The sequence below is a fragment of the Lonchura striata genome, chromosome 2, assembly GCF_050655825.1.
Source record: "Lonchura striata isolate lonStrDom1 chromosome 2, ASM5065582v1, whole genome shotgun sequence".
NCBI lineage: Eukaryota > Metazoa > Chordata > Aves > Passeriformes > Estrildidae > Lonchura > Lonchura striata.
Window position 1 is genome coordinate 73,697,626 of NC_140704.1, and position 127,549 is coordinate 73,825,174.

At 39.5% G+C, this 127,549-nt stretch overlaps 1 protein-coding gene across 1 annotated transcript; it reads right to left on the reverse strand.

The window, feature by feature from the left end:
• Positions 1-15,433: 15,433 nt before the first annotated feature.
• On the reverse strand, positions 15,434-109,039 carry NFX1 (nuclear transcription factor, X-box binding 1). Its single transcript, XM_021540509.3, has 24 exons — positions 108,971-109,039; positions 97,649-98,698; positions 93,596-93,757; positions 75,569-75,646; positions 73,226-73,331; positions 67,010-67,081; positions 65,142-65,281; positions 63,825-63,924; positions 63,467-63,684; positions 62,675-62,772; positions 61,339-61,369; positions 60,093-60,175; positions 59,479-59,587; positions 46,367-46,486; positions 45,632-45,711; positions 45,076-45,306; positions 44,721-44,794; positions 42,069-42,170; positions 35,543-35,584; positions 35,093-35,191; positions 31,136-31,202; positions 23,774-23,919; positions 18,517-18,618; positions 15,434-17,042 (listed from the first exon to the last, which is right to left on the reverse strand). Exons 1-24 carry the CDS (start codon positions 108,993-108,995, stop codon positions 16,967-16,969), a joined length of 3,411 nt encoding a protein of 1,136 aa, XP_021396184.2. The 5' UTR covers positions 108,996-109,039; the 3' UTR covers positions 15,434-16,966.
• Between the last annotated feature and the right edge of the window lie 18,510 nt (positions 109,040-127,549).

A 127,549-nucleotide genomic window follows, 5' to 3' on the forward strand; every position in this document is an offset into this window, starting at 1 on the left:
GACTAAAAAATACTGCAGTGCAGTCTCTACAGGCTGAAATTAAAAAAAAAAAAATTGCTTACATGAACATGAGTGTCACATATACCTGTTCCTCTTCATTGTTGCTGAACCACTACTCTGACAGAGAGAAAACTGAGGGAGGGAAAACATAATGGAAGTGTTTAAAACACTTGTATCTCTTTAAGTTGTTCTTTGACAAAACGAATGCCCTCTCCATCCTCCCAGTGGTATCTTCTAGCATACACAATTGAGCTGACTTGCAACATAAGCACTGCAGGTTAATCATTGCCAAGATTTAAATGAATTCTTAAACTAGTTTCATAATGCCAAATAAGTGAGGAGAACATAGAATCATAATAAAAAAATGTAAAGGGTTGCTTAAAGAACAATACTTTGCTATATGAGTGTCAGGTAAAAACACTAAGATGATACAATAGAAGTTAATATTATTTTTGCTTTAACTGTGTTTTATTATTCTGCCGACATAGAGTACTTAGCAGAAAAAAACCTGCATAATCCAATTACATTTATTTTCTTCTGAAGGGAAATTATGCTCAACTCAAAGCTCGAGTCCCTCTACCTGGTGAGAGTCCTCATCACTGAGCAGCAACACTGATATGCACTCCTTGGAAGAGTGAGTTCTCTGCTGGACAGTATTATGTTTTCAGTAGAAAGGGTGGGGGTAGTTTCTTGCATACTCATTAAGTATGTTATTCTGGGACATGGCAAATAGCATAGTTGAATCCCTTTAGGCAATAAATACTTAGAATCTTCCTGGAGTACTCAAAATAGCATGTTATTATGCTAAAACTAGGTGCTTCACCTTCTCTTTTTAATTAACTGAATGGTGACTGTTAAATTGCATATTCTTTAGTATGTCTGCTGAATGAGGACCCTTAGAGGACATGGGCAAAATTAGGACCTCCTTTGCTTTGTCTGAAGTGAAGTGAGTCTACAGAAAAAAGCTGATTCTGATCAATTATTTCTCAATAAAGAGAGCAAATATCTTTTATGTATCAGGAAAGCTAGCCAACATAATGATCTTGCAAATCTATTGAAAACTTAATCATTCTGTAAACTATAATAGCTACAGTTACAGCTTCAAATTTGAACATTGACTAAAATTATGTTACACCTTGTCATGCTGAAATACATAACTTTATTCTCTTTGTAGAATTTTGTTCAACTAAATAAGTGTAAAAAGTTATATTAGATTTACTGTTTATTAAAAATCACAATTTTCACAATATATGGGAAAACATAACCTCTGTGGATTTTTTTTTAATCATGCCTCAGTGTCTCCATACATGAATACTGTCACTCAGTGGAATATCATTGCACAGTACCTCTCAGAATAGCCTGAAGTAAAGCACACATAAAATAGCACCTTTCCAACTAAGAACCAAGGGAAACTTTTCACCCAGATTTGAAGCAGAGCAGCAACTGGTGGGGAAATGGCATCTTTTGGTGACCACAGAACATAGGAACAAGAGCCAGGCTTTAGAAATTTTTTTAATTATTAACTGTTGTTCAGTGACATATACTACTGTGGTGGATCCCAGGAAAACAGGTTAGTTTGTGCCTGCTGTATGGACTTTGATCACACTTATCTAGAGACTGTGTGCTGCAAGCTAACTAAGAAATGCTGATTGATTTTAGAAAAACTGTCTACATGTCTACAATAACCTGTTCTCTCAGCTTTTCTTTAGAGATAAGCTCTCAACATCAGCCAGTTTTGCCTTACAGGAATAAAGCTTATGCTGTAATGTAAAGGAAAGTCCTAATTTGAGTTGTAGCATCCTTTAAAGCATTGCACTTTGAGCTGTCTTCTAAATGGACATTTGGGAAACTGTATGAAAAGCCTGTGGGCTGAGAAAAGCCTTGTAACTCTTCATGAAATATGACCTGGTTTAGAGCCAAGAAAATGGCCCCAGTCAAGGAAATGATACATAATTTTGAACTAGGATGTGCTAACTTTCAGCTCATCACTCTGCTACATAGAAAACATATATCTGGAGAGAAAAAAATGTCCCACTCTAGACATTTTGTTGCCTGTAAAAATATTTTTTCCTTTAAATATTCCTTACGGAATATTTAATACGGTAGACTTCATCACCTGATGTATATGTATGTAATTTATAATGTATGAAGTGTGTAAAGTGTATATATACACAACCTGATACATTAATCTAGTTATAATTCCTGTAGGATTTGAATAAGGAGACTGAAATACCTCTTTAGTCAGAGTTGATTGTTCATCTTGTCAAACCCAGGGAAACAGGCAAGTCATACAAGACAAAGGAGTCAGAAATTGCACAATTAGTTTGGAAATCATTGCAAGATCCCCCCATTAAACACAAATGTTGTGAAGAAGACATAACCTCACAATGGGATAAAAGAACATAGATGAAATAAACTGTCCACAAGAAAGATTACATACATTTAGACTGAGAGGAACCAATTGTCATAATTATATAGCATGTATTTGGGCTTGATTGGACAGAAATGAGTGATTTTCTCTCTAGCTGAGGGAGTGGAAAACCTGGAAAAGCCAGGGAATGGATGCAGCAGTGCTCCAAGTGAGGGGAGGGAAGAAAGGGAGAAGGGTTGCCTTTCCTGTGGTATTCCTGAAATGTGTAAATTCCATCTCTCCCTCTCTCTTTTTTTTTTTTTTTTTTTTTTTTTTTTTTTTTTGTGACACTGCAACAGCATTTGAAAGACCACTGTCTACAGATTTGGCACTCTAAGTTAGTGCATTATTAGCAGTAATAACAGAAGTCTAGGAGGTAGTTCACCTAAGTGAAAACACAAGAGTACTATGCCTCAGTCTTAGAAGGCCACCAAGAAATCCCCAAGCTAGCTCTGCCCCTGCAAAGAGGCTAGTCCTGTGAGTCTGATTAAGAGACCCTGTGTATCCTGACCCAAGATGCCAGGATGATCATGGCAGTTCCTGGGGCAGCAAGATACAGGCCACATTGCACAGTAAAATGGAAAAACAGAAGAAAAATGCCTTCTTTGGGAGAATATTGGTGCTGGCTAAGTTTGCAAGTTTCTTAGCAGACTAGAAGCTGGGGTAGAGAGGGGCAGAGGCAGGGCAGAGCACATCCTGCTGTGGTCCTGTTGCTAACTCCATAGAAAGAGTATAATTTGGAACATATATCCCACTTCTCTGCATACACTTTATATCATTACAAACATTGCACTTTCCTGTCTCTAGTTTCTTTTAACATGAGTGCGAAAGCACATCTTTTGTGCTGCTTCGGCTGGGACAGACTTAACTTTTTTCACAGTGTCTGGTATTGGACTATGTTTTAGATTTATGCTGAATACAGTGATGATAATAGAGATATTTTCATTATTGCTTAGCAGTGCTTACAGAGCCAAGGCCTTTTCTGCTTTTCATACTGATATGCTGGCAAGAAGTTGGAAGGAAGTGCATGGGAAATTGGGAGAAGACATAGCCAGAACAGGTGACCCAAATTGACCAAAGGGATATTTCAGACTATATGACATAATGCTTATTATATAAAGTAGGGGAAGAAGGAGGAGACGGGATGTTTAGAGTGATGATGTTTGTATTCTCAAGTAACTGATATGCATGATGGGACCTTGCTCACCTGGAGATGGCTGAACACCTGCCTGCCCTTTGAAAGCAGTGAATTCATTACTTGTTTTGTTTCACTTGTGTACGTGGCTTTTGCTTTCGCTATTAAACTGTCTTTATGTCAACCCATGAGTTTTCTAGCTTTTACCTGTCCAGTTCTCTCCTTGATCCCACTGGTAGGGGAGTGAGCAAGCAGCTGCGTGAGGCTTGGCTGCTGGCTGGGGTTAAGCCATGATGGTCCTTTTTGGCACCCAATGTGAGGCACGATGCCTTTAAGATAAAGACAGATTTGATTGGGATGTGCTAAATTGAATTTATAGCTATTAGTGCTGTTTAGCTGGTAACCAGCAGGCTCCTGTGCTTGCCATAGTGCTCCCTTCCATGACTTTGTATTAGTCTAGTGTTCATTAGTGGTTGTTTTTTTCTTTTGCTGCTTGCTGTATTGCTGTACTGTTTATCATCTCCTTGTATTGTACCTGGGAATATTTTGGTAACAACCTTGGTGATATACCTGGGCTGGCAGATGGCCAGGGTGTTGCTGCTGTTTTTGTGTTGCTGCACTGGACAGGTGGAATTCTAGTGTGAACTTCAGCTGAATAGACTATGACATTAATCAGTCTAGATGGATCAGAGACCCACCTGCAGCCCATGGAGGACCCTATGCCTGAGTAGGTGAATGCCTGAAAAAGGCTGTACCCCATGAGATGCTGTGATTGGAGCAGGTTTGCTGACAAGGCCTTGTGACCTCATGGGGGGACCCTGCTGGGGCAGTTAAGGAAGAACTGGAAGCTGTGCAAAGGCCCCACACTGGAGAAGTTTGAGGACTGTCTGCCATGGGTGTGGCCCCAGACTGGAGCAGGGGCATCACAGCCCACAATGAAGACCATGGTGAAGCAGTTATTTCCTGCAGCCCATACAGGACTGTGAGGTGGGCTACACCAACAGCAGACTCTAGTGGGAATCCTTTGTTGTTGCCAGGCTGCGGACAAGGGGAGTAGTTCATTGCAATGTTAAAAACACCATAACCTGGCCCAAAAGGACTAGGAATGGAGATTGTAATGGATATACCTTTAAACTATTGTAAACTATGTTTTGAATTGTGTGGTACAGGAATTAGTACAGCAGAAACCACCTGAGGCAATGGAGGAGAAACCTTACGGGAAGCAGTGACTTGACCTGAGTTGGCTTTGGTGCCCAGTAACAAGAGCAAGAAATAGAGCCCAAAGTAATGGACTAAATGGATTCAACAGACATTTTTAACTTATTTTATAGACATTTTGCAGGAGTGGTCTCTAGACTAAGGGAACAATATCTCTGTATTATATCAAAGAATGGGAGGGCAAAAGTGGTTAATAAGGATGTATGGAATAGTGTGGGACTTGATTATGATGGTACTTAATAAGAGTTGGAAGTCCCACTTTTCTGCATACACTTCATGTCATCAAAAACATAGCACTTCTCTGCTTCTTGTTTCTTTTGACATGGGAATGAAGCACAGGTTTTGTTTAGGTTACAGATCTAGTCATAATATGTTTCACTTTTTTAGCATTTTTATCTTTGTTGTTTTCCATGCAAACTTTTTCTCATGAAAAAATCATAGCCAAATAAACAGTTTGTTTTTTAACAGCCAGTGCCTTGTGCTTCTGCAAACATTGCCAGACATCAGTTTGCAGTTTGGGCAAATTACTTTCACATTCACATTAGTTGCAGAGTCATGTGATAAGTACAACTAGTAATATGTCTTTATAGGCAGTTACTACCTGTAATACAAATATAGCAATTTTCCTGCCCAAAGTAACCTTCTGACATCCCTAACCCTATGATAATTTTGATCCTGTGAAAGGAGGAAGGAGGTCTTGGGAGATTCATGGTGACTGTTTGGCTTAAAAATGCCCCAACACTTCCCCCCCCCCTATTATATAATATGCAGTTGGTCTTCAGGTAAGGAGATATATGATCTTCCTATGCACAGACCACCCCAGTTTGTGAGGCAGTTAATTTGCACAAATTTGCATATGTACATCAGATCTGTCACTTCTCTAAGTCCTGTGAGACTCTTAGCAAAACAAAGGTTATTATTACCATTATTTAGCTCAATTAAAAAGTACCTCTTTGACTATGCTTAAAGTGCAGATGAACTACAGTCCTGCATCCTATACTTCCAACTTCTTTTATAGTAATGATAGCCAAAAGGAAAATCTGATCAAAACCACAACTCATTTATTCCGTAGGAGAGGTACTGATGCAGTCTAAAACCCTTCTGCTTTCATAGTGCTTAAATTAGTAGTGGAAGAATATGGAGGATGGTACATGTTGAAAGCTTCAAGATAAGCACTAGTTTTGAACAGTTTTGAACAGGCATGAGTGGTTAAAACATTTAATATAATTCCAATAATGATACCCACATCATAGCCTAAAGGTACAAATCTTTATTCTTCTACATATTGCCTGGCACTGAACACCTGGATGTGCTATTAACATTGCTGCATATCCTCCACAGATGCCTCCTGCTCTACCTCCTCTGCTACATATGGGTAGAAAAGTAACACTGAGCTTTTAAAAACCCCCTCAGAAATAGTGTATGCTGCCAGTGGCCTCTCCTGACAGACATATAGTCATTCTAAACTTGTTCACAATGGGTATATAAGTTGTTCTATAAGGTGAGCACAGTATCCACGTGTTCCTTCCAGGAACTCCTTTCCTAGAAGGACACACATCCACTGCCCAGCAGACTCAGAAAAGTAGTTTATACTTCTGGGACTTACAGTTGCCATAAACACTCTCTTTCAAGATGCAGATTTTTTAGCTTTAACTGAGGAGCAGTCTTTGTTGTAACAATGTTATATGTTTTGCAGGGTCAAGAGTATTTGCAACACCAGCATTTTTATGCCTTCTCTGCTGCCTGCTACTCTTCCATACCCAGTAACAGCCATGATCTTCAGCTCTGCAAAAACCCCACTATTTTTTTTGGCACCCTTGGGTTTTCAGCTGTAACTGTAGTCTCCAGACCATGTGTCTGTAGACTGCAGCCAGAGCCTTGATTTTGCTGCTTCCATAGTAATTATGCTGTGATAATTAGTAATTATGGTTTAAGAGTACAGTCTTTATTTCATTCTTAGTCTTCTTAGTCTTTTCATTTGATAAAAAGACTTAGTCTTTTCATTTGATGAACAAAATCACAAGCTTCCAGCACAACTATTACTAGTCCTACAAGCTGTCATCCTCCCCTCAGCTGTGTGTAAAGGATGCTTTCCCACAACCAACATTGTCAGAATGAAACTTGAAATTTAATTCATGGTCCTGGCTCATGTGGTGTTTTATGAGAAGCCCTTCAGGTCTCATAAGGATTTCTGTAAAACATACAGCTCTCCTTGTGTGACAATCTGGCTTTTCAGCCTCAAGATCACTGTTGTAGCATATACTACATGGTGATTAGGGTTGCTACCCATGGCAGCAAAACTAAAGAATTTCACAGCATTGCTAATTAAGTGCAAATGTCTGTCCTCTCATTCCAGTAATAAGAGTGTGGAATTTGTCCTGGGGTTTCCCTCCCTGTGTATTCAAACAATACTACTTGTCTTCTTTTCTGTTGCCCTGTAAATACCAGAAGTCCAACCACAATTCTACTGTGCTGCACAGCAAATAGAAAGACATTAGGACAATCCAAAACATGAGCAGTCTTTTGAATTTGTTAATTCTTGGATTGGACTTATCTACATTGAAAACTGCACAAGCTGTTGAGCAACCACTGTGCCTGGCCTTAGAACTTAAATTTCAATAGATTAAAATCAATACTAGTGAAAATATTAAGTTACAATCTTCTGTAAGTGATGTTCTATAACCACAGGAATGTATGTATAATGTTTAGTGAAAGGAACAGTATCTCACAGAGATAACAGAGGATCCATTCTGTCATCTCTGGCTGCTCTCCAATAGCATGGAATTTATGTATACAGTGAGAGGACAAGTAATAATCAACCAGAATTCACTGGTCCCCCTAATACTCATTGGTCTTATGGATAAACAAAATTTTCCCTCTAATTTTTTTTTTTCCTGTTTCTTGATAGGTTGTAGCTCCATGCTATTACCTGACACACTGTCCACCTTAAAACCAGGAAGTTTTCTGGTGCTTGACTCAATAAGCACTTTGTGCTTCTCCTGGGCTAATCTGTCAGAACTCAGAGCCCACTGTGAAATGAACTTCTAAAATCCCCTAGATTGTTAGTGTATCATATTCTGGTCCACTCCTTTGTGATTTAGTTTATACTTCAAAGCAGGCCAGACAGATTCTGGTTGAGTGTCCACCTCACATTTGGCAATGGTGCCCCATTGAAGTGTAACAAACATCATGTAAAGAGTCTAGAGAAATATATCATCCCAATCTCTCCTCTCTTCCTTGTCTATCATACAAAACCTCTTCACCTTTGGTGCAATCATGAACTTCATGCCAAACTCACCTCTATTTCCCCATTCATCAGTCTTCAGTCATTAGCTCATGCTTGCTCTCCCATTCTTATTTCAAGCTATTTTCTCCCTCAGTGTGCCACCAGAATGTCTGCCCACACTTCCCAAATGCCTGGGCCAGCTTAATTTGTTTTTGAAATATATTGTTGGTTGCTGTCCTGGCTGCAATATGCTCAGGAATATCATTGACTTTGCATCCCTTTCCTCACTTTGTCCTGCTCTTTTCTCATCACTGCAAGACAATCTCCTCACAGAAGGAGAGCAAAGCCTGATTTTCTGCCCTTTTAGCGGAAATGCCAGAGCAACATTTTCTGCATTCCATGACACTGCCTTCTCTGAATACCTCATGAACTTCTGGGCTGCTGGAATGACCATGCTTTTGTTCCTAAGAACATATGCTGTCCCACCTGCTTTCTTGCTCCCTTATCTCAGCCCAAACTGCTTTTTCCTGTCCTTCTTATAATTTAGACCTATTCTGGGGAAGCCAAGCTCAACAATACCATGCATATGACTCCAGACCAGTTTCATGTCATTCATCTACAGTGTTAGAGATGTATGCTGCCTTCCTTACTACCTTCTTATCTTAAAGCATCAAGAAATCAATCAACCCCATACTCTTCCAGTGTTCTCCATCTTTTTTTGGCAATCTGTTTAACAAAAAAGACTGCTAGGTACAATAAAATCTTCCAGGAACTCTGGAAATAAAACTACCAGTCATGTTCTGAGTCCATGTCTTTTTCTCTCTCTTGCCCAGTCTGTTTTCATAAAACTACTCCTGTCACAGATTCATACAGGCCCATACTCCCACTCTGAATCTGCAATGGCCAAACTCCCTACCTAGTAACAATCAGGGAGTCTAATACCTAGAGCCAGTAAAGAACATTTCTGACATTACTGGTGCACTGAATTTGAACTAAACATCCAAAGAGGAACCAGTAACTGATTAGAACCAGTGTGCTATGGAGTAATTCCAAAACTGCACTCTTCAGCTGTGACATTAGTAGAAAAAATGGGAAATCTTAGCTCTAAATGTCCATAGTTGTAAAGTAGTTTATATTGACAGTAATTTCTTTCACATAATTGTATTTTCAATTTATAGACCTGAATAATGTTTTGAAAATATTTTACAGGGTAGCCATTTTTAGTTTATATTCATGTGAAGAGGAAAACATCTATCACTACACCAACTGGAAATTATTTTGCTTCTGAAAACAAGCCCTTTTTCTAACTTCTTGATATAGATGTTAAGATGTCAATTCCACTGAACAAACTGACCTTGCTTCAGTTAGCTTTTGATGACAGAAACTGTTTGGCCTTATTAAAAGTATTAAAGTCCTTATTAAGAAATTAAATATCAGCAAACACTTAAAGAATACTTCATTAATCTCAGAATATGAAGAGCTCTCTCTTCAAGCCAAAGTGTTTCTAAATTATTTCAATTTTATACATTCTTTGATGCAACATAAATGTTATGAAGCACTAAAGTATTTTTTTCATTCACTTAGAATGAATAAATGTTAACATTTGCTGCTATTATTATTCCCAAATTAATATTTGAAGTTAACTATAACAGTCAGAATCTGAAAACACTGTAGCAACTTAAAAATTACAGCCTTATCATAAAAACATGAAAACTTTATTTCCCTTCATTCACTCCTTTCTGTTCTACGAGAAGATATTTTACCCATAAATGTGTAAAAAACACTGAATGGTAAATATTAGAAGAGTACAAAAGCTGTATCAGAATGAACAACTGCAAAAGATTAGGAGCTATCAAACTGGGCACAAAACAACTATCAAAGTGCTATCAGCATTGAACACTTCAATGTGACTGCACAATTACCTCTTCTTTCAATTAACCAATCATGATCATTTTAAAAAGACAAAATGTAGCACAGATATTAGCATTTTAATAGAATTGCTAATAATTTCTGCATACGATATGCTGCATTCAAAAAGATGAATAAAAATACTAAGATGATAAAGAAGATCAACAGCGTGTTCAAAAAGGAACTCAAGGAGATCAAGATAACGCAGCAAAGACATGGAGAGAACTTTATCAATGTGTCTCTACATGCACCTTTGACAGCTAACATTTTAAGTAGAAAAAGAACTGCTAAAGCTCAGGGTCAAAACTGAGTCAAAAGCATGGCTTCTTTAGGTTGGCCATGAATTGTAGGATCATACTGGTTGGAAGAGACTTCAAGGAGGTGATGTAGTCCAATTTCCTGCTCCAAGCATGTCCAGTTAAAGAAGGTTGTTCAGGATCTCACAATTCTGTAACATATCTGACAAAACTCATCCTGTATTTTATCACCTTCCTCATAAAAGTGTGTATCAAGTCATAATGTCTCATGTTTCAACTTCTACTTCCTGTCATCCTTTTACAGTACACTCAGGCTCTGTCTTCTCTATATGTCCTGTTAGGTATTTGTGGACAGAAGTAAAGATTTCAGTATTCTCCTTTCTGAGGCTGAGCAAAGCCAGTACCTTCAACCTCTCCATTATGTCACGCCTGCCTCCTGACCAACTCAGTGGTCTTCTGCTTGAGTTGTTTCAGTCAAGGTCTTATACTGTGGAGCCTGCAGCTGGACCCAGTATTACACAAGTAATCTCACAAGTACTGAACAGAGGAGAGTAATGGCTTCCTTCGACCTGCTGTTTGTGATGACAATCCAGGAGAGAGTGCATGGCTAGGTTTGCCACAGGGGTGCACTGCTAACTCACAGTTAACTCACTGTCCACCAGGATAGGATCCCCAGGCACCCAGTCCTTTTTACATAAAGTTGCTATCAAGACAATGAGCTCCAGCCTGTATAATTGCATTAGGTCATTCCATTCTAGGTCCATGGCTTTGTACATATTTAGGCTGAAGATTAATAATAATTTCTTATGGCCAGGACTGGAAGAAACAGGAAAAACATGGACTAGAAAATTAACTTCATATGGGGCTTTATCAGTTCTTAGTAAGTACATTACTCACTTAGTAAGCCAAGACATACACTCCTTAAATGCCTAATAATGTTATCAAAAATTCACCTTATGTAGAAATTAATGATTTGATATTTCAATCCAATATCTGTTTAATCATTGCCTACTTCAATATAATTAAAATTGCTGAGGACTTTAATTGAAGCTACTGAATGGTCCTTCCTAAGCAATCACGCTTAACTAGAAACTTTGGCACCTATTTATTTTATGCCAACATACTGAATTTAAACACCAATCTGAGTCAGTACTCACCATGACTCATTGAGGATTTTAATTTGTACTTCCTGAAACAGCATTTCTTTGTAAGAGGCATCTAACTTACTATGATAGCAGCAAATTCTGAAAATTCCTTGAATTGCTTGTTAAAAGAGAAGCTGTCTAGGTGCCTTGAATGGACAGAATGTACTTTCCTGACTGTACTATTTGATAGGCGACTATCCAACACAGTTTTCACCAGTTTTATTTCCGAGAACTTAGATTTTTAAGTAATGCTCCCTAGTAAAACATGCTATCTTACTCTACATACACATTTTGAAAGACAGCCTTCTGACTAGCATATAAAAATAGTTCTATTAAGATAGATTTTTCTTTATGCTGATGCTTTTAGTTTAATTTCTTACGTCTTCTTACAAGTCAAGCCTTCTAGTTCTTTGACTAGAATACATTTTCTACACTTTTAAATGTAAATGTGAATGTAGTAAGATGATTGGATGCTGGAGTAAGCACACATTAGATCCATCAGAAAACCAAACCATTTACTAGGGGGAGTTTCTGAACATTTCACAGAAAGTAATGTTGAGAAGGGCAAGCATAGCTGAGCTTGACACAATTGACGTAATTTGCTCCTATTCCTTTCACTGAAAAGAGCTCCAAAGAAGGCAGCAGTAGCTCATAATGGCACCTAAACTGGTAAAAGGGTTGTCTGAAATATCAGAAAGGTGATATGCCTTGATCTGTGCTTTTAAAAATATTATTTCTGTGATAAAAATAACTTTGTTTTGAAGAGACATGTATTTCCCATAGAAACTCTAAATTAGACACTTTGATTTAGAAACAAAAATACTGTGCTTGAAACAGCATTATTGTCAATGGATAATAACAAAAGATTCCTAGGATCCTTCTGGGACCTTGCTTCTCACAGGACAGTATCAACATGGTCTCTCCATCTGCTCAAGACGCTGCAGTACTTTCTTCAAAAATCTTGAGATGACAAACACTAAGAAACCTGGTCTAAAGCTCAGGAGCGTCCAAAATACAGCCTCTCTACATAAGCCCTTTCTAGTGGCTCTAATATTCTGGTTTGGCAGTAAGTACATAGACATAAAAATCTGCACATCAACCATCTTAATAATTCAACATTTTAGTAAAGGATGAGAGCAGCATTTGTTAAATATGAAGGCTCCTGCTGGGAATTCACTATCTACAAAGGCTAAAATACTTGAAACCCAATATTTGAACAATAGTATCTATCTAAACCTTTTCCAAACATGGAAAAATGAACAGAAAGCAAAACTGATTGTCTCTTCTACTGCAATTTGCACACACTGACAAGGAAGACTTATTTGGTCTCACTCTAGTCCATGACACACCAAACTGAAGTGCAGGTGTTTTTTTCAGGCAAAATTTCCAGTTAACATGTTTTCCAATGCTTGTACACCTGCAACATGCCATCCTCATCCTTCAAAATATCATGAAAGTTCAAACTTTAAGGTAGTTGGAGTAGCAAGCTAAAAGGTTTTAATCTGTCTTTCAAGACTCTTCAATCTCAGATCACTTCCTGAATTTCTGTGAGCCATCTCACACTTCAACTGAAATATCAAGTCAGGCTTTCGCTGAAAATGCATGACCTGGGTTAAAAGTATAGGGAGGAGCCAGTTCAAATAATTTACAACTTCTGATATTTCAGACTGCTTGCTTTTTGAGTCTTCCTGTCACTTACTGAACTGTGATGGCAGAGTTTTTACATCATCCCTCCACCCCACATATATAATCCTGAATTTGTTATATCTAATGCCCACGGAACTTTAATGTTACACTAGTCCTCATTTCCCCTCCTGCCACCTGCCTTACAATCAGCGTTACCACTTCATGGTGAACAAACAACAATGAAAGGACCATAATGTATTTTATTGCCAAGTAGCATTTAGGCTGACATAATAAAGGGTTTTTCATATAACCAAAATGCACATTTCTATCCAGAATCACCTCTCCTGTAGCTTTGAATTCCAAGAAGGCAGCACACTCTCCATTTTCTGGGGAGCCTTCTTTATTTGCTTCGTTCTTCACACAGCATTCATTTAAAAATTACTTCAATTCCAGGAAACCACATACTTCATTTAAAAATTTGAGGAAAAGGAACTTCCCAAATGTCCATTTAAATCTTTACACTTGTTTCTCTGTGATGTTTCAGTCTTCCAACTCTTGAATACCAAGATGAAGTTTGCAAACAATTTGAAAACACTGAACTTTAAATTTAGATTTATTTTTGGTTTGTAAAGAAAGTAATTTTACATCAGTAACTTGACAAAATCAAGTTAAATATAAATCTTTCAACAAATGACAGGTGTTGTAGAAAAACTTTACTTTGCTAATTTTGAGGCAGATACTGTAAAAACTGCCACAGAAACAAGTGATCTTGAAGTTTACTTATGTATCTTATACAATTTTATGTTAAACCCAAATACTGAATATTCAGAACACTTTAAATATGTTAAGCTATACAGACAGGCAAAAGCATAGCCCAAATGCCAAACTATCTGCCTATTTTAAACACAATTTTAAAAGCACTTCATGAAGTTGCATGAATTCCAACTGGTATCACATAACTTATTTCAAAAGATGCTTACTGAGAAGTACTTTATTCAAATATATTTACAGGAGACAATATTATTCTTAGGACTGTGGAAAATTGCTAGCATATTGAAGCTGAAGTAATAAGTTACAGTGATGTCACCATGATTTTTGCCACTGACGCAAAGATTTCCTTTATCTACTTATTTTTCTATTAGACAAAAGGTGTAAACACCTGAGCAGATTTAAAAAATAGCTATTTGAAAAGTATTTCCACAAGGCACACGTGCAATATGAAGCTAAGTTATCACACATATCAAAATTCCAGCCTTTATAACTATTCCATATTCCTTATGAAAGTCACTGATACATTGCAGCAAAAACAAAGCAAAACAGAGAGAACAGCACCACTGTTAGCCTTTGCTAATTCCTTCTTAAGGCTAATTCCTTCTTAAGGCTATGTAGCTGAGGGGGAAATCACTTTAACAGGTAAACATATGATATGATATTTTTAACCAAGTTACTAAAATGCAATTTTTAAAAAACAGATTTGGTACTTGTGAATTGCTTAATTACTACAGGTATGGATCCAATAGCCATGATTTAGAGATGTGGAACATACAGATCTGTAAAAATGTTTTAACATTCACAAAGTTAAGAGGCAAGTGATCAGAAGTATCACTTCTTAGTATGAACAGATTTGGTAATAATTATTAATCTTAGCTTGAGAAACTGAGATTACTTCAATTTTCTTATTACAAGCAGTGCAACTTGACTGCTAAAATGTGTCTCACCAAAGCTGCTGAGTTTTTATGTTAATGCCATAATCTGATAAAAATTCCATTATATAGAGCTGAAAATAATACTATGAAAACCTTTTAGGTTTAAATTTCAAATCAGAGGCATAAATGTGATGGATTTGCCTATATTCATGTGAAACTGTGATAACTGAATAGTTAATAGACTTCAGCTTTATTCTATTTATTATCAACTAAGCCACTTTGGTTTTCTGTAATGTTAGGTCTACCTATAGTAAACCAACTGTGTGTGCTCCAGTATACATGCATCTGACTCAGCTCACTGGACATGTGTGCCAGCTCCTGTCTAGAACTCACCTTTGCAGCATAACTATATACATTCTTCCTAGAGGTCTTACTAGCTTTAAGTCAGTGCTATCTTAACATAGCTCTGAATTTCAAAACCAGGAATAGCCTTTGTTTGGCCACATTGACTCAGGACTTGTCTGCAAGCACTGGTACACATACAATCCTCACATGGAAGGGACTGAAGAAACACATTCCTGGAAGTAACTTATTTCTTCAGCTAAAATTAGCAATACACCTTGTAGAATCAAACAATAATTTGCTTAAGAAATTAAGGGCAATGTAAGACATAGTGATTTAATTTTCATTTATGTTCACAAAGTATTAGACAAAAAAAGTAAAGCAAATTTAAATCACTACATACAAATTAGAAGCTTGAAAACTCTTGAAGGTGCTTGTTTCACCTGAAATACTTCAAATGTTTAGTAACATTTACGACTGCATTTTTAAAAATGTGAAATAATAAACTCCTACAAAAATATACAATAATAGCAAGCATTTTATTTTCAAATTTCATTTTATTTTATTTTTATTGGGGGGGGGCAGATATGGTTTGTGAGTTTTCTACTTCTTGTTCTTCCACATTTCTTGAGCTGTTCATTTAAAATGTAGCCATGGAATGCTTCATAGTTAAGGCTCAGGGTCATATGATAACTCTAAGTGAATCTAAGCATGAGTAAATGCCTTCCATTTTTTGGCAACAAATCTCACACTACAACGTAGTGAGCCCCTTTTTATCATCAGCTTCTGATGCTGTACAGGGGACTCACCTCTAACATTACACAGAGCAGCCACAAGGAACAAGAAACAGAGTGCATCAGTGTCAGTTCCTAAAGCTATTAATACAAAAAAACTTCTCCTCAGGAGAACAGATATGACTCAAATTCAGAGCTGTACCACCTCTTCTGATCAGACCTACAATCTCCTCTCCCAGAGAGCTACTCACCTATCTTAAATCAAGATCTGGAAACAATTCACCATCACGAGACCATTCAGGTGTCTTTCAGTGTTTAAACTGTCATCAAATTTTGTTAATGGCACTTCCCATAAAACAAAGCTCTTCCATTGCCAAATAGTTCAGGCAGATGGACTTAGAAATTTTACAAGTATTATTCCAAATTCATAACATACTTAAACCTAACTTCACATATTCGTCTTAAACTTGCACAGTACAGAAAAGAAATATAAACCACAATAAAACCATGCACAGAACACAAAAATAATATATGAAGTCTGATTTTGTTCAATGTCTTGAACAAAAAAGTAGTAGTAGTATTAGTAATCTCATGTTGTAGGGTTGGTTTTGTTGTTGTTTAGTTTGGGTTTTTTCCTTTGTTTTTGCTTGTTTTGCTTTTTAAACACATCAAATTTGAGTAAGTTTTAATTCCTCACCTTCCCCAAATACTGGTTTTTCAGATTCCAAAGCAAGTCTGTGTTCTTAATAGGCATTTATGTAGATATTTAAACTTAAATTTTGCATTTCTTTCCATGTAGAAGAGTAACTCAAATTCTCAAATTTATCACAATAACACAAAAGTGAATTAATAAAACATGAAAATACCTTAAGACTATCCCAACTAGTTTTTTATCACAGATTATTTCTAGTCCATTTTAAGTTGTGTGAGATACGTCAAAATAAATATTTGAGATTTATTGTTGTTCTTAATATTCCAAAAATATATTTGCTTACTACCAGTTCCCTTGCTTAAAAGTCATCAATGAAATCTACATTATTCTGACAGCACATTAGATACAAAACTGCACCAAACCCAGATTTAAAAACCCATACTACTATTAGGCATTATGCACTTACATAAACTGTTGAAATACTTAACTTTTTAAACTAGCATATCTATCTAACTTTAGATGTTAAATTATGAATATGTTGAACAACTGATCATTTGACAGATAATAAAAAAGCACCTCACACAATAACTTTGTATTTTCACTTCTAAGCTTCTGTATCATAATCTATGTGATTCTGATTCATCTGAATGATTCTACAACAATCACTTCAGTCCTGGACGTCAAAGTAGTCAATTACTGGCTCTTCCTTTAACGGTTTGGATAAACCACTGTTTCCACTACTCCTGAAATTACAAGAATATTAGGTATTACATGCATGAAAAGAAAAAGATACAAAGTAAACTGAATCATAAACTCCCGTAATGTCTCAGTGTGCACATACACACTGCATTGGTCAATAGCATGTACTTCTAAATTGAGTTTTATTTGAAGTACCTTAATGCTTCAGAAAGCTTTTGTTTACTGAATTTTGACAAAAACATATGACTGATTAAATTAATGTACATCAACATGTGTCTGAATGCATAATTGGGGTTTTACCAGAAAATCTAATTTACCAATAATATTTGTTACAAAAAATACTGTTACAAAAGATACTGTACTGAAGACTAAATGTTCAAAATGCCTTTTTAAAGGAAATAGCAAAATAAATGCTATTGAAGTGAGCTGATGATCAAACGCTCTTGCTTTCTAAAGCAAAAAATATACAGTCATAGCAAATCCAAACACTGTAAAGATTTTTTTCAGTAAGACAGCATGATATCTTCCAAAGTATTTTGTAGAATTAAGAATTTCTAAAAAACTTTACTTCTAGAAATGAAAAATAAATGGCTAAGACCCTTTATTTAATTTTGCTGCACAACTCCATAGCATTAATCAGGATCACTGAAGACAGCAATCCCACAGAAGTGGAAATGAACAGTAACAACCTATTAAAACTGACACTGAATTCCACCTTAAGCAATCCTCCTAGAAATGTTTTGCTCTAGATGCTAACTCTGAAATGATTTAAATTTTTTCAGAACAGTCTACTTTGTATTCCAGCAGCACCTATCAACAGCAGTTACTGCAACATTAAGCAGTCCCATTCTGCAAAAGGTACTTGAACATGATTTCAGATGCTCATCTGCAAAAAATGTGGGAGGAAAACACTTCTGAAAGGTAAACCCAAACAAATAATAAGCCACACATTAAAAAAAAGTCATAACTATGAGATAACTACAAGTATCTGAAGCTGCCAAGTCATACAACATAAAAACTGTCCTTTTAAGACTATTCACCAAGATGCCTTATATATCCCATCTTCAGTAATTCTCACTATCTGACAAAAATTGTAGTCCACCTTTAATCAACTGTGTAGTCATATAGACACAAGAAAAATATATTTAGTACTAGTCCAAATAAATCATTTTATGCCAGTAAGACATTACCCTTGGTTAAAGGTAAAAAAAAAAAAATCCCAAACCTCCAAAACAGCACTCTTCCCAACTATCTAATATTTATTAAAAAATAAATTTTAAATCTGAGAATATTGTTATACTACTACCCCTATACCATACAGCCAATCCTATGTTTTCTTATCACTTAATTGCAGGCTTATTTCTGTGGAAAGAACATCTTAGTGCATGCTGCAAGCTCCAAAGCAGAAAAAAGGGAAAAAAGCAGAAACAGGGCATCTGAGGTTGAAGATCCGGAATATGTTCATTGGGGAACTCAGCACAAAATTGAAGAATAAAGTTTTAAATCCAAATTCCTTACTTATCTGTTTGTTTGTAATGAAGAAGAGGAGGTGCAGGCCTGTTCTGCATTTCTTTATCTAGCACAGAAGTTAAGGTATTGCTTGGACAAGCAGATTTCCCTCTAAAGAAATAAAAGAAATATTATTTAGTTCAATAGGAAATCATACTCATTAAGAAGTTTGGAAAGAGTAGCATTTGTAAGTAGCAGTTTTGGTGTCAGAGTTCACACTTGTATTCTTAAATCATCATTTCAAATATTTAATTTTCCAGCCATGGAGACCAACAATGCAAAAAGTACATTTTCATTACCAAAAATCTATCCAGTATTCTACATGTCTCTTCACTGCTAGCTATAAAAGATGTAGAAACAGCTTACTGGATTTGAGCATTGGTACCCAGACTTCTTTTCTGCATGTGAGGTCCACAACTCCTTTCTAGTATGAAGTGCACTAAATGATCAGCTGTTAAAATAGCAAAACTGGGATAGTTATATATACTCTAGGGTAACATATCTGTTCTTTCAAATATATAAATCAGAAGGAACAACTTAATAGCTTAACTCAGCACCACAAGAACACAGTTCACTGAATCTTTACGACATATTATCTAAAATTTTGGAAGCACCTTCTCAAATGTTGTCAGTAAAACATGTTAAACTCATTGAACACAGCACTCTGCTAAGAGGCACTCCCTCAAACACTGCCTCTTCCTCGTAAGCAGTTGCAGGTGAATCAGATCAGAAGAAAAACACTATGCATTAGAGTGGGGAAATTAAAAAATCAGCTTCTTCTGTCCTCCATGCTATTTATAATCTATTATGTAATTGCCACCACACAATGAAGCATCACACTTGTGCCTGTCCTATCTGGCACCCCATGGCTATGGTTACAGGGCAGAATATTCTTCAGTATACAAGGACAATGTACTTTAGCATGTATACTTATATATTTTAGGCTGTGAATCACACTCAACTTCAGCTGGCACTCTCTGCCCAAAGGCTGCAATGGCTAGAGAAAGAGGAAGGATATATATATTAAAAAAACAAAACAAAACAAAAAAAATCTGGAAAGAAACAACCCCAAATACCAGGAAAAAAAAAAAAAAGTCCTAGAAAAATAATTCCAAAAGACATCTAACTAAAAAAAAATAAAAAAAAAATAAAAAAAATTAAAAAAAATCCAAATAATTACCAAACACACTGTATCTCTAATAGGTTTTGGAGATATCCAATTTCCTCTAAAATTTCCTCTAAATTCACGAGCCACTTTTCAAGAGTGAGTTTGTCTTATTTCACTTAATATTCTATAACTGCAAGACTGAAAAAGCTTCCACTGTTAGTATCTTTCCTATTCACAGTTTCTTCTTCATCTTATCTGGGGGCAGATAAGCTGAATAAATTAAAATTCTTAAACATCATCAAGGTCAATTTTTTACCCTTCCTGCACTTTCTTCTAAACCCATGCTACTGACATTTTCATACCAAACTACTTCTTGTACACTAAATTAAACTGCATTCCAGAAAGGTTTCTTTTGGGTATTAGAAAAACGTTCTTTACTCAGAGAGTTGCCAAGCATTGGAATAGGCTGCCCAGGGAAGTGGTTGAATCACCATCCCTGGAGGTATTTAAAAGATGTGTAGGTATGCTTAGGGACTTGATTTAATGGTAGGTAGACTTGATAGTACCACTGGACACAGTGATCTTAAGGGTCTTTTCCCAACCTACATAATTCTATGTCAAGCACTAATTAAGGATGTTTCCTCCTTATTCATGCATTTTTACATATACTCCTCCAAATAATGAGATTCTCTGTGTTTGGTAATTACATTAAATTCCTACTCGATGCATCTTACACTCCAGCAAAATTAACACCACTTTCTGTATACACTGGTGGCACATTGATTGGTTAAAGGAAAAAAAAAAAAAAAAAGAGATTAAACAGTCACTCACATTTAACGCATGTCAAAAAACCCTAAACAACTGAATTCAACTAAACAGATGTACAATGGGAAAAACCTCTTTGATTAATTAATTACAAGAAATAAGAAAGAAAGCAGATGCTATCTAACCCATGGTTATCTATCATCAGTTGTGAAAGAACTGTCAATATGAAAACAAAAGGCTCTGCAAGTATTTTTGATAGGAAAGTTGCCATTCTTCATTTCATTAACTTATTCTCAAAGTAAGGAAAAGCGAAGTGCCTGCCTCAAGCAACAAAGCTGAGATGACACATTTTTAATGGCAGTACAGGGAAAAGCATGTGCTGACAGGATGGCCTGTTGTATAAAACTGAAATATGGAAATCATGACTCAATTTGTCTTCTTCAAGACTTCATGCTCAATTTTTTGTAACTACAGGATGGATCAGCATTGAACTGTTTTGGTATGAACTACTACAAAATTCTCTGTCCACCCATCTGTCCAGACTTATTCCATGTAGTCTTGCAAAAATGCACTACCATCTTTCAGACAGAGCAGATTTTTGTGAAAAATGTGTCCAAAAATTGGTAAAAGTTGAGGTGGAATAATGAAGCAAATGGCTCTTTAACAACCTCCTGATTGTTTAAACTTCATATATTCTACGTCATAAGCTTTCCAGAAGCAACACATGCAATTCTCAGGGCAAACAATGTCAACATTTAAGGAAAGAAAACAGTAAGAAAAAGATGCAGCTTTCTTCTGAAGCAGGACTGGTGCTAAAACTACCTTGACTTGTGACCTTACAGCAGTATTTGTACTTAAATGTACTGGGATGTGCAGTGTTTTCTTTCTGTGATGTAACTGTCATGATCTAATAAGGATATTCCATGTGATATTACAGGTGGTTGCATTTCTTTAGGTCTTTGATCCTGCTAATTTTGTACAGCCTATGTCTAGGTAACCATTTCCAAACCATTTTCAGACTGATCTTACTGAAAGGAAATAAAATCCTGGGTGAAAAAAAAACCCCACAGGACATGTCAATCTAACTATGACAGTGCATGGCTTTCTCAGTGAGAACCACGTGGGACCTTGTCACCTTCTTGAAAAGTCCCCTTGCTCATGAGGAAAAACTGAGCATAATGTTCTTCCTGGAAGTAACAGGAAAAGGATGAGTCTTACAGGGATGACTGCCCTCAAAACCACTTCTAGGATGTCTCAAGTCCATACAAACTGCTTAAACACTGGCCATTACATAAAAACAAGCAGGCACCCCTTTAACAGGCTCTGGAATCCAGAATTATTTGGATAAAATTTTTACTCATCTGATTAAAAATTTTAAAAAACCACTGACAAGTACAGTGAAACACAAGTGTGTACTTCAAAAGGAAAGCTTTACCCATCTCATCACAACAGTCTGGATATGACCTCTGAACCTTGTTCAGAAAGGATCTGGTATTGCAACTGTTCAAAAGATGGTGACTGCAGAGATGACCAACCGGTAAGCAGAGAGAAAGACACTTGCAAGGATCCAGTACAGGTCTTACACCTAAATATAACTCCGAACTGTAATTCAGATTAAGCTTAACAGTCAATACTGGGAATGATCTCTGTGCTTATATGGGCAATGCTGTACATGAGTGATTCTAATGCAGCTAATATGACCAACTTTTACCGGTGGTGATGGAGGCAAAGGCTGAGGGCAAAGTTTGCCCCTAGATCTCCAAACAGGAAGAAGCCTGGTTGGAGGAAGCTTTCTTAGCACCAAGGAGACTTTCTCACCGTTCTAACAGACTTGTATAGGGATATTAATATTTGAATGACACAGTGGTGGAGTTGGAAGAAAAGGAATTGCCTTTTTGCCTGAATGATTTTCATTTAATTATATATTAAAGAGCCCATGACCGAAATACAAAGGCATTGCTGAGACAGAATGAAACAAAACAATTGTAACTTTCTGGTGATTACTAGCTCTGGGAGTTGAAGAAACCATTGTGAAATACTCAAAAAATATCATCCTCTAGAATATGAGCTATTACTCATGTGAGGCTACAATGTTCTTTATATCTTGAAGAAGTGGCAAATAAAATTAAAAGAAGCTTTAGAATAATCCATTGAATTAAGAATACTGCTATGCAGCTGAAGAATAGTCTCAGTAGACCACTCAAGTGTCTTTTAAGAGTGGCAGTAATGAAATAGAAACATTTGTATTCTGCACAGTATGCCACTCCCTGAGAAAGAGCAAGCTCCTTCTCCAAGAGAAGGAGCAAGCGTGCAATCTGTCCTAAAACCATATAGAGGAAGGCCTCCCATTCTCAAGTTGCAGAATATCCCTTTGCTTTTAAAGCATAATCATCTGCCCTGCTCCTTTTATCATCTTCACTAATTTCTCATCTGCCCCTCTATTTCTTTTTATTTTTTTAAATAAGCTTTTTCAAATATGAACTCTTTGCTCATCTTCCTTTACTTAAAACAAAAAGTACCTTACATTGTAAGATCAAAGTAATGTTCCATCTCTTGTGGAAGAAATCAAGATTGTAGCTAAGCTACCTACTGATGAACAAGTTCAGAAATACCTCATAGCACCCTAACAGCATGGAAGATGAGAAACTTCTTAAAAGTGCAGCCAATATTTACAGTTAAAAACAACTGGTTGTCAAATAATCACAATTTGACAGCACTAAACTTAATATGCAGCTGAGTAAGGAGAACTATCAGTGAAGCCCTGATAGGAGAAGCCTCCCCATAATATGTCTCTAGTGCAATCAGCTTGGTATTTTCCTAGCTATATTCCTTTCATTATCTTTTCTACTGTGAACTGCCTTCTGTGAGTGTGCTCTAAAACATTTCATTTTTGCCAAAAAATCTCTTCCATTTGCAGTAATTCCAGTTCCCTCTTTGTCCATTAAATAAAGAGGGAATATACTCTATGTTAGGTTCCTATAGATGGAGAAATATGTTACAATAACCAGATTTTTTCAAAGGTGGTGTAAATTTAAGTACGATTTCTCAACCCAGCAATTAATTTCCATAAAATTTTATTACATATATTATTTTTTATACCTCTATTAAATCTAGCTGATGACAAAAAGTTACTACTAAGATGAATGGAAAACAATCTTGCAAAATATTTTATTAGCTTTTTCATTGCTAATGGTATTTTCTTCTCTGAAGATTTTCTTGAGTAAATGAGCCCATGAAACTATCAATTCAAAAACTGCTTTAAAAATTATTCTACTGGAAATGACTGCATTTTGTAAATTGCACTGTAAATAAACTGCTCTGGTAAGTGATAAAAACCCATCCAATTATTTAAACTATTCTGTAAAGATTTGAAAGCAACAATTAATTACATACTTCACTGCAGTGATAACAACATTGCGCTTTGGTTCGTTGTCATAGCTCACACTTTCAATGCCATAAACCTGAGCTAATTCATGGATGATTCTGCGGTGATCTCTGTTCATTGGTGGGTAACAATGACTCTTCTTTGTATGCTTGCCCTGAATTCAACAGAAAAGTTTAAGAAAGAAGAAAAAAAAAAAGGTGAAGTTTTCCTTGAGGGGGAAGAAAACAATTTAAAAAAGCGTTTCTATCTTTAAAATTTTGCTGCTATGACAAAATCAATATCACAAATTGCTAAGACCTCTGTATTGACAGAAAGCTCATCTGAAATTATTAATTTAATTCCTGAAAATTAAATTGTACGTTCTCTGTTATTTCCATCACCTCCAAGTTTACACATGCCCACATAGGGTATCTTTTGAGTTTGAAATACAAATCCTGATTACAGTAATTCTACTTAGATTCCAAAAAACAACACAAAATTATTTTTATCAGAATCTGTATTTTTAAAATGATCTGCCAAGTTCACATCAGATCCAATTTTATTTTGCAGATTGGCTTCATAATACAAATATTACAGATAGCTACAAAGATGTCAAATATATCAATCACTTCCCTCTACCAAAGAAGCTATTTATCTGCAAGTTCCTCATGTAATATCATCAGTAGATTCTTTATTAAACAAAACCCCAAAGTTCTATTTTTTATCCGTTAACAAAGACTGATAATGCTTCATTCAGCACTGAGTATTATACCAACAAGTAAAAGAACAAACAAAAAAGCAAGGTCCTATGAGCCCATGTCCTTAATGGGTTGGATCAATTTGTATCAACAAATGCATATAAGGATGAGTCACTCAGTGCTTCAGTCTGCTTTCACAGATCCAGGACACTGCTCCAGCATTTGCCTACATGATCACCAATGAAGTCTTCTACGTCTCTGGGTAAAAAGAAAGGATTCAAGGGGAAAACAAACTACTAGAATAAGTTTGAGTCAGGGACTTCTAGAGAAATTCCAACCTCCCTAAGTTCCTAGGACTGCAGGCAGTGCATTTAAGGTCACTGAGAGACCAGGATGATATCCCACTTCCCCATCACCTCTGAAAGATTGTAAGAATGGGGTAGGAAACCAATGACTAGAGAAAGGTAATTGCTGCAACTATAGCTATATAACTATAACTATACAAACAAACAAACAGAAAGAACCCAAGAACTATTGGCTGATCAAATGAAATTGCTAAAATTCAAATAAAGTATCTAAATTCAAATCTGCTTTTAGCTAAATGGAGCAGAAAAATCCCAGGGAACAAACAGTGTGGATTTACAAATGGTCAGCCACCAAAAGTAGTGTAAGAAACACCATATATAATAGAACAAGTCACCAGGGGTACATTTCAGCTATCCTGAAAATAGAGGGTTAATATCTGTCTTGTAGATTATGAAATTGCTAAGTTACAAACATTATCTGGACCAGAAACTGTAGTCAACCATTTCTGTAAGTCTTCAGGGTAATCATATGCTGACAGAATATTATCTTTACTTTGCAATTAACCTCCCAGCTATTACAACACTTCCAGCATAGATACAATAATTTGAAGAATTCTATAGATTCTGAACCTATTTATGATGACTAGTATGCTTGTTTTAAAAAAGTGGTGATGGTTCCATGCTCTGAAAAACATCACAATTCTTGTCTCTATGAAGACACAGCTGGATATACATGCCCTCTGTCTTTTCTGCTTACATACATCAACCATGAAGACTCTGCTATGCTAGATAGAAAACATACTGGTGAGTATAGGGCAAGAGATATTTATGAGGCAAGCAAAGTCATATATGATAGACAGAGCTGAATCATATTAATGCTAAAATTTTTCAGTATCAAAATCCTTTTTATTACACATTTATCAGTTAAGCTGAAGTGGGCATCTCCAAAGGTAAAATAAAAAAAAATTAAAAATCAGAAGCAAAATGTGTAAGCCTAAGTAACAGTAATCAGTATGAAAGACATAGTACTGAATACAGGCAGAACTACATGAAATGCGTGATAGATTAGCATGCAAAATACTTTTAATACAAGTAAAGTTCTAGATTTAGAAACAAAGAAAACAAGCCACATATTTAGTCAGAGAAACTTAGGAATAATAATAAACAACGAACCAAACACAGACTCAAGCATAAAGAAGAGTTGAGAAGAGGATTTGAGATCATGGCAGAAGAAAAACTAAATCCAGCCTCCTTGCATAATGCCACATTACACATATTAATTCAGTCTTTAGCTACATAAACCTATGGGTTGCAAGATAAAACCTGATTCTCACAAGAAAGAAAATAAAGCCTCCAAGTCTTTCACAAAAATAAAAAGAAAAGTTATGCAAGAAGAACTTGAGTACAAGGTCAAGTTAACTTTACAGTGCATGGGAAATATTCCCTTTTACACCCTATATGCCACAATTTTGAAGGAAAAGAGAGTTAGAGCATGGCCTCCACACATGCTGTCACTTTAGCTTCATAACAGGCTAGGAGGACAGAGGGAGCTACAGGCTGGTCAGCCTCACCTCAATCCCTGGGAAATCTCCCTTTTGAAAGATAACTTGATTTCTGGGAGCTTTCTGGGAACTTCTCACACCTTTATGAAACAGCAATTCCCTACAGCCTGATGGGTAGAATGGTACAGAACTGATCCTTGAGATACTCACTTGTCATGTGGCCCTAAATGGTTCATCCTGATCATGAGAAAAGCTGGGTACACTGCTTCCCTTAGGCAGGCAGGGAAAAGACTGAGATGTGGTCTGTTTCTGTATTTTTCTTCTCTTCTGCAATGTAGATGCTACTTAACAGACATTTGTCTCCTTTGTAGGATTGTTATTTAACAAATAGCCAGTTTGCACTGAAAACTAAAGCACTGGAGATGCTCTTGAGTTCTCTGGTACTCTTGTTCTGGCATATTTGATGACACTAATTGCAAATTCAAGACTTCTGGTTGCCCCTTTTTAATATAATTACACATCTTGGTTTGGCATTAGTATAAGCATATATTTGGTGTATGCAATTATATCAAGAAAGATATACGTGTACACACTTGTGTACATATATGTATATGACAAAGGCAACGTATAAAGGAATATGAAATATAGGATAACCACAGGCAACACAACACTACATAAACTATTCTTTGGTAAAACAGTACAGGTAACAAAAAACTGTTCTATGCATCTACCTTCCAAGTGTCTGTGGTTGGAGGGACCCGAGTATAATTAGCATAACCTGTGCCCCAGTGAACAAGAAATTGAGCACAGAGGGCATGAGATGAATGAACTAGGAACTCCTGTTAATACTCCTGTTAATACACAGGAGACTCAAGCAGTGTCAGGCCACTTGGAATGAACGTAAGTTGTAAGAGTAAGCAGAAATGAGACAACAAAGGCCAAGGCCCATCTAGAATTACATCTGCCCAGTTATGACAAGGACAGAAAGAAGGGCTTCAAATACATAAACAATAACAAAAGGAAAACTAAGGATAATGTGCACCCATTACCAGAGAGGGAACCCTAGTAAGAGGACACAGAGAAGATGGAGTATGTGAATACCTTCTTTGCATCAGTCTTCACTGACAACTCCTGAACAACCTCTGACCCAGGAGACCAGAGTAAAGGAAGTGTTTCTGTTGGTCAAGGACTGGGGTTAGAGAACACCTAGGCAAATCTGATATCCACAAGTCCAAGCAGCCTAACAGAATGTATCCGTGACTGCTGGGAGACATCATAGTGGTGGACATCATAGTGAGGCTGCTTATGATCATCTTTGAAAGGTCAGGAGGGGTGCACAAAAACTGAAAGAAAGCAAACATCATCCCAGTCTTTCTCAAAGGGCAAGAAGAGGAACTACAGACCAGTCAGTCTGTCATGGCTTGACACTGGCCAAATGCCAGGCACCCATGAAAAGCCACTCACTTACCCTCCCCTGCTACAGCTGGATAAAAATTTAATGAAGGGTTCATGAGTTAAGGACAGGAAGAAAACACTCCAAGGGCAAAATAGGCTCAACTTAAGAGACAGAAAGTGAATTTATTACTAACCAAATCAGAGTAGGATAATGAGAAATAAAATAGGTGGTTTTAAGGGCTTTTCCCCCCAGCCACTCCCTCCTTCCCACCAAACAGCCCAGGAAGACAGGAGAGTGAGGGTTTTGGTCAATTTATCACCCAAGTTTTTCTTCCGCTTAGCTCAGGGAGAGAAGTCATTCCCCTGTGAGACCACTGAGTCCCTTTCCACAGGAGACAGTTCTCCATGAACTTCTCCAGCATAGTTCCAATCTCACAAGCAGCTGTTCTCACAGAACTGCTGCAATGTAAATTCCTCCCATGGGCAAACAGACCTTCCAAAACTGAGGTCACTCTTTCACAGGCAAACAGTACTCCAAGGACAGGATGCTCCAGCTGGGAAGCAGGGGACCCTTCTGTCCACCAGTTCTCCCACTGGATCATAGCCTCCTCCAGACATCTAGCTGCTCTGGTGTGGACACCTCCCACATGGGTTGCAGATGGATCTCTGCATCACCCATGGAACTCCAGAGGCTGCAAGGCTGCCTGCACCATCATGGTCATCACCATGACCTGTGGATGTGACAGCCTGGTCAGAGAGCAAGAAAACTAGGTAAGTTTTCTCACGGCAGACTTGTGAGACTTTTAGGGAGTTGTAGAGAAACTATGATAGCTTGTTATTGTAAACAACCTGCAGGTGGTGTTTTCCTACTCTTTGACTTTCTGTTCTTCTCAAGGATTGTTTGTGAGAAAAGTGTTTTTGTTAATTAGCCAATCAGGTAGAATGTGCCGAATCAGTCTATAAGGAGAAGAGTTTTTCACATTAAAGGTGTGGTTGTGCAAACCAGCCTTCTTGGAGTCTGTGCTGCTTTCTTACTCAATATTGACAACAGCCTGCAGAGGAATTGCAGCTTTGACACCTGGAGCACATCCTGTTTGTCATTCTCCACTGACCTTGGTGTCTCCATGTTGTTTCCCTCACAAGGTTTCACCTCCTCCTCTTCACTAGCTGGAATTAAAACTGTGCCACCAGCTTTATTTTGCTTTCTTCTTAAATATGAGGTAATTATAATCTTAAAAATGAGATGAACAGAGGTAATTAGAAATTACTATCCTTTCTAATTGGCCCAGCCTTGGCCAGTGGCATATCCATCTTCAGAGCCATTAGGGATTGGCTCTGCTGGACACAGTGGAAGTTTCTAGCAGCTTCTCACAGAACCCACTCTGTGACCTGCAGCCCACCACTACCAAAAACCAGGCCATGCAAAACCAACACACAGTCTCACATCAATCTCTGGAGAGGTGACGGGAATGGTTCATCCTCAAGGTCATTGTGGGATGACAAGAAGGTGATCAGGATTAGTCAGTATGGATTCAGCAAAGGAAAATCATGCTTAACCAATCTGACTGTACAATAAAACAACTATCCCCTGGATAGATAAGGTGTGAGCACTGAATATTGTCTACCTGGACTTCAGGAAGATTTTTGACACTGTGTCCTCTGATACCCTCATAAGTTAACTCACTAAATGCAACCTGGATGAGTGGACAGTGTGGTGTACCGAGAACTGGTTGAACAGCAAATCTCAGAGTATTGTGATCAGTGGCAGAAAGTCGAGCTGTAACTAGCAGTGCTCCCCAGTGGTCAGTACTGGCTCTAATATTGTTTTAACTTATTCATCAGTGACTTGGATGAAGGGGCAGATACCTCCTCAGCAAGTTCACTGATGACCCAAAGCTGAGAGGAGTGGCTGATACCCCAGAGCATTGTGCAGCTCTTCAAAACTATCTCAGCAGGCGGGAGAGATGAGCAGAGAGGAACCTTCTGATATTCTTTAAAGGCATGTACAGAGACCTGCACTTGGAGAACAAGAACCCCATGCACCAGTATAGGCTGACCTACTGGAAAGCAGATCTTCAGACAAGGATCTGGAGGTGCTGGTGGGCAACAAGCTCTCATGAGAGAGCATTGTGCCCTTGTGGCACAAGGCCAATGACACGGTACATAAGAAAGAGTGTGACCAGGAGGTCATGAGAGGTGATCCTGTTCCTCTGCTCAGCCCTTGTGGGACCTCACCTGGAATTCTGTGTCCAGTACTGGGTTCCTCAGCACAAGAGAGGAATAGAGCTCCTGGAGCAAGTCCAGCAGAGGGCTACAAAGATGACAGGGGACTGGACCATCTCACGAAGATAGGCTGAGACAGTTGGGTCTATTGTGCCTCAAGAAGAGACGACAAATAGAATTTAATTTATTATTATTTCTTTTGTCAATAAATATCTGAAGATACAGTATAAGGAGGATGGATCCAGGCAGCTTAATAGTTGGCCACTTAATAGTGCCAACCAACAGGAAAAGAGGCATTAGGGAGAAACTGATGCACAGGAAGTTCCACATTAACATAAGAAAGAACTTCTTTACTGTGCAGGTGACTGAGGACTGAAACAGATTGCCCAGAGAGATTGTGGAGTCTCTCTCACTGGAGATATTACAGAACTGTCTGAATGCAATCCCATGTAATGTGCTCTAGGATGACCCTGCTTGAGCTCAGAGCTTGGAGTGGATGACCCCACTGGGGCCCCTTTGATAACTAGACACAGACTGACTCACTTTACTCTTTCATTCTAATGACAAAAACAATGGGCAAGAACATTAGACAGATGGATGAGCACCAAGACTGTTTAAGAAACGTCATCCATAATTTTTTGAAGGAATAAAGTTAAGTAACTGTCCTTAGGGCCTAGGCAGTTCAAAATTATGCTTTTTACAGAAGATTAGCTCCTTCTTGAGCTAAGGGCAACTGGGGATAGTATAGTTTACAGGGTCCTTTGAACCACATATACTGGGTCTTTCATGGCAGATCAGAAGGTAGTATCACTGAAAAACATATGATTGTATCTGTGGTATCTACCTCTCTACATATGCTGGAGTCTCTCAAACACTGTGGCTGAATCCAGGTTTTCTTATAGAAGAAAGAGGACAACCTCATGCACTCGCAAATACAGGAAGGTATCAAAAACATCTGTGAGCAAGCTCCACTACAGGGATCAGAAGTACCTAGGCTGTCGTTCTCAAAGTCTGAATATTTAAACATTTTTGACAATATTTTATTAATGGAGATCCAAAAATTGATGATAATCTATTTATGCATTAATGCCTAGCACTGCTTGAATCCTTAAGCAAGGTTTGGCACCTGAATACTAGGTCTCCCAAAAATTTTGTTCTTTTTACAACAAACTGTGCACTATATTGGAGCCCAAAGAGATCTAGTGTCAACTTGTAACTATGAGTATTAATAATGTTTATTAATATCAAACTTGTATATGAATACTGACCTTATTCACAGCTTCCACAAGCATTCTCATTTCCTTCTCAATGTCACTGACAAATTTTATATCCTTCCTGTAAGAACATCATTCTAGGTTAACAAGGCAAGAGAGTATACAAAGATAAAATATCTTCATATTTTGTAATATTTTTCAACAAGAACAAAATAAAAAAACAAGAACACAGATTACTCAAGCAGAAGCTTCATTCACATTAAAAGACTATTAGTGTGTCATCACTATTACAAAAACAATTATTTCCTCTTCATCAACTAGAACCAAGAATAAAATTCTATTACATCATTCTACTGTCTGACAATACAATTCTACATTTTCAAATCAATAATGTAGATTTTGAAGTTGCCATTTTGGTGTTTTTAAATTACTTGTTATTAATTTATTTAATTACAATATATGATGAGACACAACAATGGGGATAGGGTAAATAAAGTGGAGTTCTTTTCCAAGACAGATTTCACCGATTTTGGTCTTCAGCTCCTCTAGTATAACAGATTATTAAGAATTCAAGAAAAGCTACTTGCAAGCAAATAAGACATTCTTGATGTGAGATACGAAGGATTTGTTTGAATTATTTTTTGTAACTACCTTCATCACAGTACTTCAAGTCTTTCACTTAAGGGTGAACTTCATGTTCTGTTCTTAAATAAGCAGGTAAACTAACTTCAAAAGTGTGGTTGCTATTTGTTAGGCCACCATTCCTGTGAGGAAAAAAGGCTACACGAAGATTTCCTATCTCAAAGCTGGTCAGTAGTAAATAATTCTTCAAAAACTAGACACTATTCCATACCAACACAGTGCTACTTTGTGAAAGATGTCAGACTTCAACCAGTCAACAAATGACTACCAAAGCAAGTACAACTATCTTTGGTAGATAACCTACCAAAGTTCTGGATGCTGAAGTCAATGTACCATCAAAAGACCATAAAAATGGTCTCAAACAAATGTGCAAAATGACAACACTGAATAGCTCAGCTACCAACCGCACTTGATCAGATACAATGGACTTAGCCCATCATAAGTAAACAAACCTTCAAGGTTTAGCAAGAATACACAGGTACTACATGTAGCTATGAGAATTCCTTGGTGTTCAGTAGACAGAAGTTTAACACTGGGAGAATTGGAAAAAGGACCTGAACTGGATAGAGCTAAAAATAAAGGGACCTCCAGACACCTATGCTGTGAAATACAAAGTCAGCTCATGTGGTATAAGGCTTTGGAAAAAATATTACAGCAATAATTTAAAGTTAAAAAAAAACCCAATCCTCCAAAAAAACCAAACAAACTCAACAACAAAAAACCCAGCCAAACCCACTAGGAATACCCAAATTTCAAGGTGAAGTGATCATGGCAGGTAAAACACATGTATCAACAATCCAGTGAGAGGGTCCAGAAGCATCTGATATATAATATTTAAAAGTGTACTAAAAAAACAGCTAACACACTAGAGGATACATTAAAAAAAAAAGCCTCTTAGGAGCCTATAAAACCAGAGATTTTCTTGGTCCATACCATGGGGTCTTGCACAGTGACAAAATAAGAAAATTCTGTTCTGTGTAGGTCCAGGTGGCTAGATACTCCAGATGATCTCTCTTTCTCCAGTAGTTTTAATTCATCATATAGCAGCCTCAACATCGTCAATGTCCAACTGGACATTGATACTTGTGCTGCTCTATCCTACAACTTCATGTCAACAGATGAACCTGAGCATTTGCTTACTCTCTGTGCGTATTTCTGGAGCTTCTTAGAAAGGTCAGAGCTGAGGTGTCGAGCCAGTGGATCTGTACCCCCTGATCTGTGTTTAATTGGTAGTCAACTCCATACTACAAGATGGATTCCCCTCGGCAGCAGAATATCTCCTCATGTAAAGCTATAAGGTGGAGAGACTTCGTTTGACTCCTTATCAGATCCTGACAAATACATCAGCAAGATTAGCATTACCATGCTATTCGTGGTGCCCCCTTCTCCTGTCATTGTCCTACAAAGGAGACATATTATCTTGGCATGCTTACACTCACTTTTCTTCCTGTTACCTGGAGTTGTACTGCTTCCTGGGAGCTTTACGATTCTGTAATTAAAGGTTACACCTCAAAATCAGGAGTTATTACAGCTTTCTCAAGTTTTCTTCATTTTTAGGTATACAGTTCTTTCAGCTCTTGACAATGTATCAGCTACACAGATCAATTAATTGTCTGAAGAAGATAATATGGCATTCTAGTAATGACTTTGGCAGCTGCTACCTTCTTGCGGCAGTGACTCTGCACAGGAAGGCAGCTGTCATGTCCACCTGAAAAATATACTATAACAGATACAATATCTGGATCTTGCCATCTTGATGGAAGCCAAATCTTTTGCTAGACTACTGAGACAAAAGATCATCAGGAGCAGTCAAGGAAGAAAATTCATAAAGCCACAGATTCACAAATTGCAGATTGCTGCTCTTGCAAAGAGAGCTATGTAACTGTAAGTAGAAACTAATTTATCTTTAAAACTAGATAAATTAAATCCAGTCATTCAATGTACAAAGTAATTGACTTGAAGATTAAAAAAAACTTTTGCTTTAGCTATGACTCAGTAAGAATAGACTTGGTGTATTAGTTTATTGTAAATTACCAGTGTAAAGAAGTTACAAAGGAACTGCAAGTAAAATCACAGAAAGAATGAGAACTGTGAAAGCATTAAGGCTACTTTCCAAGGTATCTGTTCGACCATCTGCAGTACAGTGCATGATCCTGGTCAGTTCTGTACATGAAACATGAATACTTGTACTATGGGTAGTGGCTGGCAGAAAGGTCACACAGAATTATACTCCATAAAACCACAGTAGACTACACACACAATGCAAAATCTTCACCTTCTTTTGTACTGAAAGTGCATGCTGTGTTTTCTAAAGAAGATGAAGCAAAATATATTCTACACATAACTACACAACTAAAAGAATAGTCCTTATAAAGTAGCACCTTTAAATGCAAATACAAATAAAACAGTAGCCCCACAATGAAAACATTCAGCTATTTTGCAGTAGGTTCATCGGTTGGAAGTAAAGAAGATGTATCTTACTTTTAAATTCTGAATGATTGCTTATGTAAAATTTTCACTTATTTCAAAATATCAGCAAATCAAATAAAGGATTTTCAAGTACCAAACATCCTTACAAAACAATGAAATTTATGCAGCATTAGAACACTGGAGGAAGAAGAAAACATACTAAGCTGTTGTACAAAACTTAGACCTGGTAAAAACTAATGTCATGCCGACCAAACACACACGAGTAAAAACTCAAGATGACACATCATCTCAACATCTTTTAAAAAATGTGACTGATCCCTTCTTGTCATTCCAGATTACAAAGTATTTATTGGTGTGATGTTTTTGATATTACCTTGATTTCACATTGCCTCATTTTAGGACGTTTCAGTCTAGCAACCCTCTATGCAGTCACATTGGCACAGGCTTCGCTCTGCATCTAACATTTTATTAATTCCATTTCTTTATTTTTAAAATAAAAGCAGTAAGGCAAAAAAAAAAAAAAAAAAAAAAGAGACCTGGTAGAAAGAACAGTAGGCTATGAGAGTGTATTTCATTATTTAGTCATCACTTTTGTCTTTGTTTTGAAATGTCTATAAGGAGCACTGAGGTAGAAGTTGGCTCTGAGTAAAAGCAGTAGAGATGTGAGAAGTACAGGTACTGATTCATAGTGAGAATGGTAAAATGATGTTGCCATTTTAAATCTGGTCCGATTAGAGAAAAAAGTAACCTGTCAGGCACTTTTTACTTTTCAGGTTCTCATTTGGGAGGTCTTAAGAAGTGCCTATCAACTGCTTTGCCTCAACTGCCATCTAATGCCAAGGCAGCTGTTTTTAGAAGAGTAAATAGAACTGTTCTACATTTCCCATCTTGCTCTCAACACTGTTGACTTATAACATCTGCCATCATTAAAACACATACCTTGCATCTTCTTTTAAAAGGTCACTGTACTTTGGTCCAGAAGAACGGATATTAAAAGGATCAGAATTATCATCTATTTCAAGAGCTTCAGCAAGGCGCCTAAATTTGAGGGTAGGAGGAAAAACCCCCAAATATAACAAAAACATAAGTAAACAAAATAAACCCCATATAAATCCCCCCAACCTTCCACACATGTCATTGAAGAATTAAGTTACAGGCTACTAATACAAATGAATAGATTGCAAAATATATGGTCTGGACATTTGAAACAACTCATTTAGAGCTAGAATATTCTCGCAAGATTTCTGATCATTCAATATAGATTTTTACAACAGGAACCATCTCCACATTTATCTGTCATGAAGAAAAAGATTTCTTCTCTACATAGATTAACTTTCAAAACCTAGACTACTTCTGTTAAAAAAAAAAGTAAGCAAGTTAATTTCCCACCTGTTCCTCTGAATAGCTAGGCATTCTTCATCACATTGCAACCTGAATTATGAAAGAAAACTGAAATTAGAATCACTGCTGCTACTCATACTTTTTAAGCTGCAGCTTGTTGGTATTGTATTATCACAGCCTAAATAAATAACAACAGTGTGTGAGAATATTTTATCATCTTAGAACAGACAGAGATAAAAATAAACAAAAAGCAATAATCAAAGATCTTTGAGCACCCAATCTCTTCTCTAGGTCTTGAACAGGAGCAGCAGTTACCAAGGTGGTATAGGAATTGAGGAAAAAAGCTTTTGAATTAGATGTTATATTGGTAAATTTTATCATTTGAGCAAAGAATGAAGTTGATAGGAGCATTGAGGGGATGCTCAGCAACAGAAGATGTCACTGCTATGAATCAGGAAAAATTCTCGGTCAGGAAAAAGAGAAAGTTAAGACATGTCTACGGAGGATTATGATGAACCATAAACATCAGTATTTCAACTGAACCCCTAATTTCTAGTCTCAGCAGAGTTATGAATTTCAGTTTTCTGTCTCATCTTTGAAAGGTATTACATAATTTTATTTTGAGGGATTAAAATGTTGGAGGAGAATCAGGAGTTCCCCAAAACTTCAGCAGTAGTTACAAACTTCTTCCCCCAGACTTCATAAGTTAATTAATTTTCTTGACAATAGTTCCTTACATAAAAAAAAACCCAAAACAAACAAAAAAAAAACAACAAAACAAAACAAAACAAAAACAAACAAAAAAAAAACCAAAAAACCCCCACCAAAACTACAGGGAAAACTGGTTCAAACTGGTTTATTCAGTGGCATGTATCATCTTTGGAGAGAAATAGTTCCAGGACCCGGAACTTCTGATGGCCTTCTTGAAGAAGACGGAAGAAAATTAACATACTTGCACTCTTAAGATTAACCAAGTACTTTAAAGTAATTTACATGAAGAATTATTTTCTCCTCCACTAAAAGAGGAAAGCAGCCAATTTAAGAAGCTATTCTAGGTCTGATCAAATTTGTCAAGAAAAAATCTCAAGCTTTAATAAGAAATACAAGATGAAGTATAAAATGTCTACAGACAGAACAGGAGAGAGAAACAAAGAAAGAAAATCCCTGCAGCTTGCAGAAAATACTCTGTTATTGTAAATGAATAAAGCAGATTTGTACATTACCTTGAAAATACTGGAGTTTGACAATAAATTAAAAATACCAGACTAAATATTTTATTTATCACCATCTCTTTTCCCCCTGTCCCAATATTTGGTAGACAAAAAGAGAGAAGGGAGAATACTTCCTCTGACAGCCCTTGAATTCTCCTTAGCCTTGCAGGGACAGGGCAGGGCTTTCCTCTGGAGAGCTCGGGGCTGATTAAAAGAGAGCTGTAAGGAATGCAGCAAACAGGACCCAGGACCTGGCAAACGGGGCTGGCAGCACAGCAGTTCACAAAGGCAGGGCAAGCAGGTAGAGTTGCAGGTTTCCTCCTGCTAGCAGAGTCTTTAGTATGTTGTTTGTTATGTTTCTGTTGGTTGGTTGGTTTTGGTTTTTTTTGTTAGTAATGCTTATTACACAATCAAAAACTGCAGTTCGTACAAGTGTATGTAACCAAACAGAACACACTAAAAAGGATGTGTCTGTCTAAACCCCTTCCTGTGTGGAGTGTTTGAGCTTATCAATTGTACTAGGGGGCACTGCAGAAGAAGCCTGCCTGTGGTGTGTACAGGTGAATGATCTCCTTTCTCTGGTGGCTGAGCTTAGGGAGGAAGTTAAGCCTATGGAGTATTAAAGAAAGTGAAAGGATGGTAGAGTTCTGCTGTTCCATCCTTGAGGGAGGCCCACCAGGAGTCAGAGGACTCCCATGACTCCCACTGTTACCTGGTGGATGAAGGGGAGTGGAAATGGGTCCCTACTCATGGAGGTAACAGAAATTCCTCTCAACCCTCATCATCTGCCCAGGTGCCACTTCAGAATAGGTATGAGGATCTAGAAGGTCAGCCAGATGATGCAGAAGAAAATTATCTGCCCAGCAGGCATCTCAATTACACTTCTTCTATGATCCATTCAGACAGATCATCACCTCTGACATTAAAAAAAATAAGGGTAGTTGTAGTGGGTGACTCCCTTCTGAGGGGAATAGAGAGTCCCGTATGTCAACCAGACCCATCCCACAGGGAAGTCTGTTGGCTCCCTGGAGCCAGGTACAGGATATTACTGAGAGACTCCCTGGGCTGATTCAGCTCTCTGATTATTACCCACTTCTGATACTCCAGGTTGGAAGTGATGAGATTGAAAAGAGGAGTGTCAGGGAAATTAAAAGGAACTTTAGGGCACTGTGTCAAGTGATTGATAGGGCAGGAGCACAGGTAGTGTTCTGCTCAGTCCCATTGTTGGCAGTGAAAAACAGCAAAAGGAAGAGGAGAGCCCACACTGCTAACAAGTGTCTCAAGGGTTGGTGTAATCAGCAGAATTTTGGGTTCATTGATTATGGGTGCAAACTTGTGGCATCAGGCTTACTGGAATTGGATGGACTCCATCTCTCTGTTAAGGGCAGAAGGATTTTAGCTCATGAACTGACAGACCTCACTGAGAGGGCTTTAAACTAGATTTGAAGGGGGAAGGGGATGTAGCTGGGCTCTCTGGAAGCAGGCCCAAGGCTGGTACGCCTCAGTTAGGGGTAAAATCAGTAGCCCAGCTACTGGGCTGTATGTGCACGTATACTATTGCATGCAGCACGGGTAACAAACAGGAAGAGCTGGAAGCCATGGTGCAGCAGCAAAGCTATGATGTAGTTGCCATCACAGAAACGTGGTGGGACAACTCACATAGCTGCAGTGCTGCACTGGATGGCTACAAGCTCTTCAGAAGAGACGGAAAGGGAGAAGAGGTGAAGGTGTGGCCCTTTATATTAGGGAGGCTTTTGATCCCATGGGTATTGAAACTAATGATAATGAAGTTGAATGCCTATAGGTAAGAATTAAAGGGAAGGCCAGCAAGGCTGACATCCTACTGGGAGTCTGTTATCGTCCACCCAACATGGAAGAAAAACTGAAGAATGTTTCAAGATTACCAGCCCTTGTCCTTGTAGGTGACTTCAACCTACCAGACATCTGCTGGGAACTTAATACAGCAGAAAAGAGCAGTCCAGGAAGTTTTTAGAGTGCATGGAGGACAACTTCTTGTTGCAGCTGGTGAGTAAGCCCACCAGCGGAGGTGGTTATGGTCTATCGTCTAACAGGTCTATGTTAGACCTGCTGTTAGCAAACAGAGATGGGCTGGTGGGAGATGTGGTGGTTGAAGGCCTCTTGGGGCACAGTGATCATGAAATTACAGAGTTCTTGATATTTGGTGAAATCAGGAGGATTTCAATAAGACTTTTACATTGGACTTCCAGAGCCTATTTAGGAGACTCGGAGAATACCTTGGGAAGCAACACTTAAAAACAAAGGAGTTCAGGAAAGGTGGGCGTGCATCAAAGCAGACCTTGAGGGCAGAAGAACAGACTGTTACTGGGTGCCAAAAGATGAGCAGATGAGGCTTGGATGGACGATGAGGTTTTGAAAGGACTTAGGAATAAAAAGAGGATGTATCATCTTTGGAATGAAGGTCAGATCTCTCAGGAAGGATTTAAGGGGGTTGCTAGGGCACGTAGGAAAAAAATTAGGGAGGCCAAAGCTCTGTTTGAACTTAATTTGCCAACTTTTTTAAAGGATAATAAAAAACGTTTCTACAAATATACTAATGGCAAAAGGAAGGGTAAGACCAAACTTTGTTTTCTATTGGATGAGGGAAAGAACTTAGTAACTGCAGATGAGAAGGTGGATGTACTTAACGCCTTCTTTACCTCAGTCTTTAGTGGGATAGTTTGTCCTCAGGACAACTGTCATTCTGGGTTGGTAGATGGTATTGGGGAGCAGAATAGGCCCCCCCTGTTATCCAGGAGAAGGCAGTCAGAGAAGTGCTGAAACACTTGGATGTTCATAAATCTATAGGACCAGAGGGGATCCATCCCAGGGTGATGAGGGAGCTGGCAGATTAGCTTGCAAAGCCATTCTCCATCATGTACCACCAGTCCTGGCTCACTGGTGAGGTTCCAGATGACTGGAAGTGGGCCAGTGTGATGCCCAATCATAAAAAGGGTGGGAAGGAGGATCCTGGTAATTGTAGGCCAGACAGTTCAGTTAGCCTGACTTCAGTACCTGGTAAGGTGATGGAGCAGTTTATATTGAGTGTCATCATACAGCACTTACAGGACAGCCAGGGTATCTATCAGACTTACCCAGCATGGGCTTAGGAGGGGTGGTTGTGCTTGACTAACCTGGTCTCTTTTTATGACTAGGTCATCTATCTGGTGGATGCAGGAAAGACTGTGCATGTTGGCTATTTGGACTTCAGCAAGGCCTTTGACACTGTCTCCCACAGCATACTCCTGGGAAAGCTGGCAGCCAACAGGCTTGGACAGGAGCACTGTTGCTGGGTTAAGAACTGAATGGATGGCCAGGCCCAGAGAGTGGTGGTAAATAGTACTGCATCCAGCTGGCAGCCAGTCACTAGTGGTGTCCCTCAGGGGTCTGTGCTGGGGCCAACTCTGTTCAATATTTTTACTGATGACATGGATGAAGGTATTGAGTCTTCCATTGGTAAATTTGTAGATGACACTAAGCTGGGAGTGTGTGTTGATCTGTTGAAAGGCAGGAAGGCTCTGCAGAGAGATTTCAAATGGTTGGATGGATGGACAGAGTCCAATAAGATGACCTTTAGTAAGTCCAGGTGTGGAGTCCTGCATTTTGGCCACAATAACCCCCTGCAACGTTGGGGTTGGGGATGGTGTGGCTGGACAGTGCCCAGGCAGAAAGGGACCTCGGGGTACTGGTCAACAGCCGGCTGAACATGAGCCAGCAGTGTGCCCTAGTGGCCAAGAAGGCCAATGGCATCCTAGCCTGTATCAGGAATAGTGTGGCCAGCAAGAGCAGGGAGGTCATTCTTCCCCTGTACTTGGCACCGGTAAGACCACACCTTGAGTGCTGTGTCCAGTTCTGGGCCCCTCAGTTTAGGAAGGATGTTGAGACGCTTGAGCACATCCAGGGGAGGGCAACAAGGTTGTTGAGGGGCTTGGAACACAAACCCTATGAGGAACAACAGAGGGAGCTGGGGTTGTTTAGCCTGGAGAAAATGACACTTGGAGGTGACCTGATCACTCTCTACAACCTCCTGAAAGGTGGTTGTAGTCGGGTGGGGGTTAGTCTCTTTCTCCAGGCAGCAACTGACAGAATGAGAGGACACAGTCTTAAGCTGCGCCAACAGAAATATAGGTTGGATATTAGGAAAAAGTTTCTTATGGAAAGAGTGATAAAGTACTAGAATGGTCTGCCCTGGGAGGTGGTGGAGTAACCATCCCTGGATGTGTTTAAAAAAGGACTGGATGTGGCACTCAGTGCCATGGTTTAGTTGAGGTGTTAGGGCATGGGTTGGACTTGATGATCTTGAAGGTCTCTTCCAACCTAGAGATTCTGTGATTCTGTGGAAAAAGGCTACCTATCACAGTTTAGGAATGATATTACGAAAGACTTGTACAAAGAAAAGCCATCTCTGGTAATTTCAACTGTTCAAGGAAAGGGCAGTGTGTGTCCACACCAAAAGAAATGTGTAACTGACTACAACACAATAACAAAAGTTCTTAAGTATGCTGGCGCTAGCTTTTGGTACAAGAAATCATGAAACAACTATATGGGAAATGTCATTATTTTGAACTTACACAATATAAAGGAACATTAGATTTTAACACACATAATAGACTGACTCTGAAATAAACAAATGCAATATAGAAAAAAAAAAAGACATGGTAATAAAAATAAACTAAAACCAGAGATTAGGGACTTCAAATGCGAAGACTTCAGTAGGTCAAGTTTTTGACAGAAGGATGCTGGAGAAAGTTGACAACTTTATAAAGAAATTATACTAGAAGTAAAGGGACAATCCTGAGGAACATCAGGAAAACTTATGTCACAAAATTAAAATCCGGTTTGTGGTGCCAGCCAGGATGACAACACCAAAACACCAATCAAACTGGAATACAAACATGAAAAATTCTAAATCACGTAATACAAAAATACTGTAAATAGTACAATGATGACTAGGAGAAAATATGGCCTATCAATAATCCAGAAAGGAACACTGGATTGCTGAAAAAGAAGATAAAGCCTATTGCTGTATCTAGAAATCTGAAAAAAATCCAGAGGAACTCCAATGAGTTGGCAGAGTAGAAAAAAAACTCTGAAACCACTGTTGTACTGTTCCACACTTAATTATAACAACCAACCATACAATGACAGAGAACTCATTCTACATGAAAGGAAAACCACGAAAAACCACAGAACTGCAAAACACTCTTTAAGCATATTGCTAAAGTAGAGTCAGGCTGATATTACAGCTGACATTTTTGTCACCATATTAATATATATATTGCATGTCACCTATGCTTCAGGTACACACAAAGGCTTCTAATATGTTACTACATGCATCTCCTTACCTGGCCTGCTTCATTTCTTTTTTTGTAATAAGCCTACTGATTTCCACTGAATCCCCAAGCTGTAGATCTGTTAGCTTAGTTGCTATAGATATAGCAGCTATTCTGAAAAAGAGAGTGGTAGATTTCATTTACGGCAACACATAAACTTCTGAAAAGGTATATAAGGGTGCAGATTTAACCTCTAGGTGGAAAAATAAGACAGACTGATTGTTTTCTCATTAGATTACAAAATGGAAATCTAGTTCTACATCACCAAGTTTTAGGAGTCTAATCTAGTTACATAAATCAAGATTCTACTCTCATCTCCCTCAACTAAGAGTAACACTAACAAATGGACATGCTTCTTATGCAAGTTGAATTATGCAAGGCAAATATTCTTTCTCCTCACTTGCTAGTTATACAAACTACAGCTGACCCTATAGCTTTAACTATCATTTTATCTGATTCTTCTTTAACTGTGTGCAACTAAAATCTGTCAAGTGAATTTATAAAGTACTTAGAAATTTGCTTGGGAAATATGGTTAACACAACCCACAAGGAAAGGACAAAATGCCTACCAAGATCATTACTATTTTCTTTATAAAGATTCTTCCTAATTCCTTTCAATAAAAAGTCTTCCAAAATTTGTATAACTGAAATATACAAGAATTTTTAATGGAAATATCCCACATAATTTTCAAACAAACTCCTAAAAATGAAATATTGTATCCTCTTGAACTAGCTTTTCTGTTACATGAAAATAAAAGGATATGTTTGTGTCTGTATGTTTCTTTTTATGTCTTTCATCACATTCAAAGAACCAACCACCTATCAGGAAAGACAATAATCATAGTACATAAAACAAAAAATCACTCAGAGGCACTTCATATTAATCAGCTGATGGCAAAGTATAGGTAATGGGACATTAGATGATATGGCATCATAATTTATGCCATATGTACAGTTATAGCAGCACAGGTATTTCCTGTTCCCTTGGACATTCTTTCACCAACATTCATGACAAAGCCCAAAGCTATTTCATCATTTCTCTAAAATTTTTGAGAAAACTTGGATACTCCCCTAATTTGCTGACCTTTACTTTGTTGTAGTTTTTTTTGTTTTGTTTTGTTTTGTTTTTTTTAATGTTTTTTGTTATCATTGTTTTGGTTTGGTGATAGGTAGGAAAAATGGCAAACTTATCTCAAAAAAATTAGAATAATCTTTCAGGAACCTGAACTGCTGGAGTTATCAAACTTGAATAGCACATTACTATCACAAATCAAGAGTAATTTGTAAGCACATATGAACATATTTTGACTGATACAAACATCTGGTTTAAACAGAAGAGTCTCCCTTCCTCTAGATTTGGGCTCTGATCAGAGAAATAAATATATATGTATTCACCGTACACATGCAAGAACTCTCACTGGCTTAAAAGAATAATTTTCCTTGCATTAATATTTAGGCAATGCCCGAGTTATAAAACAGCAGAGAAATAACAGCCTTCAAAAATCTGGACTTGTACATTATCTTCTGAACTTATCATTAATGACAAGCATTTGTCAATTTAAACTGGTATTTCAACATTGAGCCAGTCTTCTGATCTGTATTCATAGGAATGAAAATACCAGAAATACCAAACTTCTGTACATGTATCTTGCATTCAACTTAGTATTGACTACAACTGTTCTTGTTTCTAATTAGCACATTTTTCTCCTTGTTTTCATTAGGTAATATTAAGTACCTAAGCTGAACTATTTTCTGTCAGAACTTGAATATGGACAGTGTTCAGCAGAAACCAAGCAGCATACCCTATGCTGGGCTAGGATAAAAAAAAAGGCCCTTAAATACCAATTCCAAATAAAACCATCATTAAGAAACTTTCTTTGAAAGATAGGAAGAATCTCAGACTTTGATTGCCTAACAACTAGAATACAAGCAGAAATCTGATCACAAACCAACTCTTTAGACTAATTTTTTTATTCCCTTTCAATCACAGCCTCAGAGTAAGATTTTTAAAAGTTATTATTATTACTGTTTTGTTATATTCATTGCAACAGTTCCAAAGCCCCACTTTTCTTCTTTTCCTTGTCCATTCCTTGCTCTCTCTCCTATGAGAGAAAATTAAGTTTAGACATAGGATCTGGACGTTGTTATACAGTTGGTTAGGGCTCAGATTGCATATTAAAACCCAAGATTTAAATGTCAAAGCTCTCCTGCCTAAATTTTGCTATTCGAGAATTACTTTAAATCACTCTTCAGCATCCATCATCTCTACTGACTAGGTTCCATCATACATGATTGGAAACTTGGACAGCAAGTCACATATGGACTGCAATCACCTACATTCAGAAGCCTGAATCTGGACTTGACAAATTTGTCTGTACCTAATTGCTCTGTGTGGGTAGAATACAGTTCCATATATGGAAGAGTCAAGCTTTGACATACCAACATAGCTAGACTAACAACAGTAAAAAAAAGAAATTAGTTCTAATACAGCATAGCTGGTACAAAAGCGCAGGGAAATACCAAAACCCTCCACAAAACTACCACATGTCAAAGTACAAAAAAGTGAAAAAACTTGTCAACTAAACATATTTAGTCAAATCTGCAATTTAATCAAACTGCGAAGCAGTAGGTCCAGTAAGGAATTGAAAGAACTATCATACCTACCTTTGATATGTATTAGATGCTTCTGAGCATATCATACTCTCCTTTCTTCTTCCACATTCACACTGAAGATCAACCTGCCATATCACATAAGTGAGCAGATTTTTAAAGTTTTGTCTTTTTTATGGCCATGGAGGGGTGTGAAGGATATAAACTTATTCATTTTAGAAGGTCCATTTTAGTGGAATAATGGCTAATTAAAAGTGATGAATTGTTTTGTTTTAAAAAAATTAGTATTTTAAGTTTACAGAAAAAATGTTATGCTATCAATATACAAACGTCACAACTGTTACTGTCTGATAATTAAACCATATAATTCACCTGTGACTTTGCAGTGAATTTTCTTTAGGTATCTAACCTTTGCACTGCAGGATGTTGTCGGGCAGTGTGAAGAAGGATGACATGGAGCCATACATGGATGATTACAATACAGCCTTGGAATAATACATGGCTGTTTACACTCTTCATCTATAAGACATTCTCCTTTATGACAGATTCTTTTACATTTGTGCATTCCACATTTTAACATTTGATTGCAGCGAAGTCCACAGGAAATGTCAGTGAGATGACAAGGAATATTACTTCGCAGCTGAAAGAGGAAAGGAAGAAGACGACACTAACAGTAAAAATTATCAATGGAAATCTCAAAGTGCTTTTACTGTTCACACCTTCATTGGCACTGTCCACATAAGAGTCTTAATACTAAATGATCAAAGAATGAGTTTTGTTTTATACTATAGTCCAATACAGCAGTTGGTTTGCATGCATATGGAATAAAAGGTATATTTCTCCAATTTAATCACATTAAACTCCAACTCCAGTAACATATTCCATTTCAAAGATGACACAAAAATCTAAGCCTACAGTCCTAAAAAATTGTTTAGTATTCAAAAACATTAATTGTCCAGACTTACTTCATGCTTGCCCATACACCATTTCTGAGTGAGATAGGTACAGGGAGGACATTTCTCCTCACTATGACATGAATGGTACACTGCAGTCACAGAAATATAAAAGCCGAAACAGTTTTATTAGCATACTTCGGTTGAATACATTAACGGAGACAGTAAAGGCTATTAAGCACGAGAATGCAAAACTACACAATTTATGGGAAGGATTATGCATCATTAAAAAATAACGTATTCTTTAAAAATTATGATGCCAAGTGTTTATGTGACTATTCTCTATACACTCTAAATTAAATAGCAGGTCATTTTCTAACTTGTGAGTAGGGTTATACTCTCAGGCAAAATTTGTCAGAAACTGTTCGACCCATGCTATTTATTTTGTGATTGGCCAGTGAATTTCCAAGGAACATAGAAATTAACTGTTCCCTAGATTAGGTACAGTTTCAATAGAGCATTTGATCTTTGGAATACAGCATTTAATGTATTGTGATTAGTAAGAAAAAACGCCAGTGTTTTTACCAGTGAGAAGCACCATTAGTAGTATTTATTGCAAGTTTTTAGCTGGTAGGTTTGGATATATATTTTCAAATAGACCTATGTACACTTTTCTACTTTTCTTTTGATTAAAAGAAGCCCAAATTAAACAAACAAACAAAAAAGCCACCACACAACAAAACCAACCAAACAAAAACCAATAACCAACCCTAAAAAACCCAATCAAAACTGAATGGCTTGACTTACCTGGATGATCACAGTCATGTGGCCTGGTGCATGTTTTTTTACACTCTGGTGGCTGAGTGCCACAGGGAACAGGGGGGTAAATCACAGATTCACCACAATAACAAGTTAACTCATCAAAACCTGAAAAAAAGTCAAATATATCCTAATGACTACATCTATTTGCATGCTTCCTTTATGAGAAATTTTTACTTAACATGAAAATGTTTTATTCCAGCTTAGTTTTTTTACTATTAAGCACTAATATTTGAAATTAGTGAATTTATTAGCATTTGTGATTCCTACAAGAAAACTAGGCTATGATGACTTGGTTAGAAATTATACTTTGCTTTTAGAGCAGTTCTTTCACATCAGTATTTTGAACCAGAGCAAGCAAAAGGCTCATGTCAAGTTGAAAGCTTTGCTGCTCTACCTTTGATTTAAAAAGTGGAAGTATCTCTTGAATTCCTTTCCAGAAGGCCCATCATCAAAATTTTGTGTTCCAAACTTCCTGATATCACTTTGTCAGACCAATGTTTAGATTTTGTCATTTTGCCAAGCCCTGCATATAGTATTATAAAGATTCCAAAGAAAATTACCAAAGGACAACAGGTCTTCTTTTTGGTATTTATTATTACATGGATCCTCATAAGCATTTTATGAATGTGTCCAAATACTTCAAACCCAGTTTTGTATGTTTTGGAAGTTCTTTGTCTCAGGCAGTACCCATTTTATTTTGAGTGCATTTTTTTTATCTTCCATGCTCAGGAAACAAGTTTTAAAGTCCTATAAGATCCAAATCTCAGTAATATACAAAGTAATAGAAGTACTTACATACACCACCCTAATGAAAACACTGCACAAAAATTAATACAATTCCCTGCTTTTTTCAGACTATATAAAAACTGGCAAACTGACTGGAATGCACACTACAGTTCAAACAGATAAATGCTTAGAAAAACAACACTAAGAAAACATTTGACATCATACAGAAGGAGATAAGAAAACAGAAAGAGAATATGATTGGTCTATAAGCAAATAAAGAAGTAGTGGAAAACAACAGAAAATGGTGGGGGAGGTTAAGAGATTAAAGGGGTAACACAAATACAAACCAACAATTCTAACCTGACGAGAAGTGTATTAAGGGAGCTTTGGAACTCAGCAAGTTCTCTAACTCTAACTCTGGAAGCACATGATTCTTCCTTCCTAGTCTACCAAAGCAAAACCTGTTGAACTCTAAACACCCAAGTGTTCCTACTGTCCCACTTCCATAGATATTGATGGCTGCTAGATCAATAAGCAGGTCCAGCCTAGGGCAGGACTGAAAACACATTCCAGAGACATAAGACACACAATATATACATGGCAATAACATGACCAGATACACAGACTAACACAAAGCCAACCGAATAACAAGATTCAAGTAAATAGGAACACCAATAGCTAAGTCCTCTTCCTTCTCTTCAGCTCATCAGGACTGAAGCTTATTAGTGAAGACACACACATGCACACACACACACACAAAATTCACTCCAAATTCACATGCACACCACATTCATGAATCTGAAATACTAGTACAGGATGTCTAATATCCATGCCTGTGCTAGTATTTCTGTGCTATCCATGCCTGAAAGGACGGACTCTTTTCCTTTAGCACAGGCTGTGCTATCCATGCCTGAAAGGACAGACTCCTTTCCCAGGCACTGGCTGAAACCTTGGCTATTTCCAGAGGCAGATCTCCTACTAGCTATTCAATCCAGCTTTGAAGCAACATTATTAGAAAATTGCATGCAAACCTTCATCCTTCCATGTGCTGGCACCCAGATCCCATTCTGCAGCTGTTCACACACAGGATACATCAAATCTGGTCTCTCAGTTGCTAGCATAAAGACTATGTGCTCCCATGATGTGCAGCCAAGCCTCCAGCTGCTGGCACTCAAGAACTCTCACACACTGAACAGAGAATGAGATGACAGTGGACATGAGGTGCATAGATCTCTATCAGATAAGTAAGCTGACCAACAGTTTCATTTGTGCAAATGGTGTCTCTATTTCACATGTTCACTCCATTGTCCATGCATCCACCTTGATTCCTCCCAAATAGTCTAACAACATAATTTTTTCCCCGAAGTGACTTGAACCTGGCTGGATGCCCTGCACCCACCAAAGCTGCTCTATCACTCCCATCCACAGGCAGGGGAAACAAAGTATCATGACTTGAGATAAGGACCAGAAGTCACTCACCAAATACCATAATGGGCAAAACACACACATCACTTGAGCATACTGACTGAGTTTATTTCTAATAAAATCAGAGCAGGATATGAGAAATGAAATAAATCTTAAAAACAATTCCCCCCCATCCCTCCCTCTTTCCCAGGCTCCACCTCCTGTTCCCCAGTGGTGCAGGGGGCAGGGAATGGGGGCAGTTGATCACACATTTTTCCTGTTGTTCAGGGAGAAGAACCCTTCCCTGCTCCAGAGCTGGGTCCCTCCCATGGGAGTTCTCCATGAACTTCTCCAACAGGAGTCCGTCCTGCATGCAACAGTTCTTCACAAACTCCTGTAGTGTAGATCACTGCTCCAAAGGGTGCAGTCCTTCAGACAGAACCTGGTCCAATGTGGGATTCTCCCAGAGTCACAGGTGCTACCAGGAAACCTGCTCTAGTTTGAGCTCTGCTCTCCACAGGTCTGCAGGTCCTTGCCAGGAGCTTGTTCCATCACAGGACTCCCACCAGTTCACAGCCTCTTTCAGGCATCCACCTGCTCCAGTGTGGGGTTCCTCTGTGGACTGCCGGTGGATCTCTGTACCCCTGTTGACCTCCATGGGCTGCAGGGCCACAGCTACTTCACCATGGTCTTCCCCAACAGCTGCTCTGCTTTAGCACCTGAGCAGCTCCTCCCCCCCCTTCTTAACTGATCTTAAGTGTCTTCATAGTTGCCTTCTCTCCTCTCCTCTCTGCAATTACATCTGTTTAATAAATTTTTTTTTCCTTCTTATATACGTTATCACAGAGGTGTTACTGTCATTTCTCATTGGCTTGACTTTGGCCAGTGGTGGATCCATCTTAGAACCAGTTGGCATTGACTCTGTTGGACATAGGGTAGCTTCAAGCAGCTTCGCAGAGAAGGCCATTCTGTAGCTCCTTGCTTCCAAACCCTGGATGCAAACCCAGTACAGCCACTGGCCCCTCAGCTCCACCTGTACCCAAATCTGCTATTTATGCTATTATTATGTGGTTATACCAGCATCACAACTACCAGAGTGTTACATTGCGCTCAGGCCATGCTTTCCCCCATTCCCCGGGACTCCTGTGACTCAGATCAAGGTAAGCCCAGACCCCTTCTTCCCATCCCAAGGGGGTTGGCAGAGAGCCAAAAGAGTCCTCCATGTCCAGAGGCTATATAAGGCAATGCCCCTTCCTGTTCGCTCTCTTTCCCCTGCTCCTCCCCCCAGACCATGGAATAAAGAGCTGGCCAACTACATCGGGGTGAGAGCCTGTTTTGGAAATCTTTGCCCATCTCCTGATGTTCCTCCCCTCAAGGTCTCATATCTCTGGGCTAGCCTGATAATTTAGGGGCTGAGAGAGAGAAGAAACGTCAGTTGGCCCCCAATGCGGGTTGAAAAGCCCACGCAGTAGCTGGAGACCTTATTTTAAAGGATCTCAAAAGTTCTTTGGGACAGTCAACTGCCCTGTTACTCTAGCTGCCTTTAAAGGCTTTGAGTGACAGCACCCTCAGGCGATTTCACGCACGACCCCACGGTTAACAGGATTGGTAAGAGTCCCTCCGTTTCGCGTTCCCCCGGGTGCGCGTCTAGCTGGGAGGGGTTACCACAGTAACTGTGGGGAGCTGCCTGCGTGGGACTAAGCTAGAAACCTGCGCGCATAGCTTGGAATGGGCAGGCTGGTGCGGCAGAGCGGAGCCGCTCTGACCGAGACAAGCCGCGTTCCCGAGGTGGGTAAGTGACGGGAGGGGTTCTGGAGCTCTGGGACAGCGGCAGGGAACCCCCCTGCCCCAGGAAAGCCGAGAAAAAAGAGCAGGAGCCGCTCTGCCGGCGGGGCAGCGCGCACTCTCCCTCCCCCCCCCCCCCCCCCGCGCCGATTCCCTTGCTGACAGCGGGGAATTCGAAAAATCGTGCTGTTTTAAGAGTCTGGTGGAGGATAAAACATCCGTAAGATTAAAATAATGGGTTCAAAAGTATCGGTGAAACAAAAGAGCAAACTAAAACACCTTAACAATATTTTAAACAAGGTAACATTCCCAAATAAGCTTCTACTGCGTTTTGTATGCTGGCTAACAAAAGAAATACCAAATTTTACTGTGCAGGAAATGAATTCAATATAGTTTTGGGACAGATATTAACTTTAAAAGTCGAAAATGGTGAACATAAAGTTTTTCTATTTATTCCGATATTTTTACAAGCTCGAAAACAGATTTTAGAGGCAGAAAAAGGCATACAGACAGAGACTAACAGTCCGAGTAACTCCTTTTCCCGTCCTTATACAGCCCCTCAATATCCCAGCCCTGATATTGCTGTACCCACCCTGTACCCCGCTGTAACACCTTGTTCTTCTGAGAAATATAGGCCGGCAGTGTTTCTGACTCAAGCAAGGAACACGCGGCAGCATACTGGCAGCAGCCATGTGCTCTCCTCTCCTCACAATCCTCTCCTCCCTTCACCCACCCATCCCGCCCCCAACAGCTCCCCGCACCCCGCTTCTCAATGCCTGCCTCTGCGTTGCCACGGGAACAGGGGCGGGGCCAGTCCCGGCACGGCTCCCAGCCCGGAGGGAGCGGGGGCAGAACACAGCAGCCCAGCAGCCCACAGCACCGGCGGGGCTCGGGGTTGCCCCACAGCACCGGCAGCCTGGGAAAGGAGGGGTGACCTGCTTCTCACCAGGACCCAGGGGGTGGGGAGGGCAAACACCCCTGCCTCTATGGACATTGGAAATGAACGAATACCATCTGTAGCACCTGCTGTATACCTAGGTAGGAGAAACGGTAGCAGAGCTTATCAACCACTACTATATAGAGACAAAACAGAGATTTGTAAAGTAGAGAGAATTGGGAGATCCAGTGAGATTGTTAAAGGCATGATAAGGGCAACCTTTAATTCAAATGAGATGGTACCAAAAGATATCACTGATTTATTTAAATGTTTACTAACACCTGAATATGAGATAAGGGAAAATAAATGGAAGTTAGCTTTAACAGCAGTTTTACAGGAAATACAATGAACACCCAGTGAGGCCATGGACAATGATGGTAACCCTTTTACAATAGATCATCCATGCGGCACAGGGGATTGGCACTGACCAGAAAAACAAACTCGAGTGCTATCTAGGTCAGTTTTGGAAAAAATCTGTAACACTGCAGAAAAAACATTTTATCAATTACCAGTAACTGAGGCTAAGGGCAGCTATCTTAACATTAAACAGTTTCCTTCAGAGAGTTTTTTGCAGTTTGTGCATCACTTGAGAACCCAAGTCAAAAGACAAGTGCAGGACCCTACAGTACAGACAGAGCTGATTAAAGAAATGGCTCAGAGGAATGCAAATGAGACCTGTCATAGAATTAACCTCAGCCTTCCTCTAGACCCATCACCTAGTCTCACTCAGATGATTGATGCCTGTGCCAGAAGAGCAGAGCTGCTCGATACCCCTGACAGTCATACAAGAGCTGTACAACTACAGCCTCCTGCCATGGCCACACCAAGTCCAAGGAGGCAACCAATGTCATCAGACAAGCTGCAGCACATCATCTGCCTGCGTTGCAAGAAATCAGGACACTTTGCCAGAAACTGTCCTCACAACCAGAACCAGAGAAAGATCAACAAACAAAAAAACTGAGTGCACAGCGCATGCCCGCTGCTAATACAACTACGCACCAAGATATAAATATAGCAGGACCCACATGGGAAAATGCCTCTCTCTTAACAAATAAGGGGGAGGGTGGGACTCATGGTGGGGGGGACAGAAAAATAAAAATGTAAAATGTACAACTAACAAGGTTTGGCAGCTGCTAGGCAGACCTCGCCTACTGACTGCCAAAGGGTTTCACTTCAGATCCATTGATTGGGAAGTCACTATAGTGGACGTGTCAAACAGCTCACAGGACCTGCAGGCATACCAAAAGGAACCGGACAGTGAGTATTTTGTCATTGGAGATACAGCACACACACCTTCAGAGATTGAAGTAGCCCTTATGACTACTAAAGGAAAGACATTAAGCGTTACGCTGTTGGCATGCTGCTCACACCCTCCATTTTACCTAGAAAAGGGGCAAATTCTGGCACAAGCCATTCCCATCCCAGTAGAAGTAACAGTAGAAGGAAAATCACCAGAAGTCTACTGGGCAGAGGTGGTAGGAGAGGATAGACCCTCGATGGCATGCAACCTAGCCCATGGGTCAGAGCACCTTCAGGTGGAAGGGGTTCTGGACACAGGTGCAGACATCACAGTAATACCTAAAACCATGTGGGCACCCCACTGGGAACTGCAACCTGTGGCAGGCAAACTTCAGTGTATAGGAGGAACCACATTGGCAAAAATTTCAAGAAATGTTGTGCAAATTGAGAGACCTGATGGGAAATTGGCACGTGTTCACCCATTTGTGGCAGACTATAAAGCTCCACTGTGGGGGAGAGACACCATGTCCCAGTGGGGAGTCCAGTTAATCATTCCTAAGACTCCCCAGGATTTTTGGAAGTAGCTACCATGGCGCGCCCTACCCACAAGTTAAAGTGGTTGGATAACACCCCAAAGTGGGTAGCACAGTGGCCTTTGAGTAGTGAAAAACTCAAGGCGCTTGAGAAACTTGTGAAGGAGCAGTTAGCTCAAGGACACCTACAAGAGACAGACAGCCCTTGGAATTTCCCAGTCTTTGTAATAAAGAAGCCTGGGAAGAACAAGTGGAGATTGCTCCACAATCTCCAAGAAATAAACAAAATTGTAGAGGACATGGGTCCACTCCAGTCAGGGATGCCTAGTCCAGCAATGCTCCCTCAAGATTGGCAATTGGCTGTCCTAGACATCAAGGACTGTTTCTTCCAAATTCCATTGCACCCTGAAGATGCCCCAAGGTTTGCATTCTCGGTTCCTGCCATCAATTGAGAAGCCCCAATGAAGCGCTATCACTGGAAAGTTTTGTCCCAAGGTCTAAAATCCAGTCCTTTCATATGCCAACAGTATGTAGCAGCACTACTGTCTCCAGTACGTACAGAGAGAAAGGATGCCATCATCCTTCACTACATGGATGATGTGCTTGTGTGTGCCCCCAATGACTCTATACTCCAATACACACTTGTGGTTGAGATTTTAACCTCTGTTGGATTTCAATTGCAGACAAACAAAGTTCAAAGGATGCCACCTTGGAAATACTTGGGTCTGGAGATCTCTGCAAGGACTATCGTCCCTCAGAAATTGGAGATCAATTGCAACCCCAGAACACTAGCAGACCTCCACTCGCTGTGTGGGTCTTTGAATTGGGTAAGACCCTGGCTAGGCCTCACAACTGAGGATCTAGACCGTCTCTTCAATTTATTGAAGGGGGAGAGGCAGCTGGCCTCCCCCAGGGAACTGACCCCAGAGGCAAAGACAGCAATTGAAAAGGTACAGAAGGCCTTGTCAGAAAGGCAGGCACATCGGTGTGACCCAAACATGCCTTTCCAGTTCATTGTTCTAGGAAAACTGCCACACTTGCATGGGTTGATTTTCCAATGGATCAAGGGGCAGAAGGATCCACTCTTGATCATTGAGTGGGTTTTCCTCTCCCACCAAAGATCCAAGACCAGCACTAAGCCACAAGAGCTGATAGCAAAGCTGATTCGAAAGGCCAGGGTGAGGTTGTTCAAATTAGCAGGGTGTGACTTCGGATGTATTCACCTCCCAGTCAGGCTTTCTGAGGAGGGAAGGAACTCTCCTGAGAGACTGACCAAAGGGATGTTTGAGCATTTGCTCCAGAGCAGCGCCAGTCTCCAGTTATCTCTGGACAGCTACAGGGTACAAATATCAGTCCATGCCCTGTTTCACAAGTTGTTCAATGAGGAATTCCACCTTATTCCTCAAGAGAGAAGGAGTCGGAGACCACTCGAGGCTCTCACAGTGTTCACAGATGCATCTGGGACTTCCCAAAAGTCAGTGATGACGTGGAGAAAGCCACAGACTCAGCACTGGAAAGCTGATGTCGAACTTGTGGAGGGATCCCCCCAGGTGGCTGAACTGGCTGCAGTAGTGAGAGCTTTTGAGAAGTTTTCTGAGCCAATCAACTTGGTGACAGATTCTGCCTATGTGGCAGGAGTAGTGTCCAGGACGGAGCAGGCTGTGCTCAAAGAAATAGAGAATGAATATCTCTTCAGGTTGCTCTCAAGGCTGATTTATTTAATCTCTCACCGAGAGCATCCATTCTTTGTGATGCATATGAGGTCACACACTCATTTGCCAGGTGAGATTGCAGAGGGGAATCCAAAGCAGACTCCCTTGCTGCACCAGTCGAAAAAGCACGTCTCCCTGATGTTTTCCAACAGGCAAAGCTGAGTCACCAGCACTACCATCAGAATGTGCCAGGTCTGATTCAATAGTTCCAGATAACATGGAGTCAGGCTCAAGCCATTGTGACCAACTGTCCCAGTTGCCAGCTCCAGGCCGTGCCATTGTTGGGCATGGTGGTAAACCCCAGAGGCCTTGGCAGCTGTGAGGTGTGGCAGACAGACATCACATACATTCATAGTTTTGGTCACCTCGAATGTGTTCATGTAAGTGTTGATGCATTCTCAAGTGCAGTGTATGCCTCTGCTCATATAGGACAAAGGGCGGCATACGCCAAACACCTAGTGCAAGCATTTTCAGTATTGGGGGTTCCAAAAACGATTAAAACAGATAATGGCCCAGCGTATATATCCAGGGAGTTTCTGGAATTTCTCCAACAGTGGGGAGTAGAACATAAAACTGGCATCGCCCACTCCCCGACAGGTCAAGCTGTAGTCGAGCGTGCACACCAGACGCTCAAACAGGTACTGAAAGAACAAAACAGCTCAGCTCCGTGGATGTCTCCATGAGAGAAGCTCTGCATGTTTACCATCAATTTTCTGAACTGTTCATTTGAAAACATGAGTCCACCTGTTTTATGTCACTTTAACAGTGGCAATCAGTTCAAACTGTCTCAGCATCCACTGGTCTTGATTAGGGATCCAGAAACTTGGGAAACCAAGGGTCCCTATGAACTTGTGACCTGGGGTTGTGGCTATGTGTGTGTAGCTACTCCCTCAGGACCTCGGTGGATTCCCCAGAAGTGGGTGAAACCTTTTGTCCCCAAGAATCCAGGTCAGACAAAAGGGGACAGGAAGCAAGTAGCTGGTGATTCAAAGAGAAGACACCACCAGATGGAAGAAGAGGAATGTTCCTAAGCATGAATTCCTTCACGCAGAAACAGAAACTTTAATATGTTCTTAAAATGTTTGTTTTTCCCTTTTAGAGAAAACCTACCTCCCACTCAACCCTGTGATGAACCCCATCCAGCTGTCATCCTGCTAATGTGCTGAACAATCAGGCAGCTGTATGGACCGTCCCTCAGCCACATCAAAACGTCTGGGTGACCCTGGCACAGACACTTCAGCAAGAAAACATTTGCTTGTCCACTGCAGCAGCAAAGGACCCTATGTCCACCTGTCTGGTAGGAATTCCATGGCAGGCTGGAGAATTTCCAGCAGGCCTGAACAAACATAGGTCCAACGAAATCCCAGAATCACACACCCCCCGACCACACAAAGATCAGAGGCAAGTTGGGGTGATCCTGAAATCCTTAGAGGAGTTGTTGCGAGGTTTGCCCAGGATGCAAGGACAGGACGGCTCAGGAACTCCAGGAATTAGAGCTATTGGGTTCCTCTCCTGCAGCTTACTGCGTACATTTTTCTGTGCTCCCAAAACAAACCTTCCAACACTGATGAGTAACATGTTATAAAACAACACCGTGGGGAGTTCACTGCAAGGAGGTACTGTCAGAACACAAGCCACATTGGGGCAGACAACCCATCTCACTCAAGTCCCAAAGGTCCCCCTAAGGGATTGTTCTTGATTTGTGGGGATCAGGCATGGGCAGGAATTCCATCTCAGCTTTTAGGAGGACCATGTACAATAGGGAAGCTGTCCGTATTGACACCCAACCAAACTCTAATTGGCAAATGGACTCATAAAAACAAATCAGCAAACAAAATTCAAAAGAGGAGTGCAGACAATCTGGACCCAAATTGTAACTCAGAAATTTTTCATTGGGCCAAGCCAAAAAGAGTTGCTGTGTCCCTGTTCCTTCCATGGGTCGCAGCAGCCAAGGCTCTGGGCAAATTGGGTCACCTAGAGTGCTGGGTAGTTAAACAGGCAAACTTAACATCTGTTGCCACCAGCTCCCTCCTAGAAGATGAGGAAATTACCAGACAGGCCATGCTTCAAAATCGTGCTGCTATAGATTTCCTTTTGTTACTGGATGGACATGAATGCAAGGAATTTGAAGGACTTTGTTGCATGGACCTGACTGCAAAAGCTCCAAACATCCATGCTGCCCTTTGAAGCATGAACAGCCTGATCGGACAAGTGAAGCAAGAATCTGAGGATTGGTTCAAAGAACTGTTCAAAGGCTGGGGATTCACGGGGTGGTGGACATCTGTTGTTAGATCGATTTTGTTACTCCTCGTTATTCTGTTTCTTGTAACCTTGGCATTTGGGATCCTACGTCACTTGATTGTCAAAGCTATCAAGGGTCTCATACCTTCTACCTGAGAAGTCAACCACACAGAGTTGACAAACCTGAGGAGGCCTGACTACGCCACCAACTGTAGGTAGTGGGAAACCCATACTCAGGGTTAAATTGAGCCCAGTGAATTCCTGTAACCTTGTTAAACAAATAAGGGGAAGGTGTTACATTGCGTTCAGGCCATGTTTTCCCCCATTCCCTGGGACCCCTGTGACTTGGATAAAGATAAGCCTGGACCCTTCCTTCCCACCCCAACGGGGTTGGCAGAGAGCCAAAAAAGCCCTCCCTGTCCAGAGGCTATATAAAGCAATGCCCCTTCCTGTTCGTTCTCTTTCCCCCGGACCATAGAATAAAGAGCTGGACAACTACATCGGGGTGAGAGCCTCTTTTGGAAATCTTTGCCCATCTCCTGATGTTCCTCCCCTCAAGGCCTTGTCTCCCTGGGCTAGCCTCATAACTTAGAGGCTGAGAGAGAGAAGAAATGTCACCAGAGTTCTGCTGGCCTTGAGAAATTCTACTTCCAAAAAGGTTCACTATACCTCACTCATCCAATCACTTGTGAAGCTCAGACATCTCTCACCTTTTTGGTGAGGAACAGATGTGAAATTTCCTATCTGAAACTTCTTTCATCTTTTCAATGATTTTTGTTATGTTCAGAAATTTCTCAAGTCTGGTTATTTTTTATGATCTGTTCCATCAGTTGAATCTCAGGCTAGATGCTACTCTTTGCCCATGTATTCTGAAGTATGGCAGTTAGTAAAAAAAACCACAATTTTTATCTAAAGGAGACTAAATTACAGCAAATAAGAAGGCTAGGGAGAAGAAAATGTTATGGGTTAAAAAAAAGAAATAGAAAGCAAAAGTAGAAAATATTCAGAATGTCCATGGAAATGAATGTCCTGTGGAAAGGAAGCATGGGAAAGAGTAGTGTTTTGTCGTCCCTTACTACAGGTCTTGAAACAACCTCTAACACTATATGCTTCAAAGCTAAAATCTTCTTTAGTCCAGGAAGATGATAGACTAGACACCAAGGTCTTTGGAAGACCTGAATGTTAGACAGCTACACTAGTCACTTGCTATTGATGAGAAATGACATATGAAGAATCTTGTAATAAGAAGTTCCTTAGTTGCACTAATCAGGATAATGGGGACAGAGTGCAGAGAGGTCTGATCCAAAAGGCAGAAATACAGTATCTGAAAACATGTTGTTTTTTTTTTAAATGCACTGCCTCTAATGCTGACATTATTTACTTTCCCCAAGAGATGTATTCCTGTCTTGAAGTAGACTGTGTATGCATAAAGAGACCCTGACACAAAAAAGGGACCACACTTATCAGCACTGAGGAAATTACACTGGAAAAATAAAGTACCTGGGAAGCACACAGAGGTATTGCACCTTGATGTCAGCCCTCACTATTCCTAGCAAAAGCAGTAGTGGAGATGAAAGCAGGGGCAAGAAATCCAATCTAATGATTAGGCAAATGACTTACAGCTGACCATACCATGGCATTTGATACCATGGCTGATATAAACCACCTCCAGAGAAAGCAAGTAAGAAATTTTTAAAGATACTGCTTAGTTGATTTATCTCTGGACAGATTCAAAAGTAAAATTTCAGGGACACAGAGGTTTAAGCCAAATTACCATAATAACCTGGTTCCTGAAGTACACAACTGCTTTTCCTGCATTCAGGAAAACAATCAGCATGGAAGATGACCTCTAAATTTTATCACACTCAACAATGGAGCAATTTACAGTGGAGGCATCCCATTTAACAATGGAGGCAATCCTTAGGTCTCCTTTAATCTGACAGTGAAATACAATCCTCAAAAATATTGCAGCAATATGGATAAGTTTAATGACCTTAAATATTAAACCCACTGAATTCAGTGAAGAAAAACAACTGCTCAGAAAAATCCCTGCATTCTGACTCGACTAGACCAGAAGTTACTAACAGGACCTCTGAGACATTAAGATTACTATTTTGTTTTGTCAAGAGAAATGTTTGGACACAGAAATATTTATTTTTCTAATGAGAGATGCAGTCAACACACACATCATATTCATAGGCTATTAAGACACACTACAATGTTGTTTCAAGCACAGTGAGCTTCAGAGGCTCTAGCACCTTCTCTTTCCCAGGATGTTTCCATGAAAAGTTTGTCTCCATAAAATGGAGGTCTTTGACTATGTCCATGTGTATATAATATAGGAGAAACACATATACTACTGCAGCAAAGGCATTTCAAGCTGTAACCACTGTCCTTACAATCTACATCCCCTGTCTTCTCTTCACCGGTGTGAAATAGATCACATTAACTTCCCAGACTTAGACAGAGATATTAATGTATTCCTAGAATAGCAATTAAGTATTTTTGCACATAACTCACTTGTTTGCCAGCATGTTTGACAACTGCCGCGATGGCAGGGTTCTTCACATCTATGAAGCCCACAGTTGAGTTTACGACCACAAACCAAAGAGCACTTATGTTCTGTGTCCTAAGAGATGGCAAAAAAGAAAAAGCAGAATTGAACTATAAGCCCTATTGGCGATTTTTTTCTCTTTGAGGTTCAAATCTACTTCTAATAACAGACTGACAAAACTGTATAGTGCAAAAAATAGCTTAGGCCAAATCTATACAGTTTTTCTATCACTATATGGATACACAATTTTTAATGCAGATTCTGTTAAGACTTCTGTTACAGACACAGCTACAAGATTTATGCTGCTTCTATTAAATAATATGCTTTCCCTCTCCTTTCTGCCTGGAATCCCTGCATTGACAAAAAGCATTTTAGGCTGAACTGTGGCTTTACATTTATAGTGATACCTACAAAACAAAACTTGCAAAATAAATGCACACACACAAACTTTGTGAGCATAATCAACACACCAAATAGAAAATAAAGATGCACAAAAATGGAAAAATACAAAAGAAAAAAGAATGTTAAAATCACAACCAGTATTAAACACACAATTTTATAAAACCACAGGTACACTTACCACACAGCAAACTTCATTACACTTGTGTCGTCCACATGATCTCTTCTTGTTGCATCGCTTGTCACACATGAATGTAATAGCAGCTATTAAAAGAAAAAGCCCCCCAAATTTCTAACCTTTAGGTCTTTGCATATGCTGAGAATAAAACTCTGTAATCACAGTATTATGCTAATGCTGTTGCAGGGCATGGTCTAAGAGAGACTAACACAGGGTAAACCAGCAAGCAAATTTTTAAATTATTTGCTCTCCCTCACCATTATCCCCACGTGGGTACTTGCCTTTCTTTAGAGAAACCCTTATTCAAAAGGATTTTGGAAAGCAGAATACATGAAGCTAGTTAATTTTCCCTTAACATTCACACCATAAACTCCACACAACACTAAGAAAACAGGATATTCTGATACACTGAAGTTCCACGAATATCCAATTTAAGACTGCTTAAATTGGTAGGGCAGTTAAAAGTCAGCTAAAAACAACTACTGCTATATGCTCATGAAACTACTGCTAGCAAAGAATATCCTTATTACCATAAACAGCTAATAAAAGGGAATCACTGCTAGATTCCATAAGAGCAAAGTCTTCATAGACAAAAAGTCAAATTAGAAAATATGCATATTACTCCCTTATGTATCTTGTAAATAAATACCTCAGTAGACAGGGATCAATCAAATAAAGATTTCATTGAGGGGAATTTTGAGATGTTACATCCAGATTACCAAAAAGCATCAAATGGGAACTCTCTGCCATGGTTAGATGCAAAGACCAGCTGCAATTTCACCACCATACAACCTGAAGTAGAACCAAAGCTGTATTTCCCCGAAACATAGGCATCAGAGCAAAACTATTACACTGAATCTAAGCTGTGTAATTTGACCAAAAGTCATACAGGATGATGGGGGAGTAGGACGGGGATGGCAACCCATTGAATATGGTAGGTGGCGTAAGAAACTGTTAAAAATAAAACAGATGTTTTCTGAAATCTTTGAGATTGAATGTGAAGATGTCTCTCCTTATGTAAAAGATTAAAGAAAACTAAAGATGTTTGTATTTCAAACCTTTTCCCAAACATAGCAGCACAACCAGTACCAGATTAAGCAGCAGAAATCACCAACTTGGCACAGAAGCATAGATAAAAGATGCAGTACAGATCAGCTATTTGCCAACTTTGTCAATCTAACCCCAATTTACTATGAGCTGTGATAATTTTTAAACAATTTTACATTATATATGTATCATTATCTTGTACCTTTATTTCTGAGAAGAGCACATGGGATTTCCTAGGAAACAAACAAGCAATGAAACAATTTAAACATATTTATCTAGAAAACACTTGGTCACATGAAAGAAGAAGCAGATTCAGTTTCCATGTATATAACACATCTGTATATAAAAGTGAAATAAAAACTGGAAAAACAATCCTCAAATCTTTTAACACAATATTTGTTCCTTAAAGATTCAATACCATTTTTTTTAAAATGTAGTTTTGTATTCTCCACTTAATTCAGCAGAATTAAGTGTCAGTGTAAACTGAGAGAATCAGGCTTGTCCCAAGAAATCAGAAATCTGTGTAATGGAAACAAGTAGAGCTCTCCCAAAGAATACTGATAGGAGTGCATAATTTGTGCTTTGATCAACTGTCCCAAAAACGCAAGTCTGACAGAAGAAAGGAAGAAGCCTAATGTTATGATCTATAAAGTTATACCTAAAGATTTCAACACGAAAATAAAATGTGATGGATTAAAATAATGTTGACATTTGAACCATTCACCACAACTTTATATTCTGTCATTTCTGAGCATCATATTTTTCATAATGGATTTAAATTATCACTGTAGTTTAACTCTTTTTAAAGAAGTATCTTTCTGGTGTGTGAGAAACTTCATAAACTAAACCCAAAACCTCACTAAATTATTTCAAGATTGAAAATGCAATCTAATCCTTCTACCCCATAACTACCTTCAGCAAACTTCTAGAAGAAAATGGTTCTAGCAAACACTCAGTCATTTCTATGCACCTACAGACTTATATATTCAGAAGCCACCTCTACTTATAGATGATATATAACAGGTCAGAAAAGACAAAGCTTATGTGATAGTAGCCAAAACTTTCAAAGCTATGATTACAGAAAGTAGCATGGCTTAAAAATATAATAATTACTAAATAACAATAGCTGAGGACCTGCAGAATCACTATATAAATGTACAAAGAAAAGGAATCAGTAACAACGTAGTCTCTACTAAAATGTCACAAGGAGACTACAAGCTATTACTGTCAAGTTTTAATTAGGCTGCCCTTCTTCTCTCAGTTTACTCCTGCAACATTCCCAATTCCTTATGCTACAAAAATACTCCAGAATGTAAGATTTTGCAGAATGTTTACACTAATAGAACTCTGTTCAAACTCTGCCAAAATACTTTAAAACTTGCCTTCATAGTAAAAAGCATGTTACCACCTCATGGTATAAACTAGATACCATCTATCAGTTATTATACAACATAGGTTCTTTATGCTTCTTCAGTTTCTCTCTCTCTACAGCTTTAAAAAGCAGCAAAGATTACCTGTTTCTGTGGTTACACACTCACCTTTTTTTTGAAGCCACATCTACAATAAATATTTGATGTGTGAGAACATGGTCTACAGTCTCCTTCATGGCAAAGGCTTTCACATGTATGAATGAACTCTAGCAAAATGAAAATACAAATATTAAGAATAAAAAAAATCTATGGCCTGTAACATCATATTTATTAGGAGCATCACAGGGTATGCACAGCTGGGTTTTATTTCCTTATTTTAAAGCATTATTATGCACACACAGCCAGACTGCAGGCTCTACAGTGTTTTTTACACTAATTTTGATTAAAACTCAAAATCACTAATAAAATATGAATTTATTAAAATTAAATACTTGAAGACAAATTTTTGTTTTGTTTTCAAAACTGTTGATATCAAAAGGGTTAATCTAAGAACAAAGACTTCATCTGTGTACTTTTAACACCATGCCCTGCTTCCAGAGCAAGGCCTGAGAGCAGATAGAGACTAGGGGAGTAAATACATCTGGCATAGGAATGCAACCACAGCCAAAATAAGACCATAAAAAGACTAAGCCAGGAAGAGAGTATTACAGTATTGGGCAATAACGGTATGAGATTTCTGCAAATTGTAAAGCATATGTATGTAATTTAAGTATATAAGGAACGTGGTTGCAGAGAATCAGAATGCGCAATTCTAGGTGAAGCTATCCCACCTGCAGCTGGTACCGGAATAAAGGATGCCTGCTTCTTAATGCTGCACTGGTATTCAGGAGTTCTATTCGCCTGTCTTCAGGTGACGCTATGAGACACTTTGAATACTCTGATACAGAAATTTCTAATTACCATAGCTACCACAAGAAAGAGGTTTGCCACATGTTTTTCCACACGATGGGATAGGATCTGTGCAAATTTTACGCTCAACACATCCTAGTTCCAGTAACTTGCTGAGAGGAGTCTGACCACAGGGACAACGATACACAACTTGTGGAAGTCGTGGACAGAGCTGGCAAGGCTGAGGATGGCATACTTGCTTACAGTTGTGCCTCCCACAATTTAATTTCCTGGGAAAGAAAATAATCAAAGAAACAAAATAGAAAACAAGAAAAAAATTAAAAGGGGAATTATCTAAGAGTATCACAAAAAGTCATTGTGAACAGAATGACCTTCATCTTTTTAAAAGTGTTCATCATAGAGATCTTACTTGCCACATATATTCTGACATGAGAAACTCCCAAAACTGTCAGAGAATTCTTCCTTTGATCCACACAACACTTCTTTAAAGTTGCTTCCACAATAACACACTGAAAGAAAGCAATATTCCACAGAAAACAATATAAGAGAATATCAGTGACAAAATATCTCCAGGAAATGTAAAAAGGTAAAAAGTGAAAATCTGTTACAGTGAATTTTTAGAAGGATAAAGAAGTTGCTCCTCTTTAGATTTATTTCATCAATGAAAGATTTTTGCCCTACAGAAGTTGGAATTCCAGCATTATTTGTTTTGATAAAGTGGTACTATGTGCACAAAAAGTTTATTTATTAAAGCAGTACACATAACAAGTCAATTATTACCTTAAAAAATGAGAAAATTAATTTGCAATTTTATTTATATAAATAACTTTATAGAACAGTATAAACTGTTCTATAAAGTTATTTATATACTGGCATATATACTCAGTCAATTTAATTTCCATTCAAGGTTTAGAAAATCTTAACAGAAATCATGAGAAGCTTGTTGAATTGTACTTTCCTGTGCCACTGGAGTCTGTAGCGGGGCAAGGATAGGGTGGATTCAATCTGCACAGAGAGCCTCAGCCAATGTCATTCAGCACTAAATGCAGATGTATCATTAGCCAGAGAGCTGGATTGAGGCTAAGACCTAACGAATCACATGTTTAACTGGAGCTCCTATAAAAGGAGCTGGAGGAATAAACTCGAGACTGTCACAAGAGCTCTGGAGTATGGATCTCTGACCCACACCCCCCATTCATGTTACACTTTCCTATACTTTCTTCCATTTTTCTTTAATTTACTGTCTAATTAATTATTATAGTAAAAAAAATCAGTAGGATCAGAGGATAATTCACATAAGAAAGGATTAGTTAGGCCAAGCCCTTACCTAAAGCACAGTCAGCAATAAGATCAGACCCAGACCACATTACTCAAGTACTTATTCAGTTGGTCTTAAAAAATCCCAAGAAAAGAAGTTTCCCTTACAGCTAAGTTACAAGGAATTTAAGCTCATTGTCTCTCATTCGTCACACATGCATAACCACATCTGTCTTCTTAAATTACTTATTAGCTACTGAAAGGCCACTACTCAGCCCTCTCAAGATAAGGAAGTCCAGTATCACCAGCCTGTTCTAATAAGCCAAATGCTCAAACAGCCTAATCATCATGGCAGGATTGCAGCAATACATTTTGGTTGTGTTAAGTAAAAACTGGCATTTGCCTCTTGGTACTGATCTTCTCCACCCTCTTGTTCTCATTGTATAGAGTAAAGCATTTCAGTACTTACCTTGTTGTACTGTTAACTGGCAAGGTGAACATTTTCCTGCATGGCACACTTGAGTACAGCTGTGCTTTCCACAGTTTAAAGTATTTCCACATACATTAGAACAATGAATTTTTGTTGACTGACCACAGCGAACTGAATGACTGTAGAGAAATAACATCATACCCTGTCAGCTACTGGACATCTACACAGTATTTAATAAAAAGGGAAATACATTTTCAGAAAAATGCCAAAATCTTCAAAAGGCAGCATAATATATTAATGAAAGCTTTTAGGAAATAACACCCCTAGTTTTGACCCTGTGTCCCCTCTTCCACCTTACCTGTAACAGTAGTTAGTCTACAGAATTTTTCCTAAGGAAAATGGGGGAAAACAACCCAAGGTGACACTAAAATTTGAACTAATGCATGAACTCATGTATGCATTGTCAGACAATACAAACATCTTTCTGAAGACTTAGAACAATCCTAAACCCATTGAACACAATGAAGATAGGGATATGGGCCTTAACAGTGGGTCAGATGTCTAAGAAAACAACTGAGTTTTTAATAAATTGTAAAAAAATGCAATAAAATAAATTCTTCCATTTTTTCAACTCTAGATGGCTCATATAATGGCTGTAAAACATGTACTTGGAATAGTAATTTTAAAACATCCTTAAGTTGGTAATGTCGTGCCACACATCCTGGATGCTTATACAGTACATATGAAATGCTGTTCTGAAGCAGGTTTTAAGCATCAAATATTCTATTACAAAAAAAAAAAAAAATCAGCAACCTGGTGAAGTAATCTGACATCTGGAAAAAAATAAAATAAAGTTGTTGCATCTATTAAACCTTTAAATTAAATAAGAAGTCAAAAAAACAACAAGAAACAAACAAAACAACAAGAAAACAGAAAACCCTAAACAATAAAAGGAGGTAATATTACTATGAAGATAAAATTCAGTAATCTACAAGCAACCCATTTTTCTGCTGAAGACAAACTGCTTTTATCTACAAATACTGCCACAGAAATTGCAGTATCTTCATCTGAAAAATTAAGATTGTGTAGTATTAGAGTAAAACTGATTAGTAATTGCAAAAAACTGAGAAATCTTTTTTTCAGAGCAAGAATGTAACAGTGAAAACAGTTTATACTTTTTTTGGTGCTGTAAACAAGCTCAGGCAATTTTATTACACAGAATCAGTTCTACATAAGTAGAAAAAGGGACTCTAAAGACTCAGGCCAACTGATTATGAGCAATCACGTATAGTATAGGCAGTACCGTATTACTACTGGCAATGACACTATATGCACCAAACATGCAAGGAAAAGATAGCTTTCAAGTCTAAAATACACTATAGACTTCTCTGTACAGTTTCTGAGAAAAGCATATTATTTTTGAAATTACTATTTCTGAAATTAAGTAATTTAAAATCTCATTTCATTCAGATAGAAAAAATGTGAACCTTTTTCTATTAAATTCTCAAGAAAAAATGTGAACCTTTTTCTATTAAATTCTCAGAGTATTCTAGCAAATGAATAAATACTAGTACAGGATTTCAAAATCAAATCAACTTATAGACTGATTGAACAATTCAGCTATTTATCATAAATAAACAACAACAACAATTCAGCTATTTATCATAAATTGACAAGTATTTTTGTTATTTTTACTTCCTTGAAAAATTAAAACTACATTTTTTCAAAATATAAAATTCTCCAAATAATTTTAACCACAAATTCAAGTTACAGCTCAGAATAAACTTTGTTCAGCATATTTTTAATAAACTATAAGAAAGAAAAAAATTAGTATATAAAGTTTTAAACTGTTCTTTTGTTTGTTTATAATAACTAAACTTTTGTTTGCATAGTAGAAGCATTCTTACCTTGTTTGTCCACATTCACATGTTTTTGTCACAAAGGCTGGGCATGAAGGACACGGTCCTGGGTGGCACAGACTTAGAAGCAAGTCAAAAAAGTGAAATTAACTTTAGCTTTATCACACTCCCAGAGACACAATCCACCACGACCCAATGTCAGTGCATTATCAGAACATTATACAGGGCTCCTACACTCAGTCCTGCAGGGTGTGAAAGCAGTCTTAACACAAGAAAAAAAAAATTATTATTACAATTGCATCAAAGACCACTAATGTTGAAGGAAAAACTGTATTCCTGTTGCTGTATCAACAGTACAACTAACAAATCAATTCTGCTAATGACACATTTGATATTCTGCATTTCACCAACAAACATGCATCAATTCAACTGTGTTTATTACTGATAACACCCAAAACAATCATCTTATGTCCAAACCACTATCATATTTATTTCTTTGGTGATCTTAAACACAATAGAAATAAAAACTTCTCTAATAATTTCTTCTTTTGAGCTAGTGGTTTTATCTTTGAACTCAGCACTTCTAGTGCCAGCAGTAAGAGGTGTTGCTCCTCTTCCTGTAAGGTAACACATGAGAGACACAGCAAGTCTGCCTCAGTTTTTTTCTTACTTCAAGGACAATTTCCTGTGAGTGTCACCAATTCCAGTCCTTTACATATCAGATCTTGCCTCCTTCTTCAAGAAACACTAGATGTTCCTTATCTGCATGTAAGACCATAGTTGGGTACAGACAAGCCCAAGTTTGTGAAATTATACTTAACTATCTTGTCTGCACTCTTCCTTAGCCAGCTCCCAGTTCCCTTCATTCATGCAAGAACAGCAGCTCTCATTTGGAGCAATTATTACTGGCCAGGACTGATCAACACAGACATTCTAGCCAAAAGAAAAAACTCAGAAACATCATAAAACCCCATGAACACAGACTACCCAGCTACATGGTAACTAATAAATTCCTCAAGGACAGTAACTATACAAGTACTAATTAATACACCAGTTACTACAGTCATACACAATATAGTCGAGTCATGCCTCCAGTTTGTCAACAGTGGGCTGGCTTCCTTTCTTCCTCTACCACTCCTCCTAGTTGACAATAAGGCCTAATCTATCACTTAACCTATGCCAGCTCTAACAGTAAAGCCAAGCAATTACACAATAAACCAACTCAAAACAATGAAAAATCCCCCATCACATAAAGCAAATCAAAAAAACAAACCACCAAAACCGCTATAAATGGCCCACTGTCTTTTGATAGGTCAGTTTTATGACACAGTAAAGAGTTGAAAAAGCACCAGAGCAGGCACAAGGAAACAGAGAAAAAAAGGAAAAACTGGATGGATACACAACAAAGTAGAAAGAAAGCTAAACCACTGAATTAATTAAAACTGTATTGTGAACTTCAGACAATGAGAATTAAATGCATTCTGCAACATACAAGAAAACCTATCTTACATGAAAACCTCTTGTAAAAGGACTGCACCATATGTTGCACTGTCTTGACTTCAATTCTCACAGACCCATGTAGGATTCTAAAGGCTGGATGCCAACTTATGAACTTAGGAATCAGATTAAAGTAAATATAAATTTAAAAAACTATGATCTAGGTCATAACTTGGAAAAGTGAGAAGGCACATCATCTTCAGAAGTCTTGTCACGTTAAGTTTTTTACCTCGCATATTACTTCACTCAACACTCTCATACACAAGCATGCTAAGATTTCTTCCATAACCCCACTCCTGGCACACTTTCTGATGATACTGTATCACGTAACAGCAATTTATATTGATCACAAATATTTTAAAGTTGTAAATACCAGTAATAATAGATGGCAGTCTTATAGCAAGACTCCTTTTGTTAGAACAGTATCAGACAATTAATTGTCAGACATCTCAAAGTTTTGACAATATATGTTTCTGAGACAGTTTTCTGACCTTTTGTTAATAAGAACAGAAAAATTCTAGTAATGAAAAAACTAATGCTTTGAAATCAAACTTCTGATTTTGAAATAAGTATTCCTTATGCATCCCTACAGATACCATGTCTCTGGTACAATTTAGTTTAGACAGAAGCTACAGTATGACTACAGTTCTAGGACATACTTGATCCATACAACAACAATTAAGATTGAAATTCAAATATCATTCAGCACAGATACATGCACAGAAAGTGCATGAAATGCTCCTTAGATGATAAAGATGGGTCATACCTTTAGAGTTTTAGTCCTCGTTTAGGGAATTAAGAAAAAACTAAGTTAAATGACTTGACAATTTTGCAAACTGAACTCAAAAAGTTGTATTGACTTCTGTTTGGGAATGCAGAGGTTTTCTTAACTGAACCTTCATTATCTATCATTAGCATGGAGGATTATTTTGCAATTTACTGCTGCTGCTCTAGAGAACTCGCATACAAGAAAAGTTGTGAAGGTAGATACACCTAGACAGAGGAAAAAATAAACTTCCATTTGCAAGGGACTTCTACTGCTGTAGAAAAAATTACAGCACCAAAGAGCTATGAAGGAAGTCCAGCTAGTAAAATTTAAATCAATAGAGAGATGTGAGAAATGGATTTGTAGAGAGTTCTCAGGGCCTGACAGAAGACCCACACAGTATGCATCTGTATGCAAACTTTGAGATAAGAAATGCTGACTTAAAAATGCCATAGAACAGGACAGATATTGTTGAGAGAGAAATGGAGCTAGAAAAGAAAAGTTTCAAATGATGGCCTTGCAAATAAGACTAGATACTTTGGAGAAATAGAACTATGAAAGATGCCTTGTACTAGGACCCACAAGGGGTAGTTTTAGATTATTTGCTTTAAGGCATCTACAGCATAGTGTGACAAAAAGCTGATAGGCCAAGAAATGCTTCTAGTGTACTGTAATTAGGAAATAGTTGGCTTCTGATTGTGATGGCGTGAATTGTCTGTATTGTCTCACCTTTCTCATGAAACTGAAAATGGCATAAAAGTTTTTAAAATGCCTCTCAGTTGCCCTATCTCTGGGTCAGAAAAAGTGTACTATCTGACAGAGAGAAAATTTCATTTTCAAATGCTTTTTAAAAATGTTTTTCAAATGCTCTCAAGGCCTGCATAGTTTCAGCTGGCAGGGAGAACTTCAGAGTCTTAAAAGAAGTTTTGCTTTGTTAAAAGTTTATTATCAGGAACATTTTATTAAAGGTTAAGCTAGATGTTTCTCTGATGTAGAACCTAATGCTGTAAAATAAATTTCAGTGTTTTTAAATTAAAAATGTGAAGAGAACTCACCTTGAGAAGTGTTATGCAGGCCACAGCACAACACTAGCAAAAGGTCTGCAAAGCATTCCCCTTTCAAACAGCTGCTTACCTGTTCCTCAGCTCTGCTGTTTATATAAATAGTTACCATTTCAATAAATCTGAGTAAATATTAGATTTATTACTATACCACTTGATGTGCTCAGGCCTGAGCAGCAGGCCTAAACCAGAGTTGACTTACCAGATGGATCCCAAGCAATCACACTACTGTCTACTGACACCATCAGTATTATTTAGCTAAAAATAGATGACCAAGAGCTTATAACCACTCTTTAACACCAAACCACCTGCTTGTAGGGTATTTTAGGGGAAAACTCTCCCAGCCAAGGCATGGGCTCTGGCTAAGCCCTGGTCCTGTCTGGTCAGCAAGTGTGCCATCAGATTCAGATGTTTCTGTGCTAAAAATATAATCAAGTCACTTCAACTTGCTTATTTGGGCCTATAAAAGCTGGGACCCACTTTTGGGCAAATTTGGAGACCTCACCTACAGGTGGACTTAACATGTAGGATTTTCCTAATTGCTGGGAAGGGTTCTCCCAGTCCTCACTGTGAAATAGAGCTCCCCAGTGACTGTGGACTCTGGATGATGGTAAAGTATTTAGGCAATTGATGATGCATCTACCTTTCTCAATCACTATCCTTTCTCTCATATAGTAATGACTAGGTGCACGACCTTGCTTATTTTTGCTTATTGCTACAGCCAAGCATGTAATTTTATTGAATGTATAATTTTACTTTTGTATTATCTTAATATTCATTATAAAATAAGACCATTCTTTGGTGTCTGTGTCCTTTAAATCGCCCCTGTCAATTGGCGGTGTAAATTACCTTTACTTATTTTCACCAAAATGGAATGTGGTGTTGAAATGGAAAAACAAAACAGCTTTTAGAATAGCTGCAAACAGAATCACAATTCTGATTCAAACCTTATCACCATATGGAAACATATGGGAGGAGGGGAAAATGGCACACAGCAAATCCACAATCCAAAATAATAAAATCTTGCACAAAAAAGTTCTGAGATCATCTAAACTTAACCAAGAATCATGAAATAGATTCCTGCCCCAGACAGCAACATCTATCCTTGAGCACTCTCTTGAAGAAAATCTCTGCCCAGACATACATCATGATCCAGACTTACCATCTGCATTCAAATAATAGAGCCCTGCATCTCTTAACTCCACCACTGATACACCAAGAAGGAACAAAGTTCCTACTTGCTTTTTGATACAGCAGATGATGGCTGCCTGTGTCCTCACCGAAGATGTCTACAACTATTGTAGACATCCTGTTCATGCTCTCATATGAACTCGGTTTAGACACACCAACACAAAAGCTTTCAGGCTTTCAATTTTTTTCAGGCTTCAGCTGAACTATAAACCTCTATAGGTTTTAAATCTCTAACCATATCCTCGAGTCAAAAAATAAGCAAATACAGTCTTCAGAAATTTTCTCTAAATATTTTCAGTGTTTATGTAATAAACATACAATTTTCATATATATGTATAAACTTATATATGTTTAGATATATGTTTAGATATATGTGAAAAAATGCATATTTTATTATTGGCTTTTCGCAAATATTACAATGAATATTATATGTGCAATGTTAGAAAGTTATGCTGTATTAATTCTCTTAAGTAGTGTGTTAAATATAGTTTTAGGTTACAACATAATGTTAAAATAGAAACTCTGCGATGTAGGACTTTTTTACTAGCTCAAGCAAGAGATGAGATAATCAAGAAACTCTTCACACAGATGGCAGCGAAAGGGGTCCATTGTCGGAACCCCGGGTTTGGCTGGGGTTCCAGTGTGGTGGTAGAGCTTCTCCTCCAACCCGCGTTCCCAAAGGAAAACTCCGCAGTCTCTTCTTGTTCGGTCTCAAGATGTTTTATTGCTAGTTATCTAACAGATTAAGTTCTCGGGCTGTGGCCCTTTGGTCAGCGGCCCAGGCAGAGAGGCACACACTCCTGACACCCTGACTGTCTGGTGTCTTCTTCTCCTCTCTCCCCGCCCAGGGCTGCTGCTATCTTTTATAAGATATATTACGTATAACATGTTTACAATTATTCCCCAATACCTACTACCTACGTTACCAAGTGTTTTTCTATTCTAAACCAATCTGTGAGTGCCAACATCACCAAGAACATGGAGGCAAGGAAGAAGAAAGAAGAAGGATGGGTTCAGCCCACTTTCCTCCATCTTAGAACTTCTGACACCCATGTACAAAGTAAAAACCCCCCTGTACACTACCAAAAAATATTTCCCTCTACTTTGTGACTACATTTACTATACTATCTAGCACTTTGTGACTGCTTGTTCTACCTTCGAAGTTGGTAATTCATTCCATGGTTCAAACTCGAAATCACAGCTAAATCCAGCTGCATGCTGGGGTCCAGAATGCGTCTGACCATGGCCTGGAGCCTCTAAAAATGTCTGAGAGGCATTTTGAGTTCCCACAGTCCATAAAGAGTTACTGCCTCCTTATCAGAAAAGACAAACATTCTTCCACCTTCTCTCCATCTTTATGGAACCACCAGGATTAAGGGGAAGAAGTTGACAAAATCCAGAAAAGTTCTTAATTTGCAAGGAATTTATGCATCATGTATGAGATATACGTGAATATGCAACAGGCAATTGCATTTAAGGTTACTCCTTTGTTCACAAGGTATGCTTTTCGTGACTTAGCACCTGAGAGCATCCGGACATCCATAATTCTTTGCTTTTAATTGTCTTGTAATTGTCCTAACTCTAAACTTAATTACTCTAATTGTATTACTATTTTTATAGCCATTTTATTATTAAACTTTTAAATTTTTTTAAAACCAAGTGATTTGTGTTTTTCACATATATGTATATAATATATGTGTTTTTATATATGTTTCTATAATAACATTTTTATAATAAACATTTACTTACATGTTGCAAAGATGTGGACAGTCCAAACACTGCCTCTTCTTTCCACAAAGTTCACCACAGCTATGTGGAATTTCATTTCTGTTCCATTCAGGATTGTGCACCTTACCTAAACCATATCAAAGACAAAAAGGTATTTATTGCTTTGAATACCAGACTGCATTTGTGAAAAACAGCATACCAAAGAGAAAAAGTGGTACTTTAAATACTAGCAGGTAGTCTTCTTCGACAAAAAAAATTACACAAATGTTTATGTTACTCTGTAATGATACCTACTCAGCTTCTTTAAAAGAATATACCATTGGAATAATAAGTTCCAGAATATTCTTTCCTTCTGTACTCTCCATCAGCAGACATGCAGGTAACTGATACATTAAATGAAACTGATAAAATACATGAAAACTAAAAGCCCGTGCAGTTGGTCAGGCTGCACTGTAGGTAAGAAAACTGAAGGGTGAAACTCCCTTGCTGTCTTAATGCAGCAGGGAGGGGAAAAAAAAAATGGAACAAAGTAAAAAGATACCAATCACATAAAGTAAAATCTACCTGGTATAGTGATTTGGAATACAGAATTAAATGAGTGGGCAAATTATGAAAGTCACTTCTATAAAAATAATCAGACTCTACATTAATCAAAATATTAAAGGTTGATGAATTTTGATTAATGAAGTCTTAAACAAGAAGTATGTTAGCTTCAAGTATTCTGTATTTCAGATAAGCACTAAAGCATATTTTCATTTATCTGAGATATTATAATCAAATCTCATAGCTCTAAGTGCATGATATGGTCATCAGGGTTAATTGCCATCATTAACACTCTCTTGGCTTTCTGCAAGAGAGGAATTAAATTAACAGTGCAGCAACTGAGCCAATGTTGTAATTTTGAGTTGTGACAATCAAAAACAGCAAGAAAATGTATTTTTGGTGACACAGTCACAAAATTTAATTTTTTTAATATACCTCTGTATATTCTACAGTAATAAGTTAGAAAAATATGAATAAACATTACAGATAGTATTTATTCACCTGAGTTTCAACTAAACTAATTGAATGCCCAGGAAAGTCCCAAAAATCTGAAGCTTCAGAAGAAAAATAAGAGAGGAAGTTCCTCATGGGTGAAAGCATGGGGAAAAAAAATCACACTTAACCACACTCAGCACATAGTTAGTACTTTGCATCAAATACAAGATAGCTTTGTGTAAGTGACTGATGGTGTTCAAATTATATATCATTAATGTAAAATTATCTACAAAAGACTGAACTCTTATGTTACTACATGGTGCTCTGCAAATAATAATTCTGCAGACAATTTAAGGTACTTACTGTAGATCTCCTAAACCATAAAACATCTTTAGGCTGAGGAGAATTTCTTCCCTATTTAACAGAAAGATGTACTGTCTTTTGAAAAGGTCTAATTTTCATTTGGTCTAATTTTCATTCATGGTCAGTTCATTCTGACTGCATTATTATCTCTAATAACTGAATTATTATCCCTACATTCATAAGATTTCACACATTGTTGTACAAAAATTCTGCCTTAACTGCATTTCACTGTTTCTGACTGATTCACTGACACATTTAGATAAAAAGATAAAATTCTCTTATTTTAGCAAATCTTGCCTCTTCAGAGCAAGTTTACTGACACAGTTTCTGTCTCAACTTCAGAACACTGTGTTTTCTAGGAAGTGAGGTCAAAGTTTCCAGTGACTCTGATTTAAGGAAAGAAAGCTATGTGAAAACAATACAGATCACAGAAGTATAGATTCTAAACAAAACTTACTCACATCTATGCAATTGAGTAACATTATAAATTTATCCTTTTTGTTTTATATTTATGGCTTGGTGAGTGCTGTACTCAGGCCATTTACCTTTTTAATTAAACACATACCTACACAGAGGTCTGAATATTTTTTTCCTATTTAAGCTCCATGTATCCCTGAACAACATAAATCACAAAATTGCTAAATCAATTTAAAGGTTTAGGTAGTTGTATCCTTGAGTTGTGTATTATTTTGGTCTTGCCACAAAGACATAAATATTTCATTCCTTCTACAGAAGAAAAGCTCACAAGATACTAGCCAAAATCTATCATTACTCCATAAAAATCACTATTTCTACATAATGGTATGAAAATATTTACCACTTGGGACTTAGTCTTTTCTTTTCACTTTTCAAGCGGCATATGTATGATTCTCTGTGCAGCCACCTTCCAGTGTCAATAAATTTTTTTAAAAATTGAGTTTCAGGCATGTAAGCAAACAAGCACCAATACTGAAATTCATATTAAGAAAAGGGAATCAAAATGACGAAACTGTTTTTCTTTGCAAAAGCAAGTGAGAAACTCACCACAGAAACAAGTGTAAATTTTAGGAACTTGCACAGAAGCATTCTGACAAGCTGGACATCTCCAACCGCTATTGCCATCTGTAGGTAAAAAAAGAAAAAAAAAAAAGATAAAAAGGATTTGAAGTAAATAAAAGACCTATTCCGCAAACCTAAAATAAGTTCTTCTACTTTGTTTTTAACACAGTTGCAAATAAATTATTTTTCCACTTACTCAGAAGTGGTGAGAAAACACATTAATAAGAATATATTTTATAAAGTATTGAAATCAACACAGCCATGGTATCCCATTTCAACAGGCTACAACTTTTTATTGAAGCAAAGCCAGATTTTAAACTCCCAGTTTTTCTATTATCATATGCCCTGTTATAAGACCTACAGCTAGAATATAGACAGTCTTCACCATATCTAAAGCAGAGATGAAAAAAAAGTGTTAAGAGAGGGAAATTGGTGAGGAATACATAATTACCTCACACAAATCACTACCTATACTTTCCTTTTCACTACCCTCTCATGAGTTTATGTGTTTTGTAGAAGACAAATTTAGTGTTGCCTCACGTTCAGATAAAATCACTGTTACATAAACCAGAATAATCTAATTTATTCCTTTATATTATTCTTCAATTTATTATTTTAATAAATACTAGTTATCTTGCTTCTGTGTTTCAGGAGGGTACTTTAACAATAGAGGAAGAAGAGTAAAGTGGAAGAAAAGCAATGCTAATAAAGACTTTTCCCCAATTCAGTACATACCATGCCATTAAGAATATGAGTCTGAGAGCACTACCAAGCACAAAAGATGTCACAGACAAGAGACATATGTTTTTCTATCTATATATAGATATTAAATAGAAAAAAACTGATTAACACTTTCTGTCTCTCTTAATCAATTCACTGCTGGTAAACTAATAAACATGTGATTTAAGAACTATTCTTCACTATTAAGAAATCTGACCAAGATTCATGAAAATTTCATTTTATAAAAGCAGAAGGGATTGCAAACAGGAAACTGCCTATGACAACTGCAGTGCAACGAGTGGCACACCTTGGTTAACCTTCAACTGGGTTGAACAACTTATGTTATCCATCATAATGTATAATGGAAATTATTTTCACAAATTGAAATTATTCAAATTACAGACTGCCTTGAGAGTCTAGAAATGCAAACCTAATGCACATCTGTTCTTTCCAATACTTCATGCCTATTCACATCCCTCTTTATCCCGGCTCATATTACTGTGCCAACAAGATTGCTGCAAATATCTGTACAATTACAGACTGAGCAGCTCTACAACAGTGACACAAGACACATACTCTCACATTCATGGTCAAGACCAAACTGCATTTCCTGACCAAGACTTTTTTTGTTTTGACTGCTAGAAACTGAAGGAACTCAGAAGAAGCAACTCAGAGAGAAGTGTAAGGAGGAAGGCAAAAACAGCATACAACTAAAAGGCATATTTTCTGACAAAACTCTAAGTACCTTATGTGGCTCCTCCTAAAGTCAGCAAACTAAAAACTAAAGGATTCCCTATGAGATTACAGTATAGTACAGTACATTATTCTTAATTATGGTATTAACAATTTCTTTCATTCTTATTCTATGTTACGTTTCAAAAGTTGTGAAGGTAAGTCTACCCTGAAAGCTTATGGAGGCTAGCAGAAGACCTCTCCTATCAACAACTCCCCTGGAGCTGGATGCCTAGTCCTCTACAAGAAAAGGTTTCTCCAGAGTATAGTAAAGGTCCCCAAAAAATAGGAACCTATTAAAAACAGTCTTGCAAGATATATTTCCTTTTTCATTGTCATTGATTATCTTTGGTCAAAGCACATTAATGTACATTCACTCACAAGGGACATGCATGGTTGCCTTTGTCCAAAATCAGGAGTAATAAAAGATATGTTCCAGGATTCAGGTGCAATTACAGTAGTATAGAATTATGGTAGGATGACTCCTGACATACACATTTGTAAGAAGTGGTCCTGTAAGCACCCCTTACAAATCCTAATTACTAAAGAAGGCGTGAATGAGAATGATCCTACAGAAAGAATATTCCACTTTCATTAATCTTCTCAAGAAGAGAAGTGAAGTAGGCAGAACTCCATCCAAAGACATCAAAAGGACAGTCATCTAAGCAGAATCAAGACACCTCATTCCCTTTTACTGGAGATTGATTTATTAATTGCTATCCTCTCCTTCTTTGTGGGATAAAAAGATTCCTTACTTGAAACTATCTACCAACATTTTTGTTAACTTCTATTCTGATCACTGAAACTCAGAAGTTTAGAAGTGATGTGTTAGAGGCCAGCACTGGACTGGTACAGATCTCGTACACTTGGAAGTGGAGCCCAAGGGCAGAACAGAGGGAGACAGCTGTAATACCTCAAATTTCTCCAATCCATGCAGTCAAAATGAAGATACCAGTAAAAAAATCTCTACAAAGAAGGGACAAAATTCCTTAAATGTTTGTTCTACCAATGTAACAGCACAAGTTAAATACCACTTAAACATCAGTTTTTAAAAGAAGTAGAAGAAGGAAAGGGGCAAGTGACAACAATTTCCCCTTAATAAACAAAGCTCTTGTGTGTAGTGCAGGTATTTCTGTCAGATAGACCTTAGCTATGTGATATCTTATGGTCACATTCCTTCAAGACATGATTTAAAATGTTAGTAAAATGCTTGTTGCCTTACAGGAAAGAATTTTTACACTTGGCAAAGTGATGCCCAGCGGAGCTCCTCCTCCTGACTAGGGTATCTCTAAGATACAATAAAAATCCATTCTCTAGTTCTGAGTGCTACTGACAGTCTACATTGTAGAAATAAAGATGGGAAAAATATGTGTTAATGTCTTCACAAATTACTCGATCTGGAAGAATGGGTGTGGGGATCATTACAAACCTAATGATATGAGAAATGGTTATTAATGTCTTCACAAATTACTTTATCTGAAAGGACCAATCAGGTTCTGGAAGAATAGGTGTGGAGGTCATTACAAAGATCAAGCCACCCAAGTTTACTGCAGAGCCAAACACAGCTTGAATTTCTGAACTTTGGGGGAAAATGCACAGGTTTAATAGACTTATGGAAATTAGTTTCTCCATCAAGGATGGGCTTACAACTAGTTTTAATGGTCATACAGTGTGTGATGGGAGCAAGAGAGTATACACATCCAAGGGGGACTATTTAGTAGGCAGTTTGGGAAGTCTGTGCCTTCCTAGCACCTCAATCCAAATGGGAAAGGAGGAGGGCAACATGCAGCTGTGAGTTTAGGATAAAAGGAGGCTGCATCCTACAAAAACTCAAGAGACCCCATGGGGGTATGGCATAGTGGACACTCTCCCTTCATTTGAATAAAGTGGCAGGACTCCTCTGCCTCCTTTATGGACACTGGCTTTTCACAGCGTGATTTTCCACTCAGTAGGGAGTCAAGTGAAGCACCCACTGGCTCACTGCAGCTGTCCACTGTAAAGGGGCTTTGGCTGACCTTCAGAGGTGTTGAGTATGACTGCTAGAGGGTCTTGTGAATGGCAGGACTGGGAAGGTTCCTTAACACGTGACAGAGCAAGCAGACCAAGAAGAGAGCAATGCCTTGACTCCCCACAGATAATTAGGAGAGTCTTTCATTTGCCTTGGCCAAACCAGCTGTCATTTTTCAGGTGACTGTCAAAACAATAGAAGGCAAAGAAGTTTCTGAGGGAAGACATCTTCAATATAGCCTGAGAAGAAGATACTGTAGAATGTGAGAAGACTTTTATTACAGTAACCTAGTTCTAGAACTGTTTTCTGGAACCTAGAAATCTAGACCTAGGCCAGTTCATTGCTTCTTCCCACTCAAATATGTAGAGCCATAAGAATGTTTTATCACACTGACATGGTAACTCAGAATACTTCCCTTTCCTTTTCAACTGCACCCACCTTTACATTGATGCCAATCTGACAGCCTGCTGTGGATCTCAAAATTCAGACAGTAACACCTGCATTACATTAGTGAGTTTGAAACAAGCAAAACATACATAAAATGTGCTAATAAGCACAAATTATAAAAGAGAGCTGTATGCTCCTTCTGTTTTTCACTTCCGAGAAGCGTTCTGTTGCATAGTGTCCCAGCATTTAATTAGCGTTGGTGTCCCAGGACACCCATCCTGGTAATGCTTTGCTTTCGTTAATACCAAAGCTTCCACTTGCTGAGCATTGTGCCTTGTCCCTGAGAGGAATAGTGGATTTCTCTTTACAAACAAGCTGTAGGTCTGCTGGTAGATAAAACTAGCACTTGAGAGATAAAAGAAACAATAGGAAGGATTCCATTGATTGATGAATGGAAAAAGATATTTGCTTTTACAAATAAGCTTTAAGTTTGCTGATAAATTAAATTAGACATTGAAAGATGAAAGAAACAATGGGGGAAAACCCTAAATTCCATAAGAATTAAAAATTAAAAGGGAGGATTTTACATTAGAAGGAAATCTTCGATATCAGGCATATCAGGAAGTCTGTACCTCTCAAGTACCTCAGCTTATGGGGAAAGAGAGAAGGGAAATACAGCCAGGAAATTCGGATAAAAGAGGAGGCTGCGTTCTCCAAAAATTTGAGAGAACCCAGAGGAATGCCCCATGTCCCCTCCCTTTATTTGAATAAAGTAAAAGGACTCCTCTGTCTCCTTTTTGGACATAAACCTCTGATGTTTGTGGATTAATTTTCCTGACAAACTGGGGGTTTGGTCTGGGATTTTTCCACCGTCCAGGGCGGTGGGCAGTGGGCAGAGCTGAAGGTGCGCCTCACCCAGTTTGGGCGATCAGCTCCTCTTGGTGGCAGCTGGCTCCAGGCAATTCATTGGGTTGCCAAGACTGTCCAGGAGACAGACGAGTGGCAGACCAAGGGGTCCGTGAAAAGTCCATAGGGAAGGAACACTGAAAAATCTGACTGGTGAGTAATATGGGATCTTCAGGCAGCAAACCTGGGAGGGCACCCACTGAGGGTAACACAGGTGAAACAGGCACCCATGGAGGGTAGCACTGGTAAATCTGGGAAGGCACCCATTGAGGGTTGCAAGGGTAAAGCCAGGAAGGGGCCCTGGCAAAAGGGATGACGATCCCATCATACCCCCAGACAGTCCCTTGGGGAAAATGCTGAGGCCTTGGAACAGATTAAACATTCACCCAAAGGAAACTATGGAGATCACGGTAAAATACTGTTATTTTGTGTGACCAGAGTTTAAGTTGCCAAAGCAGCTTATATGGCCACCTTCTGGAACACATAGAATTTGTTTGTGTTGAATTTTGTGGAGGTATTTAGAGGAGAATTGGAAAGGATGGATTGAAAGGGAATGTGGATTGATACGGATTAGGCAAGCAATAGGAGAAATCTATGTGTTAAGAAAAAGGGGTGCAAGAGGAAAATGGTGAGGATTGAGATGCAGGTCCCCTGTATCCTCACCTCCCACAGCAAGGTGATCAGGGAAATGTGGCTCCAATAACCCCACCTGAGAATAATGATGGTGTGGGGGGACAGCAGCAGCATATCGTATCTCTCCCTAGAAGAGGACTCAATTTAGGACATCAAAAGCTCCCTGCACCCAAGAGACAGGGGTACACCAGATGCCACTCCACCAAGTTTCTTTGGGGGGTCAAGGGGGAGGGTTTGGGTTTGTAATTGTACCACATACTACCCAGGATATAAGAGGGTTTTAAAAAAGAATTACATCCATATTTGGATGATCCCATAGGGGCAGGGGGAAAAGATAGAGGAATATTTGGGAAATGCAGATTATACACGGAAGGACTGGGATTTCCTTCTGGGGATTTTGGGCAAGCTTTGCAGAAAATATTAAGGCAGTTTACTCCACCTTCTGGAGTTAGGTTGTGGCAGTATGTGGATGATTTGCTTTTATCAGGGGAATATGAAAAGGTGGTTGAGGAGGCTACCGTGAGGTTGCTTAACTTTCTTCTTTCTTGCTAAAAGAGGACTTAAGAGTGTCCGAAAAGAAGACACAGTTAGTGGAAAACAAAGTCAAATATGTGAGACACATATTCTGACTGGGGGGTTGATCCAGAAGAGTATGCCTGTAGGGGACTCTGATAGTTCTGAGCCTAATGATAGACAAGACGGTCAGCCTGATCACTGAGAAACACCTCAATGTTGAAGGGCAGGGTTCAGCCCAAGACTGTGAGCAATGCCTTAAGACCACCCTAAAAGGACAGGTAGTTACAAAAATCATAGCATACCGGATTAACTTTGATTACAAGAATGGCAACAAAAGGAGAAGCTACATGTATAATGGCACTTGATATAAAGTGTGTCAATCAGAAGGAAAAATAATTTGTCATGACCCTGGAGCGACATCTAAAGATCAGTGGTTAGCAGTGCGACCTAAGAAAGGGAATATGAAAATTTTTTACACATGTATTACATAAGAGGGCTGCTACATTAAAACCTAATATCCCCATCTGTGATCAGTGTAACCGTACAGTATAGATTGAGGAAAGGATGGAATCCACCTTTATGACACATGCTGAGGCTAGTCCGACATGCTACAATCCCAGCAAAATTAGAATAGAGGGGGAAAGACATACTGGGTAGGAGAGAATACAGAATACAGGAAAATAACTTCTCTTAATAAAGAACCTGTGTTATTTAATTTTCTAAAAGAAAATAAAAATCTAATTTGATTACAATATAAGATTTTTTGTTTCACTAAAGATGGAAAATGTGCAGATCCTGAAAGTAGAATGAAATAAGTAACTCAAGAGTTAAAGAAACAGGAGTCAGAAGTAAGAAAAAGAGATCAAACAGGAGAAGCTAAAAGAATTAAGTGAGCGATATGAGCAGTTAGAACAGCAATATAGCAGCTAGAGTTCAACCGATTCAAATAAAAAGCTCTTCGTAGATCTGATGCAAGAGATTGCTACAGAGTTAAAATGATCCAACTGTTGGATTTGTAGAAGGCTCAAATCAGCCAAGAAATGGCCATAGAAGGCTGAGGCCTTAACTCCAGAGCAACTTCTTAGGTAGAACTACACCAAAACATCTAAAACAATAGTATAGCATGAAGGGTGAGTTCTAGATTGTAAAATAATTAGAACAATTTGTATCAGTCGGAAAAGGAAAAGATACACACAAATGGTGGGTTATACCTCTTGTATATCTACCTTAACAGTAAATTCAAACAATAATACCAAGACCTGGCAGCCGAAGGTACCTGCTGGGTATTGGGGTAGAACCAAAGAAATAAATTGTGACTGGGATAACCAAATTAGGTTGTGCTAGTACAAGAGCTCTGGAGCTAACCCTTACCAATCCTTGGAGGCACTAAAAGATTACTAAGAAAATCCAGCAGTTGTCAAAGACCCTTGGAAAGCTGTGGGAATAACACGCTCCAGCACGGTGTGGATGAATGGAGGCAGAGATCTCTGAAGTTTGCTCTTGGGGAAAGAGGTTTATTGGGGGTGCAGGAAGGTCCTGCCTCGTGCTCCCAGACGCAGCACGTGGCTGGGCCTGAGAGTGTGGGAGAGGGGAGAGACAAAAGGAGGGTTTAGGAGAGAGGAAGCCCCAGGAGGGGAGGAAGTTCCAGGAGGGGGGAAGAGGTTCCAAGAGGGCGCGTGGCCCCTCAAAGCCTCCTTATCAGGGGCTCCTAGGTGGGTTGGGATGAGGCATATCCAATGGGGTTACAGACACTGATGTTTTAGGGGAAGGGTACAGAGGTGTGGGACGAGCCATACATCTTTTGGAGGGTGGGATGGAACAGTCCATTTCACCCCTGGACTCATCCGAAGGCAGGGGTGTCATCTGGCTAGCTGGGAGAACTGTTGTCATCCTAGCTGTATTATTTATGAACAATCATATTTATCTATCATCTGCAACAGAAAGCCCCTAATGAAATATATTAGATTTACAGGGAAAAGGCATACAGTGAACTACCCCCTAAATAGAAAGGATCCTGTACTTTAGGCATAATAAGACCCTCCTTCTTTGTGCTACCTAGGTCAGAGAGCAATTTACTGAGAGTACCCCTATATGAGGCTCTAGATAGAGAAAAGAAAGAGTTGAAACTAGAATTCCCAAAAGCAGGAGGAGACCAAAAATGGGAAGAGGATGAATGGCTGACAGAAAAGATCACAGCATATTATAGCCCGACCACTTGGGCTCAAGATGGGAGCAGGGGATATAGAACCCCAATTTATCTACTTAATTGACTATTAGTCAATTAATAAAGACTCCAAGCTGTAGTAGAAGTCATGTCAAATCATACTTCAGAAGCTTTATGACTATTGGCCAAACAGCACTCTCAAATGCGAGCCTTTGTATACCACAGCTGAATAGCACTGGACTACTTGTTAGCCGAACAAGGAGGGGTTTGTAGAAAATTTAATTAATCAAAATGCTGTGTAGAAATGAACAATTATGGGGAGGCTATGAACAACCTTGCTAGAGAGATTAAGAAAACAGCATATGTACCAGTCTAACAGTGGAATTCCATCCTCCAAGCTTCGTAGTAGGATGAATTGTTTAGAAAAGCAGCTCAGTAGAAGAAAATAGTTCTTAATATTATGTTCAATAGCTAGATTACTGATTTTACCCTGTTTAATACCGTGTTTTATCCAGTTAATCCACTCTGTTGTCCAAAGTATGCAAATAGCAACAACACCAATAAATCCTGAACTAGCAAAAGCGCCCAAGGCATCTAGAATAATGAAATTAAGAGAAGAAGATAGGAAAAATAGAGCCACAAAAACTTTAGCTAGGTTCAAAGACCAGATGAGTCAACTCAGAAATCATTATGAAATATACATAACACAGTTGTCATAGGATAACTACAAGGATGAGTTTTAACAGACACAGAAAACAAGCAGTCTTTTACCAATATTTTGCTTAAGAAGAAGCCATTGTAAACTTTAAGCTACCTCGTAATAAAACTAAAATCCTAAGATACAGTAAGATAGTATCCTAAGATAGTAAAATAAATTTAAAATCATAAAAATTTGAATAATCTATTACATCAAATATTGTTAATTTAATAAATGTAGTTGCTAGATTTTATAAATGTTAGAAATTAATTCTGAAAATGTGCAATAAATGAACTAAGTGAAACTTGTCATAACAAGCAAAAATTAATAAATTAATATAAAAGGGGAGGGATTGTAATATGCAATACATGTTATAAAATAATTCATGCTAAATGACATTTTGTGTACTAAAACCAGTGTCAGGCAACAAGCAAGCTAAGTGATAGAAATTCAAAACACCAGAAAGACGCTGTCACCAGAGATGTATATTCCAAAGGATTTTTCATCTAGAAGTATTTTCGATAGGCATCAGCAGCAGCAACAGACTAAGTGATAAAGATTCAAACACCAAGAAGACACTGTCTCCAGAAATGTAAATTCCAAGGGATGTCTCTTGTCTGACTAGACCCCAGCAGAAGGCATTCTAATAAGCATCATCAGAATTTTCAGCTAACAGGATTCCAGCAATTTTCCACAGTGATAATATGCTAAAAAATAACCCTTACAAAGCCTGGGAGACTGTATAAAAATAGACCACTCAGAACTGACCCTTGGAGACCCATGGGAACTTTAGTACGATAGAGGTCAAATCCTAAGTCTCCCTGAAACTGAACGCCTGGCTCAGAATCGAATCGCTTGTGCCTCTTTTTTCGAAATTTATACATTGATCATCTAATAAATTTCTTTAATTATTAAATCAGAGCATTCATTTATAACAGGATGATACATGGATTTGGGAAAATATGGGAAGAAAGAGGTTTTATTAGCCTGCAGGGGAAAGACATTAGCTCATGAGAGCTTAATCTCTCACCTGAACTTACAAAAAAAAAAAGTTAGCAATAATACACATAAAGGGGCACCAGGCAGGGTGCTCTGAGGAAGTAATAGGAAACCAACTGGCTGATGAAGAAGCTAGGAAAGCTGCATTGTTGCCAAAGATCTCTAACATCCTCCCTTTGCTTCCAGTGACTGTCCCGCTGCCAGAGAAACTGTCTTTTCCACCAGAGGAACTTGAAATAATTAAAAAGAGTGGGGCAGAGGAAAGATGAGATAATTGAGTTACAAGGGAGGTAAGCAGTGGATACCAAAAGCTCTGGCCTTACAGTTGTTAAAACAACTTCATGAAGGGAGTCATTGAGGCTCCCGAGGACTGGCAGAAGCCTTCCTCAAAATGTATGCTGCTGTGGGTCTTTTTACTCTGGCAAAGCAAGCTACTGAGGGTTGTTTGATTTGTGTTAAAACAAATAACAGAGTTACAAAGAAACTTGCCAGGGGAGGGAGGCCTTGGGCTGTATGTCCCTTCCAGAGATGCCTGGTGGAGTTGACTGAAATGCCCCAAGTGGCAAGATTGAAATATCTTCTGGTAATAGTATGTAAATTAACAGGGTGGCCAGAAGAATTTCCATCTGTTTCAGCAACTAGAGGATCAGTTGTTAAAGTACTTTTGGAACAAATAATTCCAAGATATGGGATTGTGGAAGCAACAGACTTAGATAGGGGAACTCATTTTACGGGGAAAAGTCTTCAAGGAGTTATGACTGCCTTAGGGATACAATGGAATCTCCACACACCCTGACACCCGCAGAGTTCCAGACAGGTTGAAAGGATGAATGGAGAAATAAACACCTGCTGAAGCTGTCAATAGAAATTAAGATGCCATGGGCACGGCTCTTGCCACTGGCTTGGGCAAGAACAAGGGCCAGACCCAGAGGAGATATTCAATTATTTCTCTTCAAATTGATGTTTGGAATTCCTTACCATTGTAATTCTCAGCCTAGTGCCAGGGTACAGATAAGTGATGTATATTTGAAACAGTATGTGGCCAAGATAATGTCTCTTGTGAAATCTCTTTGAGAGGAAGCTCAGGTGGCACAGACCCTGCATTTGGACTTTGCTGTTCACAACATCTAGCCAGCAGATTAGGTTCTAGTTAAGGAGTGGAAAGGAGCACCCCTGGTGGCCAAGTTGCATGGAACTTTCCAAGTGTTACTGATCACAGAAACAGCTGTCAAGACAGCTAAACACGGGGGGACCCACCACACTCGGGTCAAGGTCTCTGAGACCCTGGAGATTTGGACATCTCAACTGGAGGAGAAGGATGGGAAGCTGGGACTGACATTCTGCAGGAGTGGACTGGAGCAACAGCCAGTGCGTCGACACCAGGGGAAGGCCTGCATGCCTACCCACAGACTGCCTGCTGAAATAATCTATGTGGGCATCCCTTCTCTCAGATCTCCAGTCACTGGGGGCCAATCCTCGCTATCGTTGTTTTCTGTATGTTAAGCTGTTTCTGTGCCTTCTTCCGCCACGTGTGGTGTGGAAGACAACATGAAAATGCAAATTAAGCTAAGAGATTAGATGACACCATTAGAATGTTTCTCTTAATAATCTTACCCTTATATTGTCAGTTAGGTTGGGGCCAAAAAAATTTTATATAGGTTTCCCAAAATAGGTTGGGAAAATAATTTTTTTAACCTTAGAAGGTTAAGGGAAGAAGAAGTAGCAAAAACCTTTAACCTTAGCAATTGTTGGGTCTGCGGAGGGCCAGGGGGATCTGAAAGCTGGCCATGGGTGGCCAGCCCAGTCAAGCCTAAATGGTGGGTTAGCACCCTGAGTGAGGTCCATAATGAAACAGGATTTTGGGATGAAGAAGAAGTCCATGGTAGCTTCATTCTTCTGAAAGAGACATTTATTGTCAAAACAGAATAGGGAACATATATGTGGGAAAAAGCGCTTGTGACTTGGCTTTATCTTTGGGTTTAGATTATTGGACACCAATTGCTCTCCTTCTGATTGTTCCAGATATCAAGGCAAATGGAATCAAAGGCATGTTAAGCTCGCTAATGGTAGCTGGGTAAGGTGCTCCTTCCATAATTACATTGGAAAGGTGGTGGTCCAAATATGGAAAGGATGAGAATGGGACGTGTTTGCATGGTTATCTGGTGGACTATGGGTTAAACAAATGCTTTTTTTTCCTCTTATGTGCTGTAGCAACTCTAATCATTTTACCATGCATGCTCAGTACAACTTATTCAATATGTGATCAAAGGGATGCAGGTAATAGGCATGCCTACTGATCCAGAAATGGCTACAAAATGACAGCAATTGATATCACTGCAAATAGTTGCAAGACCAAAAAAAAAAAAGACCCAGGAACAGGAAATTAAGTCCATGATAACTAAAGTTTGTAAAGACAATTATTAAAAAAATAAAAGTGGAGGGATTGAGAGGAATAGCGGATTTGTCTTTACAAACAAGCTGTAGGTCTGCTGGTAGATAAAACTAGCACTGAGAGATAAAAGAAACAATGGGAAGGATTCCATTGAGTGATGAATGGAAAAAGATATTTGCTTTTACAAATAAGCTTTAAGTTTGCTGATAAATGAAATTAGACATTGAAAGTTGAAAGAAACAATGGGGGAAAACCCTAAATTCTGTAGGAATTAAAATTAAAAGGAGGGTTATACATTAGTGTGGAAGGGGCTAATAGCGGACCTGTTAGCTAAAGAAGCGAGAAGAAGCTGAGAAGCAAGAAAAAGCTGATAAGGAGGTCTCTCCAAGGCTGTTACCAAGGAGACCAAGAGACAGAGGAACTGAAGAGAGATAAGCAGAGAACTTCACAGGTGGAGGAAGTATTTTTAGAAAGTTATCTGAAGTCACTGTTACTTTTAGTCACTGTTAGTTTTAGTTACTGTTAGCCACTGTTACTTTTCACCAACGGTGTTACGTTGATTTATTTTTGCCAGTAGTTGGGGTAGAAATATAAACAATCAGAAAGTGTATAAAAGGTCAGCCATTTTCGATAATAAAGAATTGCCATCTGAGACTGCTTGTGGTCTCTGCTTTGTGTCGCATTCACCTTGACAGCGACACGTTAGAGGGAAATCTTCAATATCAGGTGTGTCAGGAAGTCTGTACCTCTCAAGTACCTCAGCTTATGGGGAAAGAGAGAAGGGAAATGCAGCCAGGAAATTAGAATAAAAGAAGAGACTGCATCCTCCAAAAATTCGAGAGACCCCAGGGGAATGCCTCATGGCCTCTCCCTTTATTTGAATAAAGTGAAAGGACTCCTCTGTCTCCTTTTTGGACATAAACCTTTTATGTTTGTGGATTAATTTTCCTGACATCCCTAAAGGATCCATACCTCCTTTTCTCTTGTAACAACACAAGTCATTATTGTTCTGGGAGATGAAACTATATGAGAACCCCATGAGGGATGGATTTCTCTGATCCAATTCTGTGATCACAAGAAATTGTGAGAAAATATGTGCGCACACACACACACTTTCAGCCTTCCACTATGAATCACCGAGGTTTAGAGCTCCTGCAAGGCCCTACAAGGAGGGCAATTTTCATTGAAACACCGTTGGAGGATAGGATCTTTCAATTCTTTTCCTTCCTTTTCTTTCTCTCATGGAATTTTGTCCCATTTGTTGCTAAGAGAAAATAGCAACTAGTACTTAAGAGAGACAAAAGAAATGGCCAAGGTGGGAAAAGTGTGCAGCTGGCTACTCTTTATTTGAAGGGCTTACTCTGGGGAAGGGCAGAGATACTGTGAGATTCTGGCCAAGGGACTGGGGGGAGGGGAGTGGGTGGGGGGCGAGTGGGCGGGGTGAGGAAGTGGTGAGCGGCTTGGTTTAGCCCATTGCTTTCTCTAACTCAGTTGAGCTACTTACTGTGGGGAGAATTCACTGCCACCACAGTACCCAGCCTTGCACTGCTTCTTCCTTACTGCACGTGAGCCTTTGCTCTTAAGAACAGCCACTGAACTGGGAACTTATTAACACCTGATCAGATTGGAAAAAACCCTCACCATCTATTCAGGTGCCTCAGTGGAAAATCCACGACCCTGACCCCCTCCCTCTTCCAGGAGGGTGCATCTCTCTGGCTGTGTGTGGCAGTTGCTATGGCAAAGTCCAGAGGCCACTGCCCAGCTCCACAGCTGTCTGCCGCAGCCTCAGGCTTTTTTGCTACACTCTAACCCAGCACTCCACGTCCAGGCGTTTTCTGTTATATTTGTTTGCCATCCCAGGGCTGTGCTTGCTTCCGCTACCCCACCTGCCACTCCGAGGTTCCTGCTGCAGCCCATTTCACCATCCAGCCTGTCTACCATTACCGCATGAGGGAAACGCAGCTGAACTTGCGCCACAGCATCCCCAGCAGCCACGAGGGAATCATTGCACCTGCCTGCCTGGCTGGGAGCCGACAGTGCCCCTGCTGGCTGGGATAGCAACTACGCCATAGGGAAAGTGCCTGCAGCTGAGAGAAGGCTGTTATTGGCTTTCTGGTTGTTTGTTGTGCTGCCGTTGTGGTTTGCTCTGTTATACATACTAGTATCAAGAATTGCTATTCCTTTCCCCATACCTTTGCCTGAAAGCCCCTTAATTTCAAAGTTATAATAATTCTAGAGGGAAGAGGGTCATACCCTCCAACCAAGGGAGGTTCCCTCCTTCCTTGGCAGAGACCTATCTTTCAAACCAAGACATGCTGCTGCAAAAACATAAAATGAATATTCAAAACTCATCTTATTAGCAAATAAGCTGGAAGTGAAACATACCAGTGAAAACTTTTGTTGCTGAATTAGGTAAGATTTTCTGGAATTCATTACAACATTTGCAAAATCAAAGGAAATAGTGTCCAAAAATTTTAAAAAAAACCAAACAAAAACAAACAAACAAACAAAAAAAACCCAACAACATTCAACATTTTTTTCCCCCTGTTCCAAAACCCAGTGAATTATGGAGTTAGGTAGATTACAGTGTCCCATTTCTCCTACAGCAGACAATAATAACTACCAGGATTCTAGTGAATTCCTCATTATCCAAAGCCTGAAATGCAGAACATATACTGAAACAACCTATGGCAAAACAAATACACTCTGAAGTACAAAATCTAAACAAGATAGGATAGCTGAGTCTGCAGGTCGAGAAATATGTACTGGTGTCTTTATTTGAGCTATGGTATCAGTTCTATTGACACCATAACCTTTAACTTCAGTTAATTATTATCTCTAGTTCTCTCATATGCAGAATACAGTAACATATTTAGTCCACAAATTCTTACATGAAAAGCAAATGGCCCAAAATTTTGCTATTTTAAAAGCTTTCAGGATTCAAGTATCTAAGGTTACTCTCTTGAGAGATAAAAGCCCCCTTAAGCAAGCAGCTCTTTTGTCAAGGAGTAAGCTGTTCCAGGGAGATAAATCAATTCCGAAAAGGGGGAGTCACTCAACAGTCACTCTCGGTTTGGCTTATAAAAGTTTGCGAATAAAGTTTGTTTTTTAACCTCCTAAGTATGTTGTTGCATTTCTCCTGTGTGTCCTCCCGTCTGGGTCAATGTCTTAGGTTGGAAATGCAAGATGTGGCTGGGGGTGTGTATTCTATTGTCATCTGTTACACATGGGGCAGTTATCTTCTGTTAATTCAGCCACCTGTTAAAACCAAGTGCAGCAGTTTTCTTTATCTCTTCCACAACCAATCCTCCTCCAGAAAATATCTCCTGTTAATGTGCCATTGAATCTCACTGCATGACTGATAAAATTACATCACTGTATTGTAAAATGCTCTGCCCAGGGGGAGAAGCCAAGCATTCCTACCTGGATATAATCTGAGATTTGGAATACCACAGCCAGCCTTTTCCCACTGGATTCCCAGAGGAAGAACAGGTCCATCTATACCATCACCGTACCTTTAGAGAAAACTCAACCCTTCTACAGAATCTCTGCTTCAACAGAACCACATCTGTCACTCCAGGAGGACTGCAACCACCATTTAATTGGACTGCTACCAACACCCTGACCAACAGGGTGCCAAGTTGTATTCTGATCTGTCACTGTTGTTTGGTATTACTGGATTTTTTTAAAAAAAAAATCCTAATAAAGAACTGTTATTCCTACTCGTGTATCTTTGCTTGAGAGCCTCTTAATTTCAAAATCAGAATAATTTGGAGGGAGAGCGTTTGCATTTTCCATTTCAAGAGAGGCTCCTGCCTTCCTTAGCAAACATGTGTCTTTTCAAACTAAGACAGTAAAGTAGAACCTCAAGCCCCTTTGAAATAAACTCACCAAGTGAGAAATTGGGCCCACCATCAGTCCCATCCAGAAGTCTGACTATGCATCTTCTGCAAAAAGAACTTTGCAACCAATCCTTTCTGCAGGAGATTTACAGTTTGCAAGAACGTCTGTCAAAAATTTAGAACTAGGTGACATTGTATTTCCTCAGTCTGCCCACAGAGATACAGAAAGACACACAAAGAATGGGAAATGCTCAACAAGCAAGGTACAGAAAAAATAAAGCCTACTTCAGGATTTTAATTTTCAGAGTGTGTCTACACCACTCAACTGAACTGAATAATGGCTGCAACTCAGCCTTACCTTACATTAAAGGATTCAAAGGGCATAACATACTGGTTTAAGAGTTTCAAAAAGTAGTATAATACAAGGAATCTAAAACAGTTTAAACTAATGACAAAGGCTGAAGCTTTCCATTTTCTCTGAATTCCCTTTCATTGCATGGTATGAGTGATGGAGTATTTCATCTGAGAAACAAACTAAAAAGTGGTTGAGTAAAAGCGGACCACTAATGCATGAAGTGCGTCTTCTACTTGACTTCTCAGCAAAGGAAACATAAGAGATGAACTTGTAAAAATACAACCACAGAGTTTTGCATCCTGATGCACTGATTTAATTGAATGATCTTATGCATCCAAATCTGGAAATTAGGTTTAGCTAGAACACTGGAAAGAATCAAGTTATGAGGATTATATAAGGCATACACAGAACGGTGGGGAAAATAACTGATTTAAAACTTGTTTACAGCTGACCACTTGTAGTGAACCATTTGCACCTTATGGCTAAAGTTTGCCTTAAACAAGCTGTTTAAGCTAGTTTAACTATAGGAGAAACTTTGAACTAAAGGGGAAGCCGCTGTTAAGGAATGGATACTATAGAGGAAAGGTAGAGGGGTTTTTTGATACCAATTTCTCTCCACCAAAAGCCATTACCATACAGCTGCAAAACCCTGAAATTGGAACATTTGTTCAGAAAATTTTTCCAGGCACGTACACTCAAGCACCCTGTTTGACACTGCGAGACTTCCAGAACCTTCCAGAAAGACTGTGCACATTCATAATTCTTCCTGGAGGAGATACTAGAGTGTTTACTAGAAGAAACAGGGTTATAAACTCCCCAGTTTTTGATATGTATGCTTGTTCCCATCTCCGATGGACTCACACTGCATATCACGACCATGGACCATGTCACTGAAGCCATGGGTGGTGAGAGATCTCTCTTTTCCTCTTTCCTGTTTTCCTCTCTTAGGGTGATCATACACTTCAGAATGCCTACAGAACCCCTTCTCAAATCCATTAAGTCTTTTTCCAATTAAAGTTTCAAAGCAGTTCTAATAAATGTTGTTGTATCAGTTATTTAGTGTTGTTTTGCTTTAGTCCACCCCCAGGGATCCCTTTAACAATGAACTTGGCTGCCTTACCTCAGAGGTGGATTGTGGTGTTGAATTTTAGTTAAATGGTATGCTCTGTCTCACCCCTCAAAATTGTATGGTTTATTCCAAGCCTGTAATCCTCCCCTGAAGTATCATGTGTCTGTAATCCCATTGACCCAAACCTTATCCAGCTCTCTCTCTCAGCCGTCTCTCTTGACCAGTGCTTTCCTGGCCCCGCCCCTCCCTCAGAAACCATGCTTTTTCCCGGGGGTACGACCCCCAATAAACCCTCATCTAATTAGCACCCTCAGAAGCCATACGGAGTCTCCTTGCCTGCCTGCTGCTACCAGCGAACTCACAGCTTGGGGGCTCTCCCCAAATGCACCCAGCAACAGTGGGTCACATTATCTTAAACAGCATTTCTAAATAGTTTTCACAACACAAGTAACACATGAATTTAGCTCACATATATTCGATAATTTGAGATTAATATTCTCACATCTATTTGTGAATATATCATACATTACATATACAATATTTATACATGATGTAGAATATATATATAACATATATTTGAGAAAATACTAACCTTCAGCTTGTGAAGCTGGTGACCGTGCCCATTTCTTGATGCAATTCAGGTGGAATACATGGTAACAATTCTGACAGCTCCACACTGGGGCTACTATTCGGACCACCTCACAGCATACCATGCACTCATACTTCTCTGTGGTCAGCTGTTCAATCAAGGACCCTGCAAATAAAATATATTACTTGTACATAAAAGAACAGCTAGCTGTGAAATGAAACTCTAAATCCAAAGATTTCATTTAAATTACAGTGAAACTTATTTTAGCTCTGTGGCTATAAATAAGGCATTAGTTTACACGTGGAAGATTCCAGTTTGTTACTTGCTATGCATTTTTTTTAGCTTCAGAGCAGGAAGAAGGACTATAAGATTCTTATTAAAGTGGCAATGCAAATTCCACTTTCACAAATAGCAATTATTCTGATCTTATTAATTAATGCCACTTTTAAGAAAGTTTAAGATTTTTGTCACCACTTTATATAGGAAATTCATCTTTGCATACACTTTAAACCAAAAAGATGAATACTCTTAAATACAGAAATCTCTGCCAAAATTACATTTAATTTCTATCCTTAAGTATTCCCAGGAGATGATACAACAAATATTAATATCAAAGGACCTGGATTATGGGAATAAACCCTTTATAAAATGAGTGCTTTAGGAGTAGAACTAGTGGGAACAACAGTCAAAGTACAGGGTCTTTGAGCCATGTGAACAAATGTGAAAAAGTACTTTGAAAATAAAGCAAGAACCTCACATTAACGTCAAAACAGCCTAATGTGCAACCGTAAGAAAAGCATGACATAAAGCTTCATTTCTGTCCGATTACTTCCTCACTCATCAAGGTAAGACTACCAAATACACCTTAGAAATGTCCATAGGATTTTAAAATATATTAACTATAAGTGTACAGTGTAAAAATGTAGCATTTTAAGATTGTGCCAATACAAGTATCGGAGACTGAAATGTTATGGTTTATAGCTTAAACATTTCTATGAAAGGACTTTTGCCTATTATAGCATATTGTGTAACAAAAACTGCATGGAAGACCACTGCACCCTAAATGAGGTCTCTGGGCTGAGGCTCTCAACTGTGAGTTAAACTGCCTAAGGGAAAGTGATAAAGCATCTTTATCACTTTAATGGATAAAGTTATGATGGAAATGATGGATAAGACTGGAAGAGCATGCACCCATGGCAGGGATGTCCAGAAGCTCTGGGGTAGAGGCTATAGCCCCAGGTTTATCTGCTGCCAGACTTGCACAGACCCTGACACCAAACCAAAGAGGAAATGAGGAAGTTCTTTTCAATGTGTGGCATAGCCTCTAGTCAGAAGCAGGGAGGGAACACTCATCCAACTGCTGTGTAGACTTGCCCAGCTGCAGGGTTCTCCACCCTGGGAAAACCACATCTACTGGACATCCATGTGAGGGACAGCAGACAGGATGTCATGGCCTATCAAAGGCCCACTCCAAGGGGTGCACAGACCTGCACCAGAGAACACTGCACGTAATGCAACAGACCCACAGTCCTGCAGGCGACTGTCAAACCTGCCCCCCTCAGGGGAGGCACCTGGACGCTCCCACCTGGCCCATAATTAAGCCATTAGATTCTACACTTTTCAGAAGAGGACCGTCACCACCAAGAAGACCAGAGGGAGGGGAACAACAAGACATCACTGGAACCCATGGAGGGATGATATGTTTCTATTTAATCTCTCTTTGTCACTCTCCCTGTTCCCTCTCCTCCTAGCCCCCTTTTTCTATTTCTTTCTTTTTTTTCTCTTTCTTTCTCTTTGCCCCTTTTACTATTTAATAAAATATATCTTTTTTTGGTATTGACATCAACCTTGTTTGTGTTTTAATCTCATTTTTGCAAACATTTGAACCCAAGTACATTCAGCTTTATTCACAGAGAATTCTCTTTGCTCCTCTGTGATTAGACACCGGATCACAACAACAAGGAAAGTTCAAATTAATAATGAAGGAAATAAGAAAGGAAAATAATAGAAAAAAAATTACTGTCAATTCAAAATGTGCTTGTACTACATCTGACTGCAAGCAAGCCCATGGCTTGCAAGCGTTAACATTGTTTGTCCTCCTCAATACAATTTTCAAATTTGTTTTCTAGCCCTCCTGCATCAAGCGCCACAACATTTAGGATTACCAGCAATTTCTACTTGTCATCACATAATTATTATCTGCCATAAAGGAAGATTCTCATGTAAAACATACTTCTTCTCTCCAGAAGACTAAAGCTATACCACCATACTCAGAAACTGTATGGTATACATAGTTAAAAACCCACAATCCTAGTTCCCTGAAAACAGTGGCAGACAGTGTTTCCAAAAGAGCTCCCAAACAAGCATGCAAATAAACTACTATTTTGAAGGGGGAAGATCCTTAAGTTCTCTGGAAAAGACTATTACTTATCTTTCTGCCTATTGCATGTGATGTTTCTCATTTAATAACAATGCTGGGAAAAAGACTGAGGTGCCTTCAATTTTATGATTCAAATAGAACTCAGGTGCATGACAGTTATTTAGGTTAGAGAGGAACAAGGAAGATCTTGATCCTCCCAAGAGAAGAAAGTTTCTAACTAGATGTATCTTATGCTTCTTGATTACACTATTCCTTTCTCAAATGTGAAATAGGAGACACTGAGAAGTAAAGTCTTCAATAGATTTGATATCACAGTTAAGATAATTGGAACTAGTCTACCCTATCATTCTGTGCAGCAGAAGGTAAGGTTGAGATGTTTTGTAAAATACCAAATAAATATAATTCTTGGTGTTTCTCCTTATTGCTTCTGAACATTTAAGCCTCTTAACACTTAGTGCTTAAGCTTATGCAAAACAGTAAGAATAAGCTACCTAAGTTGTTGTCGAAACAGAAACCAGTATCATACCCCTGAAGATTTTGAGCCGATTTCCACCTAATGTTTTCAGTCACTGATGGTATGAGCCAGCATAAAATTCATTCAGAGAGCCAAAAACTGTGAGTCTGGTTTACAGTGTCAACAGCAAAAGTTTCTACTACCAAACTTCCAAAAATACTATCCAGATATTGCCTCTATTTCAAATTACTTTTTGAGGTGATGCCTGATGCTTTTTGTCTTTTTTCTTCTATATATTCCCTGTATTCTTCACACACATATTTGGAGATCTGTAGCCTATTATTGCATTTATAGGTAGTTTTCCCCAGTACTTTTCCCTGACCTGAGAGGCAGAAAGACAAAACACATTCCAAGACCTCTATGCTATCTTTGTTCTCCTTCAAAACCAAGCTTGAAAAACAGCTCTTCGAGACACATTTTCATCAACAAGCTTCAGTCCAATCTGAAGGGGGAAGATTTAGAAGGGTTTCAAACTGTGGGGGAATAGCATCATCACTTATGCTCCTAATTGGTGATTTTTGCCAATCATGCAAATTTACTAAACTTATAAAACCCTATGCACCTGGGGGGTGGAGGGAGGTTTGTGGACATTTTCCATATTTGCCCCTGGAGGTTGTCACTAAAGACCAACTTTTATATTATCTCCTATACTAGTATTATCTTGAAAGTGTGTGTTGTTTCATTTATAGGTTCTTTAAGACATCAAAGGTGCAGCAAAAAGCACATAAAAATCAGTTCTGAGTAGAATACTGTTTCTGTCTGGCATTTTCCTACTTCTCCATAAATCATGAAAAGACCTATTCTCCAAAAGTCAGTTTCAACATTATCCTTCTCAAGTCACATTACTCAGAATGCTCAGAATTTTAATCCCACAACATACATGTTTTAAAATGGTAGCTGACTAGGTCATCGTAGCAAAAATAGAAAAAACTATAAACAAAACTATAAACAAAATCTGTCCTTCTCTAGTAAACTTACAGAGTATGTTCCCACTGGGATACCATGCATCTACATGTACTTCTACCCTCTGATCCCAATACCAATTTAATGTGAAATAATAAACTTTTTCAGCTACTCAAGGCAGGAGCTGAAGCAAAGACTGCTTAAATTAGTGAAGATGATATCTTTCATATGGGAGTCCAGGACAGTCTCAAAAACTTACCTGTATGAGTTTCTTTGTTTTTTGGTACATCACTTTGCTTTTTCCAGTACTGGGTCCAGCTGAAATGAAGTGCAGGTACTTGATCTCCCTTTAGCAAGAACTTTCTTCCACTGAACCCAAGAGACTCAGACAACTGATGTCTGATTTCACCGGTCAAGTTTTCATCATTTTTGTGAGCAATGAGTTCTTTCTTCCTTTCATTTTTATCTTTTGGAGTATATGCAACAGAAGACTTCTTACCTACTTTTGTATTTTTACTGCGGTGAGAATCATGTCTTTTCTGACACTCCTTTTCTACTGGGGGTTTATTCCACACAGGCTTCCGGGGATATCTTTTGTTTACATTATTGTAGCCTTTTTGCTCATCCCCACTTCCAAAAGGTGCATCACAGAATGCCTTTCCAACGGATGATTCTGAAGAGTCAGACTGCGTCAAATCCAAAGACGGAAATTTTTCAAACAGCTCTACTTTCTGTTTAGAGCTCACTCGCTTTTCACCATCATGTACCTGCTTTCCTTTTTCCCTGATACCTCTCCCAGACATATGCATCAGATGTGTTTTCTTCGGCTTTGCCCCTCTGCTATCCACATTAGGTACTTCCCTATCACTCTCTGAAGAGAGAATATCACTGTATCCTCTATGAGGTGCTCTTCTACCAGGTACTAGTGCAGCATCTGAAATTCCCAGACCTGCAGCAGCATCCGTAGTACTTTGCCTTGTCTTATTTCTAGCACATGTGCCATCATTTCTTAATCTGTGCAATCTCTGGCTTTGCAAGCTGCGATTCTTCAGACTTTTACTGGTACCAAAATATTGGTGGAAATCTTCAGAATTCCCATACTGACTTTCTAGACTACAAAAGCCATGATGCTTTGTGGAAGAGCTTTCATAATCTGTACCTCTTTCAGAATACAGACTAGGAATTGGTATATTACTTCTATTCTGATCACTGTTAGAGTCTTTCCTGTCTTTATTTACCCAGTTTATATCTGTAGGTTGTCCTTCTCCAGGAATGGAATCAGCAGCACCAGGACTGAAATTCAATGTACCTAAAAAATAAATAAATATAACTTTATAAAACTTAAAACAGTATATACTTCTTTTCAACGAAATTACTATGCATGCAAAGGTCCAGAAGTTCCATCAATCCCACACTTGACAGAACAACTGCAAACAAGAGTCCAGAAACAAGAACTGAATCATACAATGCTTTGTAGGAGCCTTCTTGTCTCATCATCTTTACAGAACTGTGAATACACAGAATTAAGAATATAAAAAGATGAAAGAAAAACTTTTGAAGCAGCACAAGATATGCAAGTGCGATAATCAGTGTTTAACATCTAAAGTTTTTCCTAGCATGTTTACATAAATATAAGAACCTGAGAAAAGAAGTATTTTTAATACAATGGCTACATCTGAGATTTGAATATAATACAAAACTTTGAATATAAATTAAAAGTAGTAGTAGTAAATCCTTGCATCAACTCTGACTACTGACTATACTGTTCTAGAGACAGACATATTAAACAACACAGGGCAGCTGTGCAAAATTATTTTTCTGAGGCCATCAACATGAACCATGCTTCTACTACAGCAGTCTTCTGTCATTTCTATATCTCTAGATAAAAGAGAAATTCTATGTCCCTCAATTTCCTGTAACATTGTGCCAGTAGTGTCTGCCTGCAACAGAAATTATTAGTGAGTATCAAGGATAGTTTAATTGGCTGTGGCAGATAGGTTAAATTTTACACAGTAATGTAAAAAAACAGAAGTTAATAAAATCTCATGGAGATCTCATGGATCTCACTTTACTGGTTGGGTAGGTTACCTCATATGGTAGGACAGATCACAGTTTGTTCCTGGTTCATAACAATTAAAAGAGATAATCAAACACTTAGGCCATGACTTAGATCAAAAGACTCTCCGAAATGCTAATAGAATCTAGGCTCCTGAACCACCTACTATTTTTTCAAAAAATATTGTGGAAATTAACATTTTGAAGAGAAGAATAAACCAAAACATTTCAAGGTGCTAACATGCTTTTTTTTCCTCAGTGAATTTAATTTGCTTTCAAATGAAAAAAGGTTTCTTCAAAACCTCTAGGAATGGTCACAGCTGCAATGTGAAGCTGGCAGCCAAAGGAAAAAACTGTAACATACAACTTTATGGAAGTGAAGATTTAACCTTAATAAAAATTAAGATTTTAAAATTACATTTCAAGATGTTTTAACCACATTGCCTAATTCATACTTCTGCTTTTAAAGAGCAGTTGAAATTACTTTGGGGATTTTTGTCTTTGCAAAAACGACATTATATATTATTTCTATAATATATATAATTTAATATTATCTATATTCACTATATCCATATATATTAACATTACAATGTTACATTACAAGATAGTATATGTAATTAATATAGTATATTATATAGTATTATATGCACCCTATACAGTATTACATGTTATAAATAAACTAGATACAATTGGCAAATACAAATAGTTTGGGGTTTTTCAAGCTGAAATACTAACCTGATTTTGAGACAATAGAATGAAAAAACCAGACAGAAGTCTGGTCTTCAAAACAGCTCAAGCCTGAATTAAGAATCAGCAAAAAAGCAAAAGTAGCACAGGCAAAAAAAGTAGAGACACAGAGGCTGATCTTTTCTTCCCAGTACCTAGTGCCAGCACATGTGGGAGTAGTCCAAAGCTGTGACCCCCCCCAGAGAGAAAAGGAGGAGGGGCAGGGAGGTGTTCAGATGCAACATGAGGGGACATTTCTTTGCCAAGAACATGGTCATGTTATGAATGAGGTCCCATATGTCTAATTTAATATATCACAAACTTAAAATTTAGCAGCAGTTTTCATTGAGGTAAAATAATTCAATCAACTATAATTCAGTAGTTACAAAAATAAATTTGGCAGTGGTTTGGATAAAGCATAAGCAAAAACCGATTGATCGGGGTACATGGAGGGCTTCCCACCCTAACTCACGTACAAAAGGCAAAAGGATCCAAATACAACTTATATACTGTGTACTAATACATATTCATTATTAGTTTCCCATAAATCTCCTCTTATTTCCAATTCTTGAAATCTACGTCATTCTACTGCACAGTGCATGCTCCCATTGTTGCTATGGGGTCTTCTGATCTCTTTGGGGGGGTCTTCTTGGAGGAAGGCCGAAGGTCTTCCTCACATGCCCTCTGCATAACCTGGCAGGTGGTGCATGTGCATTAAACTTAGTGTTATATATGTAAGCACTATGTCCCAATTAAGCCTTATTTATTTCATAGATAAGACCACTATTTTAGACTCCCTGTTTGGAATGGTCCCAACTTTATTCATATTCAAGGTCGATCCTTCTCTGGGAGTTGTCTTAACTTCAGTTGGTGCCAATTTTGGTTTGGGAGTCAGTTCCCAACTTCTCCCAATTATCTCTTGGGAGTTTTTCATCCTCAAGGCCATTTTCTAGTATTGGATATTCTGCTTATTCCATCCTTACATTCTATATCCATTTTCTCACAAGAATCATCTGTAAGGGAACCCTCCTGCTCTTTAATACTGATCACATATACTTTTTCTTATTATTTTCCCAAATTATTAATATAATTACAATTTTATTAGCACGAATCACATCCATTTATCACAGTCAAAACCTTTAACAGGCTTTCCAGAAGGGTAGTTAATACCCCATGTCTGTCAGTGTCCAAGAGGCAACTGGACAACACTCTCAATATGCTTTAACTTTTAGTCAGTCCTGAAGTGGTCAGGTCTGGATTCAATGATCATTGTAGGTCCCTTCCAGTTGAATTATTCTATCATTAGGACTGCAGAACCCTAGTAGGTACCAGCATTAGGCTTATACATATGAAAGAATCTGGACTGAAAGCATCTTCCCGAGAAACATTCTATTTTTCTCAGCATATGTATCCTGTGCAAAGAATTGCAAATGTGAAGTTGTCCATTTTATTTTATACAGCTACACTTACTTCCAGTTTTCCCAGTGTTAAGCCAGTTTCTTTCCTATCACTAATAAAGAGCAGTACATTTGTAAACTATGCACTATAATGTTAATGGCAGTCACTCAGTATAGACTACTTAAGTTTCACACATTCTGATCTGAAAACAGAATGCAATCCTACAATTACACGCAAACCTTATTTGAAACAATCAGTTTTATTAGCTGTTTTAATTTTTCTTTTGTATACTCTAAAGTCTGATGGATAGATAAAGTTTAATAAAAACAGATTTTGCAGAACCCACAGAGCTTGCCTCTAAAAAGCATATTCTAAAGACCACTGTTTCTTTGGTTATGAGATGTGGTATGTAAAACGAATGAAGGAATTAGTCAGATTGACCTTTGAGCATGGCCTCCAAGAAGTCTAACCAGGATTTGAAATGTAACTGTGGAAGTAATATTTTGAGAGCACTTTTCAAATAATCTGTTAAGTCTGCAGAAAAAAATGAGAAGGGATTCAAATATTTAAAAGCATCTCCAAAATATGAATAATTCATTATAACTTTTTACATCAATAAGATTCCTATTCTTGCTGTCAGCTTCTACATAATGAAGAAAATTCCAGAGTGGTGAATTCTACTAAAACTGATTTCTGTCTGTAAAGACAAGAAACTGCAAACTAAAAGTACAAGTGTAATAATAAGTAGCTGACACTGGTTGAAATTGTCTCTGCCATGCTTATACATACATACACAAAAATTCATAGTAAAAGGGATGCCCCAAAGCTAAAGTCCAGCCTGTATTTCTACAAAATAAACACAGGATATCATAGTACCCTTAGAAAAAACTTCTGTATTGTCTCACCCCTATGCCTGAGAATATCAGGGAACAGATGCTCCTAGCACTTACGCTTAAGGCACATGGAGGACAGGGAGGTGATTTGAGACAGTCAGCACAGCTTTACCAAGGACAAGTCCCACCTGACCAACATAGTGGTTTTCTATGATGGAGTGACTGCATAAGTGGACAAGGGAAGGGCTGCAGATATCATTTATCTGGACTTTTGTAAAGACTTTGATATGGTCTCCCCCAACATCCTACTCTCTCAATCAGAGAGATCAACGTACTATTAGACAGATAAAAAACTGGCTAGATAGTAACATCCAGAGAGTAGTGGTCAATGGCTCAGAGTCCTGATGGACTTCAGCAACAAGTGATGTCCCTCAGGGGTCTGTATTGCAACCACTGTTGTTTAATAACCTCATTAATTATAGTCAAAGAGATACATTGCACCCTCAGCAAATTTGCGGATGCCATCAAACTAAGTGGTGCAATTGACACAGCTTAAGAATGGAATGCCATCCTGAAGGACCTGGACAAGCTCAAGAAGTGGGCCCACAGGAATCTCATCAGGTTAAACAAGACCAAGGGCAAAGTGTTGCACCTGGGTCAGGGTAACCCCCAGTATCAAGAATGTCTGAGAAGACTTGGTGAGTGACAGACAGACATGACCTGACAGCATGTGTTCACAGCCCAGAAGACCAACTGCACCCTGGGCCACATCAAAAGAAGTGTGGCCAGCAGGTCACATAAATTGATTCATCCCCTCTATTCTGCTTTGAGTACTCCACACTTGGAGCGCTGCATCTAGCAATACAGTCCCCAGCACAAGGAGGACATCAACTTGTTGCTTTGAAGCAAATCTGGAAGAGGCCACCAAGATGGCTGGAAGGATGGAGCATATCTCCTGTGAGGAAAGGCTAAGAACATTGGATTTGTTCAACCTGGAGAAGAGGCTCCAAGGTGACCTAACTGCAACTTTCCAGTACCTGAAGGGAGCCCACAAAAAAAAATAAAAAATGGACAGAGACATTTTAGGAAGGCATGTAGGGACAGGACAAGGGGGTCTGGCTTCAAACAGGAAGAAGAGAGATTTAGGTTAGATATAAAGAAGAAAATCTTTACTGTGACAGTAGTAAGGCACTGGATCAGGTTGCCCAAAGCAGCGGTCCCATCCTTGTAAGTGTTCAAGTCCGCACTAGATGGGGCTTTGAATAAGCAGGTCTTGTGGAAGATGTCCCTGCCCATCACAAGGGGGTTGAAACTAAATTACTTTTAAGGTCCCTTCTAGCCCAAGCCAATCTATGATTCTACAATTTTAACATCCCTAGGAACTTGGGTTAGAATTAGAATGTAGCATATGAAAACAATATGGCTTCAAGCATTAAACCCCTTCAGCACTAACTGCTAACAGAGACACAATGTCCTGGCAAAGAGGTAATCCTTGTAAGCTATATTTTAGAAAAATAATTTGATAAGAACCCATTAAAAAAAAGAGGCAAAATAATAAGTACTCATCTCATTTTAATAAGTACAAGCTCATCTTCAAAAACAGTACAGCAAACAGCTTAGGTACTTTTTATGAATACATGACATTTGAAGGTGCCACTTAATGACATTATGCCTAAGCTCTAATTTTAGAACGGTTTAGGAAGCTATATTCAATTAGATTTTTAAGAACAATTACATAATTTACTTTAATTAATATGAAGTTCATAATTATAAACAAGTATAAGAGAAAAAATATATTGACAAAATTAATTTTAAAAATACAATAGTCCACAGAACAGCCCCTTAGGCTTCAGACTTAGTGCTTCTTTATTCTTAAATTAATTCAGCTTTAATTCCTAGACAGGAAGAACTGATTTCCTTCTTAAATTAGTACAGAACTGATTTCCTTCCTTCTCCTTCCTTCCTATCAGTATAAAACTGGAAGGAAACAAACAATACTGATTATTACCATTCTTTCTAAATAGATATCAGACATCTTTTAACTGACTGTTCTCAATGAGATACCCATAAATTCAGCCAAAATAGTGTCTTGCACTCTGTGCAAAAACACTTTCTTCAGTACTGTGTGTTTGACTCCACAATGCAAAAATTATATCAAAATATTAGGTGTGTCCAAAGAAGGACAACAAAGATGGTAAAAGGACTAAATTACATGAGCAGCTGAAAATACTATCTTTGTTGAGCTTGGAGGAGACTGAGGAGTGACCTTATTGCTGCCTACAGTTTTCTCATGAGAGGAAGTGGAGAGCAGTTGCTGATTTCTTCTCCCCAGTGGCTAGTGATATAGCAAGTGAAAGAAAGCTTAAAGCTTGGTCACAGAGAGGTCAGATTGGAGAGTATCAGGAAAAACTTCAAATAAAGGGTAGTCAAGTATTGGAAAAAGCTTTATAGGAAATTGGTCATGACTCCAAGTTTTTTAGTATTCAAGAACTGTTTTAATAATGTGCTTAGATATTTAATTTTTAAGTTGTCCTGAGTGATATCAAGTATTTGACTCAGTGACTCTTGATGAGTCCTTTTCCACTCAGAATATTTTATCAATAGATGTTCTATTTATGTACTGTCTCTCACCTATAATACAAAGCTAATTTTTCAGAATGGATGCCTTCATTTTTAAAGCAATTCAAATAACCTATTCTTTCACCTAAAGGTAGATGACACTAGAATGTGCACACAGCAATCTATTTGCATCAACATTACATATATCCAGACAAGAGATGATTTATCTGCACACAAAGCGCTAGTTACATAGAAGACACTCCCTGCAGCTCTTAAAATGCCTGTATTAAACAGTACAACAACCACCCAAAAGAACAAAAGGAAAAAGCCCCACAAACAAACAAAACCAAAAAACAAACAAACAAAAAATGAATGGTCCATTATGGAAATCTAAGGCTTTCCCCATAGCACTGGAAGCTTTAAACCAACTACCAAGTTTACATTTTCTGTCTTCTCTGATCACTTTATACATTCACCTACATAATCTTATCATTTTCAAGATGACACAGATTTACAAAATGTTGAATTTCTTCCTAAACACGAGTTACATTGTTTCAGGCTTAACGACTCAAGCAGTGCAACCCATTTCCAGGCAAAACAATCTGCATGCCCAAAACTCATTGTTTATTTCAACTGTATTAGCTCATGTCATAAAATATATGCTCCCTTCCAACAACACTTGCCAGAAATTACTAGAGAGTAACATGCAAAACCAGCCTAACCATAGAATTACAGAATGGCTCATTTTGAGACTTCTATAGATAACCTAGTCCAAAAATTCTGCCCAAAAGAGGTCAGTTACCCATAACTGTGACCAGCTGGATTTTGAGTATCTCCAAGGACAGAGAGGCTATGACCTCTCTCAGCAAACCATTCCAGTGTTATTATCATTCTCGCAGTAAGAAGGCTTTTCCTTGTGTTCAGCTAGAATTTTGTATGTTTTGTACCTGTAGCCCCTTGTCCTTTTGTTAGTGTTCTGGAACACACGTAATCACAGGATATGATTATATGCAGGTGCTTTTATTAAGAGCTCTGGGAGTCAGGGGTACAAATCCAAATCTGACTCTGACATGGCTTTCGAGCTGAATGTATTTTATATTCTATCAATATATAACTTATTAATTATTAAACTTATATTGTTCTATTGTATACATTGACATGAGTTTCTCGTGATCTTTCTTAGGTCCCTAACCATAGTTTCTCATTATAATTCTTATGATTAAACAGTAATTATATTTAATTACTAAACAATCATCACATCTAACAATTATATCATTTATCATGTACTAGCTACACAGGTGCAGTTCTAGCAAGAACAAGTTCTTCATGTGCTTAGGGTATTTATTTTTCCAGGGTCTACTAAGCTTATTTTTCCTGTTAACCCTAAATCCCCATGATTTTAAAACCCTTTTACTATCACTTTTAATTTAATATCACTACGAAGAATCTGGTTCCATATTCTTTAGTCCTACCCTTTCAGTATTTGTACACAGCACTACTATCTGGGACTTCTTACAAGTAAACATATTCAGCTCTCTCTATCTCTCCTCACGTGAGGGATGCTCCAATTCCTTAACCATCTTCATGGCCCTTTGCTGGACTCAGTCCAGTATGTACATGACCTCCTTGTACACAAGGAGCCCAGAACTGGACACAGTGCTCCAGAGGTGGCCTCATCTCACCTTTTCTGCTAAGCTATTTTCCAGCTAGCTAGTCCCCTGTGTATATTGGTGCAGTGTGGTGTTATTGTATTTATTGATATTGTCATTTCATGTCCAATTCAGTGCATCTAAACTTTAAATGGAACATTAAAGTTTTAGCCAGCCCATTTCAAGATGACATGCGAGAGAATTTGGAAGTAGGATTTCGTCGTAAGTAATTTCATTATCCTAACAAAAGGACCTACTACAGAATAGATTTTGCATATGGAAAACAAATACATTTTAAGTTTTCACTTTCTTCTTCCCCCTTACAGTGGGCAATGTTTTATAGCAATTCCCTGATTATCTTCAGCTTAATGACTCATTGTACCTTGTATAACACCCAGCTGTCACCATGATGGCAAAAAAACAAAACTACATTCAACAGCAATTACAGCAACTGATGAGAATAAATCCATTAACAGCTATTAAATACAATACATTTGTCCGTTGTAGGTGCATAGGGACTGAAACTAGAAAGATGCATCAATGTGAACAATTATTATACAATTGCCTTGCTGCTTGTATTTTTTCCTCTTTGTCATTTCCTGGGTCTCAATAATTCTTCACTATTGACAAAATGTCCTGGATTAGCAGCACATCTGTAGTGATCCAAAACTGTCACTCTTCAACCCCCTGTTCTATTCTGAGAGCAGAAACATCTTTCGAAGATAAGCTTTCAAAATCAGACACTTGAAGTTGCAGTGCAAAATCCAGTTTCCATTCTAATACTGCACATGTACAACTCAAAACTTACCTATGAGATTTTTCTTGAGAGCACAAAAAATGACCCAACTCCAGAACTTAATCCCAAATACAATCTGTGCTACTTTGTTATGCCTTATTATAAGACAAGTGTAGAAATGGCACCCCATCCAGACTTTACTGCTTTACAATAAAGCAATTTTTAGCCCAGTATATCTAAGACTCTTTATTCCAATACATATATACTATACAAAAAGATTTCAAAATCAGAGTTGACCCACAGCCTGACAGCATAAAATATAAAAGACAAGAAAAAATTTGACTGCATCAGCTTTACTATGTCTCTGCTCTCTGTACCACGTCCCAGGCCATTTCACCTCTGACAAGTCAGTCAGTGGACCCATTCTCACACCACCAAAAAATCCTGTAACTTCTCCATCATGATAGGCAGGCTGCCAAGAACAGGGGATGCTGTTAAGGACATTTGCTGTAGATAATCTTCACCTGAATTAACATCAGGATGCTGCAAAAATAGAGAATGATACTTTCTTCTTCACCCAAAACACAATAGTCCAGGATTTCCCCTGACAGAAATCCAACAACTATGAACAATGAAATTAGTCAGCTCATTAACTGACCTCAACGTGACATTGATTAACAGAGGTCTACTGCACTACAGTAAAATTAAGCAACATTATGAAAAAACTAAATGTCATTGATTACTCTCAGCAACACTGTTATTTCTAGATACATACTCATGACAAAATTACCTAAGAGTTCTTCTATTGTTAAGTACCCGGAATACAGGACAAATCATTAAACGCAAGTCTGAAATATCAATCTTGAAAGGTTTTCTCCCCACTCCTCAGCAATCACAACCAAAAAACTAAAGTTAATCTGAACCTGCATCATACAAACACGCACGGCAAAACAAAAGGAAAACTCTTTTCTTGCATGTTGCACTCAATCCCGATCCAGGCCGTGTATCTAAAACGCTTTCCATCCGTGAGGCCCTGCCTAGATTCCTCAGAACACGTAGCACCTACTCTAGGCAGTAACCTCCTGCATGTCCAAGACTTCTACTCAGAGATCCCTCTGAGACCCCTCCAAAAGACGCGGCTTTACAGTATCTCGTGGGCCTAAGACGTTGTCATTGTCACTGCTCTGTGCGGGCTGCCTGAAACCTGGGTTTCAAGGACATGGGTGGGCAGAGACAAACAGGTTTTCCAGTAACTAAGTTCTTCTTTGTGTATTTTCTCTGGTGTTACCAGAGACGTTACGTTCTTTTGTCCCATACCAGGACCAAGCACGTTCCTCCTCGGGCAAAGTTCTTCCAACCGGGCCCTGCGGCACAGGCGAGCCCAGCCATTCTAAGCGCCACAGGCACCGCCAAGGCCAGCCGGGCAGGCACGGGGCAGCAGCAACAGGTGGGGCCGCAGCCCGCGCCCTTCGACAAGCCAGCGTTCGATGGCGACCGCCCCGGCGCGACTTCCTACCCGCTAGTGTCACTGGGCAGTAATGACTCCTCCTGCCCTTCACTACACCCACCCAATCCTGCAGCCCCGGTCCTCAGTCCCCCTGCCCCAGAGCGGCAGCCACGCTCACCTGACCCGGGCCGCGCCTCCGCCATGCCAGCATCAACCCCGCTCCACGGCCCGGCGTCCCCGCTGCTGCGCAGGCGCACCGCTCGCGCACGCAGCGCCGACGGAGCCTCTCCGCACGCAGCCGCACCGCAGCGGCGCGCGGGAGGGGAGGGCAGAGCCCGGGGCGGGAGGGGCGCAGCCGGGGCGGGCTGAGCACGGGCAGGCGTTGGGTTGCGTAGCGTTGTGTCTTCCGGGTGGTGCTTCTCCCATCCCTGGAAGGAGCTGGAAGTCGGAAACCTCGTTTGATATTCCAAAGGAGGAAGAAAGGAAGACAAACAGCAAAAAAGAAATGCTGGCTCTGGCAATAAGTTGACGTTTTGTTTGGCAATCGGCTTCTCTCCAGCATTTCAGAGCCCGGATGAGAGGGCCAAGAGCAGGAGGGTGGGTACAGGACAGCTCGGCCCTCTGTCTGCATGTATCAAAGAGGTACTTTCTGTAGGCACAGGATAGAAAGTAGGGATCTGTTATCAGGCTATCTTGAAGGAGGTAGCAGAGACATTAAAAAAGTCAACACGAAGATTCCCATACTACAGCTGGTGCTGCAGACAAATCTTATGCTCCAGCTACAAACACTCCATAGAACTGCATGATTTGTCATAATGCGGGTTTCAGCACCAGTAACCATTTCATGATTCACACCTTCCTGCAGAGGTTTGCAGTGTCATGGTTACAGTACATCTACTGAAGGCCTTACAGAGCTGCTGATTTTTAGAGAGACTGCAGATTCTGTTCATAGTTCTGTAACATCAGCAACTCTAAGAATGATACCTCAGGAACACTGCTGCTCACAACCTGTCTGCATTTTAACCTCCAGACCCCACCCTTCTAGTGAAGTTCTCCGTTCAAAGTTCCACTAGCTGCATAATGCTGCTGTTCATTACGGGCAAAGTTTATGGTTTCAAAGATCTTAAAGAACTTGCGGACTATTGCAGAAACACTAGCTACTGAAATGCCTCCCAGACTCATGCCATTGCTGCAAGGGAAGCTTGCAAACCAGTATAGCAATGAAAACATTACATGATTTGACATGTATTTTGAATGTACATGAAGTGCTTTGCTATATGTAAACATGATGATCGTCTAAGGCTGCAAAGAAAGTATGTGTCAGTAACATCCTTTCAGAGATGGTGCATGGTTTTCCTGCTGCTGTTAAGAAGAAGCCCTCTAGTTCGCATGGACTTCTCTGTCACTATTTAAAGATGTGACCATAATATTCCTCTAGAACTACTACAAAATTTCAAAACTGCTTTTCATGAATACCACAGCACTTCAGTATGCACATTCTTTTTTTTGTTATCACCAAGAAAACAGTCAGTACCCAGAAAGCACTAAGGAAATTTTCCTGTATGTTCTGATGCATAATTGCTAATGGTTAGGTCTGTACAGGTTTTCTTTTATTCCCATTTTCCCTTTTTATCTAAACAGTTCGGCTTTATTTTCCTCTTTCCTGTCTTAAATTTGCATTGCGTCAATTCCATCCATTCCTAATAGCCTAACTTAAATGCCCAGCATTTCTCTATAGGCATCTGCTTTTATTTTCTTCTTTAGTTTGGCCAAAATAGCCTTTTTATCTTTTCCTCATAATTTCATCTTTTCACTTCAGGGATAGTGGAAAGATTCTCCCCACTGTATCATGCACCCTCTCTTAAAACATGTAATTTTGTTTCTATTTTGTCACGCTTGAATATTTATCTTGCAATCCTTTTGCCATTTTTTCACTAATTTCTCTCAGTGGCTGCTTCTTTTCATCTGAACAGTATGACTGTCAGGATAGAAGGGACAGACTGCTCCATGTAGAAGATAGAGCTGGGAGCTGAGAGTCAGCAAATTCAATACTTGAGCAAGAAGAGGCAGGTTCACCAACAGTCCAGGCAACAGGCCAGGTTGCCATGCAAGCCTGTAGTGACAGAGCAGCTTAAGATAGAAGTCAAGACAGTCGGCAAAAGTCAGTGAGGTTAGGCATAAGCATACCTGCAACATAATTCAGGCAGAAGAGAGCAGGTGTTTTAAAGCAGTGAGGGAAAGAACAAGGGGTAGGGACTCTGAAGTTGGTACGAGCTCCTCCAAACAAACATCCAGGATGTTGGGGGTGGGGACATGGGAGAGATGTACTCAAGGCTCTTACAGTCATCTCTCCTATATGCATCAGGGATGACAGTAAACAGCCTTGCCTTTCAAGGGAGAGGGGGAGATGAGGCAGGGAAGCAGAAGGAAGAGAAGCGCAAGCCTAGATCTGTGTCAGCATGCATGCCAAGGAGGACAAATCTCTAATAGAAACACATTCACTGCTGAACAGTCATCATGGTATAGTCATTTCTAAAAACCTATTTTCATTTAGCCATTTAGTCATCAGCCTATAATCATTTCTAAAAACCAGCCCATGGTGGGGTCAGTGACTGCTCAGGACATGCCTTGACATGAAGACTGCAAGGTTGTCATGATGTGGAGATTCTGGTGAGGAAGATGAAATGGACTACATCAAATAAACTACAAGTCTAGATGTTCAGCATGAGTCTCCTGCGTACACACCGTACCCTTTTGTGTGAAGTATTTCCTGTAGTTCATGATTTTTATAGAAGCTGTTCCTAGGTATTTCCAAATGCCATTTGGGTTACAATCCCTGAAGCCAGGAACAGTAGTTTAATGCAGTACTGTGTACACCTGCAGAAGGCAAGGGAGAAGTTAAAAGGTGCTGCAGGCACAGTCAATTGCAGCACACTGTGATGCTCTCTCCTTTTTTTTTCTTTCCTTCCTTACATAAAGCCCTTATGGACAAGCAAAAAAAAAAAAAAGAAAAAAGAAAAAGTCACCCACCAATATGTCAATATGTGCTTTCATTAAAAAAAAATGCTTATTGCTGGAGAAAGCTTTTTAGAGGCATCCTTCCAAAAGTTAAGTTTGGGCATAATGTTGAAAATAGAATCCAAATTTGTGACAGATAAAAAGTAAACCACACCCTGAGAGAGTCTAAAAGAATTTGAGGAATAGCTTGCATAAGGAATAAAATCTAATAATAAATCCCCTTTCAAACACTTCAGGCGCTGGCTGTCTGCCCAACAGACTGCAGTACCAGGAAATTGAAAGAAATGTAAAAGAGCGTACAAATAAAATAACAGAAAATTTAAATTAATTTGTTACATCTGTGTTCACTACAGATGAACAGAATCTCACATCCAGAGATGGATGAGATTCCCAAGCCAGCTCTCCTTTTTTATGAGAGGACTCAGTAGGGGTTATGTCTTAAAAGACTCCATATGTAGCATATAGGTTATGGAACATATAGACAAAATTAATAGTAATAAATCACAAGGACTAGACAGTATATAACCAGTAATTCTAAAAGAATTCAAGAGTGAACTACAAACTGTCCTAGTACAAAACTCTACTACAAAGCTGATTTGGTAGCAGAAGGCAGGGCTGTATCTGCTACAGCTGGCTCTTGAAAGCTGATTTTAAAAGAATGCTGTAAGAAATCTAGAAAAGTAGTCCTGATGTCCATAGCAGGCAATTTAGTGGAAATTGTAAAATAGATTAGAATTGGTGAGTATATTCATAAAGATGCTGTAATAGGGATGAGTCATAAAGGCTTTTGTAAAGTGAAGAACTGACTCACAATCTCACAGTTCTACTGAAATACTTATTAGTCCCTCATGGCTAAGGGAGACAGATTCTGGAATACTGACCATGGATTTCTGGGGGGAATTTGGAGAGGTCAGTCATCAAAAGCTCTTAAAAGTTACAATGCCAAGAAATAAATAATTGCAGGTGTAAATAACTGAATGAAAGATGGCAAATAAGATAGCCAATAGTCCTTTTTCACAGGAAAAGGAAGTCATCAATAGAGTCCCACAAGGAAGTGTTTTGGAACCTGATCTGTGCAACATATTTCTCAAGGTTCTGGAAATGGCACTGTCAGAGTCTGCTGATAGTGCAGTGTTATTGAGGGAAATAATAGACAATGGCAGGCTGAGAAGAACTACGAGCAGAAGAATCTTGAGTACTGAGTATATATGCAAAAAATGGAATTTAGGGAAGAAGGGCATGTGGGAAGAAACCATCCCACCTTCACATTTAAAAGGAAGAGCCCTGAGCTGTTACAAGACATTGTATGAAAATGTCTTACCTATGCTCAGTAGTGTGAAAAAAACCCAAAAAACATAAAACAAAAAACAAGTCAAATTATTAAACTTTGCTAAGAAAGGAGTAAAGAATAAGTAGAGATAATGCCAAGACAGTGTATAAATTGATAAATATTATACACAAACCTGGGTCCTCCTTCCCAGAGGACAAAGGAATGGGGAAAGGACTTTGAGAGGTGACATAGAATTAAAAATCATTTAGAGTCCATCCAGGAAGCAGTGACAGAGAGTAAAATATAAAAATAAAAGAAGTTAAACTGCACTTAAACCACCAAAAAAGTTTGAAGCTGAAAACCATAATGGTAGGGTACTAGTAACACGGTACTAGTAACAGAATGGCCAGTCTGGTTTGAGAAATCTGAGTGTCAGTAAAAAGACAGTGGCCCAGATGGGAGTCTCAGACATGAATTTTCAGATGTTGAAATTCTGTACCCACTTCTGATTTCTAAGGTGCATAGCACAAGCTGATCCTACCTTTGCTTCTGGTGTCCTAGGTGCTGTGTTTTTCGTGCTTATGGAAGACAAGTTCTGAATTCCCCACATAGCCTTTTTACCCAGACAAAAATAGGTGTCCTGCAACAACTGTTCCCTTCTACACAATGCTGAGAAACCAGACCAGTTCCACATGGCTCCAAATAGCTCACACCTTGGTTTGAAGGCTTCAGTAAGCAGCAGCCCTGCTGTCTAAGGAGGAAGAAATAAGCAGGTCCCCCTACAGGCCTGAATAGGTGATGAAAGCTGTCTGGTTTGTGTTAAGAAAACTCCCCAGTCTTCCTATTTATGAAACACTCTGGTAGTCATAATCCCAATGGCAGAGACCTTAACTCCTAAGACTGAAGCCCCTTTACATCGAGTGGCTCCAGTGAGCTGAAGGTGGCCCCACTTGATAGACCCCACTCAAATGCAGTCGGACCTGGTTCCCTTCCAAATCTGACCCCAGGTTTTCCATGACAGAGTCTTAGATGTTGAGTTCCAAAAAGCAATTTATTCACAGCACAGTAACACAGAAACATGTTACCCAAAAGGTCAGCATTTCACAGCCTCTCGTCTCAAGCTTTGCGGACTAGCTTCACAACTTGTGAAAGTTGTAAAGCTAGTATGTGTATTACAGACCTGGACACATGTGGGGATCATTCCCCTCAAAGGACATGCACACCCCTGAGAACTTCTGATCCTTTTTTTATTCCCCCTTACTAGTATATATGCATAGAGTTTCACAATACATTCATGCATATTCATTTTTCTGGTTTTGTGTTATAACTTGCAATTAGTCCTTGTACAGAGAACTCTCTGGTCACTTTGTTGTTAGAGAGGATAGAGAAATATAATTAATCACAAATAATATAGCCAGGATGAGAACAGTCCTCTCTGCTAGCTGGACAATGCCCTTGCCTATGGATTGAGTCCATGGGTCAAGTGGACTGTTCCATCTCAACCCCTAAAACGTATGGCTCACCCTGCACCTGTATCCCTCCCCTAAAACATCAAGTGCCTGTAACCCCATTGACCCGAGCCTTGTTCCAGCCCACCTTGAAGCCCCTGATAAGGGGTCTCTGAGGGGCCAGACGGTCTCTTGGAACTTCCCCTCCTCTTGGAACTCCCCCTCTCCTAGAGCATCCTTTTGTCTCTCCGCTCCCCCATCCCCTCAAGCCTCGCCACGTGCTGCGTCTGGCAGCTCGAGGCAGGACCTTTCTGCATCCCTAATAAACCTTATACCCCAAGAGCAAACTTCAGAGATCTCTCGTCTCTATTCACCTAAACCATCCTGCAGCAGGCAGCACCAGCGGTCCCTACAGACTGGTTCCCAACGAGGAATACAAACCCATTCAGACCTGCAGCCACACGTCTCTGGCTTTTCTACCTGTGGGACACTTCTCCATGGACGGTAACTAAATAACCTGTTGTAGCCTCCTCATCGGTGTTGTGAGCACGGCATTTTGTTGCTAGGCAACCTCGAAGCTGGAGCTCTTTAAAACTTGCCGAGGCATTCCTCGAGCACCGCGACTCGTTACCAAGTAGCGAGTTCTTGGAGCCCTTGGAGGATATTTCTGCCTTGAGCACAGGCGAAGGCTGCGGAGGCAGTGAGGAGCCTTGTGGCACACCGCCACGTGCACAGAGCACATGCGAGCACTGCTGAGCACTGCCCGCGCCGGACCCCTTGAGGGGACCCCCCACAGGATCCTGAATACCGACCGGAGGTACGTCGGAACCCCACAGAGGACCCCGCTTTCGTGACATCGAGGTGAGCTACACAGGTCTAAAAAATGGCACAATCCAACTCTGCTCTTGATAGAGATCTCTATAAGCAACTTAACCATCTCTTACGGATATCCCTGAGATCAGGGAGGCGACGTCACCCGTGCCGCAGAACCACGTGACGACGCCCCCAGTCCCAGCGCCATGGCGGCGCAAAGCGGGCAGCACCACATTGCCACCCCAGCCCGAGCCGCCCCAACCACAGGGAGACACCCCGGAGCTCCATACCCCGCCAGCCCCCGCACGCGTGAACACACGGCAGCCCTCTGGCCGCTCAGCAGATGCGGCCCCCATGATGGCTCACCACACGGACCTCGTAACGCCCCTGATAAGGGGTCTCCGAGGGGCCAGACGGTCTCTTGGAACTTCCCCTCCTCTTGGAACTCCCCCCCTCTCCTAGAGCATCCTCTTGTCTCTCCCCTCCCCCATCCCCTTAAGCCTCGCCACGTGCTGCGTCTGGCAGCTCAAGGCGGGTCCTTTCTCCATCCCTAATAAACCTTATACCCCAAGAGCAACCTTCAGAGATCTCTCGTCTCCATTCACCTAAACCGTCCTGGAGCAGGCAGTGCATCACTACACTTTGTCTGTCTCTTGCAGACTCAGATTTGGCTTTTTGTCTTTGTTTCAAAGTTCAAGGGGCCTCTCTTCCTCTCTTATCTCATCACCTTGAAAATTTGCATTATTTTTCCTCAGCTGAGGCAGTTTTTAGGAGTGCAGCAGAGCTACCAGACTAAACAGCATATTTTTCCTATGCCAGCAAGCTACTAATAATTCAAAGTGACACATTTCACCTAAATCCAAATGAATTTCTGCCCTGTTAAATTTCCACTGTTTCATTCCCCCCTTTCCTAGAAAATAAGTAAATTCTTTTACTTATTGCAAATCCCTGCAATAATATGTGTCCCTTAATGCTTTACCATGTACATTTGATAAGGAGGTTAACACAGCCACTTGCTGTAGTATTATCTAATTCCAAATTAGCAATATAAAAGGTAACCCTAAACTTACTCTGTCACTTTTGGGGGCCACTTGCACTGTTCCCCGTTCCTCCCCGGCCCTCCGGGACCCCTCTGGCTAGCTGTCCCCTCAGGAAACCGGGGTTTGCTGCAGTCCCTCTGCTCTGGGCTTACCAGGCAGCGGCTGGGTTGGTGTGGTCCGAGCGGCGGCGTGCCACAGTGGCCACAAGGATTCAGGATAAAGATACAAAGAGAGGTCAATTTGTGTGCAGTCCAGAGAAGGTTGTATTGCCTGAATGCCACAGGGACAAAAAGACCCTGGGCAGTTGCCCAGATTCAGTTTTTATACAGAAAAATTAAGATATAAGGTCCAAACAATAGAGACAGTGTCCAGCCCGGGCACATAATGATCATCCCATGGGTCAAGTCCAATGGGAATTGCTCAGGGGAGGGGAAAAGGGGGGTTACAGAAAAATGCTGAAACAAAACTTTCTAGAAACTCGGGGAAATACAGAAATTATTCTTTTCTCTGTTTCCCATTCCCAAAGCCTTTCCAAAGCCCTTCCCCCACCGCGCCAGCACAGTAGCAACATTACTCCAACTAATATCAATAAAACTACAATGTGATGACACAACATATTAAAGATCCCATTTGCAGTTGGTGACCATCTAAAGATTACATGTGATGACCTGCATTCAGTTTTAGTCTTTGCAGAATTCTGGTTATTACTTTTGCATCATGATGGACAGTAATTAGGGTTTTCTCTCCACTTTTTTGGCTTTTCTTCAAGATCTCTAATAGGTATTGCTGTTCAATTAATTGTTTTACCAATGTGAGGTCCATTCCAATAGGAATAGGTGATAGTCTATGATACATTGTGTAATTGGTTTTAATCAGCTGGGGGGATGTCCCTGGGGCCAAATATAAAAAAAATCACACCCAATAATCATAACAAAATTACAAGTACAAAAATTAGAATTATTTCTACTAGGCAAAATAAAATTGTTGCTATCGATTTTTGCAATAGCACAAGCAGTTCTCAAGCATACACAACCTTTACCAGTACATACAAGCACAGTTTTCTGATCTTGACTGATGAATTAATCTTTGATGGATCTCAAAGTGGCAAATACTTTGTTCAGTGTCAAGACACACATCTTGAGTATTAATAGTATTGCTTTCACAAATGAATCCTAGTTGTTGCCTAGTTGTTCCCTAGTAGCACAAGATTCTAAGCTTACTGTTTGCCACTTTTCATTCACCTTTCATGCCACACCCTATGCTCTGATGGGTAGAGCATAGTTTTTTTCATTATTTAATCCTAGTGCAATGATGAGGTGGATAATATAAACAGTGGCATTGTGTATAGTAAGAACAAAGGCAGTGGCCACATTAGAAGCAGGATCCTAGGTAAAATTTACCATAGTCCACCAGGATTGAAAATTTCTTTCAAAATCTATAGCATTATCCCAGACAATCTTTTGAATTTCAGCTGGAAAATCACCTTCATCCCATATGATCAAAGCTGCTGTTGCCTGGATCCATAACTGTACTTGTATACAACTGAAAGCTAAAGACACATTATCTTGAACGGTACTAAGTGCTTCTACTATTAATTATTTGTGGTCTTCTTCTACTTCTACTATTAATTCTACTATTATTATTTGTGGTCTTTGTCCCCAGCTTTCTCCCACTTTGGCAGTACTTTTGGAATCTGACACTGGCTAGTTCCTAGACCACCTGCTGCAGTGGCCAGCTTGTTCATCAGTATTTCTGAATCAATTCCTGTTGGGGAATGGTTGTTGGAACAAGGCCATGATTCTATGGAATACCTGTTCCAGAAAACCTCTAAGACCCCAGAATCAGGCTTTTGTCGGACTTGGGAAACACAGCTTGGGAACCAGTCTCTGTTTTGAGGCCTGGGAAATTGCATAGTTGTACAAGGTCTGGGAATGAGATAATAAGGACAGGCATAGCCTCGAAGATATGCTCTGTCTTTAGAAGGCATGACTTAGAGATGACAGACTTGGCTTGAAGAACTTAGCTACATCTGTAACCACACGTAGGAGAAGTAAAACAAGACCTTTTGCAAATTAACCAATCAGAGCTTACTGCTGACCATGCCTGTAGAATACCCTATATAAGCTAAGGTATCTTTGAATAAAGTCGGAACTTTCTTCTCAATCATATTGGTTGGTGCTTGTCCTCCCACCGCCCACATCAAATTCCATTTAAAACTCGCAATCCTGTCCCTAATATCCCAGTTAGATTCCTTCTTATTCTGCTCCTGAAGTGTACTTGTCTTTGTAACCATGTTGTCCAGCCCTCAAAGGATGCCCTTAGGAAAGAGGAGCAGGCTGGTTGGATTTCTGAGATGTTAATTTGCATTAGCAATTCAACACATTTGAGAGACATGGATTGACCAACAATTGTTATTGACCCATATTTGTCACTACATATGGGCCTATTTCACATACTTTAGGTTCAAGTTTGGTTTGGGTCTGAGCTGCTTGAATACTGCTGTGCGTTGTATGAGGTCTTGCCATTGTAAAAGGATATTTTAAATTTAAATGAGGGCCTGATAGCATCATAAGCCCAAAGACAAGTCACTCCTACAGGCTGTAGTAATGTGAAATTACATCAACAATCTGATTTACTTGGGCTATCACAAACTTCCTGGTGCCTGTATAGAGGAGGGGCTGAGACACTAATTTGATTTGATCTCATGAGTGGTCCCATTGACCACCCGGCATCCTACCTGTTGCGGTGTGGGTTGATTTAGTCAGTTAGTTTTATCAATGTTAGTTAGCCTTTATGCTCCCCCATTTGTCCCCTTACAATTGGTTTGATCCAAGTTGTTTACCCCAAAAGTTCTGCCACTTGGCTCCCCAGTTATCTGTCAATCTTCTCACCTCTCCCTGTTTTCTCCTTATTTGGTTCCATCAATCTGAGTCTGTTTATACCCTTTTGGCTGCCAATCCTGTAACCACCCCCAGTTTCTTCCAGAAAGCTTTGTTATCAATCACTCCAGTTTAGCTTTTCTATTTGTCCCCTGACCTTGTACCTACCCCTGCTACATTATCATAGGTTGTTGTATCTCCCTCTGGTTTATCTCCATTGGGCAAGACAGGTTTGCACCCCTGTCCGCCCACTCCCTATTTAAGTTGCTGTAATCATTGATTTCTTTGGCATTTGTTCCTGCACCCACCCAGAGGGCACCTTTCTTGCCCCACCTGGGGAAATAAAGGACTCTTTGGGCTTGCAGACAAATGTCCTTCTCTCATCCCTTCATCTCCTCTCAGCGTGCACAGATACCTAATCTGCGCACCCATGAGAAGCACTCAGCACCATCAGGGGCAGACAATTCTCCCCTGAGGTGCCACTCACATGGTGGCCACGTGGCCTCATGCAGGTTGTGCCAGCTGGACCCTTCCACCCGCCCAGGGCCATGCCAGGTAACCACTGCACCCACCCTAATTTCTTCTCCTTTGATCCCTTGAAGTGTCCACAGTTCCTGTTCCTGCCACTCCCCCCCCTCATATACCTGATTCCTGTGGATTACTACAGTGGATAGGTTTAAATCTTTTATCTCAGAAGGTTCTCCCATTGATCCAGTATACTGATTAAAAGCCTGGGACCAAGGCCATCAGTATCGGTTTGGATAGAGATACTCTCTAATTCCAAAACTCCAATTATAACTATACACAAAATAATTCTGCAATTAATTTATTATCATTAACAATTGTGTAAATTATTGAACCCAGAGCTCAATCTGCATCTCAATTTACAGCTAGCTGTTAGGTCATGTGGAGGTGGGGGGGAGTGGGCAGAGACAGAGACCACTTACCCAGAAGTTCACGTGGCAACTGGAAGACTTTACTTCCCAAGCCCTCCCTTATATAGAGCATTTGAAAGACCCAGTCTGGATGCTGTCATTGGTTTGAACTCCATGACCCTTCAGGTTCTGGCCAGTGAGATGCCTGCAGCCTTGGGAGATATATGATTGGACAAGACTCCTGTCAATCTCAGTAACGGCTAGCAAACTGGACTACGTGGACCAGATGTATTCCTCAACAGTTTAGAAAGCAGCAACTGAGGTAGAAATGTGCATCCACAGAGACAGCACATTGTGTTGCGAGGAACTAAGCATAGATTACTGTCACAGTACAAGCTGGCTTGTACTGGGCAATTAATTTGGCTATAAATAAGAAACCCAGCTTGGTTTCATAAACAAGTCCCTGGCTTAGTGATGATAAGTTTGAATACATACAGAGACTTCACCTAATCACGTTCCACCCTAAGCTGCAGACATCTCACTGGTCGGGGAGCTAGGCAGTGTTAAAGTCAGACTAATGAGCTATCCAGACCAAGAGATTCAAAATGTGCTATTTAAGGAGAGTGTGGACAATAAAACATACTGTTGTCGCATGAAGATCTAGAGTATGTGTCATCTCTGTCTCCAGCCACTGACTCCATGTAACAGATCACCAGTCTGGAGGTATAAAGTATTGTTTTAGTGTGGCATCCATAGGGAGGTAAGGAAAATGAGATGTGCATGGCATATTAGGAAGACATGGTGACACATAGGACCAAAGACCTTCATGTGAAAGGATTCCTGGCAGCTGACTTCTGTTATGATCCAGTTATTAAAATTATTAGAGACATGTCTCTGCTTGAATCAAGGTGCAAATGAGACCATATGCTGAAGTCAGTAGTATCAATTTTAGTTAACAGTGAATGTGAGGTGGGGAGAGTGTGAGAGAGAGAGAGAAAGAAATAGAAGAGTGGGGGAGAGAAAGAGTGACAGAGAAGACAGATTAAGTAGAAAATATCACCACCCCTGGATCCCAATGGTGTCCCCATTGATGCTCTTCTGATCTTCTTGGTGATGAGGGTCCTGCAAAACAGGGTTCAATGGATACCTTTGAGCCAACTGAGTATGCCCAGCTACCTCCTCTGGGAGCAGAGAGCAAGTTTGACATTGTCCCTTGCAACAGGCTCTGCATCTGTTGCATCAGTTTGCATAGCAGGCAGTCCTCCGGTGCAAAGCCTTAGGAATGAGTCTGAAGGACTCTTTCAGGGTCTAATGGTTTATGAAACCTCCTCAGCTGCCTCTCATATAAATGTCCCATGTGGATGGGGCCTTCCCAGAGTGTGGGGGAGTTTACAAATGAGCCAGTTAAGTGTAAGGGAGGATGGGTGTTCACTTTCTCTGACTAGAGACTATGCCACACACACAAAACTCTCCTTTCCACCTTGGTTGGTGTAGAGTGTATGCAAACCTGGCCTCAGGAAATGAATTTATGGGCTGTGGCCTCCCCACCCCAAACCCAGCTAGAGCCAATTTTCAGGATAGCTGCTGGGTTTGGCTTTCTTTGTAGATACATTCTTCTCCCTCAGCCTTGTTACTTCTTCCTAGACCTGAGATTATAGGATATTAGTGTCACCTTTATGTTATCTCTAGTTCCGTTTAGGTGGCTTGACTCACAGTCCAAATTTTCAGTCAAGAAGAATATTCAGGGAGGGATGGACTTATGTGGTGGTAGCTCCTTCATAGTTTTGCCATAATGGGCAAAAAATCCTTCATAACAATGTTTAAGCCATTAACCAAAACATTTCAGTGTGTCACAACTTCTGATTTGCTTGCAGCAGGCAACCTATTTTTGGTGGAGAATTTAGCTGTAAACTATATCTTGCCTCAAAGTTTCTGAACATGCATCATTCTACCTGGAAAATCTGGATGAGTAGTAGTACTGCTGAGATCCCCAGTATGAACAAAAAGTATCTCCAATGTCCATGCAAAATACAACATATTGGGTTTACCATGTATATATTTTTCAGAACTATACTTCTAACGAGCACACAAGGCACTTTTTCCATTGCATTTGTAACATGTACAGCTGACATGTGGTGCATCTAGCAAAGAGTAGTGACATCCCTGTGATTTCTAGTCAACTTTTCCTATTTTCTGTAATTTCAAGGAAAAGAATACAAAAGGATTCTACCAATGTTTTGTCACAGAATTTACTGCAATAAGAGTGAACTTTTTTCCATATCTTAAAGTTTAATCATGAGGGATTTTAAATAGATCATTGTAACCAGTATTCTCTCCTTCCTTTATCATGTAAACCACGTAAAATAATTCACTGCATATAGTAAACTGTACAGGAGGACCATGCCAGATAATTTACCACTTGGATGTTCTCCCAATACTGAGAGGAGGCACTAAGAATGATACTTCAGAAATTACACACAAAAAAATCTTTGTTGTCATGGTAATAGAATGAAGACCCAAATCCCCTCTCAGAGTTATTTTGATAATCAAAAGAAAGTGTACCTCTAAATTAGCAATGATGAGTGGCAACAGAGCTGCTTCCCAATATCTGACAAATCATAGAAAAAGAAAATAAGATCTAAAAAAAGAGGTATTGCAGTACTGAAGAAATATGCACAGAACACTCAGAAAATATGGTAAATAAGAGAAAGTTTGAGAAGGGAGATAAAAATATATCATTGGCACTCTGAACTAGATGTTGACTCACCCAGATTCCTACACAATGTCCATGAGACTATAGGAAACAGAAGCTTTTTGTGCCCTGTAGTGTTTTATCTATTTGAGCCAGGTCTTATAGGCTCTAATAGACAAACATCATACCCTTGATAGCTCAGCTACCTCAGGTGGCATAAGATAAGCAGGATGGCTCCTGTGACATTATTGGAAACAAAAGTTTTAATAAAAGGCAAAATAAAAAAGCTTTTTACAGAGAAAAACTGAGCCAGGGCAAGAGGTTCTTGCTCCTGCTAAAGCACTTCACAAAAGCGATTAACTTATTTTGTTCTCTTTTTCTTCTAGTGAATTGCTTAGGCGGGACTTTTTGGCTTCTGTCCAATTAGCTGTCCTCAAGTTTGAGGTGAAGCCTCCAAGGTCCTATGAGGTGTCTTTTGACCAAATGAGGGGAGAAACTTCTGGGCTTTTTTCCTTTTTAAGGGGACAAAGAGTAACTAGTTGATTCCGTCAACAGAGCGCACATTCCTACCCTGTAGTACACTTGCCTGAAAAAACTATATATTTATTTTCAGCCCTCTGAATACTATGCAGTGATAACCCAGTAGATGAGTTCAACTGGTGTGTCTGGATTTGTCTTATACTAGAGCGAAAATCCAAAAGGGCAGGTGAAAATTGAACAGAAAAGCAAAAATTAGAATATTCTTTGTCAAATTCCTTTTGAAACAGAGATTTTTGGAGTTCACTTAAGTTAACAAAATGGATTAAGCATTTATATTTTAGCTTGTAGAGTTATGTGTTGAATTTTAACCTTTTACTTAAGAAACCTCTGCCATGGTACAAAAGGGCATAAGAAAATGCAAATTTCGGAAGCTTATTGCATACAGAACAATACCAGAAAGGACTGAAGATGCAAAGAACCCAGATAAAGAGGCTTCTCTGTCCCTAAGCCTACCGAGACTGACAGATGATACTCAGATAAGCACCAAAGAACCAAAAGCGCACACACAAAGAAGAAAAGTTCAACCATGAGGAAGACCACAATCTTCAGCCTCAAGAGACCACCACAGACCCCCGCAGGACCACCACGGCAAACCACATGTGCCCAGAAAGGTGTGGATCTATTTAGCATGAGAGGCAAGGACAGGCAGGAGCATGGGTTGAATATGCATGGCAAAGTTGTGTAATGTACTGCATGTGGAACACCTTTGTGAATAAAGGTTTGGGTCAGACTGAGGCTCGGGGCACAAGTTTTTGGAGAGATATCTCACTTGTGTTGGGCGCTGACAATACATACCCACTTCATAACTACCCCAGGTTGTGGAATCTATTTATTTATTCCGCGCATTGCTTCACTTTACTGTCAATTTATGTAACAGAAACTCATAATTCTGCAGTGTGTGCATGTGTGTGTGTGTGTACATATCTATATAAAGCAGAAGGAGAAAGAGACGTAAAATAAGAAAATATTTGGTTATACCAGATAGCCAAAGATAAATGACTCCACTATGGCTAACTGCAAGTGATCATAGAACTTGCAGCCCAGTTAAACAAGGTTTCTTAAGGGTCAACACTAAGGCTGACACATCATCACCAATGGCCTGGAAAAGGGGACAGAAGGGCCCTAGGACCCTGAGCAAGTTTGCATATGACACAAAACTGCACAGAGCACGACATGCGAAGGCAGGCCTATGATTCACATTGACCTTGACAAGCAGGAGTAATGGTCTACTAGGGGGCTTATATACAGGGAGAGGCTGATCTAACTGGGTTTATCCAGCCAAGAGAAAAGAGGACAAAATCTGATTGATGTCTTCAATTATCTAAGTTGTTTTATAGAGAAGAATGAGCCAAGCCATTCTCTGAGATGCTCAACAAGAAGCAACAGACTAAAATGGAAACAACAGAAATTCTGACTGGAGAGGATAAAAGATTCTTAGAACAGCTGAGCAGGTTGGCCAGTGTCCTGCGTAACCCAGAATGTAATTGTTTTCTGTCTCTAGCTGTGCTATGTCATCTGCCCAAAATTTTTACTGTCTCTTTAAGAGATGATGTTCAGAAATGGAACTGCAGAGGTATCTCAATTTAGAGACAAATTTAGGAGAAAACTCTCTGGAATGAGTTTTAAAGGGTTCCAAGAATTCCTTTCCACCAGTATGAAAGGAATGAGAGGGAGGTGTCTTTACAAACTGTAGGCCTGCTGGTAGATAAAGTCAGATACTGATAGGTGAAAGAAGAAATGGTAGGAACCATACCTTCCATAGGAATTCCACTAATTTACATAGACCCTTGCTCACCCAAAGCTGTGCTAAATTCCTAGACTTACAGAAAAAGAACAGAGACACAAAGAAAAGGTGGTGTTGGGAGGGGGAGCAGGGGGTCTCTATTATGCAATTCAGGAAGTCTGTACCTCTCAAGTACCTCAAATAATTGGAAAAGAGAGGGAAATGCAGCCAGGAAATTAGGATAAAAAGGAGGCTGCATTCTCTAGCAATTTGAGAGACCCCATAGAAAATGCCCCATGGCCTCTGCCTTTGTTCAAATAAAGCTACAGGACTTTACACATAAAGGAGATGTCCTCTAGCTCCTTTTTGAACATAAACCACTGACACTGTGGATTAATTTTCCTGACAAATAGAAAATGAATACTAGTGGATGAAAGTGAAAAAACAGAAAACTGAACAGTTTATTAACAAACAGAATGCCCACAAGGCACAGTAAAAATAGTAAATTAAATGCTAGATATTAAACTTTCAGATCTTGCCCCCCCCACCCACCCAAACTGTGAGAAACTAAGCCCACTCATCAGTTAAAATTTAAAGGAAATTTAATAAGAGACAATAGGGGACAAAAAAGGAACTGCTCTGGGTGCTTAGCCACAGCCAGAGGCACACCAGTTGTGAAAAACACCAATCACTTGTTTTTAGAATTTTTAAAAGCTGGGCCAAAATTCATGGCTTCTCCGTGGATGTGCAAACTTCACTGGATCTGCGGGCCTGGGCCTCACTAGTTTCTGTCTGTGTGAGAACTCACAAGGGGAGATGCAAGTGTGCCTCGACTGCTACCGATTTGGGGGATCCTTTAAAGAGCAACAAGACCCCAAGGGAAAGCGAGTCCACCTCGCACGTCCCAACTGGACTTGGAGGAGTACCTCCTCCTGTGCGGTGGCACACAGCAGCTGGCAAGCCTTCCGATGGCTGGGGCCGGCGCTCCCTGTTCCACAAACCAGCTGGCCCTGTATGCCGACCCCACCGCAGCAGGCCGGGGAACGATCCGCTTACGGACAGCCACCGCTGGTTTCTTCCCACGGTGCGGGGGTGGAGTGGGAGGCCTCATTCACAGGGAACCAAGAGCATCTCTCTCCGGGCTTCCTGGCACAGGCGTAGGAGGGATCGACGCCTTCAGCGGATCCGCTTCCATGGTCAGCAATTACTCTGACCGGAGCTGCGGTCCATCCTGCCCCTTCACTTTCACCAGTGCAAACGGGACAACCGCCTCCTCCTCCTCCCCCTCGTGTGGCGTGTGGATTGGTCCCGCCGATGGGTTTCCCCCTGCACTGCAGGTGGGCGCGGAGCTGCCTCCGCCGCCGCCAAGGGATGAAGCCGGTTCTGTGCCAGGGGCTGGCCTCCCCGCGCTGGAGCTCACCACCAGCTCCTCTGCCCGCAGCCGGTTCATTGGCAGCGCAGTGCCAGTCGGGGATGCCCCCCTGCCAGCTCCGCCGCCTCCAGCCAGCCCGGCTCCCATCCGGGACACGAGCTGTGGCGCTTAAGAAGTTCCCCAGCCCGCCTCGCCGCTCCCAGCTGGCCACCCCCCGCAGCTTCCCTCAAGTTGCCAGGGAACACGGACAGGGACAGCAGCGAATACCAATAGCCTGTCCCTTTGCAAGGGCGTGCCCTCGCAGCTGGGCACCAGCCCCACTATGCTGCGAAATCTGAAGGTCAGCATTCCCCTGGGACCTTCCCTGGGACGGGGCCCCTTGCTTTGTAGGGTCCCTGCTGGCCTTGGAGCATCCTGTGTGTCCCGCTCCCATTCACAAGGCGGAAGGAGCGGGGTCCCAAGAGGCTGTGGCTTGGTCCACGCCCGGGAGAGGCACGGGAAGGGCGAAACGCCGGGGGGATGGCCGAGACATTGGCTCCTTGGTGGGGACGAGCATTGAAGAAGTCCGGGAGTGAGTTGCCCATCTGGAGACGGGGACGGGCTGTCCCAGGGACCCCAGATCCAGGGGACCCGAATGACACCAGTGCAAAGCTGGGGGAAGGGAACAAGCCAAACGAATCTGGGCTTGACAGCGGCGGAGTCGCTGCCCCGCCCGCCAGGGCTGGATCCCTCGGCCGCTGCTGCTTCCACAAGTCAGGCTCGGCCCTACTGGTTGAATTAAAGGCTGTGGCCATGGCATTCCAGCAATTTTCCCAAGTACCTCTGCAGATGATCACAGTTTTATACAGAAAAGGTAATCCTGCAAACCATCCAATTAGAGCTTGGGCTGTGGACAGGCCTTGACTGTACCTGGATGGGACGATTGACAATCAGCCCAGATGTTTTCTGCATCCAAAGGATTCAAGTCATTTTGGCTTGGCAATTTGACCACATATTTATGACAGCTGAGCCTACTTTTAAAGGGAGTTTGGAAAGCATTGTCTGGACATGATTTCCAACTGTACTGATTTGAGGCTTATCAGCTGTT

Coding starts and splice junctions, on each gene's coding strand:
- NFX1 (XM_021540509.3), bottom strand. CDS start 108,995: ATGGCGGAGGCGCGGCCCGGGTCAG. Junction 35,585..42,068: donor AAAGAAATGAAGCAGGCCAG/GTAAGGAGATGC, acceptor TTCATAATTCAG/GTTGCAATGTGATGAAGAAT. Junction 17,043..18,516: donor CATTACAAACAAACAGATAA/GTAAGGAATTTG, acceptor TTGTAATTTCAG/GAGTAGTGGAAACAGTGGTT.